General features: G+C 44.3%; 2 protein-coding genes across 3 annotated transcripts; one reads left to right on the top strand and one right to left on the bottom strand.

Moving 5' to 3' along the window:
- Window positions 1–31,924: 31,924 nt before the first annotated feature.
- Window positions 31,925–33,780, bottom strand: LOC149457960 (uncharacterized). Its single transcript, XM_089682887.1, has one exon. It carries the CDS (start codon window positions 33,778–33,780, stop codon window positions 32,440–32,442), a length of 1,341 nt encoding a protein of 446 aa, XP_089539013.1. The 3' UTR covers window positions 31,925–32,439.
- Window positions 33,781–47,094: 13,314 nt separating this feature from the next.
- Window positions 47,095–139,567, top strand: NUFIP2 (nuclear FMR1 interacting protein 2). Of its 2 annotated transcripts, XM_089683019.1 has the most exons (5): window positions 47,311–47,452; window positions 78,755–78,918; window positions 105,897–107,582; window positions 128,534–128,566; window positions 130,926–139,567. In XM_089683019.1, the coding sequence occupies exons 2-5, from the start codon at window positions 78,900–78,902 to the stop codon at window positions 130,976–130,978; spliced, it is 1,791 nt and encodes a 596-aa protein (XP_089539145.1). In that variant the 5' UTR covers window positions 47,311–47,452; window positions 78,755–78,899; the 3' UTR covers window positions 130,979–139,567. The 2 variants fall into 2 exon arrangements, with proteins under 2 accessions (XP_089539144.1, XP_089539145.1); XM_089683018.1 differs by lacking the exon at window positions 78,755–78,918 and having other exon boundaries at window positions 47,095–47,452.
- The last annotated feature ends 4,612 nt before the right edge of the window (window positions 139,568–144,179 follow it).

The following is a 144,179-nucleotide window of genomic DNA, read 5'->3' as shown; positions in this document are numbered from 1 at the left end:
ATATACACTTGGAGGGTAATGAATGTTGTGATATTGTGGGAATCCAACGCAGTGGAAGTAGCTTTTTCCAGTAAGTCCCCGACAGTCAAAACTGTATTTCAGGGCTTGTCCGCCCATTTTTTTTTTAATGTGGAACTTTACCCATAGCAGCTTGATAAAAAATAATGTTCTTTAACAGGGAACATACATTGTTATTAATAATTATGCTACCAAAATTAGTGTGTGCTGTAAATTGCCACCAGCATTGCTCCTGTTTCTTCTTGCTGGAAGCTGTTATTTTGTTGACACTGGGAACCCCTGAGCAAAACTAAATCTTTATAAAATTAAGAGAGATGTAGGCGCAAATAGGTTCAAATTGCCCTACATCCAAGTAGATGAATCCATACCATTCATAAGATCATAAAAAGTCAAAATTATAACAAAAACAGTCCAAAATAGTCTGTTCACCAGGACAGGGTCTTCCAATGAAGCAGGCTCTGTATGAATGGAACAGAAAGGAATGGGGGAAAAAGGTTCCAGTGCCATCTTGGAGGATTCCACTTGGCTTTCTTACACATCATACAACATGGTAAAGGACCTTGGTGGCTCCATAGCAGACATTACTCTCAGCATCCCTGACCCTATTGTGATGAGCCTACTTCTTATTTGTGTCATGTGAATGGCCATTTGGCACCTTTTGTTTTAATAAAAAGTTTTATATTGTCTACAGTTAGAGGCACTTTTTGCCCCTTCCTTTCAACAGTAAATCTTTAGGCAGTCAGCAGATTGGCTTCTACATTTTCAGCACAATGTCAAAAAAAAATAGAGAGCAACTGAGCATGTGCAGAACAGGGTGGTACAGTGTATTACTGGATTTTAAACAGTATAGCCACTTACTTTTCTGGCTAAAGTTTTACTCTAAAAATAAAGTCCCTAACATCAGGATTCCCCCACAGGGGTTTTGGCTTTATACAGCATTCAAAGCAAAAACAGGAAAAGGTTACATTTATACCAAGCCTCTTGACTGCCTCTCTTTGCAGCACCGTTGCTCAGACCTTTTGCCTTGGTCCTCCAGACCAGTTTTTCCTCAACACTTTTCAGTTGCGGCACTCTTTCAAATTCTTCTAAAATTCTTGAAGCACCCCATTCTAAACTTTACTTCGCATATTTGCGTACCCAATGTAAACAAAACATGTGCCCTGTTGCTCCCGGAACATCACGGAAAGGTCCCGAGCGCTACTTGCAGTTGGAAACATTCCAATCATGAGACCGCCATGAAAGCCAATCACCATGGTCACATGACCCTAATCCCAGGCCCGCCTCCCGGCATCACAAACCCCTTAAAGGCCCGGGAGGTGCCAGCACAAAGGGGTTAAAAAAAAATAAATGCTTGCAGTGATTGTAGCTGTATTAGTGCACCTGTAACAGAAACAATTGAGTACTCTCTTTGATACTTTTTTTAATTGCACTAACATGCAATTTTTCAAGACAAGCTTTCGGGGTATGCCCCCTTCTTCAAGGTGAAAGCTGTATGAATATTAGTACTGCTTTTACCTTGAAGAAGGGGACATACCCCGAAAGCTTGTCCTGAAAAATTGTATATTAGTGCAAAAAAAAGTTAAACATTTAGTTTACATAATGCAGCAGCATCCACACATGTAGGACACCCAAAATTAGAGGCGATTTCTTTTTGCAAAAGCAATATACACTCCAATTACTTGGTAACACAAATTTCTAATCAGCCAATCACATGGCAGCAACTCAATGCATTTAGGCATCTAGACGTGTAGAAGATGACTTGCTGAAGTTCAAATCGAGCATCAGAATGGGGAAGAAAGGGGATTTTAGTGACATTGAACGTGGCATGGTTGCTGGTGCCAGACAGGCTTATTTAAGTGTTTTATAAACTGCTGATCTACTGGGATTTTCACACACAACCATCTCTAGGGTTTACAGAGAATGGTCTGAAAAAAGAGAAAATATCCAGTGAGCGGCAGTTGTGTGGTCAAAAATGCCTTTTTGATGTCAGAGGTCAGGGGAGAATGGGCAGACTGGTTTAAGATGATAGAAAGGCAACAGTAACTCATGTCAATATGGAGCAAAATATCTGAGGAATGTTTCTAACACCTTGTTGCATCTATTCCATGAACAATTAAGGCAGTTCTGAAGGCAAAAGGGGGTCCAGCCTGGTAGTAGCAAAGTGTACCTAATAAAGTGGCCGGTAAACGTACTTTGCACACTGGTGCTCACTAGTATTCCAACACTTCTTTTATCTCTCAGCTTCCTTTCCTCAGTCAGCTAGCATGACCCCATTATTGACAAAGAGGAGCAGGAGAGGGGAAACAAAGTCGTCCCTAGGTGCCCGATGGCCTCCCTATCAACCTATGACATCATTGGTTGTTAGGATGCTTGTGGCAGACCTGCTAAAGTTATAATGCTGAACAATAAAAACCTGTGTCGATGTGTAACAAAAAAGGCAGGCTTAATCTATTCACTGACAATGTCTGGGTAATTTGGGGAAATTTTCAGGCATTTTGCCAGGTCACCCTTGAAAAACCCAGACGGCACCCCAGGTAAAGTGATTAAATCTGAACTCCAGCTATACTTCTAGTCTTGAACAGATGTACAGACTCCTGTCCTGTACTAAAATTGCTTACTCTTATTTTACTGCACTAGAAGCTGCAGCAAGTCAAAGCCTGCCCTTTTTCAGGCTGGAGGACACCCAGCATAATCTAGCCCAGGGGTATCCACACTTTCTAAACAAAGGGCTGGTGTACATTCCATCAGACTTTAGGAGGGCCGGAGTGGCCAGTGGGAATAGAAAATGTCCAGCATCAGTAGGAGTAAAAAAAAATTACATATTGCTTGTAGTCAATGGAAGGTGGGGCATAGGAGGAATAGTGTCCAGTCATTGTTATTAGTTGGAGGAACAGTGCCTCATCATTGGTATTATTGGGAGGATTATTGCCACATCATTGGTATTAGTAGGAGGAATAGTACCCTATCATTGGTGACAGTGGGAGGAATAGTTCCCCATCATTGGTGACAGTGGGAGGAATAGTGCCCCATCATTGGTATTAGTGGGAGGATTATTGCCCCATCATTGGTATTAGTGGGAGGAATAGTACCCTATCATTGGTGTCAGTGGGAGGAATAGTTCCCCATCATTGGTGACAGTGGGAGGAATAGTGCCCCATCATTGGTGTCAGGGGGAGAAATAGTGCCCCATTATTGGTGTCAGTGGGAGGAATAGTGCCCCATCATTGGTGTCAGGGGGAGGAATAGTGTCCCATCATTAGCATCAGTGGGATGAGTAGTGCCCCATCCTTGGTATCGGAGGAAGAAATAGTGCCCCATCATTGGTATTAGTTGGAGGAATAGAGCCCCATCATTGGTATTAGTTGGAGGAATAGAGCCCCATCATTGGTATTAGTTGGAGGAACAGTACCTGATTTTTATATCAGTGGGAGGAATTGTGCCCCATCATTGGTGTCAGTGGAAGGAAAAAATGCCCCATAGTTGGTGCCTGTGGAAGAAATGGTGCCTCCTTGTTGGTGTCAGTGAGAGGAATAGCATTTGGCCCACGTGCCATAGTTTGGAGACCACCCTTTCCTCCTTAGCTTTACTATCTGCCCCTTTCATTAATTGGATTTCAGTTCTTCTCATTGTGGGGGCTCAGCATCACATGTGGACATTACCTAGTGTGTTATGTATGTGTGTATGCAAATGCAGCCTGTCAAGGAATGCTCACCCCTTTAATCCCTGTGTAATTATACCAAAAAGTCTGAAATAACAACACTGCTCATAAAGAAAAATGGCAGACATTTATAAAAGCATTACAGCATAATTTCACAGGACAGTTTATTGAGATGCTAACTGTATCTGTGAATCTCAAGCAATGCTACGCTTCTTATAAAAGAAAGAATAGTAACAATGAGCATAACATGATTTTATACCTTATTACATATATTCATATAAAAGGAGGGATAGTAACAGCGAGCATAACAGGATTTTATGTTGTAAACAACAAGCGCCTACTGGAAAAACATAAATGTTCCTTTTTAACGGAGCCAATCTCTCAATGCTGAGGACCGCTCTGCAAAACATAAACTGGGAAGAAAGATTGTCAACAAAAGACACAGGATATGAATGGCAGTGTTTCAGATTGATTTTATGTAAACATATGAAACAATTTATTCCCCCAGGCTTTCATTTAAAGGGCTAAAAAAGATAGCCACTAGTGTTAAAAAAAAATCCATAAACAATAAGAAAAGGGCATTTAATAACAACATAGAAAGTAAAGGAATTGTTTCTTCACTTGAGGGTTACAAAGAACACAAAAAATCTACAAAAAGAATAAAATCAGGCTGGCAAAAAGTCAAATTGAACAGCAGGTTGCTACAAAGAATTAAAACAGATCTTAAAAAATAAATTAAATATATTAATAGTAAAAATGCTAAGTCTGAGCTTGTTGGCCACATAAAAAAATATGACTCAGAGTTGGCCACTAGGAACAAAGATATGTATGTAAACCAAACAATTAGTTTTTAATTATACCATGGAAAGAAACGGTATATCTGTTTGATAACTTAATAACTTGATAACTTGTCGGGGCCTACCCTGACAAACGCTATCCCCGCTCCAGTCTATCCTGAACTCAGCCGCTAGACTCATCCACTTTACCAACCTCTCCACTTCAGCCACCCCCCTCTGCCAATCCCTTCACTGGCTCCCGATTGCCCAACGCATTAAATTCAAATTACTAACTCTGACATACAAAGCCATTCATAATGTTGCCCCAAACTACCTCACTGACCTGAAACCCAAATACCACCCTACCCGTGCCCTTCGTTCCTCACAAGACCTCCTACTCTCTAGCTCCCTGGTCTCCTCCTCCCACGCCCGACTGCAGGACTTCTCCAGGACTTCCCCCATCCTCTGGAACTCCCTACCCCAATCCATCAGACTGTCACGTACCCTCCTCACCTTCAGGCGCACCCTGAAAACCCATCTCTTCAGGGAAGCCTACCCCCCCTCACCTAACAGCCATTCTCCTCCACTCCTCCCACCACTCCATCCCCCACAGCCACTTCCTCCTGTACCTCTACCCCCTCCCTCCTAGATTGTAAGCTCGAAAGAGCAGGGTCATCGAACCCCTCGTGTATTGTATTGTTACTGTATTGTCTCATGTACTGTCCCCCCACTTTAATGTACAGCGCTGAGCAAACCCTTTGGCGCTATATAAACACTGTATAATAATAATAACTTGAAAAAACTATTAGCCCTGGTTCACACTGAAGGCAACTTTGAAATTGTGCTACTTCACTTGAAATAGCGCAATTTCAAAGCCACAGATCAGTGCAATTTATACCTCTGATTTCACTGCGGCTTGCAACTTCATTTAACAGAAGTCAATGCAAGTCCCAATGACATTGGTAAAAAAATAGTGCAGGAACCATTTTTGAAATTGCACTACTTCAAATCACACTGAGTAGGACATACTGTATTTTTTGCTCCATAAGACACACTTTTTCCTCCCAAAAAATGGGGGAAAATGTCTGTGTGTCTTATGGAGCGAATATGCAGTGGCCGGCCCAGTATTCCCGCCGCGTAAGAATATGCCGCTCGGCTCTACTGTGCAGAGGAACCCGCTCCTCTGTACTACCTGTTCCTTGGTCCAGCGGTGTCCTGCTTTCATCGACCGTCTTCTCTCCCTGGCACCGGCATCTTCAGTGTGGGCACCTGGCTGTGACAGCTTGTGGCTTCACAGCCGGGTGCCCACTGCGCATGCACGAGAAGCGCTGCACTTTGTGAATGGCCCTGTAGTCTTCTGGGATCTATCATGTGTCCCACAAGACTATGCGGAGGGAGGGGGGCAGGACAACTCCGTGGAAGTGGGAGCTGATACCTATCAAATTCGGGTACTCGCCCCCCCCTCCCCAAAGGTCTGCACTCTCTGGTCATCTCCTGTACTATGTCCGCAGTCTCTGGTCATCTCCTGTACTGTGTCCCCAGTCTCTGGTCATCTCCTGTACTATGTTCGCAGTCTCTGGTCATCTCCTGAACTATGTCCGCAGTCTCTGGTCATCTCCTGAACTATGTCCGCAGTCTCTGGTCATCTCCTGTACTATGTCCGCAGTCTCTGGTCATCTCCTGTACTGTGTCCGCAGTCTCTGGTCATCCCCTGTACTATGTCTGCAGTCTCTGGTCATCTCCTGTACTATGTCTGCAGTCTCTGGTCATCCCCTGTACTATGTCTGCAGTCTCTGGTCATCCCCTGTACTATGTCTGCAGTCTCTGGTCATCCCCTGTACTATGTCTGCAGTCTCTGGTCATCTCCTGTACTATGTCCGCAGTCTCTGGTCATCTCTTGTACTATGTCCTCAGTCTCTGGTCATCCCCTGTACTATGTCTGCAGTCTCTGGTCATCTCCTGTACTATGTCCATAGTCTCTGGTCATCTCCTGTACTATGTCTGCAGTCTCTGGTCATCCCCTGTACTATGTCTGCAGTCTCTGGTCATCCCCTGTACTATGTCTGCAGTCTCTGGTCATCCCCTGTACTATGTCTGCAGTCTCTGGTCATCCCCTGTACTATGTCTGCAGTCTCTGGTCATCTCCTGTACTATGTCCGCAGTCTCTGGTCATCTCCTGTACTATGTCCGCAGTCTCTGGTCATCTCCTGTAGTTAGTATGTCCATAGTCTCTGGTCATCTGTAGTATGTCCGCAGTCTCTGGTCATTTCCTGAACTATATCTGCAGTCTCTGGTCATTTCCTGTACTATGTCTGCAGTCCATTCGTTCAGAATTTTTTTCTCCTCTAAAATCTAGGTGCATCTTATGGTCAGGTGCGTCTTATGGAGCGAAGAATACGGTACATAGAAATGCCATAGAAATACATTAGATGCAATACGGGTGTGATTTGTAAATCACATGTAGCATCTGAAGTTGCACTAGTGTGAATCAGGGATTAAAGTATAACTAAAGGCAAAACTTTTTTCTTAGTATTGGACAGAGTGTAGATGGATTAGAAAACATTAGGTTATTATTGCTACCTCTGCCCGTTAGGCACACTCATTTTCTCTATTTGTCCTGTTTACCATTATCATTAAAAGTGAAAGTAAAAGAAAATAAATTTTGGGTTGTCCCCAGAACAGCAATAGAGGGGAAACCTTCCAATGAGGACAATAGTTTTGGTAACCTAGGGGGTCCCAAAGGATTACCTTAATTTACAGATTTTCTTGTACTTCCTGTTTTGACTATGGGACAGGAAATGAAGGTAAATCTCCCCAATGGGACACAGATGGAATAAAAAACATAACAGGGGTTATAATGCTCCTTTACTCTATCCAAAATGAAAAAATGTTTTGCCTATAGTTCTCCTATATTCTTATCAGAAAGCTAGTATGTTTCTGTGTCCTTTACACTCTTTCTCTACTGTATTTCTATCAGTTAGCATTGTTCCCAGAGAACACCTCACACTATGGTAAGGAGAAGATAAGATGAAAAGGTGTTCTGTAGTTCTCATATCCTTCTTGTTCTAAAGTGACATTGCTGCTCCTCTATAGATTCATAAATTCAGTGAGTAAGTGTTGTCACACTAGGACAGGAAGTATAATACTGGCAGGGTCACCAGGTAAAAATAAAGGAAAAATTTGTAAAAACAAATAATAGTTTAGCCACCACATAAAAGAACTGGAAAGCTACAATATGGTAAAGCCTAAGGGGTTAATTTACTAAAACTGGAGAGTGCAAAATCTACTGCAGCTGTGCACAGAAACCAATAAGCTTCCAGGTTTTATTGTCAAAGCTTAACTGAACACGCTGAAGCTAGAAGCTGATTGGATACCATGCACAGCTGCACCAGATTTTGCTTTCTCCAGTTTTAGTAAGTCAGCCCCTAAGTGTAGCTAAATTTAAAATCGGAACAATGGGCATAACTTGCAGTCATTAGGATACATCCCTTGTGCTGATTCCACTTCTTTTAGTAGAAATCTTCCTGTGTCCTTGCCCACCGTCACAATCTTCTGGTGAGGCAGGGGTTAACACAACTAAGGGGCTGTCACGGGCTCTCATAAATAGAGTCCAGCTATGCCTGCCCTTTACACCCAGTTACTCCATTCATAGAAGCCATACTACAGTTTCTATGAATAAAACAGGATAGAGTGACAGGGACAAAGGAGAGTTTCATCTAAAATAAGGAATAAGCCCAAGGGAAACATCCTACTGACTGTACGTTATGTCCCTTGTGTTTATTTTTCTTTTTTAAATTTTAGCTACATTTAAGCTTTGTATTTTTTTTTTCCGAATTAAATACACTTTACCTTATTTAACGCTTTATCTATGTCGCACCCTCTGGTGTGCTACTAGAATAGTGTAGGCAAATCTATTGTATATGACTCATGGTAGCTGTGTGAGTCTGTGATTAAGGTTGGGTTACTGCAGGTCAAGCTGGATGGTTAAACAGGTTGGTACTCTGTCTCCTCCACCTAGTTCTGGAGCACTATTGGAATCTTCCAGAAGCCAGTGGGTGGAAGAGATAGAGACCTAATCTGCATATTTATGGGAGTCTAACCAATCCCATGTTTGGAGGGCCTGGTAGAGTGGTGGACCTGCCCATATGTATGGAAGTGTCAGGCCGGCTAGCGGTGTTGGGTGGAAGATGGAGTGCTGAGGAGACTGTTGATGGCCTTGGAAGGGTCCCCTAGGTCTAGGGGGGGCTGCCTCCAGGCTGGCCTCAGGCTGGCTCAGGAGGGCCCATTCAGCAGTACAAAATGAACTGGATCAAGGCCTGGGAGCAGAGGGAGCAAGAAGGACCGAGTGAGTATATCAGCACACCCAGGGATTTTCAGGGGGAGAGGATGCCACTTGTAGCAAGCTTTCAAAGGACAGTGCTGTGCCTATTCCTTTATCCTTGTCCTGGGAGATATTAAGAGTAGCCAGGAGGGCTGGTAGTGTCTGCAGGCTGTGCAGCTGGAAGCAGTTCTACAGGGGAGACATACCTAAATGAGGTATACAAGTTAAGTTGATTTTCAGAGGGGCTGTGAGTCCCTCTTCTGTAAGGGGCAATTGCTACTGATCTACAAAGACGGACGGCTTTCAAGGAAAAGAACAGTCCAGGATCTGTTTCTGTAAATAGGAAGGGATTTGTTCCTGTGCATTGTTTCAGCAAAGTTGGGCATCCCATAATCCCTATTACCCTATTCAAGTTATTTTCCCCTAATAAATTAACAAAAACCAAGCTCATGGACTGTTCAATGACTGTGGATGCAAGTGTGGAAAATGCATGTTGCCTGGTTTTGCAGAGCTTAGGGGGACCTAGAAACACATCAGCCCTCATGAGGGTAGCTCTACATCTGTAATGGAAATTATGCTGATATCCAATAGGAGGATTGCATCAATACAATTTTACATGCACTACAGTGGTTTAACATGAATATGGCCCAAAGACATTTAGATAAAACAAATAAAATACATGTGAAAAAGCACTGGGATCATTCATGCATGCTTAAAGCTTTTCTAAAGGCAATTTTTTTAAAATTATAATAATAAACATATATTTATAGGTTATACTATGTTTATACTTATCTGCTCTGTGCAAAGTGGCCCCATACATACTACTCTGAGGTCTCCTGCTGGTGCTGCCTGCTCCTTCTCTTTTCTGTCTGCTCCCATAGCAAGAACTTGACACATGTGCCGACTTGATCCTGAGCTGGGCCATGTGTGTCTATTGACACACATGGCACAGCTCGCATCCCCCCAGCTCCTTCTTCTCAAGATTTGATTAACAGCTTTCTGGCACAGCACTGGATTGAGATTGAGCTCAGGTATTTAGGTGGGACTTGGGGGTGCTAAACATGAAAGGTTTTTTAGTACTTTAATACAGAGAATGCAATAAGGCAAAAAAAAAACTGTAGCCTTTACAAACCATTGTTTCTAACTTTTATAGGCCCTTGGTACTAGTGGATTGACACAAAACAGATTCTGTGATCACAGGTCTAAATGGGGAGCAAGAAGCTATATCATGGTCAGTAGGTGTAATGACTGCGGATCCTTCTCTAATCAATGACGTACCCAGTTCCAAGTCCACCAACTTCATGACCACATAATATATATTTGTGGCAGCATGAAAAGTTGGCATTAGTGCCCAGCCCCCACACATATCCGTTCTTGGTAGTTTGAGATTGCATACAGAGAGCACCTTTACTGCATACCTCCAGCATACTGACTGCGCAGTTTCTGATGGCTCTTGGTCATGGTTTCTGATCAGGAGCCAGCAGGACGGGCTTTAGATCATGTAACATGTGCAATGCAAGGCAAAGTATATATTTGCCACCAAATCACAGATCATTAAGTATCGTCCGAAAGTTTTATAGAATAATTACATCATAGTGGACCAAATGCAATGTTAAGGAGCCATGCAGAACACTTTTGCCAGGCATGTAATCACATGTCTGATAAGGAGGTCCTGCGTGGCTCCGAAAAGTTGCGCTGTTATTGCAGTACCCGCTACTTCTGAGCCCATTCCAGGAACGTGTGCAGTAGGACTATTGTCATTATGCTGTTAGAACCAATCACAGTGATCATATGATTGGAAAACCACCACTCGTCCTGAAATTAGAGCCCACTGTAGCCATCGGGAAGGGTTTAACATATGTTTTTAATACTGGCCTTAGGGATAAGTGTCAATTTGCAATTGGTCAGCTCCTGCCTTGGAAACACATTGTAAAAAAGAGAGGGATCGGTGCAGCGCTAGAATTTATGAAAACATAAAATAAATACTCAATATATATGTCCTAAGCAAAAAAGCAAAGGCAGATAAAGAAAAAGTAGAAAAAAATAAAAATGCAATACACTATTAAGTCAATAATAGCAAAGCACACAATAGTCCAATTCCCATGTAAATTGCTGTAAGGGATGTGTTGCGGTTCAGAGGTAGAGGTCCTTAAAACAAATAGATTGCGCACTCACCAGAAGTGCGTATAAAATACGCATGTAGAGAGATATAAATCTTCAAAAACATCTCGGTCAATACGGTTCTGGTCAGGTCGCACTCTACATCATCCTCCGTCCCACCGTAATCATCAATTACCAGGGTTCAGTATGGGTGTCAGAAATCCCCTTGATCCAACCAGGCACTGTGGAAGGTGGTGCTCTCAAAGAGAGCCCAATAAGGGACGCCACATAGTGTAATGTTGTATAAACAGGTTTATTCTCAAAATGAGGTAGAATAAAGGATGCTACTGACCATAAATTAGTTGGCCACATGTAGTGGCTAGATGTCCATGTGCTGTAGCCCCCCTGACGCGTTTCGTGCGATGCACGTTCTCAAATGGTGCAAGCCCTGCACCCTTTGAGAACGTGCATCGCACAAAACGCGTGGCAGCCAGAATTATTGTTGGTTGGTAGGCGATCAAATATTATTTTACTCACTGAACTGCAACTCAGTTTATAACATTTGTATCTTGCGTTTTTTCTGGATTTTTCTTTAATATTATGTCTCTATCATTTAACCGCTTCCTGTCCGCCCTATAGCAGAAATACTTCTACAGGGCGGCATGGGTGCGCAAAATCACGTACATATACTTGATTTTGCATTTCCAGGTACCCCTGCCGCCATTTGCGGCCATGGCCGTCAATCACCGGGTCCTGGTGATTTCTGACAATCTCTGATAGGGAGGAGAACTGTTTTGTTTACTAACAGTTCTCCTCCCTGTCAGCTCAGGCACACTGCTTTGGATGGCACAGCCATGCAAAGCAGTGTGCTTACAGTGAAGCACATGGACACAGCCCCCTAGTAAAACACTCTCAGCACACAATTAACCCTTTGATCGCCCCACATGTTAACCCCTTCTTGCCCAGTCCCATTAGTACAGTGTCAGTGCTTTTTTTTTAGCACTGATCACTGTTTTGGTGTCACTGGGGATGTCAGTGACACCAAGTCATTTCCCCCCAGTGTCAGAATACCCGCCACAGTCCCACTGTAAGTTGCTGATCACCGCCATTACTAGTAAAAATTATTAAAAAAAAAATTCCAGTATCTAAACCACCATTTGTAAAAGCTAAAACTTTCATGTAAGCCATTTAATTTACACATATTAGGATTTTTTAGCAAAGACATGTAGCAGAATACATTTTGGCCTAAATTTATGACGCAATTTTATTTTCTAAATTTTTTTACTGGACATGTTTAATAGCAAAAAGTCAAAAATATAGTTGTTTTTCTCAAAATTGTCGGTCTTGCTATTGTCGGAGGCAATAAAATACCACCGAAAGAAAGCTCAATTCATGGGAAAAAAAAGGTCTTAAATTTAATTTGGATTCAGCATTGATAAAGCAACACAGCGCCGTAACGCAAAAAATGGCCTGGTCAGGAAGGGGGGGGGGGGGGGGGGAATCCTCAGGAGGGCAAGTGGTTAAAATACACCTATGATAAAAATTATACCCTTCATTTCTTTGTAGATGTGCAAACTTACAAAATATGCACTGTATATGTTGCCCCATGGAAAAAGCCCACTTCTTTAGGGCTGTATATATGCATACTGTTGGTGTGAAGTGGTTAAATAATGTTTTTTTTTGCATGGTTGGGGGGTGTATCCTATGCCTACATACTGTTGCTAATAGGTGTCCCTCATTCCCATCTCAGAAAGTTGGGAGGTATGGAATTGTCAGGTCTCATAGTTCCTCTCCTGAGAGGAGCATACCGACTAGTACCTTTTAGTTTTGTGGAAAGACTTTGAGTTAAGTAGTTCCTCTACTGAGAGGTACATACGTTAGTCTCCTCTAGTTTCTTATGGGAGGACTGTCCTGTAAAGCTAGGTCAAGTAGTTCCCTTCCTAAGGAGTTCATACCTCTGGCCTCTATTAGTCTCTCACAGGAAGATTTTGTTTTGAGCTGAGCAGAAGAACTGTCCTTAAGGTTTGCAACACAGAGAAGAGTGCCCTCTTGTTTATGTGGTTCTAGAGTACCTCATACTACCCTATCCAAGTTATTTAACTACAGAAAGACATCTCCTAGACCGCTCTTTGTATCAGTGTGCCTTAAATGTGCTCTGTGTGTGCTGGCAGCCTCCACACTAGTGAGGGAGAACTTTGGTCATCATCATCATCTGTGAAGGAGTCAACCACAAGTTCTCTGGAGGGGTAATTACAGGTGTATTATGATAAACCACATCTTTTAAAAACACCTACTGTTCTCCATGCCCCCAAATCAATGTGGCACAAAGGCACACTTTATTTTATACTCCTTCTTTAGCCCAAAGAAAACTATCCCTACTGGGAAAGTACAAATTGGTTGTGTTTGCTCCACAGACCAAAGGTTCCAAGCCTTCCTCTAATGTTACTGTTTATTAATGTACTCTTCAAAGAAATATTATTATTATACAGTATTTATAAAGTGCCAATAGTTCGCTTAGCGCTGTACATTACAAAGGGGGACAGAACATGTGACAGAACAATACCAATACAATGCAAAACATGAGGGGATTGAGGGCCCTGCTCTTTCGAGCTTACAATCTAGGAGGAGGAAATATACATGATGTTCAGAATAAAAGAAAACGGCAACACCTTGGATGTTACTGGGACAAGAAATGAGAAGTAATGTAATGTACCCAGCATGGACACAGACAGCAATAAAACCCTGACAGAGGATATAGCCCTCCTCTACTCTATCCAAAACTAGAAAAACTCATTGTTTGGAGTTAAGCTTTTCTTGAAAACAGAGGGGCAACAACTGATCAAGTCATTGATATACAGTAACTGAATTTTGGTAGTGTTCATCTTGTGATCTCTGTTGTGTGTTTTGTACTATGCAGTTATTTTGTGGTTTTTATTTAAGCTGCAATCTCCTGCCTCATTCTAAAAATGTAGTTTGGTAAAGTTAAACACTATGAAGTTACTTCAAAAGAATCTTTAACATGTGGCTTTTAGTGTGGAATTGTATATATTTATGTGTAGAGTTACAGTTTATATATGCCAAGGATTATTTGGTAGACAAATGGTTGGGGTTTAGTAGACACTCATACTCTATCGACACCTTACTTTAAAAAAATACATTTAAGGTAGAACTCTGCATTCCTGTCAGTAGTGGTTTACTTACATTATAAATACTACTGTGAACTACAATATCTGGATAGTACACTCGTGCAGGCTTTTGAAGGTTGTGTTAGGACTTGCTCACACTGATGGCTATTATTGCACCCCCTCTGAAAAATGATCCGCAGTGGATCTTTTTTTCATAGGGCATTTGGCAGATAGTGTGGAGGCGATATGTCACCTCTTCACCACCTGTTTTAACCCTCAAAATGCCAACCCATTACTGTTTAGTGTGGATGGAGGAATCTGTGAGATTTATTTTATTCAGTCTGCAGACTGAACGAAAATAATCTAACAGTGTATGGCCAACTTAAAACTGATAAGAGCAGCAACATACTTACTTTTCATTTGGAGCAGTTGTCCTTGGAGTCTGACTTTAAAGAAGCCCTGTTACCGGACCATTCATTTTAACATCAATCTTTCCATAAGATTTTATGTACATTCAATGAGGGTTATTTACTAAAACTGCATGGTGCAAAATCTGGTGCAGCTCTGCACAGAAACAAATCAGCTTCCAGATTTTTTTGCCAAAAGCTTAATTGAACAAGCTGAAGTTAGAAGCTCATTGGCTACCATGCACGGCTGCACCAGATTCTAGGTGCACCAGTTTTAGTAAATCTCCCCCAAAGTATTCAGGCATTTTTTTTTACCTGTAAAAGCTTCTGTTGTGTAGACATCCAAAAGCCTTATGACTGCTGCTCTGTGTCACCATCTTGCATGTGATGTCAGCAGCTCAGCAGACTCAAAGCTATAATTGAAGTAACACCTTATACTAGTATTCCCCTTCACTCCTCCCCCAGCAGCTACAAAAAAGGTTATGTAGGTAAGTGAGGGGAAAGTGGAGTAGCTTGGCCAGCACAGACAGTAATTGGACACTACCATAAGAGGAAAGGGTTATAACATGGCAGGAGGAAGGGTCAATTGTGGCTGTGCTAGTAAAATGGCTCTTCCTGAAGAAATCAAGTTTGCAATTTAAAATGCAGATTGCAAGTGCATAAAATAATATTCATGGAAAGGAAAACTGCTGCAAATAAGCAATTAAAATACTTTTACCTGACATTTTTAGGTTGGTGACAGGGTCCATTTAACTTTAGAGGATAGTAGGCATCATGATGGACAACAAGATGAAGTCTGTTTCTGTCTTCAGGTGCAATTCAAGGAACAACAGTAAAAAATCTGTTTCAGTGTACATTGTGGAGATTTCCACTCGCCTCCTGTACTGCATAATAAGCATGACCAAGACTGAAAAAAGTGTGAAACATCTTCCTACGGTGATTATAAAAACCAAAAAAAATAAAAAAGTGAAGCTAGGTCAAATAGAGTTTCCTCCAGTGGTAACATTTCAAATCTCTATATTTAATACAATAGAAAAGTAATGGATGATAAACTTGTAAATTTATGAAACTAACATTATAAATAATTTTAAAATATAGGGATCGATCAAAATAATCCAAAATGTCTCTTTAAAAGCTAAGTCCACCTTGGATTTTTTGTAAATAAGCCTGCACAGCATTGCAACCACGAGCAGCTCTCTGTCCAAACTGTGATAAGTACCTTCCAATTACAGAGCTGAAGGAAAAGTCAATGGACTATGAGTGGGCTGACCACCACACTCGAACTCCATTGAGAACTACAAATCTGTCTTCCATGGTGGCAGACGGGACTTGTAGTTCATACATTCACAGATATGTGAATGACATAACCACATAGGTAAAAAGATGGAACAATGTACTACATATACTTTTTTCACATGAGGGACAGAACACTGTAATAAAAAATTGAATGAGACTTCTTCTTTAGAAAAAAATAAATCCTCACAAATCACAAAAGTTGACAGTGGATTGTCTTAGCTGCTAAATTTCCTTGATTTCTAAATTAAACCTGAGTCTATGCTGCTACAGGTTAAGAAAGTGTAAAGTCACACACAGAGTTCAGGGGTCAAGATTAAGTACTGCACTAAGTTCAGGGGTCAGGAGTAAGTAATGCACAGAGTTCAAGGGTCAGGATTAAGTAACACCCAGATTACAGGGGCCAGGATTAGGTAATGCACAGAGTTCAGGGGTAACAAACGGTTACTGTATAGAGTACATGGCTCAGGAGTGAATAACAGGGGTCAATAGCATGTAATGGAGAAAGTACAGGGGTCACAAGCACATACTGCACAGACCAGTGTACAGAGCACAACCAAAAATTACCCCAAATTCCCAGTACAAATCCCCCTTTCCCCAAGCCCGTAGTCCCCCAGTACAGGTTTCCCCTCACAGCCCCAAATCCCTACCCAGTACGGGTTTCTCCCCACAGCCCTATACCCCCTTCAGCTCAGACCCCTCTTCTAGCCCCTTCTCAGTACATACTCCACATTCCTCCGGTCCAGCCCCCCTCCTTCTCCAGGCAGTATAGACGCCCTCAAGTACATACACTCTTCATCTCCACCAGCAGAGACACACCATTCAGTACAGACCCCCCTCCATGTCCACGGGTACAAACCCCACCTACTCTGTAAGGTTGCCACCTCATCCCTTTAAAACTGAACACACATTAATGACAGAGGTTCAGAGGCTAATTTAATGCAGACAAGGCGCTAAGTGAGTTTAAATACCACCTTAATCAGCCACAGAACCTGTGCAATTATTATGTGTTTGGTTTTAAAGGGATGAGGTGGCAATCCTACTACTCCAGTACAGGCCCCTTCCCTCCAGACCAGTACAGAACTCCCTCCAGTACAAACCCCCACCCCTCCAGTACAGACATCCTCCCTCCTCAACAGCAACAGGAAGTCCTCCCCTCTGCTGTGTAATGTGACTGAAGCCAAGGAGGACCTTCCCTTGTTTACCTTATGAATGAGCTGGATGCTTCAGTTTCTTAGTTTCTCTCGTTTGCTATGAGAAATAAACTCTTTACTCTTTAAGGACAGTATTTCTCTCCCTCAGGAAGGATTTAAGCTCAGATGAAACAAATTGTGGTCCTTTTTCTTGTTTTCACATCACTGTGCATTTAAAGGGCACGCAGCATTGTTAGCAATTATTATTATTATTATACAGTATTTATAAAGCACCAATAGTTTGCTCAGCGCTGTACATTACAATGGGAGACAGAACATGCGACAGTACAATAACAATACAATGTGATACACGAGGGGTTCGAGGGCCCTGCTCTTTCGAGCTTACAATCTAGGAGGGAGGGGATAGTGGTACAGGAGGAGATATCTGTGGGGAATGGAGTGGTAGGAAGAGTGGAGGAGGTCGGCAATTAGCAGGGGGTGGGGTAGGCTTCCCTGAAGAGGTGGGTTTTCAGGGTGCGCCTAAATGAGAGGAGAGTAGGTGATAGTCTGATGGATTGGGGTAGGGAGTTCCAGAGGATAGGTGATGTCCTTGAGAAATCCTGGAGGCGAGTATGGGAGGAGGAGACCAGGGAACTAGAGAGAAGGAGGTCTTGGAGCAGAGTGTGCGTGTTGGGTGGTACTTGGATATTAGGTCGGTGATGTAGTTTGGGGCAGTATGATGGACAGGTTTGTATGTCAGTGTTAGGATTTTGAATTTGATCCGTTGTGCAATCGGAAGCCAGTGGAGGGATTAGCAGAGGGGTGGCGGAAACGTAGAGGTTGGTGAGGTGAATGAGTCTGGCTGCCGTGTTCAGGATCGACTGAAGCGGGGATAGCCAGCGGCGAGGCAGGCCAGTGAGGAAGGAGTTGCAGTAATCGAGTCGTGATATGATGAGGGAGTGGATGAGCTGTTTAGTGGTTTCTGGGGTTAGGAACGTGCGGATTTTGGCGATGTTGCGGAGGTGGAGTCTGCATGAGTTTGTTAGTGATTGGACTTGGGGCTGGAAGGATAGGTTGGAGTTCAGAATGACACCAAGTACTCTGGCCTGCGGGGTGGGCCTGATAGTGGCATTGTTGGACGTGATGGAAAAGTCAGTGGGGGGTGGTGTGCGAGCTGGGGGGAAGACTAGGGGCTTGGTTTTGGAGAGGTTCAGTTTAAGGAAGTGGAGCGACATCCAGTCTGATATATCGTTTAGTAGGTTTGTGATTCGGGCGGAGACAGAGGGGGTGAGGTGGGGGGTAGAGATAGATTTGTGTGTCGTCGGCATAGAGGTGGTAGTTGAAGCTGTGAGAGTGTATGAGTTGGCCAAAGGAGGAGGTGTAGATGGAGAAGAGAAGGGGCCCGAGGACAGAGCCTTGAGGGACCCCAACAGAGAGGGGGAGCGAGGGGGAGGTGGTAGCGTTATAGGTAACGCTGAAGGAGCGTTGTGACAGGTAGGATGAGAGCCAGGAGAGAGCAGAATCTCTGAGGCCGAGGGAGTGTAGTTTTTTGAGGAGGAGGGCGTGGTCGACTGTGTCGAAGGCAGCAGAGAGGTCGAGGAGTAGAAGCACTGAATAGTGGCCATTAGCTTTGGTGGTTAGAAGGTCGTTGGAGAGTTTGACTAAGGCAGTTTCGGTGGAGTGTAGGGGAAGGAAGCCAGACTGTAGGGGGTCAAGGAGGTTGTTGTCATTGAGATGAGAGCTTAGGCGATGTGATGTGTTGAACTGCACCTGAAGCAGTAATTGTCCTGTGTATGAGCATCTCATTAGTTTAGATCAGTGCTTCCAAATCTTTTTTCAGTCAAGGTACTTTATAGAATTGTGCACAATCCTTGAAGCACACCAGTCTGAGGGCTTGTTCATACCTTGAGGAGCATGTGCGCTGTTTTGCTCATTCCCACACATCACATATTTTAATGGCCTCTATGTATGTGAAACCTGCACCATTTTTAAAATTGTGCTGCACCTAAACACATGGTATTGTGTTACCATGCATTTTAGCAGGCATGAATGTATGCACATTTTCTAGATTCGTGGGGGTGCCATTAAGAATTAATATTACTCGTGCACATCTGCAAAAGGTAACACATTTATGTGCAGAAAATGTACGATTATACATGTAGTACTGCTCAACACCCGGCGTGAACAAGCTCTAGAATGTACTCTGTGAGGCAGAGTTCAGGGGCTGTAGGTTGTAAATCTTCTCCGCCCCTCCTCCCGAATCCCCCTTCCTAGCACAAACCCCCCTGCTCCCAAATCCCCCCTCCTAGCAAAATTCCCCCTCCTAATTCCCCCTCCTAGTACACCCCGAAATTCAGTTTTAGGTGGAGGTGACATGAATTTGCTTGATTACATGGGTGGGCTACTATTAGGCTTCATTCACTTGGGTGTACTGCTCCATACTCTTGTGCAAACAGACTGCATTCAGATCTGTACTTTTATCCCTCATGGATGTATACTCGGAATGCTCTTGGAGATCTGTGAAGATCTGTGTAGCCATCCATCTGACATTGGTTTTAAAAGGCTGTCTGCATGCAGCTGCACGGAACACTTGTGGCTCCCATATGGGTAAACATAGCCATTTGCACAGCTGGGTGTATGGAACAGCATGCTGAGTGGATGGGGGTCAGTTGTAAAGTGCCCAAAGTTTGTTAAAGGAGAAGCATGGCCATACTTCTCTTCTGTGACCCAGATTCAACTCACAGTGGGCTAAAGCCTAAGCAAGCTGCTCCTGCTCCTTCCACACCTCAACACTCCAGTTGCAGAGCCAGTAACTGACAGTTACCACTCTCTGCTCAGTGAAGATAGAGAACTGAGAGATCATCGGTCATGTGATTGATCAGCTCTTGGTCTTAGAGCCAGCAGGGGACAGCTAAAGCATCGGATCAATGCTGCAGCCAAATAGGTGAGTATGATTGTTTGTTTTTTATATCACACACATCCCTTTTAATTATACTTGAGATATAGTAACACAAAGAAATGTGTACTTGCTAAGCATTGGGCTTCAAGTGGTTCTAAGGCCTGAATTTAATGCATTTAATGCATAAAGGTAAAACATCTTTAGTGATCAGATCCCCCTTCAGCCCCCCTAATACTTACCTGAGCCCGATCCGGATCCAGCAATGTGCATGAAAGAAGAAGCTCTCCCAGGTGTCTGCCATTGGCTTCTTCTGCTGTCAATCAAGGCCAGTGGGGGGGGGGGGCCTGAGCCACACTCTGTGTGTCCCATAGACACACAGAGGCGGCTCAGGAGTGAGCACGCGTGAGTGCCCCCAGAGCAAGCAGCTTGTTATGTACTAGGGGGGAGGGGCCCAGAGTGCCAGCAGGGGACCCAAGAAGAGGAGGATTGGGGCTGCTTTGTGCAAAACCATTGCACAGAGCAGGTGAATATGACATGTTGGTTATTTAAAGAAATATATAATTGGAACCTTTACAATCACTTTAAAAAGTCAACAAATGTATCATAAGCTAAAATCACTGCGCTAAGAGACATCCTACTGGCATAACTTAAAATTAGAACACACAGATATAAGTTTTATGTTTTGTTTATGGAAATATTTACTGTTGAGAAGAGCTGTTAGTACTGTAGATTCCATACATGTGCAGTCAGAAGCCAGGCCGGGGGTCGATATCAGATGGGCAGTAGAAGTACCAAAACAACAGACAGAGGACAAGTCAGGACCATAGCCAAGGTCAGCAACAGGAGACCAGGATAAAGCAGAGTCAGGAGGCAAGCGGGGTCTAGCACAGGATAACAGGATACAGGTCTGAGCATTCAGCAATTCTCCATAATTCTGATGTGCTTTAAATAGACATTTGGGTGCCAAAAGCTACTGCTGGACTTGCATGCTTATTCACATGTGCATTAGCAAACACATGCACCTTGATTCTATGCACCAGTCCATAAGCCTCCCTATCCGCATTCACAGATCTTCAGGGGTGGCCATGTACTCAGTCTTCCTGACTAGGGATGAGCTTTGTGTTCGGACCAAACACTGGCTGCTTGAAAGTTCATCCCTTAGGGGTGTGCTATGTATTTTGGGGGACCATTGGGTTCAGTGTGCCATTTTTTCTTTCAAAGAAGAAGTAAGAGGGAGGTGCCATTTTCCAGCAATTTAAAACTAAAACTAGTTTTCCCTTTGTAAACATCCCATCTAAAAAAATTCTGCTCCTGGTCACATTGAATTTTCTTTTTCTTTTTTTTTTTTTTTGCATTGGTACATGTTCTCCAGGGTAGAGCCCACCATGCTATTTTTCAATTTTTTGACACCCCCCTTGCCTATAAGACCAGCAGGAAGTGGGCATTTCTAATTTGAAAGATTTGAGTACCAGTGATTTTATTGGGGTTCAGGTTCAGCATCCAAACTTCTTTGAAGTTCAGCATACCCCTGCTGAACCAAACTCAAGGCAGTTCAGCTCATCCCAATTCTTGACAAGATTAAGTTAGTTAGGTTGAAAAAGGACACGCAATGAATTGAGTTTGACCAGTATATGTAGACTCCTTTCCTCATTAAATCCACCTTTTTCTAAGGGTGGACTCTAGGGGGTTGCTTGTGTTCCACCAGGAACCCCTTAACAGGAGTTTGGACTTATCTGCAAGCTATCCTAACATTGGCTTTGTGTGCACAGAGAAGGGGCCACAGTATAAGGCGGGATAAAAGGACCCCATAAATCATATATGGCTCTATGTGCTTGGGTTGGGGACGTTAGTACAGGGAGGCAACATAGAGGAACATACAGAGACCCTATAGGATGTATATAGCTCTGTGTGAATGGAGAGTAGGCCACAATAAAGAGAAGCAACATAGAGGGGTTCAATGGATCGTTTACAGCTCTATGTTCACAGAAAGGTTGCCATGGTATAGGAAGGCAACACAGAAGGGCCCTGTGGATCATATACAACTCTGCGTGCATGCAGAGGGGACCATAGTATAGGGAGGTGACATAGAGGGGCTGTATATCGCTCTGTGTGCATAGAGAGGGAACCACAGTATAGAGAGAAAACATAGAGCTACTCTATGGATTGTATAAAAGAGAGGAGGCCAAGGTAAAGGAAGGCGAGATAGAAGGACCCTATAGGACAAATATGGTTCTGTGTGCACAGAGAAAGGGCCACAATATAGGGATGTGTCATAGCGGGTCCCTATGAATCCTATCTGGCTCTCTGCACACAGAGGGGGGCATCATATAGGGAGGTGACATAGACAGACCCTATTGATCCTTTATGGTTCTGTGAGCACAGAGAGGGGGCAATAGTATAGGGAGGCCACATGAACCATATACAGCTCTGTGTACACAGAGGAGGGCCACTATATAGGTGTGGCAGGCTAACATTTCAATGCCAGGGTTTGGTACTTGATGTATGGTGGGAAGAATAATAAATAAGGCACCAGTCACTTTCGTTTGTTTACCTTTTATTGCTGAACTCAGTTTTAGGAAAGAGGGTTTAGGGTGCAGAATACCTAAAGCAGAAAAATAGGGCAGGTAGTAGTAGTACAGTAATAGCAGTAGTAAGAGCAGCCTGTTGGTACTTTTTGGCTCTGTGAGTTTAGTCAGGCAGACCTATGACCCTGTAAGAACAGTGCCAATCTCTTCTTAAAGAAGAACTTTACTCTCCTTGGCTCCAGTGTGTCCCAGAGCTCCCCAACGACAGCTGACATCTTCGGGTGGCCGGCTTGCAGGTGTCAATTGCCGGCCGCTTTCATTGACTGGCTGGGGGTGATGTCATTCCTGCCCATGTGGGCATCACTAAATATCTACAGTGTGCAGCACACTGTACAGGGGTGGACAGGCAGGTAAGTAACTTTAATGCAGAAGAGACAAAGCATGTCTCTTCTGCATAAAAATCCTGCTTGTTCACCAATTTGCATTTTAGCTTACGTTACACTTTAAGTAGCAGTGGATGTCTCTCTAATCAGTCTGGTTCTTAACCCTCTCATAGCAGTCAGCAATGCCTTGGTCTGTGGGCAATTAATCCTTCCTACAATGTCAAAATGGCAGTTCTGCTCAGCTCCTTTAGCCCAGTTACCTTCAAACATCTACTCCAGCAAATGTCTGAATACCTTGGGCCTATAGCACATACCACCGGCTGAGGCAAGACCCAGTCAGACCACCCTCTAAAAACTCAAGAGGAGGCAGAAAACCCTGGAAAGATGACCCATATATTTATCAGCTCCAAACCTATACCTCTGATCAATGATCTCAGGGATTGGTTGGGTCACATGAATATGCACGATTCATGGATTGCTTTTCCCACAGTAACAGGTAGAATCAATCAACCTACTGAGCTCAGGGAAGACCTACGGGGCCCAGAAAAAGGTAAACACCAGCTCAGGTTGGTTACAACCTTGTAGCAGCATACTACATTTTCACTGTTTTTTTTTAATTATTTATTAATGACCAACTGTATAACAAAAGCAATTTTCTTCTACACCATTTATTCATGTCAGTAGGCAGGTGCCTTCAAGGGCCCTATCTGGGTTCACTATGCTGTTTCTCAACTGAAGTGTTACAATGTAGATATGTGGTGGATCTAATGAACTGATTGGCTATATTTTCCCACCAATTCAGTTGAGATCCTCATAAAAAAAAGGATCACGGAAATTCCCTGAGTTCCTACAAATCACTGCCAAAATATAGGCTGTTACTTAGCTGGACTGTGCCCTCAGTTAGAGAAGAGGGGCCAGTCAGGTCTCCCAGAGGGGCTGGGAACCTGAGGACTTTATGGACTCTTAGCTTCCAGCTATGGACTTATTGCCTTTTTATGGATTACTGTCATTCATGGACTCTTGCCGCTACTCAGGTATAATTACCCAACAGGCACTTAGAGAATCTCTATACAGAGATGTACAGTTGTGTTAAAAATAATAGCAGTCAGACATCACTAACCTGATCAATCACTGTTTTTGATAGAAATGATATTTCTACACGGCAAATAATTTACTAGCAGGTGTAGTAGAGTAATAGAAATCCAACAGACCCAACAGTCATGACATGCATGCTGCTGATTCTGTGTAATTGAATCACTAATTGAAAGGGGCATGTTCAAAATAATAGCAGTGTGGATTTCTTTTAGTGAGGTCATTCATTCTTTGAAAAACAGGTGGCAAATATTGCCCATATTTAAGGAAGTAAGGCAGCAAATGTTGCACATGCTGGTTACAGTGCATTTCTCTCTGAAATTCTGAAAAAAATGGGTCGTTCCAGACATTGTTCAGAAGAACAGCGTACCTTGATTAAAAAGTTGATTGGAGAGGGGAAAACATATAAAGAAGTACAGAAAATGATAGGCTGCTCAGCTAAAATGATCGCAAATGCTTTAAAATGGCAACCAAAACCTGAAAAACGTGGAAGAAAGCGAAAAACTACCATTCGAATGGATAGAAGAATAGCCAAAATGGCGCAGACTCAGCCAACAATCAGCTCCAGGAAGATCAAAGAAGGTCTAAAGTTACCTGTGAGTACTGTTACAATTAGAAGACGCCTATGTGAAGCCAAGCTATCTGCAAGAAGCCCCCGCAAAGTCCCACTGTTGAAAAAAAGACGTGCTGAAGAGGTTACAATTTGCAAAAGAGCACATTGACTGGCCTAAAGAGAAATGGCGCAACATTTTGTGGACTGATGAAAGTAAGATTGTTCTTTTTGGGTCTAGTGGCCGGAGACAGTTTGTCAGACGATCCCCAAACACTGAATTCAAGCTACAGTACACTGTGAAGACAGTGAAGCATTGTTGCGCAAGCATCATGATATGGGGATGTTTCTCATACTACGGTGTTGGGCCTATTTATCGCATACCAGGGATCATGGATCACTTTGAATACATCAGAATACTTGAAGAGGTCATGCTGCCTTATGCTGAAGAGGAAATGCCCTTGAAATGGGTGTTCCAACAAGACAATGACCCCAAACACACCAGTAAACATGCAACATCTTGGTTCCAGACCAACAAGATTGACGTTATGGAGTGGCCAGCCCAATCCCCGGATCTTAATCCAATAGAAAACTTGTGGGGTGACATCAAAAATGCAGTTTCTGAGGCAAAACCAAGAAATAGAGAAGAACTGTGGAATGTAGTCCAATCATCCTGGGCTGGAATACATGTTCACAGGTGCCAGAAGTTGGTTGACTCCATGCAACACAGATGTACAGCAGTTCTCAGAAACAGTGCTTATACAACGAAATATTAAGTGATTCAAAGGAAAGCAAAATCTTCAATTATTTTTCAGTTTATATAGTGAATGTTTGAGTTTGTAAAGAAGAATACAAACACTGCTACTTTTTTTGAACAGTCTAATATTCACTTTTCTTCAATTTTATTTAGAGGAACAACACAAATTTGATATATTTCCTTCATGTTTTTAATTGGAATAGAATGTGTAGTGTTCCCAATGCATTTGTGTGTATGGAAATAAAAGCTATTAGAAGGATTTTGAGCTTTATTCACTTTTTTCAACACACTGCTATTATTTTGAACACAACTGTATGTAAAGTTGCTTGGAAGAATTGTTTGTGTATGTTTTGTTCTACTTCAGTAAAGGCTGTTTGTTGTTCCTTTAAATGCCTAGCATGCCACGCATGGCATATATACAGTGAAGGAAATAAGTTTTTGATCCCCTGCTGATTTTGAATGTTTGCCCACTCACAAAGAAATGATCAGTCTAAAAATCGAATGGTAGGTGTATTGTAACACTGAAAGACAGAATAGCAACACAAAATTCAAAAGAAATGCATGTCTAACAAATTATGCACTGATGTGCATGTTCATGAGGGAAATAAGTATTTGATCTCCTATCATTCAGCAGGATTTCTGGTTACCAGGTGTCTTTCATACAGGTAACACGCTGAGATTAGAAGTAATCTCTTACAGGCAGTGCTGCTAATCTCATTGTGTTACCTGTATAAAAGACACCTGTCCACAGGAGCAATCAAACAATCAGATTCCAAACTCTCCACCATGGCAAAGACCAAAGAGTTGTCCAAGGATGTCAGGGACAAGATTGTAGACCTACACATGCACATGTCCAGGCCCGTCTGAAGTTTGCCACTGAACATCTGAATGATGCAGAGGAGGACAGCTCTTTGGCATCAACTCAACTTGCCGTGTTTGGAGGAGACGGAATGCTGCCTATGACACCAAGAACACCATCCCAACTGTCAAACATGGTGGTGGAAACATTCTGCTAAGGGGACAGGGCAACTGCACCGCATCAAAGGGATGATGGACAGGGCAATGTACTGTCAAATCTTGGGTGAGAACCTTCTTCCCTCAGCCAGGGAATTGAAAATGGTTCGTGGATGGGTGTTGCAGCATGACAATGACCCAAAACACACGGCCAAGGCAACAAAGGAGTGGCTCAAGAAGAAGCACATTAAGGTCCTGGAGTGGCCTAGCCAGTCTCCAGACCTTAATCTGATTGAAAATCTGTGGAGGGAACTGAAAGTTCGAGTTGCCAAATGTCAGCCACCAAACCTTAATGATTTGGAGAGGATCTGCCAAGAGGAGTGGGCCAAAATCCCTTCTGAGATGTGTGCAAACCTGGTGGCCAACTACAGGAAACGTCTAACCTCTGTGATTGCCAACAAGGGATTTGCCACCAAGTACTAAGTCATGTTTTGTGAAGGAGATCAAATACTTATTTCCCTCATGAACATAATTTGTTAGACATGCATTTCTTCGTTTTTTAGACTGATCATTTCTTTGTGAGTGGGCAAACATTCAAAATCAGCAGGGGATCAAATACTTATTTCCTTCACTGTAAATATCAGGGTTTTCATCAACCCCATGCCATGTTCAAAGTCACTTAAATCCCCTTTCTTCCACATTCTGATGTCACTGGCAGTGAGGTGACACGAATTGCTATGTTGGTGGAGATCAGTACAGGCTCTGCGGTACAAACTCCTACCTACTGTTTAGGCTGTTAGCAAGTGTAGTTCTTAGTATCCCTACTAGGGTGCCTTAAGCCGTGCCAACATGTTATTTGTTGGGGACATTAAATTAGCATTTATTGAACAGTAAAATTTAAATAGAATTTTGTTAACTCCTCCAACCACTGATGTTACTCTTCCCCCTCCCTTGTTAACTTGTGGAAGGGCTGTAAAATACTAAATATTTCCATGCATGGGAGAGCCTGTGACCGTCTCCCCTTCCTGTCAGGATGCAGTGCTACTACAGTAGTGATGAGAGGAACCATGGTGCCAAGCTAGAGACATGCTATCTGCCACACAAGAATTCTTTGGATAGTAGTGGTACCTAAAAGCTGTTCAAGACAATAAAGTCTTTATCCACCAAAAAAGTAGGTGTGCACCATGTTAGTTTACAAAGTGGCAGGGTCATTTTAGGATTATCAGGAGTCAGTGGGTGCTAAGGATAATACCTCTTACAGACACACTGATAACAAAGGAGGGCCACCACCGGTTCTAGTTTTCAATATGTATAAGGCTTATAGACCTGATCTCCCCCAATGGCAGTAATGTTCTTACAGAAAGGGCTATTGTACTTTGGAGGTATGTTGCATATGCAGTTAATTATTTCCACAGGGGTGGGTGAAATTAGGGTGCTTTAGGAAATGGTAGTTGCAATCAAATAGAGAAGCAGGGGTGTAACTGACAGGAAGTTACCACCAGTAACAAGTAACTAAGTTCCCCTTTCCACTTACTGTACAACAAGTGCTTTGAGAAATGTGCCCTCTCTCTAAAAACAAAGTTTTGGATTTAGGGTGGTATTACTAAGAATGCAATAGGATTTTAAATTTTTGGGGAGTGGGGGAACAACTTTACATAGTTTACAGGTACAGTATACTATGTTATTTAGATGCAAATTGAGCTTTGTTGTTTTTCTTTAACTCCAGAGCAATAAGGAACATTTGAAAGTGTTTACAGCGCTACATACGGTACATACTGGAAAAGCTTGACCAACCAGTAATCATTCTCTTTTTAGAAATTGCTGATTTTTTTTAACACAGCTGTAGCCTCTAGAGTGGTCATCCAGACCTTTCATTCAATCTACTGATTCACTGAACATAGGCAAGCACACAAGAGTTAAGACTTTTTAGACATCACTGGCTGCATGCCTGTTTCCGATCAGTGACTACTGTGCATTGAAGACTAGATCAAGATCACAACACTTGTATCTTTAAAAGCAATGGCAGCTCCCATCTGTTGGTCATTAAAAGTTTACTCTAAATCACTTATCGCCAGATGTGGCCCTTTGCTTGCCTTTATCCAGCCATTGGGGCACTATTTTCATCCACTGATACCAACAATGGTACATAATCCTCCCACTGACTGACACCAACGAAGGGGCAGAATTCCTCCCAGCAAAACCAACGATGGGGCACAAGTCCTCCCAATGACACCAAAGATGGGGCACGAATCCTCCCAGTGACACCAACAATGGGGTCCAATGACAATAATTATGGGACACAATTCCTCCCAATGACACCAACGATGGGGCACAATTCCTCCTACTGACACCAATGATGGGGCACTATTCTTCCCACTGATAGCAAAGATGGGGCATTGCTTATTCCCACTGATGTCAGGAACTTTTCTACCCCCGATGGCCACAGTTCCCCCCCACTTAAGTCTGAAGGACAGTAAACTGGCCCTTTGTTTAGAAAGTTTGGAGACTCTTGCTCTAAATGAAAGATATATTAGAAAATAGTGTATGCATATGAAGTAGTTAGATGTTTTCCCATAAGTGGCCAGATTTCCACCACTACAGCCTGTAGACTGGCCTTTCTCAACCTTTTTACTCCAGAGGAACCCTTGAAATAAATTTCAGGTCTCTGGGAACCCCTGCACAAAATTAATTAATCAGGCGTCTATGGGAAGAATGCCCCTTATTTTGGTGGTCAGTAGGAAAAATAACATTCTTACAGCGGTAGACAAAATTCCACATACTGTACAGCTAAATGTTCATTAGTGTCATACCACTGGTTCTGCCAAGTAGTGTTGGACCTGCAACCATGGAGGTACCATAAGAGGTTGAGGTCAATCACCCACAGCTCATGGAACCCCTAACAAACTCTGAAAATTCCACTAAACACTAGTTGAGAATCCCTGCTGTGGCAAGCTTTGACATTTAAAGTGATACCCCCTGTTGTATGATAATCCTTTTCACGCAGAACATTCTATTCTTTGACTGGTCCTACAATGGTGATAATGAATATGTTTTTCAAATCAAAAGTTGCACCTCATCTTTGCAGGAATGGTTTGTTGATTCAGGAGCTATGAGTCACATGACAAATGACAGAAATTTCAGAGCAAAACAGAAAAAAATCACGACAGCTAATGGGAAAATAACAGAATCAGAAGGAACAGGAGATCATTTTCTTCACTGTCCTGTTTCCCAGAGTGTCACCAGAAAGATACCTGTGAAAAATGCAGTTATTTACCTGTTAACTGTATTTCCAGGAATCTTCTAGGACAGCTCACTTCAGAGATAGGGCTCCTCCCAGGAAACACCCGCTCCACCTTTTTTTTTTTTTTTCCCCTTTATAGGCGTCCTCTCTCCCATTGGCCCCCAGTATAAGAATATGACCGAAGGCCTAGGAGAAAACAAAGAAGAAAACCGGTAATAAAGACATCCCCCATAGGTTCGCAACATACCTGCACATAATTGTGTGATCAAACAGTAATCGGGGGGGAGTTACGCTGTCCTAGAAGATTCTTGGAAATACAGTTAACAGGTAAATAACTGCGTTTTCCCGAGTCATCTTCTAGGACAGCTCACTTGAGAGGAGTAGAATAGAAATACGTACATTAGGGCGGGCACCCTGCTTGTAGGACCTTCCTGCCAAATGCCTGGTCCTTGCTGCCGATCAGATCCAGCCTGTAATGCTTAGTGAAGGTGGCGAAACTGGACCACGTTGCGGCTCTGCAGATCTGTCCGGGGGAGGCCCCCCCTTTTTCCGCCCAGGAGGCCGCAGTGGCCCTCGTGGAGTGGGCTTTTAGGCCGGGCGGTGGTGACAGGCCTGCCGACTTGTAACCTTCCGAAACTGCCTCCCTGATCCATCTGGCGATGTACGTGATCAAACACCGTCTAACCTGCTATAGTCCTCCGCGCTGCCCGGATCGGCCTCCAGGGAAGGTATTACTATTTCCTGAGATCTATGGAAGTGTGACGCGACCTTAGGTAGGAAGGCCGCGTCCGTGCGGAGGATGATTCTATCCAATAAGATGGTGCAGTACGGCTCGATCACTGAAAGGGCATGCAACTCGCTGACCCTGCGGGCAGAAACTAGTGCCGTGAGGAGGATGGTTTTAAGAGTCAAAGATCTGAGCGAACACTCATCCAGCGGTTCGAAAGGCCCCCGCTGAAAGCTCTTCAGGACTGTGCCCAGGTCCCATGTTGGAAGTTTTGGCAAGGACGGGGCACGGCGCCTGGAGATAGCCTTCAGGAATCTGATTACTAATGGGTCTGCCGCCAACCTCAGCTCGAGAAAGTTCGACAGAGCCGCTACCTGTACTTTGAGGGTATTGGCGGCCAGATTCTTATCCGCCCCGGCTTGAAGGAATTCAAGAACTGTATGCAAAATGGGCGTGCCCGGTGCTTCGTTTCTGACCTTCCAGGCGGAAAACTTCTTCCAGACCTTGTCGTACAAGGCGTTCGTCGACCTCTTCCGGCCATCCAAGAGGGTGGCGACCACTCTTGCCGAGAGCCCCTTTTCTGCTAGCCTGTCCCGCTCAGAAGCCACGCCGCTAAGGACAGCCTTTCTGGATGAGGATGCATCACCCTCCCCTGGGTGAGTAAATCGCGTGTGGGTGGCATCATCCAAGGGTCTGCTAAACTGAGCTCCTTCAACCGGGAGAACCAAGATCTCTTGGGCCAGAATGGCGCGATCAGAATAACTTTGGCTTGAGACAACTGGATCTTCTGTATCACCTTCGGCAGTAGTCTGAATGGAGGGAAGGCATAAAGGAGGTCTCCTTCCCACTGCTGGGCTAGCGCATCTATCCCCTCGCTTTTGGGGTCCTTCTGCAGGCAGAAGTACCTTTCCCGCTTTGTGTTCTGGCCGTTGGCAAATAGATCGATAGAGGGGGAGCCCCACCTGGCGCAAATCTGATCGAACGCTGACTGGCTGAGGCACCATTCTGTCTGGATGACCTCTCTTCGGCTCAGCTGATCCGCCAACTGGTTCAGGTCCCCTTTCAGATGTACTGCCGTGATGAACTCCAGGTTTTCCTCCGCCCAGCTCAGGAGGGATCCGGCCAACTCCATCAGCCTTGGGGACCTTGTGCCTCCCTGCCTGTTCAAATACGCCACTGCAGTGGTATTGTCGGAGAGAATCTGGACACCTCTCCCCCTTATCTTTTCCTGAAAGGTCGTAAGTGCCTTGAAAACTGCCAACAGCTCCCTGTAATTTGACGACCTGCTGGAGTCTACTGCACCCCACGTGCCCTGGGCCAGGCCGTCTTCCATATGGGCGCCCCAACCAGTCATGCTTGCATCCGTGGTGATCCGCACTGGGCTGGCCAGCCTCCAACTTCTTCCTCGTTCCAAGGTGAGGATGCTTCCCCACCACCTTAGCGATTCCTTCACTTCGTGCGTGATGCAGATCCTGGAACTCAGACCTGCTCGGCTGCCGTCCCAGTGGGAAAGGGTGTGATTTTGCAGAACCCTGGAGTGAAGTTGCGCCCATTGCACCCCTGGTATTGCCGCTGTCATCCGCCCGATTATTCTCATCGCGGTCCTGACCGTGCAGGTCGACATCCTCCGGAGGGCCCTTGTGTCCTGCCGCAGGTTGAGGGCTTTTTCTGATGTTAGGTACGATCGGGCCTGTGCGGAGTCCAGGACGTACCCCAAGTACGTAATCCTCTTGGAGGGGGTTAGCTGTGACTTCTCCTTGTTGATAAGCCACCCCAAACTTTCCAGAAAAGATATCGTACGTTCGATGTGCGATCTCAGGCCTCCTTCTGTGTCCCCAAATAAAAGCAGGTCGTCCAAATAGGGGATGATGTTTATCCCTTCCAGTCTCAAAACTCTTAAAGGCTCCGCTAAAATCTTGGTGAATATCCTCGGGGCCGACGACAGGCTGAAGGGGAGTGTGTTGAACTGAAATAGCACCGGACCCTTTTCTCCTTCCAGCGCAAACCTCAGGAATCTCCTGGAATCTTCTCTTATCGGGACATGCAGGTATGCGTCTTGCAGATCTATCGAGGCCATGAACACCCCAGGTGAAAGGAGTTCCTTCACCGTGTATATGGATTCCATACGGAATTTGCTGGGCCTCACGAACTCGTTCACCTTCCGCAGATTCAATATCATCCTGTAAGTACCTGACGGTTTTTTCCTTAGAAAGAAATGGGAGAAGAATCCACTTCCCCTTTCCTCTTCTCTCAACTGGCAGATAACGTTCTGACTGAGCATATCTTGTAGGAGGTCCACCAGCGCATCCGCCATGGCCCTGTCCTTTGGCAGGGGTGTTGCAAAGAATCTCTGAGGGGGGGCCCTTGTGAACTCTATTCTGTACCCCCTGTGGATGGCCTCCAGAATGTAGGTGTTCTGGGTTATCCTTAGCCATTGTGCGTGGAAGCGCCCCAGCCTCGCTCCCACCTGGCCTCTCCAGTCACTTCGGCTGGGTTTTGGGTCTATTCTGGCTGGGGTTGAAAAGGAAACCTCCCCTGCCTCTCGGCTCGTTCCTGCCTCTTCTCGCGCCCCAGCCTGGGCGCTGGGTTTGGAACCTAGCTTCCCTCGACGCGTATCGCCTGGATGGGCGAAACCCCTTCCGTCCAACCTGCCTGCTGGGGACCGGGAAGCTCTTTTTCCTGTCGGCCGACCTTTCCAGGACTGAATTCAGCTCCGGGCCGAAAAGGAGTTTTCCTTCAAACGGCAGGCCACAGAGTTTAGACTTGGAGGCCAGATCCCCCTGCCAAGATTTCAGCCAGATAGCCCTCCTCGCCGTGTTTATGAGCGCTGTAGATCTAGCAGAGAGTCTGATGGTCTCTGCTGATGCGTCCGCGATGAAGGCTACCGCTTTCTCCAGCACCGGAAGGGACTTCAGAATCTCTTCCCCCGGGGTGCCTTGTTCCAGATGCGAACGGAGCTGCCCCAACCACACATCCAGGGTTCTGGACACACAGGTCGTTGCCACTGCAGGTTTAAAATTCACTGCGGACGCTTCCCATGCCCTCTTCAGGAAGGCATCCGCTTTCCGATCCATCGGGTCTTTTAGGGACCCACCGTCTTCAAAGGACAGGTCCGTGTCCTTCGAGATCCTCGAGAGAGGGGCGTCTGGCTTTGGGCAAGTCTCCCAAACCGAGGCATCTTCCTCCTTAAAGGGGAAACGTCTCTTGAGGTTCTTGGGAAGGAAAGCCTTCTTCTCTGGCTCTTCCCATTCTCTCCTGATCGTGGACCATAGGGCAGGGTGTACTGGGAATGTACGGCTGCTTTTTGCCTGTAGCCCTGCGTACAGTTGGTCGTGGAGAGAGAGGTCCTGCGGTTCCTCCTCCAGATCCAGGGTCTCATAGATCACCTTTAACAGGTCCTCCGTGTCTTCCACCTGAAAAAGGAACCTGTCTGCCTTTGGGCCCTGAGCCTCAATCTCACCCTCCTCCGAGTCTGAGGTGTCCGACTGTTCGGCCTCTTCCCAGTCCCTTACCGGCGCTACCTTGTCCAGCTTCCTCTTTTTCCCCCCTTGGGTGCCAGAAGTGCCCGGTTGGGGCTCATCCTGGGCCGGTCCCGGCTTCTGTTCCCTGAAGCTTTGAAATGTCTTGGACATCTCTTGTGTCATATTCTGTAGGAAGTCTTTAAAAAGAGATCCAGACTCCTTCTTGATGAGCTTGTCTATGCACCCCTGGCAGAGCTGCTTCCTCCAGGAGCTCGCCAGTTTCTTCCTACAAGTGGCACACTTCTTTTTCTGCTCACTAGGAGCTTCTTTCTCCCCTCTATCCTCCTCCTGTGGGCCCATCTGGGGACAAGGAGATACACGCGTTCATGCGTTTGTAACAGCAACGCCTCCCCCCCTGTGCCACTGTGAAAGCTCCAGCCGTGGGCCTGGGGGGGGGAGAGGGGGGCTGTCTGTGCGTGGGGGGTACCCAATCATCCCGGGAGGGGGGGGAGGAGGGGGGTAAAAACAAAAGAGAGTTGCCAAACAAAGGCCCTTACCTTACTGCAGGCCTCCCCCGCTCCTGACAGATCTGCCTCCATGCTGCCGCAGACTCTGCCTCGGTGCGGCGGTTTTTCAGGGGCTGGTGGGCTCCGCCCCCCCCCTGCGATCCCCCCTCGCCGACCCCCCTCTCACGGCCGCCGGTGGAGAAGCGGCCGCGGCACGGGTTCCTTCCACGGTCCGCCGCCCATTTCCAAGATGGCGGTGGCCGTTCCCTGCTCCTGCGCCGGAAGTGACGACACCCGGCGCCCGGAAGTGACGCGATCGCAGCGTCCAGACCTTCCGCAGCCGAGCCTCCTGGCCATGCTGCCGGGATCCTAGGAGCAGGTAAGACTTACCTGAAACCCCGCAGGGAAAGGCACCAATGCCTCGGTCGGCGGAGCGGGCTCTACCCCCCTGGAGAGCCCCGCTGGGACCATCTGGGGCCGACGCCCCCACCCTACAACGGGCATTCCAGAGTGAAACTGGCTGAAAGGTCCCCCCCCTCACAAGGCCCCTGCCTCGCTTGGAGGAAGGGGGGGCCTCAGCCAGGGACCCTCTGTACTCCGCCAGAGAGCCCAGACAAAAATAAAAAACGGGCGTAGCTCCTTCCTGGCCGGAGGAAACACTAAAACTGGGGGCCAATGGGAGAGAGGACGCCTATAAAGGGGAAAAAAAAAAAAAAGGTGGAGCGGGTGTTTCCTGGGAGGAGCCCTATCTCTCAAGTGAGCTGTCCTAGAAGATGACTCGGGAAAATGTCCTTTATGTCCCTGCTCTTGAAACTAATCTTTTTGTCAGTGAAGAAGGTCACAAAACAAGTCAATGTAGTGACCTTTCCAAGATGCCATCACAAACAGAGATATCTTACTTGCAAAGGCTAAAATCATAGATGAACTGTATCAGCTCAACTGCAATGAGGTTAAATAAGGAGGAAAAACATTCAAATTACATTCACACATGGCACACACGACTTGGGCACATAAGTCCTGACTTAATAAAGAAATTAACTGAGAATGACAATGCAAGTAGAATAAAAATCAGTCCATGTGATCAAACAATGAAATGCACCATCTGTATAAAAGGAAAAATGACAAGAAAAACCTTTCCAAAGTATAGCTAAAAAACCTCTGGGCTTAATTCATTCAGATCTTTGCGGTTCAATGGAAAAATTTATTCCAGGAAAGAAGAGGTATTTTCTCACTTTTATACATGATTACTCCAGGTATACTACACTATATCTGTTACACAAGTGCCAGAGAAAGTTGAATAGTATTTCGCTCAAGTAAACAACAAATGTGGCAAAATACCGAGTGTATTGCACACAGACAACGGAAATGAATATACAGGTGATAACATACAGGCGACAGCATGGCATATTTCAAACTACTACACCATACAACCCAGAACAAAGTGGGTTGCAGAAAGTATGAACCATACTCTATGTAAGAGTGGAAGAACCATGCTGTTTGATGCAGATATGGCAACCATATACTGAAGGGAGGCAATTATGACCACATGCTATCTCCAAAATCAACTACCAGGAAAATTAAAAAGAAAATGAGAAAACTCCATATCAATTGTGGAATTGAAAGGCCCCAAATTTGAACCATTTAACAATTTTTGGAAGCAAACTCTTTGTGCACATTCCAAAGGAGAAAGTGTACAAAATGGAATGCTTGTGCAAAGGAAGGTGTACTTGTGGGGTATAGGGAGTCTCAAAAGGGATAAAGAATTCTACACCAAGACACAAACAAGGTAACCATCCATAGAAGTGTAATTTTCAATGAAACTTCAGTGTTTTCAAAATCTCATAAACTAACACACATCCTTCAAACTGAGGGAAATTCCACATCACTGTCACAGAAGATAAGCAACAAAATGAGACAGAAATTAATGCAGACAATACAAATACTGTAATAGAAGAGGCCACAAGAGGCTTCAATTGCAAAATCTACCAGAAGCAATAACGGCATCACAGCCAAGCGTCTGTCCTATGTTGTTCATGTAGCATTAAAACAAAAGCCAGATTCATGGGATGAGATGCAAGGACTTCCAACACACGATTTCAGATCCTTTTACAACACTGCTTACAAGAAACAGATAAATAGGACTAATATAAGGAGTAGTTGTTGAGTGGGGGTGTTGGAATACAATGTTCATGTATTTTGTGCAACAACTACATCCGTATTCAGTAGAGATATATTCTTCAACCAGTAGATGGCAGTGTTGATAAGATTTAAAAAGTCAAATTTGGTCATAAACTTAGACCAAAATGTATTCTGCTATATGTCTGCTAAAAAAAATATCCCAATACGTATAAATTAATTGGTTTACATGAAAGATATAGCTTTTACAAATGGCAGTATAGATACTGGAATTTTATTTCTTTTACTAGTAATGGCAGCAATCAGCGACTTATAGCGGGACTGCGGAGGGCATTCTGACACTGGGGGGAACTGACTTGGTGTCACGGATATCCTCAGTGACACCAATACAGTGATCAGCGCTAAAAGAGCACTGGCACTGTATTAATGACACTGGGCAGGAAGTGGTTAACATGAGGGGCGATCAAAGGGTTAACTGTGTGCTGTACCCAAGTTGATCGATCAGTAAACTTGGTACATTCGGCTTGCCCACTCATGGTTCAATGGGAACCAGTTGAATTGCAAACCATCTATTGCAGCCTTATTCTTTTTCCACAACCTCAAATCTAATTACAAAAAAGGATCTTCAGGCAATCCAGTCAGGTCTGCCTGTCAGTTTTTCACGTGGACAGAATTGGATGATCCATGCATTGCTATGGACTGGCAGGTGTAAACGGACTTGTGTCTGTTTACACCAGCCTACCTCTGGGTCTGACCAGGCCCATTAAAAAAAATGGAGGACTGCTCTCCTCTCCTCTTCAGTTTGGGGAAGTAGATTGGAGACAGCCCAGTGTGAATGGACAGTGGAGTCGATTTACTCACCCATAGAGCAGAGCAGGTCTGTCTGTTTTCGCTCTGCATAAACTGGGTGGACATGGACCTGTCAGCTGCTCTGCTCTGCTCCAATCAGCAGGAGATCTGTGATAGGATCAACTGATAGTCATTATGTAAACCACCCGCGTGAAGGGCCCATACTCGCCACCATGAAAATGATCATTGCTTGGTACCCAAAAACGTTTAGAAATTGTACAAACATTTATAATCCAATTAGTTTCATACAAATGTCTACCCAGCTTTACTGATCATGCTAATGTGTCATGAGCTGTAGATAAAATAATTTTTAGCTGGAATTCCCCAAGAGCAGGAATTTATTTTGAAAAAGTAGTAAGCGTGTTTCCTTGCTTCTCTTCTGGGTCACAGGGGTGCACTTAGTTTTGCTCTCCTGTGACCCAGAGGCATCTTATAGCGGGCTATTGCCCATCATCTGAGGTCACAGAGCCACTCCAGGTTATGGAAGGATCTCGACTACATTGTGGGGATCCACCCAGTTGTCTGATTGACAGCTGGCTCTGGCTCTTAGCACACGGCTGAAAACCGAACCCCGCTGCACCTGTCCCTTCTCCAGCCTGGTGCTCCAGTGAGCACCGAAGCGGCAGAGTGGAGAGCGGTGACTGACAGTCACTGTTCTCTGCTCTGAGTGCACAGAGAACTGGGTGGTCAGTTCTCGAGCTTAGAGCTTACGTGGGACAGCTGCAGCATCACAGTGATGCTGCAGCATAGATGTGAGTATGAAGGTTTATTTATGTACCCCAAACTTCTCCTTTAACCACTTGACCTCTGGAAGGTTTTACCTCCTTCATTTTTTGGCTATTTGCGATTCAGCACTACGCTACTTTAACTGGCAATTGCACAGTCATGAAAATGAAATTTAATTAATATTTTTCACAGAAACAGAGCTTTCTTTTGGTGGTATTTGATCGCTACTAAGTTTTTAAATTCTTATTATATAAAAGAAAAATTAACAAAAACTTTGAAAAAAAACATATTTTCTACTTACTGTTACAAAAGATATCCAATAAAAAAACAAAATGTCTTCATTAATTTAGGCCAAAATGTATTCTGCTGCATGTTTTTGGTTAAAAAAAATCCCAATAAGTGTATTTTAACTGGTTTGTGTGAAAGTTATATTGTCTACAAATGATTGAGATATATATATATATATATATATATATATATATATATACAGTTGCAAGAAAAAGTATGTGAACCCCTTGGGATTACGTGGAGTTTTGCATGAATTGGGCATAAAATGTGCTCTGAACATCATCTAAGTCACAACAATAGAAGAACACAGTCTGCTGAACATAATACTACACAAACATTAGATGTTTCCATGGTTTAATTGCACATAACATGTAAACATTCACAGTGCAGGGAGGAAAAAGTATGTGAGGCCCTAGCTTAATGACTTCTCCCAGAGCTAATTGGAGCCAGGAGTGAGCCAACCTTGACTCCAATCAGTGTGATGATATTGGATGTGTTGCTGACAGCTGTCCTGCCCTTAAAAAACACACACCTGTTTTGGGTTTACTGGTTTCAAGAAGCACTGTCTGATGTGAACCATGCCTCGCAGAAAAGAGCTCTCAGAAGACCTACGATCAAGAATTGTTGACTTGCATGAAGCTGGAAAGGGTTACAAAAGTATCTCCAAAAGCCTTGATGTTCATGTGTCCACGGTAAGACAGACTGTCTACAAATGGATAAAGTTTAGCACTGTTGCTACTCTCCCTAGGCGTGGTCGTCCTGTAAAAATGACTGCAAGAATGCTGCATGAGGTAAAGAAGAATCCCAGAGTGTCAGCTAAAGACCTACAGAAATCTCTGGCACATGCTAACATTTTTGTTGACACATCTACAATAAGGAAAACATTAAACAAGAATGGAGTACATGGGAGGACACCACGGAGGAAGCCATTGCTGTCCAAAAAGAATATTGCAGCACGTTTGAAGTTTGCAAAAGAGCACCTGGATGTTCCACAGCACTACTGGCAAAATATACTGTGGACAGATGAAACCAAGATTGAGTTGTTTGGGAAGAACACACAACACTATGTGTGGAGAAAAAAAGGCACAGCACACCAACATCAAAACCTCACCCCCACTGTAAAACATGGCGGAGGGAGCATCATGGTTTGGGGCTGCTTTGCTGCCTCAGGGCCTGGACGGATTGTTGTCATTGATGGGAAAATGAATTCCAGAGTTTATCAAGACATTTTGCAGGAAAACGTACGACCATCTGTCCTCCAACTGAAGCTCCGCAGAGGATGGGTGATGCAACAGGACAATGACATAAAGCATACAAGTAATTCAACAAAACAATGGCTGCAACAGCACAGAATACGCCTTCTGGAGTCGCCCAGTCAGAGTCCTGACCTCAACCCGATTGAAATGCTGTGGCATGACCTTAAGAGAGCGATTCACACCAGACATCCCAAGAATATTGCTACACTGAAACAGTTTTGTGAAGAGGAGTGGTCCAAAATGACTCCAGATCGTTGTGCAGGTCTGATCTGCAACTACAGGAAACGTTTGGTTGAGGTTATTGCTGCCAAAGGAGGGTCAACCAGTTATTAAGTCCAAAGGTTCACATACTTTTTCCTCCCTGCACTGTGAATGTTTATATGTTATGTGCAATTAAACCATGGCAACATCTAATGTTTGTGTAGTATTATGTTCAGCAGACTGTGTTCTTCTATTGTTGTGACTTAGATGACGTTCAGAGCACATTTTATGCCCAATTCATGCAAAACTCCACGTAATCCCAAGGGGTTCACATAGTTTTTCTTGCAACTGTATATATATACTGGAATTTATGCAGCTATGATGCTATACTAGTAACGATGGTGATCAGCGACTTATAGTGGGACTGTGATAGTGTGGCGGGCAATCTGGTGCTAGTCAATGCTGGCTGGGAGGTACACTAATTGACACTAATACAGAATCAGATGTACCGTATTTTTCGCTCCATAAGACGCACCTGACCATAAGACGCACCTAGGTTTTAGAGGCAGAAAACAGGAAAAAAAAATTCTGAACCAATGGACTGCAGACATAGTATAGGAGATGACCAGAGACTGCGGACATAGTACAGGAGATGACCAGAGACTGCAGACATAGTACAGGGGATGACCAGAGACTGCGGACACAGTACAAGAAATGACCAGAGACTGCGGACACAGTACAGGAGATGCCCAGAGACTGCGGACAGTACAGGAGATGACCAGAGACTGCGGACACAGTACAGGAGATGCCCAGAGACTGCGGACAGTACAGGAGATGACCAGAGACTGTGGACACAGTACAGGAGATGACTGCTGACCTTTGGGGAGGGGGGGGAGCGGGTACCTGAATTTGACAGGCACCCGCTCTTACTTCCGCGGAGTTGTTCTTTCATCTTACCTGTTCCTCTATCCAGCCACGCGCTGTCTACCCGGCTTCTGTAGTGTGGGCGCTCGGTGGACAGCCGGATGCCCAGTGCGCATGAGCGAGAAGCGCTGCACTTTGTGATTGGTCCGGCGGCTTCTGGGATCTGTCATGTGTCCCAGGTACCGCCTTACCATTCAAAAAGAGCACCGCTTCTTGCGCATGTGCACTTGGCACCCGGCTGTCACGCACACTACAGAAGCCGGGAAGACAGCGCGCCGCTGGATAGAGGAACAGGTAAGGTCCCACTGCAGAGCTGAGCGGCCGGCCCGGTATTCTGACACGACGGCGGTGGAAATACCAGACCGGCCGCTCCATATTCGCTCCATAAGACGCACTGACATTTCCCCCCCTTTATTTGGGGGAAAAAAGTGCGTCTTATGGAGCGAAAAATACGGTAATACTGTACACTCTCACTGTACTAATGACACTGGCTGGGAAGGGGTAAACATCCAGAGGCACTCAAAGGGTTAACTGTGTACCTAACAATGTGTACTGTGTGCTACTTTTACTTTACTATCTGGTTGCTTCTTCTCTCTGCTCTGCAGGGAGAATAAACAGTCAGATTCCAGTTCCCTGTACATAGAGTTTTGTGTTTTTGAAAACACAGAACTCTGTGATTGAACACAGCTGATTTCAGCTGACATCATGGGCTGAAATCTGCTGTCAAAAATCATGCTGTGTCTAATCACAGCATGGGTCAGCAAACCCAGAAGAAAGCCAACCACATACATGTACGTGGTTATGCTTGCACCTGTGGCTGTGCCTGCTTGCTTTATATTTACACCCTGGTCACACGGATCCTGACTTTGAAATCATGTGACTTACAGTGAAGTTTCACGATTTCAAAGTTGGATGACATGCCGATTTGAGGTGCGATTTGCAAGACATCTGACACAGATGTCTATGCAAATTGCGCCAAAAGTATGCATGTAGAAATTGGTGCGGCTCCGACCAATTCGGAACTGCACCGATATGACCACTGTAATTGCAGACAATAGGGTGCGACTTGCCAAGCCATATGGCATGCAAATCGCATGCAAAGTCGCACCCAGTGTGAACGGGGACTTACTGTAAGCAGTTGGCTGGTGGTTAAAGTAACTAAAAGAAAAACTTTTTTGTAGTTTTGGATAGAATTAGGAAGGATTAGAACACCTATTAGGTTTTTATTGCTGTCTGTGCCCCCGTTAGCAAGACTCGTCCTATTTGTCCTCTTTACCATTGTCATTGAAAGTGAAAGTTGTGACGATCGCGGCGTCAGACCCCAGCCCTTCTCACCAAACTCGTGACCGAAGGACTAGCCAATCTAATACCGCGCTGTCACGTGCATAACAATGCCATGCCCAGCTGCACCCTGCACAAAGATTTTCCAGCTAATGGACCACAGTTGTTTCTGGGTCAGGTTAATTACGCAATTAACCCTTCACACTGCTACCACCTCCTTTTTGTACAGAGAAAGAGGAAAATCGGCAATATCAGCAATAACACTATGATGTTTGAATAATCCGTAAGGACATCGCCAATGCTCAACCTACCTCCCCACCTAGCCTCCCTCCCACTATAACCCCATCAACTCTCCCTTCCTCTGACCTCGCAACCTCCCTACCCCCCACCACACCTAACATCCCGCACACTATACCCTCCCCAACACTCCGCTCCTTCAGCCTTGCTACTACTGAGGAGGTCACTAAGGTCTTCTCAGAAGCCCGCCTCACCACTTGCTCCCTTGACCCTGTCCCCACACAACTCCTCCGGTCACACTCCTCTTCCATCCTACGCTCCCTCAACCACATCTTCAATCTCTCCCTCTCTACTGGTGCATTCCCCTCCCCCCTAAAGCACGCACACATCACCCCCATACTAAAAAAAAAAACCCTGGACCCCACCGACCTGAACAACCTTAGACCCATGTCCCTGCTGCCATTTACTTCCAAGCTCCTTGAGCGCTTAGTCTACAATCGCCTAAGCGCCCACCTCACTGACAACAACCTCCTCGATCCACTACAGTCTGGCTTCCGTCCCCTACACTCCACCGAAACCGCCCTACTCAAAATCACTAATGACCTGCTAACCGCCAAAGTTAATGGCCACTACTCAGTCCTCTTACTCCTCGACCTTCGACACAGTTGACCACCCCCTCCTCCTTAACAAACTACACTCCCTTGGCATCAGAGACTCCGCTCTCTCCTGGCTCTCCTCCTATCAATCCCAACGCTCCTTCAGCGTTACCTATAACGCTACCACTTCCCCCTCTCTCCCCCTCTCTGTTGGGGTCCCACAAGGCTCTGTCCTCGGGCCCCTTCTCTTCTCCATCTACACCTACTCCCTCTGCAAACTGATACACTCCCACGGTTTCAATTATCACCTCTACGCCGATGACACGCAAATTTATCTCTCCACCCCTCGCCTCACCCCTTCAGTCTCCGCCCGTATCACCCACCTACTGAACGACAGATCAGACTGGATGTCGCTCTATTTCCTCAAATTGAACCTTTCCAAAACCGAGCTCCTGATTTTCCCCCCAGCCCGCGCCCCCCCCCCACCCTCTCCATCACGACCAACAACACCACCATCAGTCCCACCCCGCAAGCCAAAATCCTAGGTGTCACTCTAGACTCAAACCTGTCCTTCCAACTCCATGTCCAATCGTTGGCAAACTCATGCTGGCTCCACCTCCGCAACATCTCCAAAATACGTACGTTCCTAACCCCAGACACTACTAAACAACTCGTTCACTCCCTTATTATGTCACGTCTGGACTACTGCAACTCCCTTCTCACCGGCCTACCTCATCACAGACTATCCCCGCTTCAGTCTATCCTGAACTCAGCGGCCAGACTCATCCACCTTACCAACTGCTCCACTTCTGCCACCCCCCTCTGCCAATCCCTCCACTGGCTTCCGATTGCCCAATGCTTTAAATTCAAAATACTAACTCTGACATACAAAGCTATCCATAACACTGCCCCAAACTACCTCCCCGACCTAATATCCAAATACCACCCAACCCGTACTCTTCACTCCTCACAAGACCTCCATCGTTCTAGCTCCCTGGTCTCCTCCTCCCACGCCCAACTGCAGGACTTCTCCAGGACATCCTCCATCCTCTGGAACTCCCTACCCAAATCCATCAGACTGTCACCTACCCTCCTCACCTTTAGGCGCACCCTGAAAACCCATCACTTCAAGGAAGCCTACCCCATCCTCACTTAACAGCCGATCTCCTCCACTCCTCCTACCACTCCATCCCCCACAGCCACTTCCTCCTGTACCACTATCCCCTCCCTCCTAGATTGTAAGCTCGAAAGAGCAGGGCCCTCAAACCCCTCGTGTATTGTTTTGTTACTGTATTGTCTCATGTTCTGTCCCCCACGATATTGTACAGTGATGAGCAAACCTTTTAGCGATATATAAACACTGTATAATAATAATAATATACACAATTTCACTGCAGACAGATGTATGCAGACGTTTTAAAACACATAGTAGCGCTCTTCAGAGGCTGGGATTCTTAGTTTGCATTAAAGAGCTTTAGAAACAGTTCAACACTTTCAGAAAGTAAGATTTATTACTAAAAGGTCAAAAGGGTGCAATAAAAATATTTACAGAAAAGATGTAGCCAATATATATATATATATATACAGAGAGCAATAACACAGCAAAGAGATAACAGAAAGAAGTTTAGAGAGATAAAGTACTTGCCATCAGCCTTGATTTAGCAGATCAAGTTTCCTGAGCAAAAGGGCCTTTATCTCCCAAAGTTGGTTCCGATGTTAAAAGGGAGAATTCTTCAACTTAGCTCAACTCAGCTTAGCTTAGCTCCAAGCATAACAGCTTTTCTAGGAACTCAACAGGGTGTCTCCTTGAAGCAGAGAACAAATCGCCTCATTTGGGGAGGGTGTTGGGCGGAGACCCCAGCTAGAACCAAAATCCCTCGCCGTTTATATCATGGACCATAACTTACCCTCGGAGCATGTAGCCGCCTAGCCACTAGTAGATTAATATGCAGAAACATCTGCTGAACTTCTAGATATGAAATATGACATACCTGCTTGGGGCGGTTAAGGAGATATCATTTTCTGCTCTCCTGTATATTCCAGCTAGGGGGTGTAATATATCAGGTGGCTTGTATTAAAGTGACCGATCTGAATATATGCCTGGTCTCCTTGTAAGTCTTCCATATTCCAAGATATGAAATCATAGGGAAAAATGGATTTTGAATGTGATGTCGGTTTTACGGTTTATCTGGAATGTCTTTGAAGCTCAGTGAAGGACTGGTTTATGGCTTTACGATCCTTTTCCAAGCAAGAGTCTCACAGACATACGGAGCCAGGCTAATTGGGGTTTATTTACCATGAGCTCTCCCGCTGGGCCTTGATGCTTTTTGAACTCAGCATCCAGGGACCACGTGTCACTCAGAGAGAGAGGGGGGATTGGAGGAGAGAGAGAGAGATACAAGATGGAGGGTCCTTAGCAAGATGGAGGACCGCGTCCATCTTTGTATGCACAATTGCTACAAAAGTAAAATCCAAATTTTGGACTGTCCCCAGAGAAGTAATAGAAGGGAAATTTTCCAATGGTTCTGATGACCTGGGTGCAGGGATTTCCTCTCACTTCCTGTTTTAGCTATGGGACAGGAAGTGAAGATAAATCTCCACAATGGGACACAGATGGAAAAAAACAATCTAACAGAGGTTATAACTCTCCCATACTCTATCCAAAATGACAAAAATAAGTTTTGCCTTTAGTTCTGCTTTAGGGGTTCCTCCTGGATAAATACTGTAAAGCCGAAAAAGGCAGGTCTAGAAGAAATGAGACACATTTGACCAAACATGGCAACCTTGGCTCCATTACTTATCTATAGACACTTAAGATTAAGAGCGAAATCTTGACTGCCCTTGTCTTATCCTCTCCTTTTTCATCTTTGCTTTCTTACTTTTTTTTTTCTTTCTTATGATTTCATTTTATATTGACTGGATTTTAAGTACCTTAATCTTTCAGTTTGTGATCTTATGCAGAAAATTTGACATATTTATATAATTTTGTTAATGTTGCGTACATACATATGTACTTTGGTCTGTTTGATAATAGTTAAAAGTGAAGTATGGGATATTATTTCAGGTACTTATATAACGCCGTAAATTTACACAGCGCTTTACATATATATTGTACATTCATATCAGTCCCTATCCCTCAAGGGGTGTACAATCTAAGATCCCTAACTTACATTCATACATACACATACTAGGGCCAATTTAGACAGGAGCCAGTTAACCTACCAGCATGTCTTTGGAGTGTGGGAGGAAACCAGAGTACCTGGAGGAAACCCACGCATGCACAGGGAGAACATGCAAACTCCAGGCAGGTGGTGGTAATGGTTGGGATCCAAACCAACAACCCTAGTGCTGTCAGGCTGAAGTGCTAACCATTTAGCTACTGGATTTAATTTTTTTGCCCCAATCATACTTACCTACAGTGGCTAAATGGTTAGCACTTCCACCTGACAGTACTAGGGTTGTTGGTTTGAATCAGAACCATGGCACCACCTGCCTGGAGTTTGCATGTTCTCCTTGTGCATGTGTGGGTTTCCTCCGGGTACTCCGGTTTCCTCTCACACTCCAAAGACATGCTGGTAGGTTAATTGGATCCTGTTTAAATTGGCCCTAATATGTGTATGTATGAATGTAAGTTAGGGACCTTAGATTGTACACCCCTGGGGGTTAGGGACTGATGTGAATGTACTATATATAAAATGTACGGCACTGTGTAAATTGCCAGCACTATATAAGTATCTCAAACAAATAAATAATACCTAGATGGATGAAGCATTGGGGCGAAGCTGAATCTGTCCCCCGCCAGCTCCAAGTGTGAGAGCCAGTGATCACGACTGCTGATCGCTGAGTTCTCACAGCCGTCAGTCACCGCTCTCTGCTCTGTCCCGCCCCCCACTGGAGCACAGGGCTGTGGAGGGGGAGGGAGTGGCTGGCTCAGGCTCTTAGCGGATCACTGAGCCAGGTGCGGCTCCAGACTCTGGGGTGGATCCCGACTTCAGGATCTTTTCGCACCTGAATGATGTCAGCCGAACGCAGGCCACAGGAGTCCAGAACGAATTGCCTTCCTGTGACCCACAGAAGTACAGACAAAAGAGCTTTGGTTGTACTTCCCCTTTAAGTCCCTGTATTTTATAGTCCTGTGTACCCAGGACTGACCAAACCGAATTCATTGAGCATGCAGCACAACCTCTCACCACCTGGGATGGCATGGTCGTCCGATGCCCCCATACACAGTGCAGACCTGCCATCACTCAGCACATGCAGTGTGTGTCAGTGCTGACAGATGGAGCCGTGTACTGCAGTGAGGCTGGTGTGCCGGGTGTACTGCAGTGAGGCTGGTGTGCCGGGTGTACTGCAGGGGAGGCTGGTGTGCCGGGTGTACTGCAGTGAGGCTCGTGTGCCGGGTGTACTGCAGGGGAGGCTGGTGTGCCAGGTGTACTGCAGTGAGGCTCGTGTGCCGGGTGTACTGCAGGGGAGGCTGGTGTGCCGGGTGTACACAGTGCTGTTGCACACAAGTGGAGTCCTAGTGCTGACGTTGAAGCCCAGCCCTGAGAGCTTGCAGAAGCAAAGTTGTGCAGGGAGGGAAGGTGAGAGGGGAGGAGACACATGGGGGGTGGACGCATGGAGGGGGTAGTGGGAGGGGAATCCGAGGCACTTGGAGGAGCCTGATTGCTGGAGAGGAACAGTCAATCGTTTCTAGAAAGTCCCTAAGCCAACCGGCTTGTCCTAGTGAAGGAGGCACATCTGCACTCTCCCATCTCCAGAGAGGGGGCTCTGTGCTCTGGATCCAGCACAGGGGGAGCCCAGACACTTTCAATGGAGGAGCAGCCTGGCCAGCACCACCACCACCACCAGCAGCACCATCATCATCACCACCATCACCTCCACTCATCGGCCTCACACAGCACCTACTACTACTACGGCACCCCCAGCCTGCAGCATGGAGCAGAGGGCAACCTCAAGTATCAGCCAAAGCCGCTAAAACATGACCACAAACACGCCCTACAGCACCAGGAAGCACACCAGAAGAAAACAGGTCCGCTTGTGGAGGATGGGAAGGAGTCACTGGGGGTAAAGGGTACTGGAGGGGGAGGGGGGCACGGGTGATGGGCTGCGAGCAATGCAATGTACATGTGTGCCTTCTCGGGGCTGGGGCCTCTCTAGCCGGGTTGGGTGGACGTTGTGTGAAGGTTACAGGGCCGATCGCTGGATTTATCATTAGATCCATGGCTGGATCGGGATGTCTGCCTTCCGACAGCTCAGGATCGGCCCTACAGATGTGTGCTACATGGTGACAGCTCGGCCTGACATCTGCATTCTGATACATTGTTACACTTCGGACTTCCGCCAATGGGAGCTCGTGTAGAGGCTGATACATTGTCATCCTGGGTTCTGTAGCAGATGTCAAAGTTTCATTTAAACACCCCCAGCTTCTTCCTGCGTGCCAGATCCGGGCATTCTGCGGGCTCTGTGCTCAGTGAGCTGTCCTGGCTGATGGCAGGGATTAGATCACAGGTGACTGGGAATGGATGAGCGATGGTCTGTATACCGTACAATGTGCATTGATGGATATACATTATATGGCCTATACATGGTCTGTATACCGTACAATGTGCATTGATGGATATACATTATATGGCCTATACATGGTCTGTATACCATACAGTGTGCATTGATGGATATACATTATATGGCCTATACATGGTCTGTATACCGTACAATGTGCATTGATGGATATACATTATATGGCCTATACATGGTCTGTATACCATACAGTGTGCATTGATGGATATACATTATATGGCCTATACATGGTCTGTATACCATACAGTGTGCATTGATGGATATACATTATATGGCCTATAAATGAGTACTTATCTGGTGTAGATACCATACAGTGTGCATTGATATACATTATATGGCCTATAAATGAGTACTCATTTAGTCTATATACTATACAGTGTGCAAAGATGAGTCCTCCTCTATAAGCCCTATAATGTATATTCATCTGGTCTATATACCATACAGTGTACATGGATGAATTGTGATGTATAAGCCATATAATATATATCTGGTCTATATACTATACAGTGTGCATTGCTGAGTACTGATCTATAGGCCACACTGTATGTATGAATCTATAGGCCACATGTGCATTGGTGAGTCCTGATCCATATGCCATACAGTAATGATCTAGAAGTCATATAGTGTACATTGATGGTCTATGCGTGTACCGATGTTCTCTGATCTATAGGCCGTATAGTATACATTGATTATTATTATACAGGATTTAAATAACGCGAACAGTTTGCTCAGCGCTTTACAATATATTGATGATCTGTTATTGGTGATCTGATCAATAATCACAGGCCATATAGTGTACATTGATGAGTAATGATATCTATAGGCCATACAGTGTGAGTTAGATTATCACCTTGACAGTGTACATTGACCTGATCTAAAGGCCACATGATGTACATTGATGAGCACTGATTGCTATGCCATGTAGTAGTATATTGATGAGCACAGATCTATAGGCCATATAATGTGCATATACACTGAATATCTATCAGCCACATAGTGTACATTGTTGATTGATTATGAATCTGATCTATAGGCCATGCAGTGTACATTGATGACCCTGATCTATTGGCCATATATAGCACATTGATGATCTATGTTTGTGTTGATGAGCTTTGATCTATAGGCCATATACTATACATTGATGAGCTCTGATCTACAGGCCATATACTATACATTGATGAGCTCTGATCTACAGGCCATATATTATACATTGATGAGCTCTGATCTATAGGCCATATACTATACATTGATGAGCTCTGATCTACAGGCCATATATTATACATTGATGAGCTCTGATCTATAGGCCATATACTATACATTGATGAGCTCTGATCTATAGGCCATATACTATACATTGATAATGATCTATAGGCCATATATTATACATTGATGAGTAATGATCTATAGGCCATACAGTGTGAATTAGATTATCAGAAAGTGTATATTGATGGTCTGATCTGTAGGCTATATAATGTATATTGATGATCTGATCCATATGCCATACAGTGTGAATCGGCCATATAGTAGTACAATGATGTTTACTGATCTGTCAGCAATATAGTGTACGTTGATGATCTACTATTGATGATATGATTTATAGGCCTTATACTGTACGTTGATGATCACTGATCTGTAAGCCATACATTGTACATTGATGATCTATCAGCCATATAGTGTACGTTGGAGATCGATTATTGATGATCTAATCTATAGGCCATACATTGTACATTGATGATCACTGATCTATAGGCCGCGGTGTGTGATGGTGGTGACTGATCGATGATGTGGTGCTGAGAGACACAGCTGGGTATTCGCTTTGCTGTATTCTCCCAAATGGCGGCGTGCAGTCACCGATCCAGGCTGACAGTGATTATCAGGCCTCGGCCGGTGTCTTGTCACCCATGCTCGGTGTGGAGTAATGTAAAGCTCATTGTGTGGAAGGCCGGTCTGTTGTAGGGGTTCATGGAAACCTCCCAGCAAGCTACGTGCTTCCTCCTCCCCCTCCAGTCAGCTGCTCGGTGCGGCCTTTTCTAGGAGCAGGAGCCGGGGACTCGCCTGCCGACCCCGCCCGTTTACAGGCTGCCCGGTGCGTGGCCATGTGCGGTGGTAATAAGGACACACGTGGCCTGCTGGTGCAGTGTGGAGCTCCCTCAGGGCAGACTGGTCTTCCTGCCTTCACATGAATATTCTAGAAGATGTGGCAGTCTGTTACATAACATGTCATCCTTTTCCTGCTTGGATTCATACAGCAGCTCCACAGGGTTCTATGGAAGTAGGGCTGCCATTGCTGACTTCATGCTGAGAGCTCTAGTTCCCTGGCAGTCACACTGACCCTCTTTCTGTCAGTAACCTGGAACCAGCATGCAGCAAATCCAGTCAGAGCCCCAGATTAAGGGAAAGTATTGATGACTGAGGACCAGGATGGCAGCCAGCGCTTTCCTCTCAGCCCAGGCTTCCTATGTGTGGCCCCGGGCAGAGATTTGTCTATCAGGGCCCCTGGTATAGGAAGAACGAAGCTTTAGACATACTAGCTGTGTTTTGAGCGGTTACCCCTGAACACATAGGGCCCTGTTCACAAATACCTCCAGCATATGGTTTAGCCCATCAATTTTAGCCATCCGTAGACTTTTACAGGCTGCAGGCAGCAGGGATGGATGCCCCTCCAGTGGCAGGATTGCAGTCAGGAGCTGCGTGGCTGCCTGACTGGCATCTTAAAGTGGACCTTTGCCCTGAAGGTCATGTTGCGTTGCCCTACCTCCTCGCCCTCCCCTTTTTTTTTGTTTTTTTTTTTCTTTTCTTTTTTTTACAGATTAACATTTTTTTGCTAAAATGCTAAAAAAAAAGACTAAATAAGCCCTCAGAAGAACCTTGTGAAAGAAGCGGTATAAGGCCTCATGTACACAGGGCGTTTTTACAGTTGCTGTGTTGGGCATCAGGCTTTTTTTTTTCTTGCGTCCGCTCTGGGCACAGAGCAGTGACTGTCAGTCACCGTTCTGTGCTGTGTTTATTGGAGTGTTGGACTGTGGAGGCGACTGAAGCAACTTGGTTAAACTTTCAGCGACGTCCTGAGAGGCTGAGCCAACTGCTGGTCCAGGCATCTGAGAGGATCCCAACGTTATTGTCAGGATTCCTGCAGAGCCTGGACCAGCTCTGTTATTTCAGCCAACAGCAGAATATTTGGGTCATAGGAGTGCAGAAGTAAGTGCACTTCTGTTACCTACAAAAGAAGTACACTATAATGCCAAAAGTTTTGGGCCAGCCCTCCAAATCATTGGATTCAGGTGTTCCAATCTTCTCCATGGCCACAGGTGTATAAAGTCAAGCACCTAGGCATGCAGACTGCTTCTACAAACATTTGTGAAAGAATGGGTCGCTCTCAGGAGCTCATTGTATTTACAACGTGGTACCGTGATAGGTTGCCGCCTGTGCAATAAGTTCATCCATGAAGTTTCCTTGCTACTAAATATTCCACGGTCAACTGTTAGTGGTATTGTAACAAACTGGAGGCAACTGGGAACAGCAGCAACTCCACCACAAAGTGGTAGGCCACGTAAAATGACAGAGCGGGTTCAGCACAATCTGAAGCGCACAGTGTGCAGAAGTCGCCAACTGTCAAGTCAATAGCTAAAGACACAAAGGTGTGGGGTTGTTTTTCAGGGGTTGGGCTTGGCCCCTTAGTACCAGTGAAGCGAACTCTAAAGGCGTCAGCATACCAAGACATTTTGGACAATTTCATGCTCCCAACTTTGTGGGAACAGTTTGGGGATGGCCCCTTTCCTGTTTCAACATGACTGCATACCAGTGCACAAAACAAGGTCCATGAAGACATGGATGGGCGAGTTTTGGGTGGAGGTACTTGACTGTCCTGACCTTTAGGATGAATTAGAGCAGAGACTGCGAGCCAGGCCTTTTCATCCAACATCAGTGCCTGACCTCACAAATGTGCTCCTGGAAAAATGATCATGACAGCGTACCAGTACACAAAGCAAGGTCCATAAAGACATGGATGAGCAAGTTTGGGGTGGAGGAACTTGACTGGCATGCACAGAGTCCTGATCTCAACCCGATAGGACAACTTTGAGATGAATTGGAGCCAGACCTTCTCGTCTGACATCAGTGCCTGACCTCACAAATGCGCTTCTGGAAGAATGGTCAAACATTCCCATAGACACACTGCTAAACCTTGTGGACAGCCTTCCCAGAAGAGTTGAAGCTGTTATAGCTGCAAAGGTTGGGCCAATTCCATATTGAACCCTACAGACTAAGACTGGGAGGCCATTAAAGTTCATGTGCGTGTAAAGGCAGGCGTCCCAATACATTTGGCAGTATAGTGTATGTCCAGAAGAGCTTTGGCCATACTTCTCCTTTAACCACTTGCCTACCAGGCACTTATACCCCCTTCCTGCTCAGGCCACTTTTCAGCTTTCAGCGCTGTCGCAGTTTGACAATTGCATGGTCCTGCAACACTGTACCCATATGAAATTTTTAGCATTTTTTTTCACACAAATAGAGCTTTCTTTTGCTGGTATGTACTCGCCGCTGGGTGTTTTTATTTTTTGTGCTATGAACTAAAAAAAAACAAAAGTTTTTTTTTAAAAAAAATTGTGTTCTTTGTTTCTATTATAAAATTTTGCAACCAGGTAATTTTTCTCCACTGATGTGCGTTGATGAGGCAGCACTGATGATCTGGCACTGATATGCAACAATGATGGGCACTGACTGGTGGCACTGCTGGGCACTGACTGGTGGCACAGGTGGGTGGCACTGATGGGCACAGATGGGCGGCACTGGTGGGTAGCACTGCTGGGCACCGATTATCAGTGCCGATCCCTCCTCTGACAATTGCCGGTTATCGGCAGTATTTTCCTCGCTGTGACAGTATGAGGAAAGTGCAACCGATAACCGGCAACTGCATTTACCGGTGATCTGCTGTGTCATTGGACACGGCTGATCACATGGTAAAAGGCCGCTGTAATTTGGCTTTTTACCACATCACGTGATCAACTGTGTCCTTAGGACACAGCGATCACAGATATCGCCAGGTATGCGCCCCGGGGGCACGTGGGAGGGCACGTTCTGGGAGGACATTATATGATGCCCTCCCAGAACTGGCTGGCCACAGTGAAGCTATCATTTGGCTATCTGCGGTTGGTGTGGTTAAGCTGCAAAGGCATGCAGATAGATGTGTACACATGCTGCAACTGCAATGCTTTGCCTCGTGGCTGCTTTAAAATTATACCCTTCTTTCACATTTGGCAGATGGTATTGCTGCCAAACACAAACCATTCAAGTTAATGGGGCTGGGCTGCAACCTCAGGTAATGCATGCGGCACAATTGGCTAAATGTCTAACTGTAGTCTTAGGCAGCCCATCAGTAGATTTTTTTTTTTTTTTTTTTTTCTTTTCTCTTTCGGCCAATGGGTTGAATAAAAAGAACAGATGGATTCCTCCATCCAAACAAGCAAGATGAATGGAAGAATCTTCTCTGCCGAGACATTGTATTCTGACAGTGAGGACTGTCTGCTTTCAAAATACACTGATCAGCGGCTGATTGAGAGAAGTTTTCCAACAAACCTGTTAGATCGACTCATGTCGAGTGGGAGCAGCCACACATGGATTGAAATTGAGTCGGTCCCTGCTGAAAACGCCAAATTTTTGATCCATTTACGGCTATCTTTAGATGCAGCAATACTTCCAGGTATATAGGCAGTATGTGACCACATCCCCCCCCTTCCCCATGATGTTGCTCAGGTCTACCAGTCAGCCACTAGGCCTAAGCACTGTTAAGTGACCGAGGAGTGATGTCATTACTCTCCCTGGTACAGAATATTAGACCTTTCAATGCTGGCTGAAAAGGAAGGAGGAGCACTGGTAAGGTGAGTATAACTGGGTCAGGGGGGCTCATTGAAGAAACCCTTTTAGCTTGGCTCTGCATGTCACTTTAAAAGATAAGTCCACCTTTTGTAACATGTTACTGTTGCAGCAGCCCCTGCACCCACCTGATTCTCCGTTGTGACAGCAGGCCGGGGATCTTTTACCCACACCCGCTGTCCCAATTCTGTGAATGGGAAAACTGCAACTACCATCAGCCATTGCAGCTGCTGGCTTGTAGTTCTCAATGAACTATTAGGGTGTTGATAAGCTCTCTAGGTAGTTCATTGGTGCTTCCTGTCATTCAGTAACTGCCTGCCCCTAGGAGATACAGGCAGAGGGCTACAATAACAGCCTACAGGAGCCTGAGATGCTTTCCAGGCTCCTAGTAGAAAAAATAATAATAAAAATAAATGCACATTTTCTTACCTGCAAAAAGATTTGCACTTATTGTCTAAAAAAAAAAAAAAAAGTGCACTTATCCTTTTAATGTGTGCACAGAAGTTAAAAGGAAAAAAAAATTGTCTGCCTTTTATACTGGCAGATTAAGCAGTTTTTCTGTATATTTGGCCCCACCTGACATTGGTTAGAACAGGAGAAAAATAGATTGCATTATATCACATGCCTAAGATGGTCATGCTTAATATATATCCTTGTGTCTGAACAGAGTGAAATCATTCTTTAATCTATAGCTTGTAATGACTTCTTAGTAAACCTATGACTTGACTGGTTGTGAAAGTTCTCCATCTGGAATTCGGGTCAGTGAAAGTATAGTTAACAAAAAAAATTATCTGAAATTAAGAGTTTTTTCTAACAGAAACAGAAGTGATCATGCCACCCCTGTGATCGCACATAAAAGGGGCATTAGGGGGCCATGGGTGTTGCTCTCGGCTTCTTGTTATGTTAAGCCTCTACAAGCATTTTAGGTATGCCTTGTGTTCAATGAATAATGTTGAAACTTTTCTGTTTTGCCATGGGGTGGGTTATTCATTCAGTCTCCTGTTATCTGCGTTCGGAATGCTTACATCGACACTTCTGCTACAGATCCCCAACACACAAAATTTTAGTATTTCCCAATAAAGACTTCTGTAAAAGCTGAATAGATCATTATTGCTAAGAAATAATTACTTTTTATCCCCAGGCTCATGTTATCACTCTTGTCTGAAATGTGAAGAAAGATACAAAGTATTTGTGTAGCCAATTGTGTTTTTTTTTTTTTTTTTTTCCATTCTTTGTATGTATAGTTCCGTATTTAAAGGAACATTTCATAGAAGAGACTGCCATTGCTGACTTACTAGTTGCATGACTGTCATTCAAGTTCTCTCGATTTATGACTTTTTATCCCTAATCCAGGGCACCTATGTGGATGACAATGTCAACAATGCCAGTCCCTTATTTCCCATAGAAAACTTATTATTTTAAACTTCAAGTGTAACAGCATCGGACTAAACATTGAGGGCCCATTTCCACTCTTACAGTGCTTTTTAAATGCCATTTTGAATAGCACCACAAGCATTGTAGCAACAGACAGTAGTGCATTGCCAAGTATAGTGCATGTTGAATTTGCATTCATTTCAATGGACTGCCTTTTTTGATCAAGTAATTTTCCTTAAAGTTTTAACAAAACATACTAAATAGTTAACATAAATATGCAGATCAAAGTAGAATTTGAAATTAAAATGACATCAACACAAAATACTTAAAGCAGCAACAACATTTTTTCTCATTATTATTAACAATTATGAGTACATGCAGTACATTACACCTTTTAGTATCACGTTATTTTATTTTAGGACAAAATCAAAAGCTATCCCTGAGAGCATATCTTTAAAATCCAAACAATATCACCATAAACCCCCCCCCCCCCCAAAAAAAAAAAGCAAATGAAAACCACATACTTTGAATGATCTCAAACCACTATGCAAATTGAGACTATACTGTGGCTATAAATCAAGTACAGAGTGATGTAGAAGGACCAGAGGAGGAATCTACTAAGATAGATAACCAAGGAACCCATACTTTTTTGGATTTTTTTATTTTTGTTGGACAGCCCCTGTGCTGGTACGTCAAGCTTTCTCTTTCTAAGGTAGTATTAACAGTCTTTTGCCATTGTGAAAATGTAGGACAACAAGGAGACTACCACCTTTTTTAAGCAATAAGTTTACAGGAACGAAAAAAAAGATATGTGTCGACATTAACCTAAATATTGGTGGTATAAGGTCCTCGAGAAAAATACACAGAATTGCCATCTTAGGGTCTGGTAATAGTGTTATACTGCATAGTGTTACTAAACCCACCACAGTAAAATCAGTCAGTATATGCCGTAAAGCATGCTTGTTATACTTACTGTGGAACTAAGGAGTTAATCTTCTGCATTGTGTAACAAGGACGTTTGATCCTGTCTTCTCAGATCCTCACCTTCCACAGTCTCCACTTCATCTGCTGATAGCCCAGAGCCTTGGGGGCAAGCTTGCACATGCTCAGATTGGTGCTAAAGAATTTTTTTCTCTTTTCACCCTGTGCTGATCACATACGCTCCCATCAGCGCTGTCCAGACAGAGGGTCAGGGGTCCTGCAGCCTCATAGGAAAATCTGGAGAATGAAAACTTCTTCTACAAGGTTTAATTAGTGCTCTGCTGGACACTGATAGAAGTCACAAGACTGCTCTAACTGCTGAGTAGAAAAAGTATTTAGCAGTTTATATTACTAAAATAATTGTATTTCCATGTACTGTGGGAGACTGAATATAGTGAATGCAAGGTCCTGGGTTTAGTGACACTTTAAACTGCATCAAGAATACTAGTCCAGTTATTATGACGCCAATTAACATACCGCAAGAATGTAAATTGGACCTTAAGAAATACAATGTACTGCATACTAGCATATTATGTCAGACTTGTATATAGAACAGATCCCTCCAGTGGTGCCCTGTCACTGCTGACAGGGATTCCATCTTCACCCGGTCTTCCTTCCAGGTTCACAGGCTCCGGACGTTTGAATGACCAAGCCACATTGATGTCACTCCTGTGACACAGGGCTCTTAAGGGATGGCATGAGTGTGAGCCAGTGATGTGACCCGCTGCTGCTCAGTAGAATATCTCCTAAGTGAGGCACGTTTCAGAGATATTCATTTTACCTACAGGCAAGCTTTATTATAAGCCTACCTGTAGGTAAAAGTTGCAAAGCTGACTTTACTTTAAGATATTGACTTAACAGCCCAAGTTACTCCAGAGATTTTACAGCCTATCTGATCCAGACTTTTTTCAGGCCTACAGCCTTCTACACCTACAAGGAGCAGTGAGGAATTCCCCCAGCCACACACATTGTGATAGTGCTAGTAATAGGATCTCAGCAGATATATAAAAATGTTTTCTCATGTAAATAACGATTTCATTTCAAAAGAATTTTGCTCAGCAACACTAATTGATCATCATTCTCTCATTAGTCATGCCCTCATTCGTAGGCAATATCATATCTCAAGGTGTTGGATGACTAAAGAATTAATTCTGGTGACATACACATAAATCAAGTCATCAAAAGCTTTGCATATTATAAGATTTTAGTTGCATAAGTTGTCCTTTTATGCTTAAATCTAAAGGCTTTTTCTATGCTTAAAGTGACACTTAATTATTTTATTCTCCAAAAATAATCCATACACATCCAATACCTAATGAACCTGTCATTTTTTTTTTCATTAAATTGTTTCTTTGTTTCTTTTTCTGCCTTGTAACATCCTCCATAAACTGACAAATCAATATATAATACCCACGTTCATTCAGCGTCTCAGCTTTCCATGGCTGAAGACTGGTGCTCTGGCAAAAGTGTTCCTGCACTTAAAGGAAAAGTTCACCTTTTTGTAGACAAAAATAATTAATTCACTTTTTTTGCAGGTAAAAAAATCTGCATGTATTATTTTTGTCTAAAGGAGCCTGGAAAGCATTGCACCAGCAATTAGTAGATCACTGACGCCATGCAGGTCTCCTGCAGACTTGGCAGAATATCTGCTTGGCCATACGGGATGTACAAGCAAGCAGATATACTGGCACGAAGAATCGGTGAACTACCACAGCGCTGCAGAGCTCCGTGGTAGCTCATTGAAAACTACAAGCCCACAGCCGCTAAGGCTGTCAGGACTTGCAGTTCATTAATTCATGGAAGTCTGTGAATGAGTGACGCAGATGTGTGGGCGGAGCCCCGCACAGCCGCGCCGTTTTCAAATCTGACAGCCAGTGCAAGAAAAGTTCCCCGATACTATCTGTCAGAGGGATGGGGGTGGCGGGCTACAGCTGCTGCTATGGGAACATGTTATATGTTCCACCCTAAAAATGGGTGGAACATGTAATGTGTTCTCAAAGGAGAACTTATCCTTTAAAGCGTTAGTAAACCGCATTTAAAAAAAACCAAAAAAACATTCCCTGCAAGGCAATGGTATAATGTGCATAGTATGCATCACATACCAGCACATTATGTAAAACTTGCCTTAAACTGAAGCCTTCCAGCAGTGCGCTGTCATGGCTGTAAAAGGCTTCCATCTTCACCCAGTCTTCCTTGTGGGTTCGCGAGCTTCGGCCATCCGGTGCATGTGCACGGGAGTCAAGGGCCACGGCATAGTGCTCTGAAGGAACAGCATGAGTATGCCGTTCCTTTGGCGCGCATGTGCCAGGAGATGTTTAGGAGATATTCATTTTGCCTACAGATAAGCTTTATTATTTCCTGAACCTCCCCCCTTTTTTTTTTTTTTTTTTTTTTTTTACCCCCCTCACATCCATTTGTTTAGCATGAGCATTGCAGGGTTTTTGTGGTCATGTGCACATATAGTCCCTAGTCCATTGGGAGCAAGTGAGGGTGGCTACGTTCCTAGATACATTGGGACCATGGAGAAGGTATGTAGCCACCCTCTAAGACAGGGGTCTGCAACTTTTAAGACATAAAGAGCCACTTGGACCCGTTTCCGAAGGGAAAAAAAAGACTGGGAGCCGCAAAACCATTGCAACATTTAAAACAAATCCGACACTGCATATATTGTTTCTTACCTTAATGCTATATACAGGATCGTGCAGTTAGCTTCACCCCCCCATAGTAATTCATCCCCCATATAGTAATTCAGCCCCCATAGTAATTCATCCCCCATATAGTAATTCATCCCCCCTATAGTAATTCATCCCCCCTATAGTAATTCATCCCCCCTATAGTAATTCATCCCCCATATAGTAATTCATCCCCCATAGTAATTCATCCCCCATATAGTAATTCATCCTCCATAGTAATTAATCCTCCATATAATAATTCATCCCCCATAGTAATTCATCCCCCCTATAGTAATTAATTCCCCATATTGTCTCAATTCACTTACCTTTGCTCCGCGCGTTCCTCTCGCTGTGTTCCCGCGCTGTGTTCCGGTCTTCAGGGCGGACTGTGAGAGGAGTTCGTCACGCTGCCCCGCCTACATCCTGGCTGCCCCGCCTACATCCTGACAGCTAATGTTCCACGCTCCGCGGGCCGGATTAAAAGAGTCCTGACTTTTGAGGTGGCCGCCCGAGAGGAGGGAGGGGAGCGGGCGCCCGGCACACAGAAGAGCCGCATGTGGCTTGCGATCCGCGGCTTGCCGACCACTGAAACCCTATTGCCTGTCACCTGGTGGGCAGTGTGCTCCGGAGCCGCAGCAAAGATGAAAAAGAGCCGCATGCGGCTCTGGAGCCGCGGGTTGCCGACACCCGCTCTAAGAGGAAGTTAGATAACAGCACCAACTAGAAGGAATTCGGAGGAGGCTGAGGTCAAAAGAAGGCACTTATTTGAGTTAAGAATACTTACTTGAATAGATTTTATTTTTGTTAAGCCCGAGTTTAATGTCACTTTAAGTCTGTTTTAAAGTAATAAAGATATAGTATTATTATTATTTTTAAATAACAAACATGTAATTTACTTGCTCTGTGTAGTGGTTTTGCACAGAGCAGCCCAGATCCTCTTTTGGTGTCCCCCCCCACCCGCGCTCCTCATCCCTCCCTCCTGCCAAATGACCCGAGACAAAACAGCTTGCTAAGGGGGCACCCAAGCAGGTTCGTTCCTGCTTCAATGTGTATCTATTCACACACACAGCTGGAACTTGGCCCACCCCCTCTCTCTTCTCATTGGCTCACTGGCTATGATTGACAGCAGCGGGATCCAATAGCTTCTCCTGAGGAGTCCCTGGAGAGCCGAGGTGCTTGTGCACATCGCTGGATCAAGATGGGGTTCAGGTAAGTATTAAGTGGATTACGGGGGCTGCTGCACACAGAAGGTTTTTCACCTGCATGCATAGAATGTTTGAAGGTAAAAAAAAAAGAAGCCTTTTAGCCTTTACAACCACTTTAAATGTTATTAGCAGGAAAAAACCTGTCCATCTTATCTAAAGCAGAAATTCAAATGATCATTCATGCTCCTCTATGTGGTAAAAATGTTGCATGACCATTATGTGATATTCTTTTCACATTTATGGCAACCTTGCGTATACCCCAAGCTGCTCTTACAGCTTTGAGGGGATGTTGGATTGAACCTCCCACTGGCTCTTTTTATGTTTAACATACAGGGCTAGTGCTTTTTTTTTATTTTCTTTTATCTGGAGTTCTGTTTTAATGGCTTTCTAGTGAAATTGTATGAAGAGCACGGATGATTGCCTGCATTGCATAGCTTCATTGTTTCCTGCACTACCTATTTTTTTTTTTTACCTTTCAGCATAATTCTAACCGTGATGTAATTGCCAATCCGAGTTTATTATAAGCCAGGACATGCATAGCATTGATGGTGAAATATTGCGATCACCATCACTGCCTAACAGTGTGATAAACCTGAATGTCTAGGGCAGGGGTGGACTGACAACACATGGGGCCCCCGGGCAACAGGGGATCATGGGGCCCCTGTGTCCTCGCCCACACTCAAACCACACCCAGAAAAGCCTATGAAAAGGTACCAGGGACATCTCATGGGGTCCCCTACTGACCCCGGGCCCTAGGGCAGTGCCCGAGTTTTTAAATGGTCAGTCCGCCCCTGGTCTAGGGGTGCTTATGTTATGTGGAAGGCATGTACACCATTACTTGTGTATCTCTGAAGTATTATAATGGACACCGTAAGGGAGATCATTTAAAAAAAAAAATAGTGTGCAAATGTATCAGTAATTGTGCAAATCTCCTGAACAAAAAGGTGTGGGTTTTTTTTTTTTTTTTATTGGGTACGGAATGTTGTTTATTATAAGTTGTATTTCTTAGGGCTTCTGTAACATTTCCTAATACATTTTTAAAGCTGAATTCCAGGTATAGATGTTATTGCATAGTTACACTGTTCAAGTTTGGACTAATGTAAGTATGCAGATGTCATACCCGTGGGACTGCTGTGGAAGCAGAGAATCACTGTAGCAGTAACTGCTACTATTGTGTTTGCCACTGTTTGTCTCTAGTGGTTACCCTATTGCACACCTACTACCACGGGCTGCTTGCTTGGCGCTTCCACCATTTACAGAAGGCCTTGTTTATTTTTCATTGAATGCAAGGCATTCTCTGATTGGATGAAGTGGACAGGAGATCTTTGCGACCTCCATCTCATTCAGTCAGAGGATGCCTTGCATTAATTGAAATCCAAAGCATTCTGTGAATGGTCACTGTGCTGAGTGAGCAATCCCCTGTGGTACTATGCAGCAGAGCAGTGTTCCAGTGCAGACAAACGCACTACCTTTTGGGGTGTCATTAGGATTATATTGACAACCACAGCAGATCACACATCCAGTGCATTTTAAATGTGGTGTGGGGAATGCAGGTTTCCAGCACCATGTTCTGATGTGACTGAGTCCATAGATTTAAGGCCCCATTCACACTTTCATGTAGCGGGTGCAAGCGATCCATGTCGCATAGAGCCAGCCTATTCACTTGAATGGGCTGCCCTGCTGGGATTTTCACCTGAAAAATTAGTAAGCTCCTGCTCCTTTTCAGGTGGCAAGCTTCACGATTTTGAAAGCTGCAATTTGCTCCCAATCCTGTTGTGCAGCGATCGCCATGTTATTTGGGATCTTGGGCAGAATCACAAGGTTTCTACCTGCGATCCCAAATTGTGAGATGTGAGCAGGGCCTAAGGCTCCATTCACATCTGAGCATAACGTTTTTCAGCGTTTGTCTCATTTTTATCACTCGTGGTTTTGCGCATTTTTGTGTGGTTTCATAGTGTTTATAGGCGTTTTTGAACTTGGCGGTTTTTTTATTAGCCAATAGAGAAAAATATTATCTGTTGTATCATTTGTTGCTAGGTTTTCTTTTTTTTTTTTTTTTTTTTTTTTTAGTCTTTATATCAGCTTTAGGTTGTTGTTGTTGTTGTTCATTTTTTTTATTATTTGTTAGGGTAAGGTGAGTGGTTAGGTTAGGATTGGGTTTGGGTTGGAATTTAGTATTTTATTTATAGTATTTTACTTATTATTTTCTCATTATTTATTTTTTTTGTTAGGGTAATAATAAAATGAATACATAAATGTAAAATAAATACACAAGTAAAAATAATCATAAATAAATACTAGGTATTAATAGTAGTTAACCCCTAACCCTTAAATATAATAAGCAAATTATTATTAATAATATAATAACATCTAAACCCAAACAAAAAAATACAATAATAACTGAATAAATGTAAAATAATTATACAAAAATAATCAAATACTTGTAATAGTAAATTAGTATATTAATAATAATAACAATAATTAACTCTTAACCTTAACCCCAAAACCTAAAAAAGTAATACAATAGTTTATTTTTATTATTATTATTGTATTTTTTTTGCTCGGGTTATTATTATTTAATGTTAGGGGTTAATTATTTCTGATGTATTAATCATGATTTTTTTATTTATGTGTATATATTTTACATCTATTTATTCATATACTATTACTATTTTTTTTATTTTAAATTTTTTTCATTTGCGCAGAAAATCGCACAATTGCGTCAATCATGCATTTCTATTTTTTTCTATAGAAATAAAAGCGCGCCGAAAAAACATGCACATCTGCCCAAATTGAGCTACAAAAGTACCCCCAAAACTTTTTTGAGCTTCAGGCGACTTGGAGTAATATTTGTGTGTTTTTTTTTTTTTTTTTTTTTTTTTTCTTTCCCCCACCTGAGAATTTTGGAGCTTCGAACTTTGCACTACAAAACACTCAGGTGTGAATGCACCTGCAAGGATACTGCAAGTCTACACCCTGTTTCAAATTATTATGCAAATTCTGTTTAAGTGTCACAAAGATTAAATATTTTGTTTTTCAGTTTAACTCTTGGATGGCATTGTGTGTCAGGGCTCTTTTGATCACTGAAAACAATCTCGGACACCTGTGATAATTAACACCTCCATCCTCCCCTGACCTCAATCCTATTGAGAACCTTTGGAGCATCCTCAAGCAAAAGATCTATGAGGGTGGGAGGCAGTTTACATCCAAACAGCAGCTCTGGGAGGCTATTCTGACATCTTGCAAACAAAGTCAAGCAGAAACTGTCCAAAAACTCACAAGTTCAATGGATGCAAGACTTGTGAAGCTGCTATCAAATAAGGGGTCCTATGTTAAAATGTAACGTGACCTGTTAAAATGTTTAAAAAGTTAAAATGTTGTTAAAAGTTTGATTGAAATAGCTTTTGATTTCAGTAAATATGCTGCAAACACAACAAATGACAATTTTCAGTTCTTTACAACCTATAAAGTGTTTTGAAACTTACTGTGCGTAATAATTTGGAACAGTGCATTGGAAGTTGTTTGTTTAAAAAAAAATACTGTTATCATTAGGAGGTTTGTTCAATAAAATGTGAATTGTACTGTTAATAGTTGATAACATGAGAATTATGCTGACTGTTATTTACATCAATTATTTAGGTAAATGAGAAATATAATTTCCATAATAATTTGGAACAGGGTGTAATGATTGTATTTACTATACAGTACAATATAGTGCTTTTGGTTTGGCAGTGCAATGAAAGTAACATTTTATGCAGCAATTACACCTATGTGTGTGATCTGAGATGGAAAGCATTGGTGATGTAGCCTTCCCAGGGTGTACTGTATACAGCATGTGTGCTGGGGGCTACATTGAGTATACAGTAGATGGCAATGTGCCACAACATCCAGTTCACACTGTGAAAGTTAACCTAATTGGAAACGATCTCTTCTAAACTTGTTCTGGTGACAACTAAAAAAAAAAAGTTTGAATTTCACATCCTCTTTTGTGCAGGTGACATTTAGAGATTTATTTATTATTTATTTCAGGTACTTATATAGCACCATCAATTTACGCAGCGCTATACACACACACACACACACACACACACACACACACACACACGGGGTGTACAATCTAAGGTCCCTAATTCACATTCATACATACTAGGGCCAATTTAGACAGGAGCCAATTAACCTTCCAGCATGTCTTTGGAGTGTGGGAGGAAACCGGAGTACCCGAAGGAAACCCAGGCAGGCACAGGGAGAACATGCAAACTCCAGGCAGGTGGTGCACTGGCTGGGATTTGAACCAACGACCCTAGTACTGCCAGGCGGAAATGCTAACCACTTAGCCACTGTGCTGCCCTAGTTTGGGTGTCCTCTAAACTTCAAACTATCCGAACTTCAAAGGTGTTTTTTTTAAATAGTCCAAATGGCTGCGGACCGAGTCTTTGACCACTTTGCGGCACACGTGCTGCAGGCTGCTGAATGACTTGGCTTTCATCTGGACCATAAGGGAACGCAGTGTTAAAGTATGGAAGAAAGTGAGTTTGGAGGGCACCTGAGCCCATCTCTAGCGACCACAGTCACCAGGACACATAGAGAGGGTGAATCTACCAAGTAGGATCACAAAAAGCAATTACAATGGGGCAAGAGATGTAACCTTTCCTTGTTTTTTCCAAAGCTTGAAGGCTAGTATGTAGCCTTAAGTTAGATTCTCTTGACCACCCATTGGCTTTGTAAATGGTTGTGGAAACCAAGCTTTCAGACTCTGTTCTATTTTTGAGTCTTCTAGCAGGTGATATTACAAAGAAACAGTAATGCTCCAAAAGAAAGTCAATATTTTTCTCCTTAATAGAGATTGTTAACGATGCCCCCGTATTAAAAATTAAAAGCTTTTCTTGCCTTCTTTGTCACACTAACATGACAAGCCCTGCTGTTTATTCTCCTGCTCACAGCAGCCTATATGAGTTGGTTGTCACAAAGACTACAAAGAACTTCTTCTGAACTTCTATCTTATTGTGATCTTCCCGAGGTTCGCAGGTTTGAAGATGCTTGTCAAATAGGATTGGAAGTCTTGCTGATTACAGGTATAAAGCAGAATGTTTTATACAGCAGTTCCAGGCAACACGTGAAATGAATCTGAAAACTACAAATGATGTTTAGCCAATACTGAAACTTGAGTCCATTCAGTTTGCCTTTGTTAAAGCCCAACTCCAGACTATACAGTTGCAAGAAAAAGTATGTGAACCCCTTGGGATTACGTGGAGTTTTGCATGAATTGGGCATAAAATGTGCTCTGAACGTCATCTAAGTCACAACAATAGAAGAACACAGTCTGCTGAACATAATACTACACAAACATTAGATGTTGCCATGGTTTAATTGCACATAACATGTAAACATTCACAGTGCAGGGAGGAAAAAGTATGTGAAGCCCTAGCTTAATGACTTCTCCCAGAGCTAATTGGAGCCAGGAGTGAGCCAACCTTGACTCCAATCAGTGTGATGATATTGGATATGTTGCTGACAGCTGCCCTGCCCTTAAAAGACACACACCTGTTTTGGGTTTACTGGTTTCAAGAAGCACTGTCTGATGTGAACCATGCCTCGCAGAAAAGAGCTCTCAGAAGACCTACCATCAAGAATTGTTGACTTGCATGAAGCTGGAAAGGGTTACAAAAGTATCTCCTTGAGCCTTGATGTTCATGTGTCCACGGTAAGACAGACTGTCTACAAATGGAGAAAGTTTAGCACTGTTGCTACTCTCCCTAGGCGTGTTCGTCCTGTAAAAATGACTGCAAGAGCACAGCGCAGAATGCTGCATGAGGTAAAGAAGAATCCCAGAGTGTCAGCTAAAGACCTACAGAAATCTCTGGCACATGCTAACATTTTTGTTGACACATCTACAATAAGGAAAACATTAAACAAGACTGGAGTACATGGGAGGACACCACGGAGGAAGCCATTGCTGTCCAAAAAGAATATTGCAGCATGTTTGAAGTTTGCAAAAGAGCACCTGGATGTTCCACAGCACTACTGGCAGAATATACTGTGGACAGATGAAACCAAGATTGAGTTGTTTGGGAAGAACACACAACACTATGTGTGGAGAAAAAAAGGCCCAGCACACCAACATCAAAACCTCATCCCCACTGTGAAACATGGCGGAGGGAGCATCATGGTTTGGGGCTGCTTTGCTGCCTCAGGGCCTGGACGGATTGTTGTCATTGATGGGAAAATGAATTCCAGAGTTTATCAAGACATTTTGCAGGAAAACGTACGACCATCTGTCCGCCAACTGAAGCTCCGCAGAGGATGGGTGATGCAACAGGACAATGACCCAAAGCATACAAGTAATTCAACAAAACAATGGCTGCAACAGCACAGAATACGCCTTCTGGAGTAGCCCAGTCAGAGTCCTGACCTCAACCCGATTGAAATGCTGTGGCATGACCTTAAGAGAGCGATTCACACCAGACATCCCAAGAATATTGCTACACTGAAACAGTTTTGTGAAGAGGAGTGGTCCAAAATGACTCCAGATCGTTGTGCAGGTCTGATCTGCAACTACAGGAGACGTTTGGTTGAGGTTATTGCTGCCAAAGGAGGGTCAACCAGTTATTAAGTCCAAAGGTTCACATACTTTTTCCTCCCTGCACTGTGAATGTTTACATGTTATGTGCAATTAAACCATGGCAACATCTAATGTTTGTGTAGTATTATGTTCAGCAGACTGTGTTCTTCTATTGTTGTGACTTAGATGACATTCAGAGCACATTTTATGCCCAATTCATGCAAAACTCCACGTAATCCCAAGGGGTTCACATACTTTTTCTTGCAACTGTATATCTTTTTTATGGCTGCCTAGCTGTTTAACTAGCTGCCAACCGCAGATAGCCGAATGACGGCTGCACTGCGGCCGGCCAGTTCTGAGTGGACGTCATATGACGTCCTCCCAGAACGTGCTCTCCTGCGCGCCCCAGGGGGCGTGCACCCGGCGATCTCCGTGATCGTTGTGTCCTACGGACACAGCTGATCACGTGATGTGGTAAAAGGCCAATCACAGCGGCCTTTTACCACCTGATCAGCGGTGTCCAATGACACGCTGATCAGAGGGAAATGCAAGTGCCGGTTCTCGGCTGCACTTTCCTCACGCTGTCAGATCGTGAGGAAAGTACTGCCGAGAACCGGCAGTTGTCAGAGCGGGGATCGGCACCGATCATCAGGGCACTGATGATCAGTGCCCTGATGATCGGTGCCCAGCAGTGCCACCCGCAAGTTCCGCCCACCTGTGCCCAGCAGTGCGCCCACTAGCTCCGCCCACCTGTGCCCAGCAGATCACCCACCTGTGTCCAGCAGTGCACCCACCTGTGCCACTTTGCAGTGTCACACACCTGTGCCCAGAAGTGCCACCTACCTGTGCCACCCACCTGTGCCACCCACCTGTGCCCACCAGTGCTGCCCACCAGTGCAGCCCAGCAGTGCTGCCAGTCAGTGCCACCAGTCAGTGCCCAGGGGTTGTGCCAGTCAGTGCCGCCAGTCAGTGCCCAGCAGTGATGCCAGTCAGTGCCGTCTATCAGTACCCATCATCAGTGTCACCTATCAGTGCTGCATATTAGTGCAGCCTATCCGTGACACCTCATTAGTGCTGTCTATCAGTGCCGCCTATCAGTGCTGCATATTAGTGCCGCCTATCCGTGACACCTCATTAGTGCTGTCTATCAGTGCCGCCTGTTCGTGCCACCTCATTAGTACTGCCTATCAATGCCCTTTAGTGCTGCCTATCAGTGCCGCCTATCAGTGCCCATCAGTGCTGCCTCATCAACGCACATCAGTGAAGGAGAAAAAATACCTGTTTGAAAAATTTCATAATAGAAACAAAGAAACTTTTTTTTTTTTTTTCAAATTTTTTACACTTTTTTTATTTTTAGCGCAAAAAGTAAAGTGCCCAGTGGCGATTAAATACCACCAAAAGAAAGCTCTATTTGTCAATCAAAGTGCGGCAGCGCTGAAAGCTGAAAATTGGCCTGGTAAATAAGGGGGTATAAGTGCCTGGTAGGCAAGTGGTTAAAAAAAACAAAAAAAACCCCCAGATTTTTCTGCACTACTCACCTATTATCATATGTCCTCAGCAGTACGCTTCCACTACAGGGATGCCCAGCAGGGTTATTAGTACAGGAACACTTGAGATTTCAATTCCAGACTGGTATAGAAAGTTACAATTGAATCCAGAGAATCTTTGCTAATATCTGCCTGCTATGATCCCCTATCCAGCAGCACCCAGACTGGGAGAGGGAGTGGCAGCATTGTAACCTAGCTGAACCTTTTTCTTTTCCTATTCTTGAGACTCTTTTAGATGAACCCCTGAATAGCTACTGACATCGGACTGCTTTTCAGAGGGTGGTATACAGGGTGGATTTGATTTAAATCAAACTGATTTAAATCACGATTTAAATCACTAGTCAGTAAGGCTTGATTTAAATCATAGTTTTCTACATAAAGACTAATTCTTGCTGGTATAACTTTAATATGCAAGTAGATGAAGATTTTTAGAATAACAACTTTTCATATTAGTTTTTTTTCATCCCCAGTTTAATAGGTTAATCATTCATATTTGGACAACTTTTCTGTTGTACTTAGGAAGGAGAAAAATAATCATTACCTTAATAATAACAATTTAAATAGATTTATTCATCTGAAACAATAACATTCCAGCATATCTTATTTGCTTAAACAAACATCCATGTTTGTTAACTAATTTGCCTAAACAAATTATATATATTTTAAGAAACTTAGACTGTCAGCCCCTTCCTCCTCACACTTAGTTTCACTTTCTTCTTGTGAAGATCTATTCCACTCCAAACAATCAGAAAAATATTGTTTCTGTTCTATTCACTGAACTTCTTGAAACTTAGCACTGAAGGGGTTGATTCTGTATTCATAGGTTTGTAGAAGTTAGGATGAAGGTCTTTTTCTTAACTCTGTTCATGTTATAACATTTTTGCTGTGAAGAAGAGGCATGTGATCTCCGTTGAGTCAAATTCAGTTTTGAGAACTGCAAAAGTAAACCAAGCATCTGTGATAATATCTTGTAGGCAGAGAAACTGCCCAATAATCTTACAAAAACCTCTGGAAGAGCATGACATTGTGAATGGATTCATGGAATTTATTTACCAAACAAATTAAACATAGACAGCCTTATTCTACATAATTAAAAAACTAATATTTATTTCATGATGGAATAACCTTTGGATGGTAATATATTTTCCTCAAAAAGCATTTTATTAAAAAAAATCCGGTTTAAATAAAAAAAATCCAATTTTTTTTTTTTTTTTTTTTTTTTTTTTTTTGATTTTTAAAAAAAAAATCATTGATTTTTATCCACCCTGGTGGTATAGCAGCAGCTTGAAAAAATTGCCTGGCGTCTATTTTTTTAAATTGCTAGATAGCAATTTTTACATTTCAGTACTGCGCGTTACGGTGTGGCCTATTGGCCTCAGTGGATGTGTTTGACAGGTGGTGATGCCTGTCAAAATCTGCAGCTCAAGTTAAAATTGTCACAGCTGTAGCATATGTCAGGATATACTGTTATAATTCTGGAGGGAAGGCGGGGCGGCGGTAAAACTGTGGCTCAAGCACCACTTTGCTTTTTCTTTTCCAGATTTGGGTGGCACTTGCAGGGCCAGTCATGACCAAAATTCTGCCAGTTCAGCAGGAATAGGCCAAAATTCGAGCCATCTATGGCCAGGTTTAGAGTGCGTTTGTGAGGCTCTTCAGTGGCCGTGTTGGATGATGGAAAACACGAAGAGAGGGAATTATGTGCTTTAATCCTTTTCTAAAGATAACTTGTTAGGCTACTTTCACACTGATTTGCCGCAAAAACGCTTAGAAGATTTTTCCACACTTTTGCCACGCATTGTGAGCCATTTTTTTTTTAATGGACACGCAACTTAAAAACTGTACCAAAAACTCTATTCAGAGGCATTTTTTTTGGTGCTTTTCAGGCGTTTTTCCATTGACTTAAACTTCCATTGATTTTAACTGAGCAAACATGCTCCAAAGGTGCTCCAAGCACGAGTTTTTACACCACAATGGAAGTGCAATGCCCCAGTGTGAAAACATACATAGACATACATAGGGAAGCATTTTACTTGAGCTTTTCAGGCGCTTCTTTTTTTTCCTATTTAATGCAAAAAGCACTTTAAAATCTCCTCATTGTGAAGGTAGCCTTATGCTGAGGATAGACGAGTCAAAAATCGGACGATTTTTAGTCCGAAAAAAAATCGGATGATTTTCGCACTGTTAGTGGGTTAATTGGTTGGCCGTTTTTCGCAGTTTTTTTTTATTGGTCATGTTGGAAAATTTGCGTCCGATTTTGACGATCGGCCGATTTTCCCAGCAATGATGGGCAAATCGGGCGATCGTTTTACTGATAAAAAATCCGCGCATGAGCCTGGACGGGACAAAAGTTATGGGGTGAACTTTATGATTTTGCCGGCCGATTTTTTTTTTTTTTTTTTTTCCCTTTTACCATTGGTGGTAACGTCGAACGAACGACTGATTTTTTTTTTTTTTTCCTTCGAAAAATCGGCCGATGTTCGACCCGTCTATGGCCTGCATTAGGCTTTTTTCACACGGGGTTAATGATGCAGCAAATACCACCTGGCAACGCGCTAATTAATTAAAGGAATGGCAGGCAGATAACACAATACACACAACCACGTCTCATTAAGCATTTTAGGGCATGCCGCGCTCTCTAGGCTTTGCCGCAACCTGTCTTCTCCATTGAATTCAATTGCAATACTTCAAAAAACACACACAGAACGCCATGAAAAAATACTATAGACTAATTTTTTTGGCCATTCAGTGCACCTTTTTGAGGTGTTTAGAGAAACCCCTTGTAAAAAAACAAAAAAAAAAACCCTGGAAACTAGAGGTGGCATTTGGGTGGCCTTTATTAACACAACATAACACATGTTACATAGCTAAATAGTTAGTCTGGCTGAAAAAAAGACAACAGTCCATCCAGTTCAACCATAGAAAAAAAAAGTTATAATCCTATACCCACAGTTGATTCACAGGAAGGCAAAAAAACCTTAGCAAAGCATGATCCAATTTGCTTCTTCAGGGAAAAAAATTCCTTCCTGTTCCCGCGAGAGACAATTGGATATTCCCTGGATCAACTTTACCTATAAATGTTAGTATCCAGTTATATTCTGTGCATCAAAAAAAGAATCCAGGCCTTTTTTAAAGCAATCCACTGAGCTGGCCAGAACCAACTCTTGAGTCTATTCCACATTTTCACAGCTCTTACTGTGAAGAAACCTTTCCGTATTTGGAGATTTAATTTCTTTTCCTCCAGATGTAAAGAGTGCCCCCTTGTCCTCTGTGATGACCTCAGGGTGAATAACTCTACACCGAGTTCACTATATGAACCACTGAAGTATTTATACATGTTCATCATATCCCCCCTTAATCTCCTCTTCTCGAGAGAATAAATTCAGTTCCTCTAATCTTTCCTCATAGCTGAGCTCCTCCATGCCTCTTATCAGTTTGGTTGCCCTTCTCTGCACTCTGTACTCTGTGAAATGTGCCTTACATGCAGGTTACCGCTATTGCTGTGTTTGCCGCATCACTAAATCAGCCCATACATGGCTCCGTTTTTAGTTTAGCCAGCAGGCTGAGTAAAAAATTCCGAACTGATTCCTCCATTTACTCCATCGAATTGGATGGGGAATCTTTTCTACTGTGCTATTGTATTCAAACAGCGGGATTCATTCGCTCTTGGAATACACAGATCAGTGCTGCGGCCGCTGGACGAGCGGCTTTTTTCCAGCAGATCTGTTCAACAGAAGTCGATCGATAGATTGACTGACTTCCCCTGAGCAGCAGTGGCCACACACGGATCAAAATTTGCCTGGTCCCTTCTGAACTGGCCGAGTTTCAATCCATCTGGGGAACATGTGAAAGTAGCCTTACTTTGGCATTAATGGGTATGAACTTTGTACTCTGTAAACTGGACAGGGACCGTTCTTTTAGGTTTGCCATTAGTTCTTATCAAGGACTTTGCACACACAAATAAGAGCATACAAAGCAGTAAAGCACTGTTCCTGTCGTGTAGTATCTGTGTTGTTTTCTGTGTCAGGAATGACTCTGCTCTGCTTAGTCTGCAGAAAGACTTTCCAAACTCCCTGATAGTGCAAGCACAAGCCAACATGTTGCAGCACTGGGGTCATCCAAGGTTCTGGTATTTATCCCTCATTGTGTTTGTATGTTGCATAGTCAGTGTGTATATTTTTTTTTTTAGAATTTAGGCATGTGATGTGGTCTGTTTATTCTTTATAGCATTAGCTGGAGGAGAGGCAATTCCATCCATCCTTTTTTTTTTTTTTTTTTTTTTTTTTTTGTCTTGGGAGCTCTGATAACGAGGAAATCCTGTCTTCCTTATTGTTTTTTACTGTATTTTAGTACATAATATTTTAAATATTCTATAAATCCAAAAACTAAAATATAGTATATTTCATTTTACTAATCTGTAGATGTGGTGACTGCATTAATTTTCTTTATTTAGACTCTTTTCCCTTTTAGGCATCATACACACATCTCTCCTAGATGCCTCTCCTCCTGGCAGCGGCATTCTGGCAGAAAAAAAAACTCTGCATATAAACACGTGGAATGCATTTAGGTGCGTCAAATGGTTGGGCTTTAGTTTATTTCATTGACCAGAATAATAATCATTCCGATCACTGAAATTGATGCTTAAGCGCTAGATGCGCCTAGCGTTAATGCGTGTTTTGACGCATCAACACCTGTTTACACGCATCAAGCGGTTTTTTTTTTTTTTTTTCCGTCAAAATGCCAATGCTCCTGAATGCACTGGCAGTGGGTTTTTTTTTTTGTTTTGTTTCTTTGTTTTTCTTTTCCCTGCTTCTAAACTCCTCTAACCGCCTATGTGTGCGTTGATACATAGGCTAAAATGCAGGAGTGTTAAGGGGCAGAATAAAAGAACGCCAGTCACCCGTCGAAGCAGCTGAAAAAAACTTTCAGTGTGCAAGAGGCCTTCACTTTACTTGATGATCCTGATGGTAAAACTTATTCTTTCCTAGGGTGATTGTGATTATTATTTATTTATTTTAGGTACTTCTATAGCGCCGTCAATTTATGCAGTGCTTTTACATATATACCCTGTTCCAAATTTATTATGCAAATTATATTTTTCTCATTTACCTAAATAATTGATGTAAATAACAACAGTCAGCATAATTCTCATGTTATCAACTATTAAGAGTACAATTCACATTTTATTGAACAAACCTCCTACTGATAACAGTATTTTTGTTAAACATAAAAAACTTACAATGCACAGTTCCAAATTATTACGCACAGTAAATTTCAAAACACTTTATAGGTTGTAAAGAACTGAAAATTGTCATTTGTTGTGTTTGTAGCATATTTACTGAAATCAAAAAAAATATAGAGAGAGTTGCTGCTCTCATGTACAGCACTGGATTGAGAACAGGGTTAGGTGGGTATAAGGGGGTGCGGGAGGGCTGTACGCAGGTTTTTAATCTTAATGTATAGAATGCATTAAGGCAGAGGTGTCACATTGCAGATCACATTAGCATTATGGTTCCCCTCAAAGGGCTGGTTGTATCTGCAAGACTTTATAAATGTATCTACAGTTTATCATATTCAATCATTGCCTCTGCATTCGATTATTACTACAGTAACATAAGACTTAAGCTATGAAAGGGAGGTGCAGACGGGCACGGAGCCCGCTCCTACTTCTGTAGCAGATGATGCAAGTCTGAAAGGCAAGGTCGCCCACCGCTGGTATCCCCCACAAGAAACGTTATTGAAGACTGCTCAGAAAGAAGATGGTTCTGCCATAGTGTTCTGTCTGAGCAGTCTCCAATAAAAATTCCTCTGGATATCAGCGGTGTGTGACCCTCCTTTTCAGCTGGCATAGATTTGTGTTTTTCTTATAATAGTTATAAACCAATGTCCAGGGCACCCTACCTCCCCCACCTTCAGAAGTCAAGAGTCCTCACCCTTGTTTACATCACAGTGCACCCCCCACCCTTCCCTTGTGCTTCTACCTGCAAAGAAGTTAGGGATGGAACTGGGAAGCAGAAAATGCAGGGTCTGGAGGAGGATCAGAGGAGGGCTGGAATCTGCTGAATGCTGAGACAAGGGGGTGCTGTGGCTGCACCGAGACAGGATTTGTAGAACTTCTGTCCTCCTCTATGCTGCCAACTGCTGAGACAAGGTGAGGGCAGAAATGAGCCTCTACATGGCAGCATGGATAAGTGCAGGATCTGGCAGAGGAGTTCTGTCATCCTTTCTGATTTCAACTACTATGATAAGGCAGGAGCGGAGATGAGGGGGGTGCTGCAGCTATAGGAAAGTTGCAAGGGCTACATAAAATGGTGCTGAGGGCCAGATTCAGCCTGCGGCCCTTGCGTTTGAAGCATGTGCGTTAAGGTAAAAAACCACCTGCTTTTAGAACGATTTTTAATTTATTTTGAAATGCAGTTGGGAGGTACTTAATCAGTCTTAATATTGTCCTCTGGCAATCCCCTGCATAGCAATAATCAGACTGGGAGGGGGCTAGCCAGCTTCATCAGGCTCCACTATAATGCAATACTGTATGTACTTACTGGGGAAATGTACACAAGTGATGACTTCTCATTGTGCTGCTGCTTGTTCATTGTTCAATCAGCTAGGAGTTTTTGTTATGCTGCCACTACAGCAGAAGTCCAGGACCTGGCTACGCTCTCTATTAGGGGTGGCTTGGTCACAAAAATAACTACACAAATTTACAAATCCTTTGCCTGTAATACTACCCATATATATGTATTTTTTTTCTTTTTTAATATCTATTGTGTATGTATAGTAGCTTGCCTGGAGTTCAGCTTTAACCACCTGCTATAATATGACGGATGCAAGGTGGTTCTCTCATTCTGGGAGGACGTCATATGACGTCCTCCTATTCTCACCGCGCATGCGTGGCTCAGGGAGCGCGCAGCGCGGTGATCGGTGGTGTGCTGTGTCTCTCGGACACATAGCAGATCACCGATCCACGGAAAGAGCCAAAGATGTCAGCTCGGTCATGTGATCAGCTGTGTCCAATCACAGCTAATTACATGTAAACAGGGAAATGCCGGTTATCGACATTTCTCTCCTCTCGAGCTGTCATGCTGACAGCTATCCTATGCCACCTATCAGTGCCGCCTAACAGTGCCATGTATCAGTGCTGCCTTTCAGTGCCCATCAGTGATGCTGGTCAATGCCCACTAGTGCCTCCTCATCATTGCAGCCTATCAGTGCCCATCACTGCAGCCTCATTAGCGCACATCAGTGAAGGAGAAAAATCACTTATTTACAAAATTTTATAACAAAAACTAAGAAAAAATTTTTTTCTCTAAATTTTTTAGTGGTTTTTGGTTTAAGAAAAAAAAAAAACCCAGAGTTGATTAAATACCACCAAAATAAAGCTCTATCTGTCACAAAAAAAATATAAAAATGTCATATGGGTACAGTGTTGCATGACCGCGCAAGTGTCATTCAAATTGCGACAGCGTTGAAAGCTGGAAATTGGCCTGGGCAGGAAGGTGGTATAAGTGCCCGGTAGGCTTGTGGTTAAATGGTCCCTGTCATGAGAGAGTCATGATGGTTGCCATTGCTGCTCTTTTCTTTTGAGAATGCTAGATCCCAAGCTATCACATTTGATGCTCTGACATCAATGTTGTCTCAGTCACTTAAGCTGCCCATAGATAGCAGGGATCGGCTGATCGATCCATATATTGGTGTTCCCAACATTTGGCTTTTCTCAAACGGAAATGTCAGAAAATTTTCCTTCGTTGCAGCACTGATCACTGTGTTTTTGTTTTGTTTTTTTTTTCATTGCTGATCAGTGTATTCTGATATTTGTCTTACTTTCAAAAAACAATAGCGCAGCAGTGCGTATTCCTCCATCTATGGCCATATTTACCCAAAACTGTTATAGAGATAAGGAATTCTGCCACTTTTTTTTTTAAACCGAATCCTTTTTGTCAAGGGTGCTCAAGTAGCACACGAGCCACATGTGGCCCTCAGATCCCTCTGATGTGGTCCTCAGCCTCAAACCAGGGAACGCACTATTATATACTGCGGGATTGGTGTGCTGAATGCAGGCATTTTGGTGTGTGTTCAGAAAGTGCACCACACCTGCAAAAATTTAATAGCCTATGGCAAGGCACAGCCAATCTGCAGGTGAACTGCGGTGCTGGTAAACCAGTGTAAAAGCAGCCTTATCGGGGGCTCAGGACAGTAAGGGCTTGTATAAATTTGTGATTTGGGAGGAGCTAAAACATCAAAGTTGACACGTTTTTACCACACATGCCAAGCACTGGTGTAGCATCAGGGGTTGCAATGGTGACCCCGCCCCGTGCTCCAGGGGGCCCATGTGACCTCCCTGACACATTTTGTTTTCCACGTGGACAGGAGGGGTGGCAGGAGCAGAACATACAGGAAACAATCCTCTCCCATTTTCCTCCTGCAACCGCTGAAAGCTAGCTTCTCCTTTTTCTCCCTGCAGGAGGAAAATATTCATTATGCTTTTCAAAACAAAAAATTTAAAATACTGAAGCACTGCATTTTATTGTAGTCCCTTCCAGTTACCATATTGCTTAAGTGGCCCTCACTCTTGAAAAGGTTGAGCACCCCTGCTGTATGGCATTCTGTGACTCAAAAATAGCTGTCAAGCAGATAGCCGCATCTTCCTCCGTAGGCCAGCAATGGCAGCCCATGTACTTTCTCATGACAGTCCCTTTAAATTATGTATTGGTTGAGATGAATATCATTTTTTTTCTTCTTTTGTTGTTTTTGCAGTCATTCAGTGTTTATATTTTAATATTTATAGTACCTTTTGTAGATCCATTGGGAATAATACAGATTGGAGCCTCCGTGTTTCTTCTGCTTGTTTGCTTGGCATGCGTGTCACTATATTCTTGAAATGCTAAATTTGCTGTTGGTCTTTGGCTGATCTGTCTTGCAGTGGGAAATAGGAGCTCTTGCACACCTGCTAGACCTCTGACCCTTGGAGCCATTTTCCCAGGAGAGCTATTCACTTGTGTAGTTTTTTGGTTTACGCCACTCATCTGTCTCTTCACGCTGTCAATGTGTAGGCTTGCTTCTGTCTATATTTAACTTAGAAGTCACCTAGTAGTCTCACGACTTCAGCTTCCATCGGAGATAGGTGAACCTATGCGTTTGTAAACCTATTGTGCACGTAAACAATGGGCATTCTTTGTCTAAAGCCAAGTGTATAATAGACCTTATATATAACCTTAGATATAACAGATTTCATTGTCAGTTGTGGTTATTGAATATCTAGAAGATCACCAAACAAGTGGAATGATTTACACATGTTCTTGATGCACACTGAATGCTGCTTACTGTGTGGGGGACTAATGGCAAGATTGCTCATTACTTATGATTGGTGAGCAATCAAGACATGGAGCGTTGTGTCATATCTACTGTAAAAGAAGGTGCCTGCCGGCACTAAAGTGGTCCTGTTATTATATTAAATTATATTAAAATTTAAATGATATTAAAATTATCTTAAAATTTCCAAGCCAAGAAATACCTGTAAAAGATTAGTGTATATGACTGCCTTTCCTGATGTCTGTGGTACCGAACGTGGTTCCAGTACTGAGAAATGCCCAAGTCAGTAAACTGACACTTCCTGGAGTGTCAATCTCTGTGGCTCCCATGGGTGCCATTTTTTTCTTCCTGCCCACCTCCATGTAATCACTTTGCTGTGTAGTGACATGGACGTCATCAGGCGGAACCAGTGAGAGCTGCCGGGGTCCACAGAGATGGACACTGCCAGTCATTTCTTGCATTCAGCAACATGGGCAGCAAGAAAAGTAGGTATATACTTTTACAGGTATGCACTGGCTTGCACATTTTGCTATAGTGATGGTGTTGCTTTAAGATACATAGATATTTCATATTGTTTTAGTCTAGTTAGAATCCCTAATGGAGGGGCCGTGAAATAATCTGATGTAAAATATTGTTGTGCAACTATCCATTTAGTTTATTGGAATCTTTTTTTACAGTATGTAGTTCTATGCTCCATGCACACTGGGTGTTTTAATAGCACTGGTAACGTTAGCTGTGTCAAGTCATGTTAAAAATGTGAGTTTTTCAGCAGGTTTTAGAGTTTTTGTATTAGCGTTTAGCAGAGTTTTTTCGTGTTTGCGTTTTTTAGGGTGTTTTTACCCCCCAAAATTTTTTTGTGTCAAAAAAACGCCCAAAAAATGCTTGTTTGCCACGATTTACCGTGTTTCTTTGCGTGAGAGCATTTTTACAACTGAAAAACTCCTAGAAACCCACTAGTTCTGGGGTTTTGTTCCAGCCAAAAAACGCCGCTGCCAAAAAACATTGATTACAGTCTATGTGTGCATGGACACATAGGACAACATGCTGGGGGGGTTTACTGGCTGTAGAAAAAAACGTCAAAAGACAAAAACAGCAGCTGTAAAAATGTCCAGTGTGCATGAGGACAAATAGCTGCAGTCATATAACTTACCTAAAATGAATTACTGTTTGTCCCGCAACCAACAGGCTGGTGGTTCCTGTAGAAATCTTTTGCCAGTGACTCTGCTTTCTTTTTCACAGCCCTGAACATCTGGAATTGCAATGGGGAAAAGCTTCATTGCAGTAAATTGAAGAAGGTCCTCATGGGTGCCCCTTTCTGTTCTCTTCTACATTAAATAAAGTAGAACTTTAATCAGAAAATTAAGTCCTGCTAAGTCACTTCTTCATGCTGGCCCCTTATGCAGGTATTGCTATGCAAATCATTAAAAGTAACTGCCTGTACTGTTTAAAATCATCCAGTAATGCACTGTCCCACCATGTTCTGCACATGCTCGCTTGATCTTTATTTTCGGCACTATGCCTAAAGTCAGAGCTACTAGAAGCCAGTCAGGTTTAACTGTTGCTTAAGGGGGAAAAAAGCAACAGGAATGACGAGGACTGTGTGTGGGAATGCAGATTAGGGATGGAGAAAAGAAAAGCAAGAGAGGTGACAGGACAAACCCTGCTGCCTGGAAGACACACATGGGGTGGACTTCATTAAATCAGCAGGTGATCTGTCCTGCTGATCAGAGCAGAGCGGGCGGATGACAAGTGAAGGTCTGCTCAGTTTATGCAGAGCGGACATGGACAGAGCCTGCTCTTCTCTATGAGCGGTCAGGTGTAATCGTACTCTGCTGTCTGTTTACACCCAACTGCCCTCCAATGCAATCCACCTAGATGGAGGGAGACAGATCCCTTTTTTTTTTTTTTTTTTTTTTTACATGGATTGGATCGAATTTGGAGGTAGGCGGGTATGAACGAAAACAAATCTGTTTACACCTACTGATCAACAGGACTGAAAGGAGGGCCTGATCAGGTCTGCCTGAAAAGCTAGAGAAAAAAATCTGGTTGTCCGCATGTCCACAATCCATGTTTTTATTAAAGTGTGCTACAATAAAAAGGACACAGCAGAGGGGAACACAGAAAAGAAATCTAATGTATTTCATGCTTGTCTAGCACTTATTCATAGCTTGATATGTTACACAATGACCATATTAAGATGAAAAGCTTTAGAGCCAAAACTTTAGGAATGGAGTTATGCAGAGAACAATGTTCTCCAACTTGAGAAATCCATTCAATGCATCAACAGTTTTAATAACAGTCTCCCATGCAAAATCTGGTTGGTGTGAAGAATACTCTTAACAGTATAGTCAGAGTGAGCAAAACAAATAACCAGTTAATCTTTTAACAATCACCACTAGTCATCATCTCTATATACCATCATATCAGTATTCAAGATTTGTTTGAGACCATGTGGCTGGTTTTTTACTTGGCTCCATTCACACTTGTGAAACTTGTCATATGATTTTGGACACTAAAGTTGCATGACAAGTTGTACCCCATGTTTTTCAATGACAACTTTTTTTCAAATATATACGACTTAAATATGTATGACTTTATTGAGGGAGAGCCTGGAGCCACGCTTTAATGCATCCTTCTTATGTCTGTGCATCCCCCCTTCCCTGCACCTCAACACTTACCTGATGCCACTCTTCATACAGTGCTGTCCCTTCTGGCAGACCCATTTTCCTCTTTCCGCATTCTCTGGCTTTACTGAGTGCAGCAGGAGCCATTGTCCATTAGCTACTTTGGAGGCAGCATTGGGTGTTTTTGGCCTCATAGACTTGGATGGGAAATCCTGAAAATGTGTGAATCAAGCATTTTCATGTTTTTTTCTTGTACATTACAGGACACATAACATCTTCATATCAATGATGATAAGGTTATTCTGCCACTCAAATGACTGCACACTGGCAAAAAACATGAAATCTGCTCCTAGGCATAACCCCTTCCCATTAGGCAAGGCTTCAGTATTTTTGATTGCGCCTGAAGTTACTTTGCTTGGTGTGAAATGGCTAGGGGATTTCATCCTCTGCAAGTATGTCATGGATCAAATCCAGGCTTATCTCCAGAGTGGATTTCATCTGGGACTTGGCCCTGAGTATGATCAGGAGTCAGATTTTGGTCTTGGCAATATTAATTTTTCAGAAACTAATAGTCAAGTGTGTTATTCCAATGGTCAGAACTTTGTGGAACCTCAACTCCGTACTTGCTGTATTGCAGAAATTTCCATTTGAATCCATGTGGAATATTTCTTTAGTCATTTTGACTTGGAAGGTTATTTTTCTGGTTGCCATTATTTCAGCTCACAGAGTTTTGGAAATAGCTCCCCTTTCCTGTAAGGAACTGTTCCTGGTGCTTCACCACGACAAGGTGGTACTATGGGCACAGCTGTCATTTTCTTTGTTCCATCTCAACCAGGACATTGTGTTGCTGTCTTTTTGTCCTAAGTCACAGATACCAGGGGACAATTATTCATTGGTCATATTCTGATGGCCTGAGGAAGAGCTTCCAAGTCTACCATTTGTCAATGGATCTGTCCACGGTTTTTATGATGGCTCATTTTATGATGATTGTGAGTGCTTCCTGGGCTATTCAACTTTTGGCTTTGGTAGCTCAAGTTTCTAAAAATTTTGCCTGTTTTTCAATTCAGAATTTTTAGTAAATGGATGTTAGAGCCTCTGAGGGCGCTACCTTTGATTGGTGTGTTTTGCGGGCTGCTACGTGAAGTTGAAACCTGTCCTGGTTTTGTTGTTTGCAGCCAGTTGGTTTGTTGCCATGTTGCCCTCCCCTCATATCCGGGCTTTGGGACACCCCTATCATCATACATCTGTAAAATCATTTTCTTGGAGTACATTAGGGAACACGGAGACCCCTCTTCTTTTGTGGTTCATGGCTTGCCACAAAAACTGATGCCTTTCCTAACTAGGAGGGGTTGTGTTATAACCCTATTTTTGTGGATATGACGATACTTTGTGTTTGTGATGTACTCCAAGAAAAGGATTTTCCAGGCAAACCATTTTTCAGCCTGAAAGAGCTGGTGTCTAAAATGCTCATACACCCACAAAAGCACTCATAAAAAGTACACCTAAAAACTGCCCTGCTCAGGTGTGAAGGTTTCTTTCGGTGTCCATTTTTCTCATCTTAGATGGTTGAGAGTAGGAATGAGCTCAGATATATTTGGAAACTAATCCAGGCTCAAATAAATGATCTGCCAGGAAGCTGTCACCAGTACTGAGCCAATCATAAGTGGCTGAGGCATCCCCTGCAGCCACACCTACAGTGCATCCAGAAAGTATTCACAGTGTTTAACTTTTGCCACATTTTGTTATGTTGCAGCCTTATTCTAAAATGATTTAACCACTTCAAGTCCGGACACTTTCACCCCCTTCCTGGCCAGGCCAATTTTCAGCTTTCAGCTCTATCACACTTTGAATGACAATTGCGCGGTCATGCAACACTGTACCCATATGAATTTTTTAGCATTTTTTGAGACAGATAAAGCTTTATTTTGGTGGTATTTATTCACCACTGGTATTTTTATTTTTTTTGCTATATAAATGAAAAGGTCCAAAAATTTAGAAAAAAGTGTTTTTCTTATAAAATTTTGCTAATAAATATTATTTCATCTTAAATCTTGGCCAGCATTTTATTCCGTTATCTTTTTAGTAAATAAAATAACCCAAATTAGTTTAGAACCAAAAATTATAATTTTTAAAATTTTTTTTTTTTACATTTTTTTTATTTTATTTTTTTATATATATATTTTTTTTACATACTGTCACCCTAGCAGTATAGTGTCACCATGGTGACACTGTACTACTTGTGGGGGGTGATGAAGATTTTTTTTTTTTTTACACTGATTGCTTTTACATCCATAAAGGCTGTAAAAGCAATCATTTCTCCTTCTCTCTGGCTGCATTCTTACAGCCATTGAGAAATATTGTGTGAGCTGTGATTGGTCACAACTTTTCACTTGGTACAAGGCTGTTGTGAATAGCCTTCCATGTGACATCTGTGATCATTCACAGATTTCACACGTAGTAAGCAATGATGTCAGAAGTGACATCTTGCTTACTACTCTACATGTGATCACTGACTGGCCAATCAGTGATCACATGGTCGAGACTTCGCACAGAGGTCCTGTACGACGATCGGAGTTCCACTGTGTCCGAAGGACACAGCGGGCACCGGATTGTGGTGCTGCGTGCTCCCAGGGAGCACGCACAGTCCAAAATGGCGGACGCTGTTTATGAACGGCAACCCGCCCCTGGACTACCACCGTCCGGCTGTTTATATAGAGCGGCCGGATGTCAAGTGGTTAAATTATTTTTTTTCTCTGCAAACAATACCCCATAATGACAACGTGAAAGAAGTTCATTTTTGAAATCTTTGCAATTTATTAAAAATAAAAAAACGAAAAAACCCACATGTACATAAGTATTCACAACCTTTTCCATGACACTCAAAATTCAGCTCTGGTGTATCCTGTTCCCACTGATCATCTTTGAGATGTTTCCACAACTTGATTGGAGTCCACCTGTGGGAAATTCAGCTGATTGGACATGATTAGGAAAGGCATAAACCTGTCTATAAAAGGTCTCACAGTTAACAGTGCATGTCAGAGCACAAACCAAGCCATGAAGTCCAAGGAATTGTCTGTAGACCTCCGAGACAGGATTGTATCAAGGCACAGATCTGGGGAAGGGTACAGAAAAATTTCTTCAGCATTGAAGGTCCCAATGAGAACAGTGGCCTCCATCATCCATAAATGGAAGAATTTTGGAACCACCAGTAATCTTCCTAGAGCGGACCGCCTGGCCAAAATGAGCAATTGAGGGAGAAGGGCCTTAGCCAGAGAGGTAACCAAGCACCCAATGGTCACTCTGAAAGAGCTCCAGCGTTCCTCTGTGGAGAGAGAACCTTCCAGAAGAAAAACCATCTCTGCAGCACTCCACCAATCAAGCCTGTATGGTAGAATGGTCAGATGGAAGCCAGTCCTCAGTAAACGGCAAATGGCAGCCTGCCTGGAGTTTGCCAAAAGGCACCTGAGGGACTCTCAGACCATGAGAAACAAAACAGTCTGGTCTGATGAAACAAAGATTGAACTCTTTGGCTTGAATGCCACGCGTCATGTCTGGAGGAAACCAGTGAAGCATGGTGGTGGCAGCATCATGCTGTGGGGATGTTTTTCAGCAGCAGGAACTGGGAGACTAATCGGGATCGAAGGAAGGATGAATGCAGCGATATACAGAAACATCCTTGATGAAAACCTGTTCCAGAGCGCTCTGGACCTTAGACTGGAGTGACGGTTCTTCTTTCAACAGGACAATGACCCTAAGCACACAGCCCACATAACAAAGAAGTGGCTACGGGCAAACTCTGTGAATGTCCTGGAGTGGCCCAGACTTGAACCCAATTGACAATCTCTGGAGAGATCTGAAAATGGCTGTGCACCAACGCTCCCCATCCAACCTGATGGAGCTTGAGAGATACTACAAAGAAGAATGGGAGGAATTGCCCAAAAATAGGTGTGGCAAGCTTGTAGCATCAAAACGACTTGAGGCTGTAATTGGTGCTAAAGACGCTTCAACAAAGTATTGAGCAAAGGCTGTGAATACTTATGTACATTTTTTTTGTTTTTTTATTTTTAATAAATTGCAAAGATTTCAAAACAAATTTCTTTCACGTTGTCATTATGGGGTATTGTTTGTAGAATGTTGCGGAAAAAAATGAAATTAATCCATTTTGGAATAAGGCTGTAACATAACAAAATGTGGCAAAAGTTAAGTGCTGTGAATACTTTCTGGATGCACTCTACACAAGCAGCTTGTATCTGTGGGGCGGGGAAAGCCTCCGCTACATATAGGTCCAGTACAGTGACGGCTTCCTGGGGGGTTCGGGATAGGATATGAAATTGCTTAAGCTTATCCCTAAGTGGAGGTATTACTTTGCAGCAGTATATCAACAGAATACCTTTGAATAGACTTTTTCATACTTGCTTTTTCCTAATATTATTAGTATGTAGTTGGGCTGTGCTTGGCAGTACGCTGGAGATCCGTACCTCCTCTTCTACGAGTGGGTAACAGCCCAGACCTCCAGTGGTCTCTCTTGTCCCCTTCACAATGCTCCAATCAGCAATTTATTCCGGCCATTGAAATTAAAGCTCATGCTCTAAATGCTCCTACTGTTAACGCACATTTAGATGCACTTATAAATGTCAAGCATTTTTTTCTTCTGGCAGAACTCTGCTGCTTCTGGACGCACTGGCAGTGGGTTTCTTTCCTGCCTCTAAACTCTCCTGCCACTAAATGCTTCTAAAAGTGTATATGTGCATGGACACATAGGCTAACATGCAGGGGAGTTTAGAGGCAGGAAAAAAAAAAGGCAGTTGCCCCTAGGAGCAGCTATAATAACATCCAGTGTGCATGAGGCCTTTTTGTTGTCAATAGCTGTTCTGGATCACCAGCAAGCTGCTGGGGCAGGGGTGTTATGTACTGCAGCACTAGAACATAAAAAAAATCTGATGTATGGTTTGCTTTTTAGGGAGCCTGATAGCATAACAATAATAGAAACACATGGGTTCACTTAGGGCCATCAGCATGTTATGCTCTGTGCAATGCTGGCCCGCTGGTATGCACTGCAACAGGCCAGTACAGTTGTTGCAATGCCTCTGTTTATCTCGTCTTCCTTTTTTTTTTTCCCTAGATAGACAGAATGACATTTCATTCAACATTATGCACCTCAGCGTGTTGCAATGCTGTGTAGTGTTTTGCAACACTGCTGCATAAAAGTGCATCCTGTTCTACTTTTTTCAGTGCACACCAACTAAAGCAATAGGGCAAGTTGTCTTGTTTATGCATTGGGCAATGAACAGCACAGTGGTTTACACTTGCAGTGCCCTCTGAAAAGTGATTCACGATGGATCAGTTTTAGAGGACATTTAACATATGGCTTGGGGGTGACATGTCAACCCTTGTTTAAAGAGGGGTTGGCATGCTTACCAAACCAAGTCATGGGTATGCTTATGGCGTAGTGTAATTTTTGCCACACCATGTACACCATACCCTCTGGCTGCTATGTCAGGGTAAAGCAGTATTAACCCCAAAAGCAAACATATGTTACTGTATATTGCAGTTTACCAATTCTTAGACGTGATGGCTACATTAGTTTTCTTTTTTAGATTTTCTTTTTTCTATTTTCATTTGGTGATCCAGCCAGCAAGTCTGTTTGTTTTTTTTTTTTCAAAAGCACAAGCTCTACAGCAGAATGTATTTGTTTTTATATGGATGAGACCATCCATTTAGCACTGACAGTTCTAATTAAAACGGTCAGCTTTTATTTATTCATGTTATACCTTTATAACAGAAGGAAAAAAATGTTTGCTGTAACTGATAGAAAGTGTGAGCTGGAGTTTGACATCCAGTTTGTTATTGCATTCAAATCTGCTAATATATTTAAAGTGATTGTAAACGCTCAAGGTTTTTACCTTCATGCATACGCAGAACGGTATGAAATCACCTGTGTACATCAGACCCCAGCCCCCCTAATACTTACCTAAGCCCCATTGCAATTCATCGATGTGCATGAGAGCCTCAGCTCTCCAGCTACTCCCCCCCCCCCCCCTCATTGGCTGAGACAGATTGGTTGGCAATCACAGCCAATGAGCCAATGAGAAGAGAGAGGGGATGGAGTAAAGCCATGGCTGTGTGTGTGAATGGACACACAGAGCTGCAGCTCATGAGCGAGCCTGCTTGGCTGGCCCCATAGCAAACTGCTTGCTCTGGGGCACTCGGCAGGGGGGAGGGACCAAGAGCACCGATGGAGAAGAGGATCACCCAAGAACAGGAGGATCGGGGCTGCTCTGTGCAAAACCAAAGCACAGTGCAGGTACGTATGACATGTTTGTTTTCGGTTTTTTTTTTTTTTTGTAAAGGTTGCCTTTTAATATCACTTTAACACTCTCCCCTTCCCTCCAGACTAGCAGTGCTGCTGTGCCTCCTGTGTTTATTCATCCAGAATGGTGTCTTACTAATACAGGAGATGTGTTATTGGCCACACCAGGTGAAAACAGAGGAGTAAAAAAGCCTAACAAAAAAGAAACTGATGTAGCTGATAAAGCTGCAATATAAGTTTGGTTTGAGGTTTATTACTGTTTTAAGGCAAGTGGTCAGGGGTGGTAAAACCACAGAACAAATATTTTTACCACCTCACTGACCACTAGTGTCAACAAGGTATTGGGCTATTATATTGGATCACTATCAGCCCTGGTTCATACTGATGTGGTGCGGAATTCACAGTATTTTCTGTGCAAATTCCGCACTACATCAAAATTGCATCCCGTTCATGGGAACCGCTGCGGCTGTATGTTAAGTTAACAACACCCCGAAAGCAGTCCGCAAAACGCGGTGCGATGTACAGAATTGGATCGCAGAGGTGTGAATACCCATAATAGTGCAGACTCAAACAGGTCCTGCATCTTTTTGGTGCGGTGCGATTAGAGCCATACAAAATGTATGGCTCCAATCGCACTGCACACAAATCACAAGTGATTTGCACAGGAATGCGATTCCTGTGCGAATCACATGCGATATACCGCACCGCATATATGTGAACCCAGGCTCACTGTTACATTTGGTGACAGGGTCTCTTTAAGGAATTAGGTCTTGTAAAATGAACCACTCCAACTTACCTTTTGGTGTTTGTGTTCTACTGTAATCACATACTTACAAGGCCTACGGATCTAGCGCTGTCCTTCTCTCAGTACTCTGTCTCCTCACTCAGGTCCTGTCACACGATGCAGTCTTTCTTTATGCCAGGGGAGCGGTTGTCTCTTCCTGTTTCTTCAAGTACCCAAATGAAATTTATATCTTTTTTTTCACCCAACTAGAGCTTTATTTTGTTGGTATTTGATCACAACTTGCTGTGTTGTGTTTTTTTTTTTTTGTGATTATAAAACAAAAATGACCGAAAATTGTGAAAATAAAATATTTTCTACTTTCTGTCATTAAAACCTATATCCAATAAAATCAAAAAGTATTCTGCTACATACCTGTCTGTGGTGGGGAAAAATAATCCCAATTTTGTGTGTGTGTGTGTGTGTGTGTGTGTGTGTGTGTGTGTGTGTGATGATCCTGATGTACCGATGGCTTATCTCATTTCTTGAGGCCCTAAAATGTCAGGACAGTACAAATTTCCTCCAAATTACCCCTTTTTGGAAAGTAGACAGTCTGGGGAATTTAGTAAGAGGCATGGCAAGTTTTTTTTTTTTCTTTTTTTGTAAACAAAGAAATTGAATAAAATTTTATTTAAAAAAAAAAAAAAAGACAACAAAATTACAACTTAAATAAACTTGGCATGTCTCTTACTAAATGCCTCAGACTGTCTACTTTCCAAAAAGGGGTCATTTGTCAGGAATTTGTGCTGTCCTGACATTTTAGGGCCTCAAATGTCCCAGGCTCCCCAATGACAAGTATCATGGGTGCCTAGTCTATACGGTAGATATCAGAGTGGGGCTCCGCACACAGAGGACAGGTGTACCCCACCCCGTCACCCCGGCATATCAGGATCATATATATACACACACCATAGTTTGTAGCTACTACAACATTACACACAAACCAATTAATATAAAATTGGGATTTTTTTTTTCTTTTTACGTACTGTGACCAGTGCAGTACAGTGTCCTAAAAAAAACTTTGTCTAATTGTTTTTTTTTACATACTTTCATAAGAGTAGCTCTGTGTCACCCTAGTACTCTGAGGGGGATTTTTTTTTTTATACGTTGTTTGCTGTTACAATGAAGATAATTGTAACCGCAAAGTTTGCAACTGTCATGAATGGGTTAACCATTCATGACAGCTGTGATCACTAGTGATCTGTGATTGGCTACAGCTAATCACATGGTACAGGGTGCTGTGATTGGCCCAGGTACCATGTGATGGATGTGGGGCACTTACAACATGGCCAACACAGCTGTTATAAATGAATGAATTGATAACTATTTTGTTGACCTCATGTGATCTCTGGGATCTGGTGGACACAGTGGTTGCAGGGCAGGTGCCCCCCCCTTTAGTGCAAGCAGGCACAATGATGTGCATGTACGTGATTTTGCCTGCAGGTGCCGACCTGCTGCAGTATATGTACTGTGGCTGGTTGGCAAGTAGTTATGGGCTTGTTTTACATTCGTGGCTGTTATTGCCTCTTCTCTAAAAAGTGATTGGTGGATTGCTTTTCAAAGGCATTTAACAGGTGGCTCAAAGGTGATATGTTGCCTTCAGTGTGCCTGTTTTAACCCTTGAAAGCCTGCAACACCACATCACAACTGTGTGCAGCACATCCATTCACTTCAATAGGTCATGTTTGCAGTGGTACTGCCAGCTGAAAGTGGCCTGTGCTTTAACGTTTGCCACACCATGAAGTGTCTACTAATGTGGTCAGGGGCCATGTTAATGTGTGGTTTGGGTGTTGTAGGGGCTCACGCTAGCTGTGGTGGAGCTGCAATTTTACTGCGCCTCTTTAGGAGCAGACATTGGGGGTGTATACATTGCCAGGGCCACGATGCACTGTGGTCGTGGCAATGTACTCCCTGCCACTTTTGACATGCGTAGCACCCACCGTGTGGCACAGTCAAGTGAAGGGGGCCTCTGCAAGTTACCAAAAACTGTGCAAGGTGCTAGTGCGGGGTTCATGTAGGTTGTGGGGCGATGATACAGCCCCCGTGTGGGTAAACACGGCCCTTACACGGGACACGCAATGATACCCCCTGTGAGAACAAGGCGAAGCAGACGGACATGAATATAATTGTGTGAGTGAGCAGATTTCTCTGAAGCTCCAATTTCTGCTCAGCTTCTCACTTTTATTGACGTTGCATTTTATTTTTTTATTTATTTTTTGTGTAACGCACACTCCGGCTTTTACGCATGAGCTGCCACGTTCGACGCTGTACGCTGTCTTTGGTAGGGTGGTGGACCTCGCACATGCGCCTGGGCTCAGGCTCTGACCTCTCGCGTCATCGTGTGAGTCCGCGCGTGCGCCCAGCTCCGGCCAGACTCTCGCGCGATTAGTAAGTTGTGGTGACGCGAGACTTCCTGGCTCCGGCACGGTGCTGCTGAATGGTGTGCGGGGGGAGCCGGTACCGAGCTGAGGCCTGCAAGGGGCAGGGCGGCTCCGGGATGAGAGGCGCACGGTAGTGAGAGGCCGAAAGGGGGGCGGCGGCCCGTCATTGCCCGGGCAATATGGTTGGCTGTATCGGGCTCGGCACTAGAATGGCGAGGAGCGCTGCCCTCATCCACCCCGCTGCCCCGCTGAGGTTCGGACTGGAGAGTCGGCTGTCAAGGTGACCGATGGGAGCTGTGCGAGGGCGGAGAGCGAGCCCGGAGTTCAGCTTCACCGCCGTCTGCCGGCCAGGGGAGCCGAGCCAGCCGTGCTGAGGTGGCATTCCTTCCATAGAGAGAGGACAGGTGTGTGTGACGGGGTGGGGTACACCTGTCCTCTGTGTGCGGAGCCCCGCTCTGATATCTACCGGATAGACTAGACACCCATCATACTTGTCATTGGGGAGCCTGGGACAGCGCCGCATGGTGACATCTACTCCACTCCAGATCCCCTCCACGGCAGAGGGTTATCTCCCCCCCCTCCTCCAAGGCAGAGGGTTATCTCCCCCCCCCCCCTCCTCCACGGCAGAGGGTTATCTCCCCCCCCCCCCTCCTCCACGGCAGAGGGTTATCTCCCCCCCCCCCCTCCACGGCAGAGGGTTATCTCCCCCCCCCCTCCACGGCAGAGGGTTATCTCCCCCCCCCCCTCCACGGCAAAGGGTTATCTCCCCCCCCTCCTCCACGGCGGAGGGTTATCTCCCCCCCCCTCCTCCACGGCAAAGGGTTATCTCGCCCCCCCCTCCTCCACGGCAAAGGGTTATCTCGCCCCCCCCTCCTCCACGGCGGAGGGTTATCTCCCCCCCCCTCCTCCTCCACGGTGGAGGGTTATCTCCCCCCCCCCCCTCCTCCTCCACGGCGGAGGGTTATCTTCCCCCCCCTTCCTCCTCCACGGCGGAGGGTTATCTTCCCCCCCCTTCCTCCTCCACGGCGGAGGGTTATCTCCCCCCCCCTCCTCCACGGCGGAGGGTTATCTCCCCCCCCTCCTCCACGGCGGAGGGTTATCTCCCCCCCCTCCTCCACGGCGGAGGGTTATCTCCCCCTCCCTCCTCCTCCACGGCAAAGGGTTATCTCCCCCCCCTCCTCCACGGCGGAGGGTTATCTCCCCCCCCCTCCTCCACGGCAAAGGGTTATCTCCCCCCCCCCCTCCTCCACGGCAAAGGGTTATCTCCCCCCCCCCTCCTCCACGGCAAAGGGTTATCTCCCCCCCCCTCCTCCACGGCGGAGGGTTATCTCCCCCCCCCTCCTCCACGGCAAAGGGTTATCTCCCCCCCCTCCTCCTCCACGGCAAAGGGTTATCTCCCCCCCCCCCTCCTCCACGGCAAAGGGTTATCTCCCCCCCCCCCCTCCTCCACGGCAAAGGGTTATCTCCCCCCCCCCTCCTCCACGGCAAAGGGTTATCTCCCCCCCCCTCCTCCACGGCGGAGGGTTATCTCCCCCCCCCCCCCCTCCACGGCAAAGGGTTATCTCCCCCCCTCCTCCACGGCGGAGGGTTATCTCCCCCCCCTCCTCCTCCACGGCGGAGGGTTATCTCCCCCCCCCTCCTCCTCCACGGCGGAGGGTTATCTCCCCCCCCCTCCTCCTCCACGGCGGAGGGTTATCTCCCCCCCCCCTCCTCCTCCACGGCGGAGGGTTATCTCCCCCCCCCCTCCTCCTCCACGGCGGAGGGTTATCTCCCCCCCCCTCCTCCTCCACGGCGGAGGGTTATCTCCCCCCCCCCTCCTCCTCCACGGCGGAGGGTTATCTCCCCCCCCCCTCCTCCTCCACGGCGGAGGGTTATCTCCCCCCCCCCCTCCTCCTCCACGGCGGAGGGTTATCTCCCCCCCCCTCCTCCTCCACGGCGGAGGGTTATCTCCCCCCCTCCTCCTCCACGGCGGAGGGTTATCTCCCCCCCCTCCTCCTCCACGGCGGAGGGTTATCTCCCCCCCCCTCCTCCACGGCAAAGGGTTATCTCGCCCCCCCCTCCTCCACGGCAAAGGGTTATCTCCCCCCCTCCTCCACGGCGGAGGGTTATCTCCCCCCCCCTCCTCCTCCACGGCGGAGGGTTATCTCCCCCCCCCCTCCTCCTCCACGGCGGAGGGTTATCTCCCCCCCCCTCCTCCTCCACGGCGGAGGGTTATCTTCCCCCCCCTTCCTCCTCCACGGCGGAGGGTTATCTTCCCCCCCCTTCCTCCTCCACGGCGGAGGGTTATCTCCCCCCCCTCCTCCACGGTGGAGGGTTATCTCCCCCCCCTCCTCCACGGCGGAGGGTTATCTCCCCCTCCCTCCTCCTCCACGGCAAAGGGTTATCTCCCCCCCCCTCCTCCACGGCGGAGGGTTATCTCCCCCCCCCTCCTCCACGGCAAAGGGTTATCTCCCCCCCCCCTCCTCCACGGCAAAGGGTTATCTCCCCCCCCCCCTCCTCCACGGCAAAGGGTTATCTCCCCCCCCCCTCCTCCACGGCAAAGGGTTATCTCCCCCCCCCTCCTCCACGGCGGAGGGTTATCTCCCCCCCCCTCCTCCACGGCAAAGGGTTATCTCCCCCCCTCCTCCTCCACGGCAAAGGGTTATCTCCCCCCCCCCTCCTCCACGGCAAAGGGTTATCTCCCCCCCCTCCTCCACGGCAAAGGGTTATCTCCCCCCCCCCCCTCCTCCACGGCAAAGGGTTATCTCCCCCCCCTCCTCCACGGCGGAGGGTTATCTCCCCCCCCCCTCCACGGCAAAGGGTTATCTCCCCCCCCTCCTCCACGGCGGAGGGTTATCTCCCCCCCCCTCCTCCTCCACGGCGGAGGGTTATCTCCCCCCCCCCTCCTCCTCCCACGGCGGAGGGTTATCTCCCCCCCCCCTCCTCCTCCACGGCGGAGGGTTATCTCCCCCCTCCCTCCTCCTCCACGGCGGAGGGTTATCTCCCCCCCCTCCCTCCTCCACGGCGGAGGGTTATCTCCCCCCCCCTCCTCCTCCCGGCGGAGGGTTATCTCCCCCCCCCTCCTCCTCCACGGCGGAGGGTTATCTCCCCCCCCCTCCTCCTCCACCGGCGGAGGGTTATCCCCCCCCCCCCTCCTCCTCCACGGCGGAGGGTTATCTCCCCCCCCCCCCTCCTCCTCCACGGCGGAGGGTTATCTCCCCCCCCCTCCTCCTCCACGGCGGAGGGTTATCTCCCCCCCTCCTCCTCCACGGCGGAGGGTTATCTCCCCCCCCTCCTCCTCCACGGCGGAGGGTTATCTCCCCCCCCCTCCTCCTCCACGGCGGAGGGTATCTCCCCCCCCCTCCTCCTCCACGGCGGAGGGTTATCTCCCCCCCCCTCCTCCTCCACGGCGGAGGGTTATCTCCCCCCCCCCCCTCCTCCTCCACGGCGGAGGGTTATCTCCCCCCCCCCTCCTCCTCCACGGCGGAGGGTTATCTCCCCCCCCCCTCCTCCTCCACGGCGGAGGGTTATCTCCCCCCCCCCCTCCTCCTCCACGGCGGAGGGTTATCTCCCCCCCCCCCTCCTCCTCCACGGCGGAGGGTTATCTGCCCCCCCCCCTCCTCCTCCACGGCGGAGGGTTATCTCCCCCCCCCCCTCCTCCTCCACGGCGGAGGGTTATCTCCCCCCCCCCTCCTCCTCCACGGCGGAGGGTTATCTCCCCCCCCCCTCCTCCTCCACGGCGGAGGGTTATCTCCCCCCCCCCCTCCTCCTCCACGGCGGAGGGTTATCTCCCCCCCCCTCCTCCTCCACGGCGGAGGGTTATCTCCCCCCCCCCCTCCTCCTCCACGGCGGAGGGTTATCTCCCCCCCCCCCCTCCTCCTCCACGGCGGAGGTTATCTCCCCCCCCCCTCCTCCTCCACGGCGGAGGGTTATAATCCCCCCCCCCCTCCTCCTCCACGGCGGAGGGTTTGCCCCCCCCCCCCTCCACGGCGGAGGGTTTGCCCCCCCCCCTCCACGGCGGAGGGTTTGCCCCCCCCCCTCCACGGCGGAGGGTTTGCCCCCCCCCCTCCACGGCGGAGGGTTTGCCCCCCCCTCCACGGCGGAGGGTTTGCCCCCCCCCCCACGGCGGAGGGTTGTCGCCCCCCCCCCTCCACGGCGGAGGGTCGTCGCCCCCCCCCCCCCCCTCCACGGCGGAGGGGTCGTCGCCCCCCCCCTCCTCCACGGCGGAGGGTCGTCGCCCCCCCCCTCCTCCACGGCGGAGGGTCGTCGCCCCCTCCTCCTCCACGGCGGAGGGTCGTCGCCCCCTCCCTCCTCCACGGCGGAGGGTCGTCGCCCCCTCCTCCTCCACGGCGGAGGGTCGTCGCCCCCTCCTCCTCCACGGCGGAGGGTCGTCGCCCCCTCCTCCTCCACGGCGGAGGGTCGTCGCCCCCTCCTCCTCCACGGCGGAGGGTCGTCGCCCCCTCCTCCTCCACGGCGGAGGGTCGTCGCCCCCTCCTCCTCCACGGCGGAGGGTCGTCGCCCCCTCCTCCTCCACGGCGGAGGGTCGTCGCCCCCTCCTCCTCCACGGCGGAGGGTCGTCGCCCCCTCCTCCTCCACGGCGGAGGGTCGTCGCCCCCTCCTCCTCCACGGCGGAGGGTCGTCGCCCCCTCCTCCTCCACGGCGGAGGGTCGTCGCCCCCTCCTCCTCCACGGCGGAGGGTCGTCGCCCCCTCCTCCTCCACGGCGGAGGGTCGTCGCCCCCTCCTCCTCCACGGCGGAGGGTCGTCGCCCCCTCCTCCTCCACGGCGGAGGGTCGTCGCCCCCCTCCTCCTCCACGGCGGAGGGTCGTCGCCCCCTCCTCCTCCACGGCGGAGGGTCGTCGCCCCCTCCTCCTGCACGGCGGAGGGTCGTCGCCCCCTCCTCCTGCACGGCGGAGGGTCGTCGCCCCCTCCTCCTGCACGGCGGAGGGTCGTCGCCCCCTCCTCCTGCACGGCGGAGGGTCGTCGCCCCCTCCTCCTGCACGGCGGAGGGTCGTCGGCCCCCTCCTCCTGCACGGCGGAGGGTCGTCGCCCCCTCCTCCTGCACGGCGGAGGGTCGTCGCCCCCTCCTCCTCCACGGCGGAGGGTCGTCGCCCCCTCCTCCTCCACGGCGGAGGGTCGTCGCCCCCTCCTCCTCCACGGCGGAGGGTCGTCGCCCCCTCCTCCTCCACGGCGGAGGGTCGTCGCCCCCTCCTCCTCCACGGCGGAGGGTCGTCGCCCCCTCCTCCTCCACGGCGGAGGGTCGTCGCCCCCCCCCCCTCCTCCACGGCGGAGGGTCCGTGGCCCCCCCCCCTCCTCCACGGCGGAGGGTCGTGGCCCCCCCCCCCTCCTCCACGGCGGAGGGTCGTGGCCCCCCCCCTCCTCCACGGCGGAGGGTCGTGGCCCCCCCCCCTCCTCCACGGCGGAGGGTCGTGGCCCCCCCCCTCCTCCACGGCGGAGGGTCGTGGCCCCCCCCCTCCTCCACGGCGGAGGGTCGTCGCCCCCCCCCCTCCTCCACGGCGGAGGGTCGTCGCCCCCCCCCCTCCTCCACGGCGGAGGGTCGTCGCCCCCCCCCTCCTCCACGGCGGAGGGTCCGTCGCCCCCCCCCCTCCTCCACGGCGGAGGGTCGTCGCCCCCCCCCCCCCTCCTCCACGGCGGGAGGGTCGTCGCCCCCCCCCCTCCTCCACGGCGGAGGGTCGTCGCCCCCCCCCTCCTCCACGGCGGAGGGTCGTCGCCCCCCCCCCTCCTCCACGGCGGAGGGTCGTCGCCCCCCCCCTCCTCCACGGCGGAGGGTCGTCGCCCCCCCCCTCCTCCACGGCGGAGGGTCGTCGCCCCCCCCCCTCCTCCACGGCGGAGGGTCGTCGCCCCCCCCCCTCCTCCACGGCGGAGGGTCGTCGCCCCCCCCCCCCCACGCGGAGGGTCGTCGCCCCCCCCCCCTCCTCCACGGCGGAGGGTCGTCGCCCCCCCCTCCTCCTCCACGGCGGAGGGTCGTCGCCCCCTCCTCCTGCACGGCGGAGGGTCGTCGCCCCCTCCTCCTGCACGGCGGAGGGTCGTCGCCCCCTCCTCCTGCACGGCGGAGGGTCGTCGCCCCCTCCTCCTGCACGGCGGAGGGGTCGTCGCCCCCTCCTCCTGCACGGCGGAGGGTCGTCGCCCCCTCCTCCTGCACGGCGGAGGGTCGTCGCCCCCTCCTCCTGCACGGCGGAGGGTCGTCGCCCCCTCCTCCTGCACGGCGGAGGGTCGTCGCCCCCTCCTCCTGCACGGCGGAGGGTCGTCGCCCCCTCCTCCTCCACGGCGGAGGGTCGTCGCCCCCTCCTCCTCCACGGCGGAGGGTCGTCGCCCCCTCCTCCTCCACGGCGGAGGGTCGTCGCCCCCTCCTCCTCCACGGCGGAGGGTCGTCGCCCCCTCCTCCTCCACGGCGGAGGGTCGTCGCCCCCTCCTCCTCCACGGCGGAGGGTCGTCGCCCCCTCCTCCTCCACGGCGGAGGGTCGTCGCCCCCTCCTCCTCCACGGCGGAGGGTCGTCGCCCCCCCCCCTCCTCCACGGCGGAGGGTCGTGGCCCCCCCCCTCCTCCACGGCGGAGGGTCGTGGCCCCCCCCCTCCTCCACGGCGGAGGGTCGTGGCCCCCCCCCTCCTCCACGGCGGAGGGTCGTGGCCCCCCCCCCCTCCTCCACGGCGGAGGGTCGTGGGCCCCCCCCCCTCCTCCACGGCGGAGGGTCGTGGCCCCCCCCCCCTCCTCCACGGCGGAGGGTCGTGGCCCCCCCCCCTCCTCCACGGCGGAGGGTCGTGGCCCCCCCCCCTCCTCCACGGCGGAGGGTCGTGGCCCCCCCCCCCTCCTCCACGGCGGAGGGTCGTCGCCCCCCCCCCTCCTCCACGGCGGAGGGTCGTCGCCCCCCCCCTCCTCCACGGCGGAGGGTCGTCGCCCCCCCCCCTCCTCCACGGCGGAGGGTCGTCGCCCCCCCCTCCTCCACGGCGGAGGGTCGTCGCCCCCCCCCCTCCTCCACGGCGGAGGGTCGTCGCCCCCCCCCCCTCCTCCACGGCGGAGGGTCGTCGCCCCCCCCCCCTCCTCCTCCACGGCGGAGGGTCGTCGGCCCCCCCCCTCCTCCTCCACGGCGGAGGGTCGTCGCCCCCCCCCCTCCTCCTCCACGGCGGAGGGTCGTCGCCCCCCCCCCTCCTCCTCCACGGCGGAGGGTCGTCGCCCCCCCCCCCTCCTCCTCCGGCGGAGGGTCGTCGCCCCCCCCCTCCTCCTCCACGGCGGAGGGTCGTCGCCCCCCCCTCCTCCTCCACGGCGGAGGGTCGTCGCCCCCCCCCTCCTCCTCCACGGCGGAGGTTCGTCGCCCCCCCCCCTCCTCCTCCACGGCGGAGGTTCGTCGCCCCCCCTCCTCCTCCACGGCGGAGGGTTGTCCCCCCCCCCCATCCTTCTTCACGGCAGGGTGTTGTCCCTCCCTCTCCCCTTCCCACCCCGTCATGAGGACATGGGTGGTATTAAAAATTTGACAGGCCTAACTCTTCCCCAGTTAGTACAAAAAAAAATGTTCTTAGAAAAGCTTTCATTTCTGCAGATTAGGAGGATGCTTTCATTGTGCCCTCATCAAGGCTGGAAAATGTACCCCAGGAGCCAGAGCTTAGGGTGTTGCTTTTTTATTAAAGTTCATCTGGTTGAGCAGGGACTGGGCACATTTTGATCAGTGTGTGGCTTTTCCTGTTTATCGATCACACTGTAAAACTGCTGATCAGTGTTTTCTGACAGCAAAAAGTCCCTGCTTTCAGAACATAATGGATTCCTCCATCCACCTCGCTTGTGTGGATCCATTCCGGGTTTTTGTTTTCCATTCAGGTTGCCAGCTGAGCGAAGAAAACGCACCCTATATGCCTAATCTGAAGCTTGCTTTTCCATACTGACTCTTGGCTAGGACTAGAGGTGTAGGGCCCATAGCACTGCCTTATAAAAGCAGTCCTGAATGTCTGTGCATTTCGTGACCTATTTATAATGTCCAGTGATTTTTTTTTTTTTTTAACTTGAATATTGAGGGGGGGTGCTGTCAGTGAATATTGGGGAGGCAGGCAGAAGAGTCTAGTCACAGGACCTGTCAGTTGTGACCAGTGTCTTCTCCAGTCATGCAGTGGCAAGGTTCTCTGCATTCTTAGGTAGAGACTACTAATGTGGATCATTGTGGCCTCATCACCAGTCACAGTTTGGGTTGATCATTGCAGTGCCAGTAGAGAGCAGATAATGTTACTGAGCCCATAGATGGTGGATCAGATTAGGTGACGTAGTACCTGAGCGATACCTGCAGATGCTTCCAGTCAAGGCATGTGGGGTAGTAGTAGGAAAACCGTTAAGGAAACCTGTCCCATCACTTTCCTTCCCTTACTGAGTCCATGCACACTGGCCTTACTAAAATAGCAGTTCTTTTGACAGAAAATAACACTCATATAGAACGTTTTTGTACAGGTGTTTTATGAGCATTTTTGCGGTTTTCTTTTTTTTTTGTAGCAGCTGTGCATGACAACCAATCAGCTTCCACCTTCAACTTGCTTAAAAATGATAGAAGCTGACTGGTTTTCTTTTATTTTCAAAGTTTTTAACTGACCTAGCTAGAGACGAAAGTTGAGTTGCAATGAATAGCTGCTCCAGATTCTGTAAATTTCCTCAAAGTCTCTGCTTAACAGACAAACCTACCAGAACAACTCTTTCAGCAGTTTGATGAACTAATCTGCTTGCTTCCCGTATTTGTGTTTCCAGTTGTGAGATTCCCCACTGATAGTCTGTGACTTCAACAGTCCTGCTGAAGCTGTTGCTGTCTCACATTTAGAGTCAGTTATTTTTTTCTACCATATACAGTGGGACAAAAAAAGTATTTAGTCAGCCACCAATTGTGCAAGTTCTCCCACTTAAAAAGATGAGAGGCCTGTAATTGGCATCATAGGTAGACCTCAACTATGAGAGACAAAATGAGATAAAAAATCCAGACAATCACATTGGCTGATTTGGAAAGAATTTATTTGCAAATTATGGTGGAAAATAAGTATTTGGTCACCTACAAACAAGCAAGATTTCTGGCTCTCACAGACCTGTACCTTCTTCAAGAGGCTCCTCTGTCCTGCACTCATTACCTGTATCAATGGCACCTGTTTGAACTTGTTATCAGTATAAAAGACACCTGTCCACAACCTCAAACAGTCACACTCCAAACTCCACTATGGTGAAGACTAAAGAGCTGTCGAAGGACACCAGAAACAAAATTGTAGACCTGCACCAGGCTGGGAAGACTGAATCTGTAATAGGCAAGCAGCCTGGTGTGAACAAATCAACTGTGGAAGCAATAATTAGAAAATGGAAGACATACAAGACCACTGATAATCTCCCTCGATCTGGGGCTCCATGCAAGATCTCACCCCATGGGGTCAAAATGATCACAAGAACGGTGAGCAAAAATCCCAGGACCACACGGGGGAACCTAGTGAATGACCTGCAGAGAGCTGGGTCCAACGTAACAAAGGCTACCATCAGTAACACACTACGCCGCCAGGGACTCAGATCCTGCAGTGCCAGACGTGTCCCCCTGCTTAAGCCAGTACATGTCCGGGCCCGTCTGAAGTTTGCTAGAGAGCATTTGGATGAGCCAGAAGAGGATTAGGAGAATATCATATGGTCAGATGAAACCAAAATAGAATGGTTTGGTAGAAACACAACTCGTCGTGTTTGGAGGAGAGAGAATGCAGAGTTGCATCCAAAGAACACCATACCTACTGTGAAACATGGGGGTGGCAACATCATGCTTTGGGGCTGTTTCTCCACAAAGGGACCAGGACGACTGATCCATGTACAGGACAGAATGAATGGGGCCATGTATCGTGAGATTTTGAGTGCAAACCTCCTTCCATCAGCAAGGGCATTGAAGATGAAACGTGGCTGGGTCTTCCAACATGACAATGATCCCAAACATACCGCCCAGGCAATGAAGGAGTGGCTTCGTAAAAAGCATTTCAAGGTCCTGGAGTGGCCTAGCCAGTCTCCAGGTCTCAACCCCATAGAAAACCTTTGGAGGGAGTTGAAAGTCCGTGTTGCCCAGCGACAGCCCCAAAACATCACTGCTCTAGAGGAGATCTGCATGGAGGAATGGGCCAACATACCAGCAACAGTGTGTGCTAACCTTGTGAAGACTTACAGGAAACGTTTGACCTCTGTCATTGCCAACAAAGGATATATAACAAAGTATTGAGATGAACTTTTAATATTGACCAAATACTTATTTTCCACCATAATTTGCAAATAAATGCTTTCCAAATCAGCCAATGTGATTGTCTGGATTTTTTATCTCATTTTGTCTCTCATAGTTGAGGTCTACCTATGATGCCGATTACAGGCCTCTCTCATCTTTTTAAGTGGGAGAACTTGCACAATTGGTGGCTGACTAAATACTTTTTTGCCCCACTGTAGAAGCCTCTAGGACAAAAAGGAGAATTCTACTGAAGATATTTGAACCACTTGACTTCCAGAAGATTTTATCCCCTCCCTTAACTGAGCATTTATTGCAATTCAGCACTGCACTATAACTGGCAATTGCACGGTCAGACAACACTATACACAAATTAAATTTATTTTATTTTTTCACACAATTACAGCCTTCTTTTGGTGGTATATGATCACCACTGTTTTTTTTTATTTTTTGTGATATAAATGAAAGACCGAAAATATTGGGAAAAAAAATGTTCTACTTTGTTATAAAAACGCAAATTTTGTCATATTTAGGCCAAAATGTATTCTACTGCATGTCTTTGGTTAAAAAAAAAAATCCCTGTAAGTATATATATTACTTGGCTTGTTTTGAAAGTTCTATCATCTAAAAGGTTTGTGTGTGTGTGTGTGTGTGTGTGTGTGTGTGTGTGTGTATATATACACTGCTCAAGAAAATTAAAGGAACACTTTTTTTTTTAATCGGGGTATAGCATCGAGTCATTTACACTCCTGGGATATTGATTTGGTCAGTTAAGTAGCAGAGGGGGTTGTTAATCAGTTTCAGCTGCTTTGGTGTTAAATTAACAGGTGCACTAGATTAGCAACAATGAGATGACCCCCAAAACAGGAATGGTTTTACAGGTGGAGGCCACTGACATTTTATTCCCTACTCATCTTTTCTGACCACTAGATTTGCATTTGGCTAGGGTCAGTGTCACTACTGGTAGTATGAGGCGATACCTGCACCCTAAAGAGGTTGCACAGGCAGTTCATCTCCTCCAGGATGACACATCAATACGTCCCATTGCTGGAAGGTTTGCTGTGTCTCCCAGCACAGTCTCAAGAGCATGGAGGAGATTCCAGGAGACAGGCGGCTACTCTAGGAGAGCTGGACAGGGCTGTAGAAGGTCCTTAACCCATCTGCAGGACCGTTATCTGTTCTTTTGTCAAGGAATGACAGAATGAGCTCTGCCAGAGCCCTACAAAATTACCTCCAGCAGGCAACTAGTGTGAGTGTCTCTGACCAAACAATCAGAAATGGACTACATGAGGGTGGCCTGAGGGCCCAACGTCCTATAGTGGGCCCTGTGCTCCCTGCCTGGCACCATAAAGCTTGATTTGGCATTTGCCATTGAACACCAAAATTGTCAGGTTTGTGCCACTGGTGCCCTGCGCTTTTCACAAATTAGTTCAGGTTTCTCCCTGAGCACATGTGACGGGGTCTGGAAAAGCCGTGGAGAACAATATGCTGCCTGTAACATCGTTCAGCATGACCGTTTTGGTGGGGGATCAGTGATGGTCTGGGGAGGCATATCCATGGAGGGACACACAGATCTCTACAGGCTAGACGATTGGCACCCTGACTGCCATTAAGTATCGGGATGAAATCCTTAGACCATTGTCAGACCCTACGCTGGTGCAGCTGGTCCTTGGTTCCTCCTGGTGCACGACAATGCCCGGCCTCATGTGGTGAGAGTATGCAGGCAGTTACTGGAGGATGAAGGAATTGATACCATTGAATGGCCCCCACGCTCGCCTGACCGAAATCCAATAAAACACCTCTGGGATATCCTGTTTTGGTCTATCCGACACCGCCAGGTTGCACCTCAGACTGTCAAGAAGATAAGTGGTGCCCTGGTCCAGATCGGGGAGGAAATACCCCAGGACACCATCCGTCATCTCATTAGGTGCATGCCCAAATATTGTCAGGCATGTATACAAGCACGTGGGGGCCATACAAACTACTGAGGACCATTATGAGTTGTTGCAATGAAATTTTAGTTAAATGGTTTAGCCTGCTGCTTCTATTTTTCACTTTAATTTTGGGGTGTCTTTCAAAATAGTTCTCTGTAGATTGATAATTTTCATTTCCATCAAATTATGGGACATTGTTACGTTCCTAACACATTACCTAGTCCCTATCAGTATAGATATCCAGCATGATATTTTTCCCAATTGAGATCTAATGTGTTTTCAAAGTGTTCCTTTACATTTTTTTAGGTGTGTGTGTACAGCAACCAATCTGCTCATTTGTCCTCTGACATCAACAAGGCATTTTTGTCCACACAACTGCCACTCGCTGGAAAGCATCTCTTTTTTTGGACCATTCTCTGTAAAGTTTTTGAAATACGCAGACCAACCCGACTGGCACCAACAACCATGCCACGTTCAAAGTCACTTAAATCCCCTTTCTCCCCTCTTCTAATGCTCGGTTTGAACTTCAGAAAGTAGTCTGCACCACATTTACTTGCCTAAATGCATTGAGTTGCTGCCATGTGATCGGCTGATTAGCAATTTGTGATACCAAGCAATTGGAACAGTTGTACCTAATAAAGTGGCCAGTGAGTGTATATGTGCACACTTTTAACCTGAATTGCAAATTTTAACCAGTCTTCAGATCCAGACAACATAGTCAGTGCAGAGGTCTCTCCTGCATCTACAGCAGGTCACAGATTCACCACCACCCTGCTGATTTGCACAGAGAAGACTTGTCAGCACAATAAACTCATCCTACTGCTCTCACCTCAGCATAAACCCTTGCAGCAAAGCTTAAATGGTTCCTAGCACTGGCCTTTCCTCTAGCCTTAGTGCTGCTCGCAGAGCAAGTTCAACTCCAAGAATTAATAACATTTTTAAATGTAACTGATTTTAAAGCTTAATTCCAGACACTTATAAAGGACATAAGTGAATGTAGCTTGGTATGAATTAATACATCATCAAATGTATTTCTCTTTGAATGCCAGCAATGCAAGTACCTGAATTTGAATCTGTATCTGCTTCTTGCAGCCTACTGATCAGTCTGTATTGCAGAGCTCAGAAAGGGGAAGGTAGTAGTAGTAGGAGTCTCCTAAGTCTGCTGCATCTCCTTTCACTGTCCAGTCACAGGGTAATGTGAGAAACACCTGAAAGTGAAAGTAAAACTGCAGCAGAGAACTATCGGGTTCCCTTTTCTGCTTGGCGGGGCAGTGCTTTGTAAATCTCAGGATTTAATGGACAGAAATGCAAATCTTTGGCCAGGTAAAACGGCTCTTGTATGTACAGTGTATATAGAAAAGAATCACCCCAATTTAAAATAATCACATTTTGTTGCTTTGCAGCCTGAAATGAAGATAAGACAGACTTGATATAAGCCGCCTGGGCTTGCTGGCTTTTAAGAAAAAAAAAAAAGTTATTTTAAGAATGTTCATTCAATTTTCTAATAGTTTGTGGTGTCAAATTTGATGTTCGTTTTTTGACCATAGTGACGAACAATTCGAAGGCGCAAAATAGAAAACTTTACTTGATCAAATTAATTTTCAGACAGTGCGTGTGGTTTTCATTCAGAATTTATTCATTTTTTTAAATGAAATGTTAAATGCAAGTGAAAATTTTCTAATGACATTCGTACAAAGAATTTTTGTACACATATTCTCATCCAAAAATCAATATGTATATGACCAGCATAAGACATTTTAGCAGTAGCATGCATTTTTTTAACATCTGCCATCCTGTCATGATGGGGTTAACCCCCCCCAAAAAAATAGCCCTCTATAGTACAAAAACAGAAAATCACTATTAGGGGCTAATTGTATTGCGAGACAGTGAAAGTAATAATGGAAAAAAATGTAAATTAAGTTTAATTGTAATGCCTTATACTACCTCCTATCAGCCTCCAGCTTCTCTGGGTTCAGAAGCTGATCTTTCCTGCACAGAGCCCTTAAAGCGATTTGTAAATGTTTTTGTTTTAAATAAACTTGTCATACTTGCCTCCTCCGTGATGGTTTTGCACAGAGCAGCCATGATTCTCCTCGTCTGGGGTCCCCTGTCTGTGATTTGGGCTCTTCCAGCCTTCAGAGTGCCCCATAGCAAGCTACAAAGTATAAAATAGAGTGCGCCGATAGCAAGATAAAAAAAAACTTCTGCCTTTAGAATCCCTTACTTCTCCTGTATGCTGTATAGTATATAATGCTTGGGTATACATGTGTGGTGCTTTTTGTTTTGTTTAGCTGGCCGACTTAATGAAAATAACGGATTCCACCATCCACAAAAATGAGGTAGATGGAGGTAGTTCTCCCCACTGCGATATTGTATTCTGGGAGTGTGGCTCTCCAGTGTCAGAATACACTAACCAGAGGCTGCTGCCACTGTTTGTTGAAAGTTTTCCAGGGTGGCTTAGACAGAAATCAATTCAGTGATCAAATGGAGAGGGCCACAGTTAACATTTTACTGGTTTCTGCTGAATTGGCCAAATTATGATTTGTTTGTACTACCCACCTGAAGTGTGTTGGGAACCCAGTGTGAAGTTGCCAACCACCATTCTGTGATGTGTTTTTATACCACTGCACAAACCCTAGGTGCCAGGTATCCCACATTCCTGATATAAAAATAAATAATGGGTAGATGTTTATGATTATTGAAAGCTGTAACTTTTTCCTGAGTTGTCAAGAGACATTTTCATCAAGCAGACAGTTTTTTTTATCTTCCTGCTATATACCCTGAATATGACCAAATGTTCATGCGCTAAGGATGAGCAGTCATTTAGGTGACATGATCAGGTAGTGTTTTATAACTGCTTGCTGCATACTGGTCTTGCTGAGGTTGACCCATTTTGCCATGTAGTCTGAATTGTTAATCCTGCAAAACTCATTAATATTATAGCATTAGAACCAATTTAATTAAATTGAGAAACTAGTGTAAAAACTGGAATGGGACAATATGTCCTAAAAGTATTGCATGTGACACTGCATTATAATCCAAACTGTTTTATTATAAACATATTAAACAGGTGGGAGATTTTGAAAAAAGGAAAGTGTCTTAATGTAGATGCTGAATCACCCCAAAGCACTGAAAAACCCGGGGTGTTCTGTTATACTTGATGGTACAGCTGCATTTTGAGGCAGTTATTTCAACTTTAAACATCTACTTTAATGTTTCATCAGAGAGATATGGAGGCAGCTTTTTGCTGGTGTCCTTCTTACCGTGCTAGTTGCCTGACTGAGTTGAGGCCCAGAACATGCTATGAATGAATATCATAAAAATGTCACTATTTCTTCGGTTTACTTGGTCATTGACTGACTCAGGCAGCATTGAAGCCAAAGCATTAGAATGATGACCAGGGATCTAGCATTTTCAAGAGATATCAGCAATTGCAGCCTACCTTAGTCTCTTGTGACCCTATACTCTGTGATCTGACTTCCTGTTAGAGGGTGGCTGCATTTGTGCTCAGTCAATTACATTCTAGGATGAGGGTGGTATTGTACCAGCACTCCCACAAACACAAAGCTCATGGCACGTTAAAGGCTAACTCCAGAATAAAACAAATTTTGGTCATTTCAGAATGTAAAAATGTCTTGTATTGTCACAAAATACAAATTATTTTGTAAATGGATGTGAGGAGGTTGTGATCATCTGCCTTTTCTCTCCCCTCATCCATTTGCAGAACATTTTCCATCCTGTGAAAAGAATGCAGGATGTTTGTGAAGGGTGAGCAATCCACTATCATTAATGTAGTAGAGCTGGAACTGTATGCATTGGCACCAGACGTTCTCGGTGCTTACGATAATGTATGGGATGAATGAAACCGATTTTTACTTAACGCAGTTGCCTCCACACATGACACGCATATTACAGGCAATTTATTTTTACATAGCAAATGTTCCAAAACAATTTTTTCCCGAGGTTGAGCTGTAAGAATAACTTAAGTTGCACCTAAAGGTGTACTCCTAGTTTATTTTTATGTAGTCTGCTTAATTCCAAAGCGTGAAATACACCAGTGACATTGAGCTTTTACCTGCCGTTGAGGTTTTCTAATGGGGGACTGTGTATATAACATTCATTTATACCGCATAATAACTTGTTTTTGTCTTTTTGTAGGACATGGAGAGATAAATGGTACTACAGGAGACCGACACAATCCTACACGGATCCTGGGTTCTGAGAAATCTGCAAACCAGACTGCCTCTAGGGTTACGAACGGCAGCCAGCAGACCACTGCCGACCTTAACACCAATTCTAGGCACTTAGCCAAGACTATTAATTTTGGCAAAACAAATAACAAGACTAAAACCTTGCTCCAAAAAAACAGTATGGACAAAAAAAATGAAAAGACTTATGAAAGCAAACCTAAAGATATCAAATGCACAGAAAAAGTGGAGGCTGGGCTAATTCAAAATGGTTTGCTTTCAAATAACTCTGGTTTTATAACTAATGGCTATGTGAGCAAAGGTGCAGAGAATGATGGCAGTGGGTCTGAGAGTGGATATGCCACACCCAAAAAAAGGAAAGCTAAGTGTACCAATGCGAAGCCTGCTGAGAACTCCAACCTTCTGACTGGCAAAATGTCAGACCCTGAAATTAGGCTGGATTCTGACAACATAAAATCTGATGGTTTTGCAGAGCAGAAGGGAGGAGCTCGACTGGACAATGGTAAAGCCTCTTGGAAATGTGAGTCTGGATCTACAGGCACCGGTCGGGGAAAACCAAACTCTGGTGATATACAGAGGAAAAACTCAGATGCCAAACCTATTGCTGGAAAAAAGTTTGATGACCGGCCCAAAGGGAAGGCTTCTCCAGTCACTTCTAAAGAGGACTCCTGGACACTGTTTAAACCACCTCCTGTTTTTCCTGTTGACAATAGTAGTGCTAAAATAGTTCCCAAAATAAGTTATGCAAGCAAAGTTAAAGAAAACCTCAACAAAGCAGCCCTGAACAACTCTGTGTTACCCTCTTCCCTTCCATTCTCTTCTCAAGCTGGGGAAACTCCAGCTTCGAACTGTGTGTCCCAGGTTCCCATGTCTGCCATGAAGTCTGTATCTACAGTTAACTTTGCCAATGGGCCCCTTTTAGTAGGAGCTGATGGGGGTTTTATGGCTGCTGCTGCTAGTACTGTATCACACACACTGCCTGGGGGAGCAGAGCCTTCGTCTACAGAATCCTCTCCTGCCTCTTCAAATCCCCCTGAACAAAAGAAGTCTGGCCTTTTTACGTTTTCTTCAAATATGCAACATGCCCTGCCTGAGGTGGTGCAGGGAGAATCGTCTGGACAGTCAAATAAACATAGCTTGGGAGAAATTTTCCAGAATCAGTGGGGCTTGTCTTTTATAAATGAACCTAGTGCTGGCCCTGAGGCTGGAACAGACAAAACAGAGGTTGGGGCTATGATCTGGGAGCACCCTACCCCACAGGTTTCACAGGGGGCTGAAATAGTTTCCTCAGGAAATGAGCGCCCAGTTTTCCCCAAGGCCTATGAGCTGGAGAAACGGACTAGCCCTCAAGTTCTGGATGGTGCCACGCTGAAAGCAGCTCATGGGTCAGGGGGAGATGGGACTGTGTTATCTTTAGAACCACAACATTTAGGAGAGCTGCAAAAGCCAGAAGCTGCTAGCCAGGGTTCATTAGTGTTTCAGTCCAAGGTCTTGGAAATAGAAGTAACTCTTCAGACCTCCCTGAAAAACACTTTACAGACCTCCGCCAAAGATAAGAGGTACCACGGAGATCTTGATTGCAAAGATAGCTGGGGTTCTTTTGACCTGAGGGCTGCTATTATCTATCACACTAAAGGTAAAGTTTGTGTAAGATGTTTGGTTCTGTTTTATCACTTGAACATTTTGTTAAATCTACTCGGTGTATTTGATTCATGTCAAGGTTTGTTATGTGAAAAATGTACTGCTAAGCACTTCAATATACAGAAAAGGGGAGTATGTCCTCTAAAAAAGGGGTTTACCTAGGAATGGCTTCTGATAAGTAAAACATTAATACTGCTTTTCCTTCTACAGTCTTTAGTTAGAAGTAGTGTGAGCAAGATCCTAGAAAATGTATATTATGTAGGGCGCGCTTGTTGGAGCCCAACCTCTGTAGCTGTAAGGTAAAGGTGCCAGATGGATATCAGGGATGGATGGATGGGAGCAGTAACACTGAGGCAGATCTTAGAGTGGAAGCAAGGCTCTAATGCAGTAACAAGAAAAAGAGAGGAAGGTGCAGTATTGATAATTTATTTAGTAAACAATGGAAAATTTGCACTTACAAGATAAACCGTTAAAAAGACTCATCATGTGGTAATTGGATCCACCTGGATCTAATTGATCCATTGTTTACTAAATAAATTGTCAATACTGCACTTAGAGGCACCTTACTCGCTTTTTCTTGAGCAAGATACTAGGCACTCTTAGTATACTAAAAATACAAAAAAAAACCCTCAGGTTTTCTTAACACCTTCATTATCGCAACACAACTTCACATGGGGAAAAAAAACTCTCAATTAACATGAACTATTTTTAATTCTTAAGCTGCTAGCATTAGTAAATAGGAAGGTATATTATATTTACTTGTTTTAAACTTATTTTTTTTTTTTGTTTTATCTTCAGTTGCTTCCTGGTTTCTGCCTTAGGCAGTAATTAAGTTGTACACCCTATAAATCCTTTTTTTTTTTTTTTCTTTTTTTTTTTTTTTTTTTTTTCCCCTTCATCTGAAGGAGGGTTTTTTTGGCTAAGCACACCACCCTTTGAGCTAAGGACAAATGGATTCCTGGAAGTAACTGCTATATGAATTATCTGCCCTTAGTCAAGATGGACATGACTAGAAATGCTAGGGGGTGATTTTCAAAGTGATTTCTCAACAAAATAAAGTTTGGAGACATGGATGGGTGGTAGAATGAGTTTGCTTTAAATATTCAAGTATAACTAAAGGCAAAACTTTTTTTTTTTTTTTTGTTTTGAACAGAGTGCAGAGGGATTAAAACTCCTGTCAGGTTATTTCTGTCTGTGGCCCCGTTAAGGAGATTCATCCTCTTTGTCCTATTACCATTATCGTATTATCGTTGAAGGTGAAAGTAAAAGAAAATTTTGGGTTGTCCACAGAAAAGTAACAGAGGAATAATCTTTAGTGGTGCTCCAAATGAAAATTGTGGTGCCGAAGCAAAATTCATGACACACTTGGCCGAAAACCTAAACTGTTTAAAATTTTAAAAAAATTAACGTGGCTTGCATTTTTGCATTAGTCTATAGGACGTGACTTTGCATATATCGGTACCATTATCTGCACCTTTCTTACTAATGGCAAAATGCTGATAACACTATTTTCGTCCAATATATTGGTGCATCCCTAGAAATCTTCCAATGGGGATTCTAATTCTGGTAAAATGGGGGTCCCCAAGGAGTTCTCTTAATTTTCAGAGATTTCCTCTCACCTCCTTTTTTGCTATGGGACAGGAAGTGAAGGGAAATTTCTGGAATAGGACAGAGATGGCGAAAAAAAAAAACTCTTGACGGGTTGTGACCCTCCCTTGCTCTATCCAAAATGGGGAAAACAATTTTGCCTATAGTTCTACTTTAAAAATTAACCACTTATGCTCTAGAGCTTTTTTTTTTTTTTTTTTTTCATTTTTTTGCACACATGTAAAAATCTGCATTTTTGTCCATAAAAATGCTTAAAAAATCCGGGCAGTTTTTTATTTTCCCATGCGGTGGGGCTGTGCCCACACTGCATGGGTTAGATGCTCATTTTTCTCTAGGGGCTCAGAAAGTAAAGAGATTACCTAATCCGCCGATTTATCTGAGTGCAAGACCAGTTCCAACAAAAGTGAGTACACCCCTAAGTGAAAATGCCCAAATGTGTCAATATTTTGTGTGGCCACCATTATTTTCCAGCACTACCTTAATCCTCTTGGGCATGGAGTTCACCAGAGCTTAACAGGCTGCCACTGGAGTCCTCTTCCACTCCTCCATGACTTTCAGTGCTCAGAAATGTGAGGGGTGTACTCACTTCTGGGAGATACTGTATATAGCCAAAAATATTTGGATACCCTTCCAAATCATTGGATTCAGGTGTATAAAATTAAGCACCTAGGCATGCAGTCTGCTTCTACAAACACTTATGAAGGAATGGGTCGCTCTCAGAAGCTCAGTGAATTCAAGCGTGGTAGCATGATTGCCACCTGTGCAACAAGTCCATCCGTGAAATTTCCTTGCTTCTAACTATTCCACGGTCAAATGTTAGTGGTATTATAAAAAAGTGGAAGCAACTGGGAACAAGAGCAAGGCCACGTAAAATGACAGAGCAGGGTCAACGCATGCTGAAGCACACAGTGCACAGAAGTTGCCAACGTTTTGGAGTCAATAGTTAAAGATCTCCAAACTTCGTGTGGCCTTCAGATTAGCACAACAGTGCTTTCTGAGTAAGCTGGTTGGGCTTATGCTGGGGGAAGGTGCACTAATGTCATCTGCTCCGTGAACTTTCTTGCTGTACAGCATTGAAGAAACATATCTCCCCTCTGCTGCTCCTGCTTGCAAAGAGACATGTGGAACTTTGATCTGTTCCTGCGACCATAACTTTGGTCACCTCCAGATCTCTGATCCTTACCTGCTACCAGATGTCTGGGTTTCATTAGCACCCAAGGCTTTGGCTTGAACCCTGTTGCCTTCCTGCCATGCAGTCACAACATTTCTGATTCTGTATATAGGCGGATGGGGCGATCCTGCCATAACTGGTCCACCAGCTTACACTGTACGAACGGCTCAGAGGCTGCTTGCAGTGCCGTATCCTAATGATGCAAACGTCTGCAGCTTGCAGTCCTGATGTCCTCTGCTCCTAGAATATTTCCAGACATTGGAGACCTTTAGCTCTGTTGGGTGTGACAGGTTCCCCTGCCCTTTTATATTTTTATTTATATACAGTCAGGTCCATAAATATTGGGACATCAACACAATTCTATAATTTGTGGCTCTATACACCACCACAATGGATTTGAAATGAAACGAACAAGATGTGCTTTAACTGCAGACTGTCAGCTTTAATTTGAGGGTATTTACATCCAAATCAGGTGAATGGTGTAGGAATTACAACAGTTTGCATATGTGCCTCCCACTTGTTAAGGTCCAAAAAGTAATGGGACAGAATAATAATCATAAATCAAACTTTCACCTGATTTGGATGTAAATACCCTCAATTTAAAGCTGACAGTCTGCAGTTAAAGCACATCTTGTTCGTTTCATTTCAAATCCATTGTGGTGGTGTATAGAGCCAAAAATTTTAGAATTGTGTCAATGTCCCAATATTTATGGACCTGACTGTGTGTGTGTGTGTATATGTGTATATATATATATATGTGTATATGTATATGTGTGTATATATATATATATATGTGTATATGTATGTATATATATATATATATATATATATATATATATATATATATATATATATATATATAGGCTAATGCTTTAGCTATGGTCAGGCAAGACTCTATGGCCCAAATTGCCCAGTCATTTGCTAAGCTGCTGAGGCTCTGATTCTGTGTGCATGATGAGCCTTCCCCAACGAGTCGCAGTCTTCTGCTATAACTCCCAAATTAGGAGACCTTTTTGGCTCATATCAATGCTGTGTACACACTCTGAAACTAGAGGATCAGTCTATTGCATCCACTAGTGTTGTTTGCTTTTTTTTCCATTCAACACTCTCCCTTTGCACCTTCTGTTAACTCTTTTTCTACAGAGATTGGAAACAGCCTGACAACCAGTTTGTGCTTCCCATTCTCTTATTACTCTTGTGCCCATTTGAGGTTTTGGACACTGGTTAAAGTGCTGGATTGTGGACCCCATGTCCAATAAGCATCTGATCTCAATGGTAATATAGTCTCTTTTTTGGTCCACCTTTTGATACCATTATCAAGGATGGTACAAGTGCAAGAGCACCCTTCTCCCTCAAAGAAGCCTAAAGGCATACTGCAAATTCTTCTTCCATTTTACCTGTTAAACAACCCTTTTTGTTTCTCCACTTCTGCAGCTTCCATGTTGATTCCTCCACCCTCTTCCACTATGTTTGGCTCCTAGTTTACATGCAAGGTCAGGGGCTTAGGATCTCCAAAATCCCCAGACGAGCTTTGCTCTGCATCAAGGTGCTCCCCCGCTTTCTAGACTATGTGAGGAAACCTTGCTGCTTTTATATCTTTTGGCATCCCCATTTTGGGATACTTAGATTACCTCCTGTTGAGGGAACATTGGACAGCATGTTTTTGACTTTACAGAGATTACAGTGGTTTGTACGAATCTTGACTCTTCAAAAGTTGTTGCTGGAACTGATCTAAAAATTTAAGTATCTGGGTCTAGTCCTGGACATGGTTCGGGCCAGAGTTTTTTTCTAAAGGAGAAATTTCAAACTCTCCAATCTCAGGTTCAAGCTGTCCGGTCCAGTTTTCCAATTCTCTGCTTTTGCATGGAATTCTAAGCAGCAAGCCAGTCACTTTCCATTCAGTCCCATTTGCCTAGTTTCACTTCAGACCTCTACAATATAATAGTCAAGCCCCTGATCAGACCAGTTCATTTTGACACTTTGGCCTGGTGGATCTGGAATCAGGGACATCCTTCTTTTCCATCATCTGGATGATTTTCACAAGGGATGTCAGTCTGCTGAGCAAGGGAGGAGTCCTTGTTGATGCAGGCGACTTGGTTGTCCTCTGTGGGATGCAACAAAAATGTAAAAAATTGGCGCTGGAGAGAAAGGAAGAACTAACAGTCTAAAATTGTAGGGGAGTAGTCCGTATTTTAAAGTTTTCCAATGAATATAGTGTAATCAGCAACATCAGGAGGCAGCACCCTTAGAGTAAAGCTGAACTGTGTGCATGGAGAAGAAAAGGAGAGAGGGGTGCCAAACTAAGTGCAGTAGTAAAAGGTTATTTTATTGAGCAAGGTAACTGAGGTAACTCGCTAGATAACAATAGAGAAAAGGCATGTATCTCAGGATGGACGTCGTCCATAAAGGTCCCAGAGGCTGGTGGAGAGGGTAGAATACCATCTAGGAGCCAAGGATGCTGTGGGGGCCTGGTCTCCCCGGTTCCACGCTGGTAGCGTCCAGCAGCTGTGATAGAAGGCTGGAATGCAAAAGGCGTGACATCACCACATGAGCGTAATGCCGCAAGAGGGGGCGGTAACATGTTTCAAAGCGTTAGCTTCTTCGTCAGACCTGATTGGCCACTGGAAGTGGCCATCTACAGTGAGGAACAGAAGTATTTGAACACCCTGCGATTGTGCAAGTTCTCCCACTTAGAAATCATGGAGGGGTCTGAAATTCACATTGTAGGTGCATTCCCACTCAGAGACCGAATTAAAAAAAAAATTTCAGGAAATCGCATTGTATGATTTTTAAAGAATTTATTTGTCTTGCACTGCTGAACATAAGTATTTGAACACCTAAGAAACAGCAAGAATTCTGGCTCTCAAAGACCTGTTACTGTGCCTTTAAAAAGTCCATCTCTACTCCACTCATTAATCTAACTTAGTAGCACCTGTCTGAGCTCTTTAGACACCTGTCCACCCCACAGTCAGTCAGACGCCAACTACTACCATGGGCAAGACCAATGAGCTGTCAAAAGACACCAGAGACAAAATTGTGGATCTCCACAAGGCTGGAAAGGACTACGGGGCAATTGCCAAGCAGCTTGGTGAAAATAGATCAACTGTTGGAGCAATTGTTAGAAAATGGAAGAGGCTAAAGACGACTATCAGTCTCCCTCGGACAGGGGCTCCATGCAAGATCTCACCTCGTGGGGTATCACTGATAAGAAAGGTGAGTAATCAGCCCAGAACTACAAGGGAGGAGCTGGTCAATGACATGAAGAGAGCTGGGACCACAGTTTCAAAGTTCACTGTCGGTCGAACACTATGCCATCATGGTTTCAAATCATACGTTGCACGGAAGGTTCCCCTGCTCAAGTCATCACATGTCCAGGTCCGTCTGAAGTTTGCCAATGACCATCTGGATGATCCAGAGGAGGCATGGGAGAAAGTTATGTGGTCAGATGAGACCAAAGTAGAACTTTTTGGTCTAAACTTCACTCGTCGTGTTTAGAGGAAAAAGGATGAGTTGCATCCCAAGAACACCATCCCTACTGTGAAGCATGGAGGTGGTAACATCATGCTTTGGGGGTGCTTTTCTGCGAAGGGGACAGGACGACTGCACTGTATTAAGGAGAGGATGAATGGGGCCATTTATTGTGAGATTTTGAGCAACAACCTCCTTCCCTCAGAGCAATGAAGATGGGTTGTGGCTGGGTCTTCCAACATGACAACGACCCAAAGCACACAGCCAGGGTAACCAAAGAGTGGCTCCGTAAGAAGCATATGAAGGTTCTGGAGTGGCCTAGCCAGTCTCCAGACCTAAATCCAATAGAACATCTTTGGAGGGAGCTGAAACTCCATGTTGCTCAGCGACAGCCCAGAAACCTGACAGATCTAGAGGAGACCTGTGTGGAGGAGTGGGCCAAAATCCCTGTTGCAGTGTGTGCAAACCTGGTCAAGAACTACAGGAAATGTTTGACCTCTGTAATTGCAAACAAAGGCTTCTGTACCAAATATTAACACTGATTTTCTCAGGTGTTCAAATACTTATGTTCAGCAGTGCAAGACAAATTCTATAAAAATCATACAATGTGATTTCCTGAATTTTTTTTAAAATTCTGTCTCAGTGGGAATGCACCTACAATGTGAATTTCAGACCCCTCCATGATTTCTAAGTGGGAGAACTTGCAAAATGCAGGGGGTTCAAATACTTCTGTTCCTCACTGTATATAGGGAGCAGGAGGGGCGGGGACAGCTGCAGGGGACGAGTCTCACAGCCCCAAGCCGTGGCAATACAGGGGGAAGGAATTTTAATGAAGAAACAATTAAAAACAAAAACAATTAAGAACAATAGTAATAATGGATTGCCCGAGCCATAGAAATGGCAATTGGTAAAGGTGAATTAACAATATGTTTTAAAAATACAATGTGCAACAATCAGACGAATATATCCAACAGCATGATGTACAGTATAACCGTTATAAATATATTAAATATACATAGCAAGTTCTGAATGTTAATGGTTTAACTGTTATACTGTACATCATGCCACTGGATCTATTCGCCTCATTGATGCATGTCGTCTTTTTAAAACATTCTTAATTCAACTTTACCAATCGCTATTTTTATGCCTTGGGCAATCCATTATTACTGTTGGTTTTTATCTACTATTTTTTTTTTTTTTTCATTAAAATTCACCTCCCCGTTTTGCCGTGGCTTGGGGCTGTGAGACTCGTTTCCTGCAGCTGTCCCTGCCTCTCTTGCTTCCTATATAGATGGCCACTTCTAGTGGCCAATCAGGTCTGACGAAGAAGCTGACGCTTCAAAACGCATTACCGCCCCCTCTTGCGACATTACGCTCACGGAGTGACGGCATGTCCGCCCGGCCTCCATTTGCGTTTCAGCTTGGTTTTAATACTGCACTTAGTTTGGCGCCCCTCTCTCCTTTTTGTTCTCTGTGGGATGAATCCTCTCCTTCCTGTTCCTGGGCCTGGACCAGTTTTTGGCTCTCAGCACTATTAACCCCCCTGGCAGTATTCCCGAGTGTAGCTCGGGGTTAACTTTCGGTACCAAAAGCGGTAATCCCGAGCTACACTCAGGATTACACTGCAGCGTTGCTCCGGGATCCCTTTTTCACTTAGCTTGTCCTGCTCTCCTGCGATTTCCCTCCTGCAGCATCCATGGCCATCTCCTCCGGCCGATGCCGGCATTTGTCTTCCGGGTTCCGGTCCCTGCGAGCGTCGGGACATACGGGGGACAGAACTGGCTGGAAATTTTAAAAATTTTAAAACGTGACATTCACTAAAATCACATATTATTACATTACTGTATCAAACCATTTCACATACATTTTGTTCCTATTGCTTTGTCCTTTGCCCTGCCTGCATTTTTACTGTTCTTTCTGCCTTGAAACTGAGAAATGTCCATGGCGTCCAAAAAGCGTCCCTTTTATGTCAAAGCGGTTTTAGACCAGCTAGAAAACCGTGATAGTAAATTAGTACCACTTGACAAATTTCCCCACAAATCATTATCACTCAATTCTGCATCAGACACTGAAAACGATTTTGCGACTTTGCTCAGTGATGTGCGAATTTGGTGCTATATTTCAAATTTTGGTGTTTTTGGTTTGATTATATTATTGAATTACATTTATTATTATTTTTATGGTTATTATATTATAATTTATGATTTCATGTTTCAAATTTTATCATACCCGAGATGTTTACTAGACTCTTGTTCGGACAGATTTCAGTGAGTTATTTCTAAAAATTATAGGCCTACAATAAAAAAACGATATATTTCCATGCAAAAAAATGTACCGCTTTGAGCACAGAAATATTGACATAATCATACTGCTAGGGAGGTTAAACTTCAGGTTTCTGCCCTTTTTATATCTTTTTTTTCAGAGACAGTTGGCCTCTCACTTTTTGATCATGATATTTTGTACAGGAAATCTCCTATGTAGTTCTTCCTTTTCATTCTCCGGTGACGGTGGAATCTGAATTTGTTTCTCTCTATGCTTCAGAATTTGCTGTTTGAACATGATAGTTACATTCCTCTCTCTACTCTCATTAACAAGGTGTTAATCCTTGTAGCCATCGCTTCCACAAGATAACTATCTGAATGGGTGGTCTTCTCCTGCAAGGAACTTTTTTCAGGTTTTGGCAGGAGCAGGGGACATGTGCAGCATCGGATTGATGCTGCATACACCTAGGTAAGTATAAGTCCTCATGTACACTGGACGTTTACAGCTGCTGTTTTTTGGCTTTTGGTGTCTTTTTCTACAGCCAGTAAACTCCCCACAATGTTATCCTCTGTGTCCATGTGCACATAGGCTGTAATCAGCATTTGTTGGCTGGAAAACCCCCCAGAACTAGTGGGTTTCTACCAGTGTTATTAAAACGCCCAGTGTGCATGGAGCCTTAGGTGTGTGTGTGTATGGGTTTTTTTTGTTTTTTGTTTTTTATCAGCCCATATTTCCCTTTTTAAAGCAGTATTAAACCTAAAAGTAAACATTTATTATATTGCAGCCTATTATTTCTTATGATGGCTTTATTTTTTTTAAATAGGACTCATTCGCACCATACGTGTATGGAAACTGGCATGCAGATTCACTTGCAGAGACATCAGTTGCATCTGTTTTCATGTGCCTTTCTATAAGTTTTATACAGGTTTTAGATTCCTGTGCAGAAAAAATCTGCACATGATACTAGTGTGGTGAACAGGGCACATAAAAAACAATTGATTTTGTTGTGCCCTTGCAGAATGCTTGCAGAAAAACTGATGTATCCGCACACTGGTGTGAACGAGGCCTTAGGCATTCTTTTTTCTATTTTCTTCTGGTGATCCAGCCAGAAAACTTGGATGTTTTTCAACAGAGAAAGTTCTCTTGCAGTTAGAGAAGAGATAGACCATTTAACACTGACAGGAGTGCCTAAAACGATCAGCTTTTATTTATGTAAACCTTTATCCCAAAAGGTATAAAAACTGTTTGCTCTAATTGATCATAAAGTGTTAGCTGGAGTTCAGCTTGAGCTTGTTACTGTAATTAAATCTGCTAGTACATCCAATGATTTCTAATCTGCAATATATAACATTTTTGGGTTTAAAAATGGTTTCTGCATGCATTTAAGTAACCATTTGTTTCTAATATTGTATTCATTCCAATTAATGATGTCTAAACACAAGAACACATATTTAAATATATTCGAGCTTATCAGTCCAAAGAAGTGATAGCTGCATTAGTTTTAATTTTTCAGGCTAAGAACTTTTGCAGCAAGTATAGCAAATACCTGTTAATCCCGCCAGAAATGCAGTGTCCTTTTAGCTTCCTCTAAGGTTCAGTCTGGTCATAGTTCCCTACATAGGTACAGTGGATTGAGTAAAAGGATTCTTCCAGGGACAGTGTTATTCACAGGATTACCTGGTAAAATTAATGCAACAGGAAGAAGGGTCAGCGCACACCGGAGGATAGATGAATATAGTGTATATTTATTGCTCCATAGGACACACAAAACATCAGGACATGAATAAAGGACCTGTTAACGCGTTTCACGCGATCTCATGCTTAATCATATGATTAAGCACGAGATCGTGTGAAACACGTCAACAGGTCCTTTTATTCATGTCCTGGTGTTTTGTGTGTCCTATGGATCAATAAATATACACTATATTCATCTATTCTCCGGTGCGGGGCTGACCCTTCTTCCTATTGCATTGTGTGTGGTGGCAAGCCAGAGCCTGCACCTGTTGTGGATTGATCAGGATTGTTTGCATGAGCGGTATACCTTTTGTTCTTAAAATTAATGCAGCCACTGCATTTAAGAACTGGTAAGCTTCAATACATTACATTTTTTATTTTCTTTTTAACCACTTCCCATCTGCCCTATAGCAGAAATACTGCTACAGGGTGGCATGGGTGCGCAAAATCACGTATGTATATACATGGTTTTGCAGCTCCGGGTAGGGAGTGTGCGCGAGCCCTACCCGCATCGCCATTCGTGGCCTTTGCTGTCAATCACTGGGTCCCAGCCGGTGATTACTCGCTGGCACTCGGTGAACACCAAGTATTATTGACGGGGGAGAGAACTGTATATGTAAACAATACAGTTCTCTCCCCTGTCAGCTCCTGTACACTGCTTTGTATGGCTCTGCATAGCAGAGCCATACAAAGCAGTGTGCTTACAGTTGAAAGCACACACAGCACATAATGTGAAACTGCACATAGTTAACCCTTTGATCGCCCCACATGTTAACCCCTTCCTGCCAAATGCCATTAGTACAGTGTCAGTGCTTTTTTATTAGCACTGATCACTGTATTGGTGTCACTGAGGATGTCAGTGACACCAAGTCGGTTCTCCCCAGTGTTAGAATGTCTGCCGCAGTCCTGCTATAAGTCGCTGCCATTACTAGTGAAAAAAAAAAATTCCAGTATATATACCTCCGTTTGTAAACGCTCTAACTTTCGCGTAAACCAATTAATTTACACGTATTAGGATATTTTTTTAGCAAAGCCGTAGCAAAATACATTTTCCGTAAATTTATGATGAAATTTGATTTTTTTTTTTTTTTTAATTTTTACTGGACATGTTTAATAGCAAAAAGTCAAAAATATTGTTTTTATCTTAAAATTGTCACTCCTTTTTGTTTATAGCACTAAAAATAAAAACCGCCCAGGGGATCAAATAACACAAAAAGAAAGCTCTATTTGTGGGGGAAAAAAACATATATTTCATTTGGGTGCAGCGCTGCATGATCACGCAATTGTCAGTCAAAGTAACGCAGCGCCGTAATGCAAAAAATGGCCTGTTCAGGAAGGGGGGGGGGGTAAATCCTCTGGAGGGAAAGTGGGTAATAATGCACTTCTGTAAAACCTAAGAAGTAGACTGGAATGATCAGACATGAGTTTTCATCAGTTCAATTTATATCCATGGACACCTTTTACAATGTTATGAGGAGACCTTTGTGCAGGTTTATTTATTTATGTTTCTTCCAGTTAAAACAGATGCCCATTGCACAGGAACTGCAACACACTGTTGAATAATACATTTTCTTTCTTTGCTTTCTAATCAGTAATTACACTTTGCAGCTATTCAGGCCATTTGAGCTCTGTAGATTTCAATAAAGATACCAACATATTACATTATAGGATTGTTTTGTTTACCTGCCATTCTTACTGGTGCTTTCATAAGCATGTTGTGTAAGGGCTGTTGCAGCATAGGTTAATTCCTCTTTATAACCAAAACCTAATGCAGCCACAGACTATTCATACTAAAGAAACTGAAGGCTGTATTATTTCCATTCAAGATTTTTTTTTTTCTTCTGTGCGCGGCCTATGCACAGAACCAGAAATCCAAAGTAACTAAAGGATAGTTGGAGGCAAACATGCAGGACTGAAAAATGTCTGGTAGCCAAGGTTGCTTAATATTGTTAATTGAAGAATAAATGCCCTGCCTGTGAACAAGTACTTGGTGTGTCCTAACTTGAAATGATTAGCTTCAAATCAGCTCAGCTTTCTCTGCATCTGTTTCCCTGTAAGCAATGGCAGCCCTGTATTTTTCCTATGACAGTTTTCTTGGAAGGTTCTAATAGATATGGGAAGGCAAGCACCCTCTTTATAATTTTGGTCTGGGTCAGGGGGTGATTTCCTGTTTGTGGACGTGAACAAATGGACTAGTAGCAAAACGTGCATCTACATTCCACTCCCATCATTTCTTGGCTCCAGTAGAACCTCTCATTTAAAACTGGACTGTGGGCAAAAATCTACAGTGCCTTGAAAAAGTCTACATGCCCCTTGAAACTTTCCACATTTTGTCATGTTGCGAAAAACAAAAATGTATTTTATTGGGACTTTATGTAAGGTAGACCAGCACAAAGTGGCACCTAATTTTGAAGTGGAAGGAAAATGATAAATGTTTTTCAAAATTTTTTACAAATACCTGAAAAGTTTGGCATGCATTTGTATTCCGCCCCTTCACTCTGATACCGCTAACTAAAATCTAGTGGAACCAATTGCCTTCAGAAGTCACCTATTTAGTAAATTGAGTTCACCTGTGTGTAAGGCTGGCCATACTATACAATTTTCTGCCCAATTTCCTTTAGATTTACCTTCAACTGTGTAGTGCAAGAGCCTGCCTAATTGGATACGATTGAAAGTGTTGTTAGTTTTGACCTCCTATTATATGGTTTTGGTAAATCTAAACCAAAAATCTCAAGAAAATTGTATAATGTATGGTCAGCCTAATTTAGTCTCAGTATAAATACAGCTGTTCTGTGAAGCCCTCAGAGGTTTGTTAATTCATATTAGTGAACAATCAGCATCATGAAGGCCGAGGATCACACCAGACATGTCTGTGATAAAGTTGTGGAGACGTTTCAAGCAGGGTTAGGTTAGAAAAAAAAAAATCCTAAGCTTTGAACATCTCACGGAACACTGTTCAAGCCATCATCTGAAAGCGGAAAGCGTATGGCACAACTGCACACCTACCAAGACACAACCATCCACCTAAACCGACAGGCTGGGCAAGGAGAACATTAATCGGAGCAGCAGCCAAGAGGCCCGTGGTAACTCTGGAGGAGCTGCAGAGATCCACAGCTCAGGTGGGAGAATCTGTCCACAGGACAACTATTAGTTGTGCACTCCACAAATCTTGCCTTTATGGAAGAGTGGCAAGAAGAAAGCCATAAGTCCCGTTTGCAAGAAGCCATGTGGCACAGCAAACGTGGAAGAAGGTGCTCTGGTCAAATGAGACCAAAGTTGAATGTTTTGGCCTAAAAGCAAAAACACTATGTGCGGTGGAAAACTAACACTGCACATCACCCTGAACACACCACCACCACTGTGAAACGTGGTGGCAGCATCATGTTGTGAGGATGCTTTTCTTCAGCAGGGACAGGGAAGCTGGTCAGAGTTGATGGGAAGATGGATGGAGCCAAATACATCTTAAAAATAAACCTGTTAAAACAGACTTGAGACTGGGGTGGAGGTTCACCTTCCAACAGGACAACATCCCTAAACATACAGCCAGAGCTACAATGGTTTAGATCAAAGCATATTCATGTGTTAGAATGGCCCAGTCAAAGTCCAGACCTACAGTGCACCCAGAAAGTATTCACAGCGCTTAACTTTTGCCATATTTTGTTATGTTACAGCCTTATTCTGAAATGGATTAGAAATTCTTTTTTTTTTTTCTCAACATTCTACAAACAATACTACCCCATAATGACGTGAAAGAAGTTTGTTTTGAAATCTTTCTAACTTATTAAAAAAAAAACCACATCTATATAAGTGTTCATAGCCTTTCCTCAATACTTTGTTGGAGCACCTTTAGCACCAATTACAGCCTCAAGTCGTTTTGAGTATGATGCTACAAGCTTGGCACACCTATTTTTGGGCAATTTTTCCCATTCTTCTTTGCAGTACCTCTCAAGCTCCATCAGGTTGGATGGGGAGCGTCGGTGCACAGCCATTTTCAGATCCCTCCAGAGACGTTCAATTGGGTTCAAGTCTGGGCTCTGGCTGGGCCACTCCAGGACATTCACAGAGTTGGCCCGTAGCCACTCTTTTGTTTTGTAGGCTGTGTGCTTAGGGTCGTTGTCCTGTTGAAAGATGAACCGTCGCCCCAGTCTAAGGTCCAGAGCGCTCTGGAACAGGTTTTCATCAAGGATGTCTCTGTACATTGCTGCATTCATCTTTCCTTTGATCCTGACTAATCTCCCAGTTCCTGCCGCTGAACATCCCCACAGCATGATTCTGCCACCACCATGCTTCACTGTCGGGATGGTATTGGCCAGGTGATGAGCGGTGCCTGGTTTCCTCCAGACATGATGCTTGGCATTCAGGCCAAAGAGTTCAATCTTTGTTTCATCAGACCAGAGAGTTTTGTTTCTCATGGTCTGAGAGCCCCTCAGGTGCCTTTTGGCAAACTCCAGGCGGGCTGCCATTTTGCCTTTTACTGAGGAGTGGCCTCCGTGTGGCCACTCTACCATACAGGCCTGATTGGTGGAGTGCTGCACAGATGGTTGTCCTTTTAGAAGGTTCTCTCTCCACAGAGAAACGCTGGAGCTCTTTTAGAGTGACCATCAGGTGCTTGGTTACCTCCCTGGTAAAGGCCCCTCTCCCTCGATAGCTCAGTTTGGCTGGGTGGCCCACTCTAGGAAGATTCACGGTGGTTCCAAACTTCTTCCATTTACGGATGATGGAGGCCACTGTGCTTATTGGGACCTTCAATGCTGCAGAAATTTTTCTGTACCCTTCCCCAGATCTGTGCCTTTATCCAATCCTGTCTCGGAGGTCTACAGAAAATTCCTTAGACCTCATGGCTTGGTTTGTGCTCTGACATGCACTGTTAACTGTGGGACCTTTATATAGACAGGTTTATGCCTTTCCTAATCATGTCCAATCAACTGAATTTCCCACAGGTGGACTCCATTCAAGTTGTGGAAACATCTCAAGGATAATCAGTGAAAACAGGATGAACCAGAGCTCAATTTTGAGTGTCATGGCAAAGCCTGTGAATACTTATGTACATTTTTTATTAGATTTTTATATTTAATAAGTTGCAAAAGATTTCAAAACTAACTTATTTCACATTATGGGGTATTGTTTGTAGAATGTTGAGAAAAAAAATTAATTTAATCCATTTTGGAATAAGGCTGTAACATAAAATGTGGCAAAAGTTAAGTGCTGTGAATAATTTCTGGATGCACTGTAAACTCCAATTGAGAATCTGTGGCAAGACTTGAAAATTGCTGTTCACAGACGCTCTCCATCCAATCTGACGGAGCTTGAGCTATTTTGCAAAAAAGAATGGGCAAAAATGTCCCTCTCCTAGATGTACAAAGCTGGTAGAGACATCCCCAAAAAGACTCGCAGCTGGAATTGCAGTGAAAGGTGGTTCTACAAAGTATTGTATTCAGGGGGGCTGAATACAAATGCACGCCATGCTTTTCACATATTTATTTGTAAAAAAATGTTGAAAACCATTTATCATTTTCCTTCCACTTCACAATTATGTGCCACTTTGTGTTGGTCTATCACATCAAATCCCAATAAAATACATTTATGTTTTTGGTTGTAACCTGAAAAAATGTGGACATTTTTCAAGGGGTATGAATACTTTTTCAAGGTACTTTAAATACACAGATGAAATACACATATATGGGTACTGTTTGTTCTGTCATATGATTTGCATTGTGTTCTATGCAGTACACAAGGAAGTCTGGAAAAAGATTTTCTGCTGGTAGCCATACTTTGTATATGAGTCACATGATATGATATTGAGTTTGTGATTCATTAATGGTTTCTTCAGGTATAATTGCTAAAATCGCTTAGACGAAATTCAGACAACGGCATTTTGTCATACTGTAGGTACCCTTTTGATTCCTAAATTGTAAGCTCCAAGGAGCAGGGCCCTCCTAACCCTCTTGTATTGTTGCTGTATTGTCTCCCGTTATATTGTAAAGTGCTGAGCAAACTGTTTGCTCTATATAAATCCTGTACAATAATAATCCAGCTTGTACCAAGGTGTAACTATGTGTATGATGTACCTGGAAAATGCCACTGAAAGCTGGAAACTGCTGAAGTGAACTCCCCTACTTCAGTGATCTCCACTTGCTTCCAGGTCCCAAGCTAAGTGATTGGCCTGTGCATTGTGACTACAGGAAGGAGATCAGCAGTTTAGCATGGGTGTTCAGAGAATGCTTTGCATTTTCTGAAAGAATGCAAAGCATTTTGCAATTGGATGTCACCGCCCTGTCTTTCCAACTCATTCAACCAGAGAATGGTTTGCATTCATTCAGAAAATGCAAAGCATTCTCTGAATGGCAAATGTGCTGAGCTACCAACCTCCTGCATTCACAGTGCATCAGGCTGGCCACTCAGCATGAGAACAAGTGGAGATGACCGAAGTAGCAGTATCTGCATCAGTGATTTCAAGCAGCATCGGCCAGGTATGTCATATGCATCTAACGGTAACCAAAAACCAGCACTCAAATCTCTTGCTGCACTCAAAATATGGAATCCAGCACTTGCTGAGGTGCCACCCTTGGTATATTGGGGAATCTTGATACTAGCAGAAAAGAACAAAATTTTCAGGGCACACTCATATTATCACGGTAATGCACGAGGAGCGTGCGCCTGTTTTGTTCTTTTCTGCTAATGTCATATCCATAATTACATTGGTCCAAGCTGAATCAGTGTAACTATGTACAACATGCCATTGCCTGGAATTCTTCTTTAATACAACAAGAGATAATGATAAAAAAAAAGAGAGAGAAATTGGTATTGCTTCCCTTTAGTAACACTTTAAAATTGTGTGTACCTGTGCAATAGCAAATAACTATGGCACCCAAAATTGTCCAAAGGCAACACTTTAAAAGCATTTTCAATACTGACCCAGAATTATCACTCTCACTCCAACATTAGTGATGTCTAATATGTGATGCAATCACTCTTTATATAAAGTGATCTACCCAGCACGTTTGCTTTTGTGCATGGGGTGATTGTGTAGTTTGTAACCCTTTTGTGTTATTGCATTGTTTAATTATTTTAACAATTTTATTTTTAATTTCTATTTAACATTATTACTCTCACAAGCAGCTTTGTGATAGCATGGGTGGTGCACAGATCCTATATATAGCGACATCAGGGCTCTGTTAGACCATTAGGGGGTTATTTACTAATGCTGTATGGTGCAAAATCTGGTGCAGCTCTGCCTAGAAATCAGTCAGCTTCCAGGTTTTATTGTCAAAGCTTAATTGAACAAGCTGAAGATAGAAGTTGATTGGCTACTATGCACAGTTGCACCAGATTCTGAGTGTTCCAGTTTTAGTAAATCTCCCCCACTATAGCAGGCCATACATGGGTCTAATTCTGAATGATTTTTCAATGGAAAACATTGTTCATTCTGTAATCCGATGGTGCCACCAATGATTTTGAAAATCAGCCGTATTTCACAAATGTTCCAGCATGCCCGATTTTAAAAGAAATGGGGAGGAACCACGAAAATCGTCCGGTGCCGCTGCCCCACTAACAGAGTGAAAATCGTCCGATTAGTCTTAGGTCTGATTTTCGAACAAAAAATCGTTCCAAAATCGACTCATGTATGGCCGGTCTATGTCTCCTATGCTATCCACTGCAACTAATCAAGCACAGATGGTTGGCTGTTTACAGTATAGTAAAGGTGATCGGGCATCTCTACAATTGTCTGGATCACTTTTACTAAAAATCTGGAAGTCGGGTGATAAAACAGCACCAAACTCTTGGCTGCAGGCATGAGCTTGTTTTAACCAGGAAGTCCAGGCCATTTATAAATGTCATATCAGTGGCAAGTGGGTTAAAATCTAATAATAGCCAACACTTTTTTAAAAGTTTTGGATAGAGTGAGGAAGGGTTAGAACCCCTGTTACAGAATATGTAAACCCAAACTTTCATATTCCTGATATGTACCTGCTATACCATGTACTTTGTATGAAAAAGTATCCTGTTCTCTTTGTACTGCACCCTTTGTGTGAAATCCCTGCTGGTCCTGAAAGTCCCTTTTTGTTTTCCTGTTAAAACTGACCAGACTAGGCAGGAGAACACACCATGGTTAGTTCTCCACCTATGCTGGGATCTCAGCTTGCTCTCCAATGATCAGTCTTGTAACACACACACTCACACACTCTCACACTCTCTCACTCGGTGTCCTGCTGTTTCTCCTCCCTCAGCTTTTATGAGAAAAGAGGGTATATGTTAACTTATATAACAAACAAAAAAAGGGGGGGGGGGGTATTTTATAATTTTTTTTTTTTATATATATATACATCTATACACACGCTTTGCCTTTCATTTCTATTTTAAAATGAATGGGTTGTTTTACAAGGTGAGGGTTTACATTCACTTTACGTTTTTACTGATATACTGATTTTACAATATCCTTCCCTAGTCTATCCCAAACAAAAAAAATTGACTACAGATACACTTTAATAGACACCTCAGATGTACTGTGACACATGGAAGGTTCTGTCATGTGACCCTAGGACAAGAGTGGATGAAGCTGGATTAGTTATGTGGCATTCTCTTTTTGGCAGTGCTATACAGGACACTTGAGTGGGGAGGTGGGGGAGGGCATGCATACAGTATGCTTTAGCCCCCGGTCACATAAAAGCCGTTTTATTTTTTTTTAAATCATGTGACCTACAATGAAGTCGCATGATTTCAAAATCAAGTGACTTGCTGATTTCAGTTGCAATTTGCAAGACATCTGACTCAGATGTCTCTGCAAATCGCAACGAAAGTAGTATATGCACTACTTTAGAAATTGGTGCAGCTCCGACCAAGTTGGAACTGCACCGATATGACCGCTCTAATAGCGGACAATAGGGTGTGATTTGGCATATTATTTGCAAATTGCATGCCAAATCGCACCCCGCATGATCGGGGTGTTAGGGTATGTTCTGATGCTATTTCATATGTAAAGTTTGGCAATTTTGCTATAGGTTAGGGCTGGCATGCCACTTCCAGCTCCTTGTTCCTTCGCTATGATGAGTAGACTTACTGACTAGTGGGAAAGGATGGGGAAGCTAACACTAATCGACCATGTTGAAATGTGCAAATTTGCTGCTAGATTTGGGGCACTTCAGCACTCCAGAAACATGTAAAGGGTATGTGCAGTCACTGCTAGATTCCCCTGTTGTAGGAATGTGGCACATTTCTGAGACTGTTATTTTTTGTTTTTGTAAGTGAGCAATGCAGGGCTCTTAAAGTGATATATATATATATATATATATATATATATTTTTTTTTTTTTCTTTCTTAAACTAACAAACATGTACTTACCTGCTCTGTGCAATGCTGTTACACAATGCAGCCCCAGTCCTCTTCTGGGGTCCCCCACTGGTGCTCTGGGCTCTACCCGTCTGCTGAGTGTCCTTAGAACAAGCCACTTGCTATGGGGGCATTCATGCATGCTCGCTCCTGAGCCCTGCTCTGTGTGTCCATAGGGTACACAGAACAGGGCTCGACTCCTTGTCACTGGCTCTGATTGACAGCAGGGGAAGCCAATGGCTTCTGCTGCTTTATCTGAGCCAATGAGGATTGAGTAAGCCGAGACAGCCTTGGCCCTCCTACACATGGCTTGATTGAGATGGTGCTCAGGTATGTATATGGAGGTTGCAGGGAAAGATGCATGCAGGTGGTTTTTTACTTTGCCGCATGTTATGCAGTAAGATAGAAAAAACTTCTGCTTTTACAACCACTTTAACATGTGCTGAGCTAGTTAAAATGTACCTAGGGTTGTGCTTCCTCCCAGGCTGGCAGCGAGATGTACATGTACCAAGTGTTGTATTGCCAGGGGATAGTTAGGGGTGTCACCTAATATCTGGAAGTACTGGGGAGTTCTCCTGGGTGGAGCAGAGGAGAACAGGAACGGTAACAAATTTTTCCTTAGGCTCTCTACAGTAAAGTAAAACCTGTTAATTTCCCCAGTATGAGCAAGGTTCAGTTTCACTTGTCCATATATTGATTTTATGCTTGTAGGCAATATCAACAATCTTTTTCTAACCTCTGTATACATGGTTTCCATTTGTGGAATGTAGCTGGGCCCTGAACAAAGTTCATACAACTATATTTCATGTCCTTGTGCTGCTATTTTTTCTACAGCTATTTAAAGCAGAGTTTCAGCCGTTTTTGTGTTTATTAACTCAGCAGCTACAAAAACTGTATCTGCTGACTTTTAATAAAGGCAGACTTACCTGTCCCAGGATCCAGCGATGTACTCACTTGTGCCATCCTTTCTCTCCTCGACGCTGGCATCTCAACTGTGGGCACCAGGCTGTGTCAGTTTGCGGCTTCACAGCTTGGTGCCAAATATGGCAGTGGAGGGGGGGGGGAGGCCAACAAGCGGAGCTTCCACTTTTGGGTGGAACTCCGCTTTAAAGTGGTTTATGGGTTTCTAATGGAGGTAAAGATTACCTGTTCATAAAGGATATGATAAGAAGCAATTGTATTTTGTCAGTATGCTATATTAATATATCCTCCTCCAATTAACATGAATAAATGACCTTTTACCACATGTTGCTTTGCGGTATAATGTGGCAAGGAAATAATTGTCAGTAGGAATGCCCTTCCTGAGTAACTCTGTATTTTCTGTTTCCTCATTCCATCATCCTGACCCGTGTTTTTATTTTATGTTTTCTTTACAGAAATGGAATCTATTTTGAAGTTGCAAAAACAAGGTAAGGACCTCTGTTTAAAACCTTTATTTGAATGATTATTTGTCTTTGTATAGCTTAGTTTCTCCCTTCATGTTGCACTCCAGCAAAAAAAAAACTCTTTAACTTCTTTTGGGGGGGGGGGGGGGAAGGGTTAGGTTCTGAAGCTCTCATTGTCTTGGTGGTCATTGTGACTGGGATATTAAAGGGAATCCAATTTTTATCATTCTGAGTGGAACCTGAGTAGAGGGGAACGGTCCCAGTGGAGACAACTGTCAGTGATGGGAGATTTCAACTAATTTGCTGCCATGTTTTTTTTAGACAGAATGTGAAGTGTACCCAGTAAAGACACACAAATGAGAACCTGGCAGGGGTTGTAACCCTTGCGTATTAGGAATGTTTTAGAGTGTGTTCCACTCTAATTAGCTAATTGTACCAGATTTCTATTTCAAGTGAAAACACATATATGATTTAGGCCTGGTCCACACCCATTGCATTTTCCCAATGCATATTGTATAATAATCTTAAGCATGCCATGCTGAACTTGCTGAGATTCGAACCATGTATGGGCTGGCTGAAAGTTAATAGATCGATCAACCTGTGTACAACCAGCTTGCTGGATTTTACCTGCGATTATTGCTAGCAACTGTTAGCCACTAGCAATAATCGCCTTGTTCCTCTGACGGGGATGGCTTCCCCTACCGGAAGAACACAGTGGTTCCGTGGTAGGGATTTCCCTGTCAACACTGACTGTGTTGATGGGGGAAAGGTTGCAGGACAGAAATGTGCTCCGTCTATGGCCTGCTTACCCCTGTGTACTGGCTGCACGTACTTTTTTGTTTGAAACTAAAATTTTAGTAGAGAAAAAAGGGTTTAACCAGAGTTTCCTGTTGGTGGAATATTGATATTGGTTATTTTTACCCCTTCCTGTCTGCTCCAGCATCTCTTTAAGTAGTTTGTAAGGCCTAGGGGACAGGAAAAATCACAATCATGTGACCACTGTCACAGTGGTCACATGACCAGAATCCTATTGTGTTGGCTACAGATCTTTACCCTGGACTGAGAGCTGTCTTTGTGTTGTGAGCACACTCTCGGCATATAAACCAGACTTTCAAAACCTTTTTTCAGCCAAGGTACCCTTTAAAATTCTTGAGGCACACCATTCTAAATTGTAAAAACGAAACTTAGTTTTACATAATGCAGCAACATCCACACATGCACCAACATCCAATGCAGAGCACCCAACGTTAAAGGTGATTTATTCTTACAAAAGCACACTGGTACTGACTAGTATTCCAGTGTTTCTTTTCTCCCTCAGTTTTTCTCTCTCCCTAAGCTGATGTGACCCCGGTGCTGATGGAGAGGGGCAAAAAAGGATGCTGTGCAGGTGTCTGATGTCCTTATCAACCGATGACATCATTGGTTCTTAGGATGCTGGCAGCTAGAAGGTTGCTATGGTGCACAATGAAAACCTGTGGATTTATGTAATTTAAAAGCAGGCTTAATCCACCCCCTGGCTTTATATACAATTTTTGGGCATTTTTTAGACATTTTGCCAAGGCACCCTGGTTGAAAAAGGCTGACCTAAATAGTGGCAGTCCAGTGTATGTACAGCATGTGGGTGTTAAAGCCCACCCTTTTGACACTGCACATGTGTGTTGGGTGGTCATAAATGGGAGAAATGCAAAACCGTTTTGAAATCCATAAATAAATGGCCACTTCCTCCTGTGCTTTTCTCCAGAGATGAGTCTAGGCAGCTGCCATCGATGTGCTGTCCTTTGTTTATTCTTCTGGGTCCCACATCGATCCTCTTTAGCCATTGGTTGGCTAAATAATTTGATCCCGCAGATGAGCATAGAAGTTACATTTTACCAGGCACCTTACAGATGCCATGAATGAGCAGAGAGCATATACTCTGCTCAAAAGACTTTTGAGCAGTAGTGCTCAAACTACTGGAAGTGTTTCACTACAGGAAGTGTTTGTTCCAGGTGTCGGCGCCCTTGTAAAGCTCAGAGCACTATTTTAGAAATGCAAAGAGAAATAGAGATGTGGGTGCGCTCCAGATTGGAAAATGCAGACGTGTTACAGATTTCTGCACCGTTCCGCAGCTCACCTGAGAGCTGCATTCAGTTGTCTGTCATCTTTATGCATTATTGATGGCAACTTCATAGAAAATGTGTAATTTATGGCTTTACACTTGTCTCCTAGCACAACAGCATGCAATATTTGTGGAACAAAGTTAGCTTCTAGTTTGCTTTCACCTGGCACTCTGGACTTTTTCACATTGCTTGATCAGCAATTGTCAAATTAACTATGGAAGTTTATGCTTTGTAAGCATTGCTGGTTTATTACACAAAATTACATTTTTCTTTTTCTTTTTCAGATCCCAATAGGATAATCACTTATAACGAAGCCATGGACCACCCTGATCTCTGAGACTACTGCCTTGGGATTGCTGGCTTTTTTTCCTAAGTCATTTCATCAGTGCATGAGAGACAATATCTGGCTATCATGCCCCTTTCTTTAATGTGCGCTTAACCACAAGGGAGAGAAAATAAATACAAATGGAACCTAAATAGAATCAGGACATTGGATATATAATTATATAAATAAATATATAAATATATATATACATACAAATATATATATATATTTTTGTTTAGATAACTATGTATACAAAATTCTATATATATATATATAAATATATAGTTATTTAAACAAATTTAAAAGTAGCATTGTTATTCAAAAATCTTTGATCCAATCAGGAAGCAAAACATCTTTTCCCGGGGAAAAAATGATTTAATCACTGGTACATGTTTTTGTTTTTTTTTTGTCTTTCTTTAAACCACACTTTTTTATTTTCATTTAATTTTTTTTTCATCATCTTCAAAACGAAGTGAATAAAGTTGACAAGTATCTTCACAGACATGCTCTTGCAATTGGGATAACTTGTGCGGAGTCTCCTGAAGAAAAAAAAAATGCTTATTTGCTTAATTTGCCAACAGAGAGAGCACATCCTGTTTTGAGGAATATTCCAACAGCCACAGTCTTATACTTCACTTTTTATGTATCTTTATGTTACTGGCTTCTACATACAACACTTATCCCTGCTTAAAAAATTAAAAAAAAAAAAATGAAAAAAAACAACACATTTTTAGGTTTGAAAATAACAGTTTCTATATGATTTTTTTTAAATTACTGCTTTCTGTTTTCTTCTGAGACTTCAAAAGTAACAACTATAAAAGGAAAAAAAAAGCTGTCTTAAACACAATTTTTTCACAATTTTTTGGAACTGGAGACGCACTTTTTGAATTCTGGAAAAAACTATTCGGACAAGCAGGTTTCTTAAGTTTGACCGTTTGGAATTTGTCCCATCCGTTGAAGACTAGTAAACAGAAATGCTTTAAACTTAAAGAACAAAAGCAAAAAAAAAATTAAATAAATAAAAATAGATTAAAAAAATAGCGAACGCAAAATAAAGTAATCTATTTAGGCATTTAATATATTTAAAAGATATATAAAGAGTAAAATCTGTTCCCTGTTTGATGTCATTGTATAAAAGGGGAGCAAGTTGAATGAGGCAGCTCTGCACTATGGCTGCTTCATCCCACTGTGTGTTGAAAATATCTGTTTGATTTAGTTTTCTGCTTTTATGTTTCCTTGGGTTTCATGGATAGCAACCAACTGCAGTTGAACATCAACTTGCAACATTTGTGGCAACATGGGTTTTCATTTTAGTTTTTCCTTTTTACCTGTATGCTACAAATGTCTTTAATATTTTTCTAAAAATGTTGGCAGTACCCCCCTTTGCTTGAGGGGTAATATTGGAAGTAGGACTTGAGCAATAAAGGTATTGACCCTTTCTTTTAGAGTGGCCTGCAGTGCATTGGTTACTAGAAAATATGTAACAGTATGGGTGCAGGTTTAGAGCAACTTTTTTTTTTTTCTTTTGATTTGCCTCCTTTTTAGGGCATTTTTGCTTTAAAACTGTTTTGTCTTTGAGCGGTGTCCTTGCCTGTTTGCTTTGTTATCTTGATCAGCCTTGCAGAGCACCCTGGGATTGCACAGAGCTGGGCTTCTATGCAAGCAATAGTTGTGAGTGCCTCTGCAAATTGAAACAAAATATGTCTTTTGGAATTGAATGGTGCTATATACATAGAATATTTTTCATGTTGCGGGCCCCTCCAATATTTGAAGGGGTTAATCTCTTGGTTGCAAGAAGTCCCCTAAACACTAATTGTCAAGATAATGCTGTGTACCAGTTTACTGTTGAATTTATCAGGTTAAAAGTGTAGCTTTTGCCTTTTTTGCACTTTTGTTTGATAAAGAGAAATATTCTAGAACAGGGCAGTGAGAAAGCAAATGGTAACAGGAACTGAAATAATGCACCTCACCTGTATTCTTGTACGTCCTGTAAGTATCCATTTTGCCCAATGGGAAGTGTTCATACTTTACCTGTAGCCTTGTCTGACTGCAGCAGTCTACGCTTAAAGTAAATCTGTCCCCAGGATATGGACATTTAAATGTTTACATATTTTTAACAAGTGGTAAATGAGCTTTAAAATAAACCCTGACCTCTGTAGCCCCAGGTACTATAGAGCAATTAATCCATAAATTTCACAACTGCTGCTCTGAAATTGTAGCTCATCTCCCCTTCTTCTAGCAGCTTTGTCTTGGCAGCCTTCTAATGTAAGAAAAGCTGAAACTGAGCTTCAGAGTCTCAGTTGTGTTCCCTAAAGGAAAAGTTCACCTTTTCAGAAAAAATAATAAATGAACATATTTTTGCAGAAACCAAAATATGCATTTATAATTATGATGCACCTGCAATCAGTGGATCATGGGTGCAGTGTTAGTTTTCTACAGACAAGCCCTGCAGCTTTCTGCCCATACCTCCACACAGGCTGTCATTTTGAAAGCTGCCGGGCTTGTGAAGGAACTATGAGAGCACTCATTGGCTCCCTCACAATTCAATGAGAACTACAAGCCGTCAGCTGCGAAGTGCAGCACAGCTGTGCTTTTTTTCAAAAAGTGACAGCAGGTGTGGGTAGAAGATTCCCTGCCCAGTGTCAGACTTGAGGGGGCGGAGTTGGTGACACTGGTGGGAGGAGTTGAACATGTTTTCAAGTTCTACACTAAATACGGGTGAAGTTAGCCTCTAAGGATGAAATTAAATGCTTCACAGTACCTATGGCTACAGAGGTCAGTGAGGGCTTGTTTTAAAGCTAATTTACTGCTAATTGTTAGGAATAAGTAAAACAAATGTCCATAGTCTGGGTTCAGTTGCACTGGAAGATGGTTCCAGCAGCAGGGATTGTTAGTGCTATTCCTTGCCTTTTTTCTTGTTATACTTTTACAAGCTGTGAAGTGTCCATTTAACCAGGTGGGACTAGTTCAAAATGTGTCACCGTGTTATCAGATTGCAGCTGTCAACCCTTAAAAGGAAATATTTTCTAAGTAAAAGCTGTCAATGCTGACAAATCATTCTGCATGTTATCTGCCTATTTGTTATGGTACCCCTTTACCTTCAGCCACTAATCCAGAATTAGTAATGCAGATGAAGGCACTACTGATTTGCATACTTGTTCCAGTAAAATAACTCAAAATATATTGATGCCAGAGGGTCAGCGCAGCAGCCAGCAAATTAGATTTAGTTTTTTCTAGAACATCAACAGCAGCCCCAGTATTTCCCTTAGAAAAGGTTTACATTATTTTATAATAGTAATTTAATGTATTAAATGTTTCCTTTCGGCACAATGGATACTTTTATTATTGGACCTAGCAAAAAGATATATATATTTTTTTTCAGTTTAGTGCATACAGGCTAGGTAATGTCTAATTGCAAAACTTACAGATAGTATTCCTTTAAAGTGGTAGTAAAGTCACTTTGTATATTTTTATCTACAGGTAAGCTTATAATAAAGTTTATTTGTAGGTAAAATGAATATCTCCTAAACGTTCACCATTTAGGAGATATTCTGTGGAGCAGCAGCTGGCAACAATACTGACGCAAGCGCTCCGAAGGAACGTCATACCCATGCCGTTCTTTCAGAGCTGTGTGCCATGGCCGAAACTCCCATGTGCATGCACGGAGTAACGTCATTGGCGGCTCGGCCATTCAAGTAGCCGCAGCCCACAAACCTGGTAGAAAGACTGGGTGATGTCGGAACCTTTTGCAGCGATGAAAGTTCACCGCTGGAGGGCTTCGTTCTAAGGTAAGCCTTTCATAATGTGCTAATATACAATGCATACTAGCACATTATATTACTTTGCAGCAGGATTTTTTTTTTTCACGAGTTTGCTGCCACTTTATCTACTTCCCAGTGACCTAGCGCATATATGTGGCCTCTTGGCAGTGGGCTTTAACAACGAACGGCCACATGTATGCAGCTCTAAATAAACACTTTACTGTGCTGAGATTGCGCTCCTGTACTAAGTGGACCTTTACTTTTGAAGTGTTACTAAACCCACAAAAGAAAAAACAGTCTGTATATGCAGTAAAGTGTGCTTGTTATACTCGCTGTGGAACCTAAGGGTTTAATCCTCTGCATTGTGTAAAAATGCAGTTGGATCCTGACTTCTTGGATCCTCCCCTTCTTCCAAGGACCCCCTCTCATCTCCTGATAAGACATATCATGTGGAGACACTCTGCACATGCTCAGTTTGATGTGTATTGCTAGAGATTTTTGTTTTTTTCTTGGGAGAGTGCATGTGATTAGCACAGGGCCAATTAGCGCTGTCCAGACAGAGGTCAGGGATTCTGCATCCTCCTAGAGCAGAAACAAAACTCCCCCTACAAGCTTTAACCAGTGCTCTGCTGAACACTGATCGAAGACTGCTCTAATGGCTGATGAGAAAAAGTATTTAGCAGTTTATATTTACTACATTAATTGCATTTCCATGTTCTGTGTACTGTGGAAGACCAGATATAGTGAATGCAGGGTCCTGGGTTTAGTAACATTTTAAGTGCAAGGTCTGCTTACAGTGTAGAGCTTTTTTGAAAAGTGATGCACTTGCCGTTCATTGTGACAACTTGTTCATACAGATTTGTAAATGTATTGAAACTTTATTCATTCATTCACTTTAACAGTGAATAAAGGGATAAAGGAGCCAAACTGGTAAATAATAGAATTCACAAGGTTGATTGTACCACTGGACTGCTTTGTAGTACAAAAACTGTCAACAATGTGATGAAAGATGGCCTAACACTTTAAAAAGATTTAAAAAAAAGGGGTTTTGGTGCCACAGCTGCACATTACTCATGCCAAGCATTTGTCTCAGAGAAACATTTCTTTGTAAATGTTGCTTGCTCAATTCACCGCCAACATTTTTGTTTTAGATGCTAGAATCTAATTTTCAGTTATTTATTTTAGCACAGGAAACATGCACAGAACTCTTAGTGTTCGATAACAGTACTGTACCTGTGCCTTGTTTCCATCGCTGTGTTTTAGTTTAATTAAGTTTTTTTTCTGGTTCAGTAGAAACACCAATTTATGCAACAAGTCTAAAGTTGGGTGGGTGACATCCAAAGCATTTGTTCACCAGTTTAAAATATTTTAGGTTGCCTATACATTTAATAATTTATCTTTTTTTTTGTCCTAAGTGGGGACAACATCTTAATGCTAAAATACACAGTGCCTGTAAATGGCGACAAATGTTTATCAATGTTTCTTACTTGGCAATATACTAAAGCTAGTTTTAGCTCTGCCATATGAAACAATGACATTTTATTTTGTCTTGTCTGCAACATAGTCTGTATATTTATGGTCTCATACATCATATTGAATTTTGGGAATCAAACATATATGTCGGCCACTAAACCTAAAATACACGTTAAAGGGAAAAGAAAAAGCTTAAAGTACGATTCATAAGTTTAAAGAAAAATCCAGGTGAAAAAAGTTATTGATGAGTGCATAGGTGTTCACAAACAAATTGCTCCCAATCCAGCAAACAACTCCTCAAAATGGTCCCAGACACCTTTGGGTGTTGCAGCACCTAACACCTTATCCTAATGTGAAGATTTCCAATACAAATCTCTGGAATGTTTTCTGATGCAGTGTCCATAGAGTTCCATTATTCGTTCCTGCAGGATCTAGAGGTGAAAATGCCTGAAATTTTACATAAACTGATGAGGTGCCACACCTTCCTTCACCTATGTTTCTTATTTTGGCATTCTACTCTCTGAGGGCCCATTCACACTGTTTTGTTAAGAGCATGAACACACATTACTTGTGTTTTGTGCAGTGCCACTAATTCTGAATGGCAACTCTATTAACCTTGCTAACAGATGTGTGCTGCGGGGAGATGCCTGAAATGGTACAAGTGACTTTTTTGGTGTTTCCATTCAAATTAATTGGTTTGCCTTAACGCAGCACATGTTGACCTACAGCATAACGTACATCAATGCAGGACAACAGTGTGAATGGGCCATGATTGCTGTCTTCCTTTGCAATTCAACTTTAATGTTTGCTGCTGTAGAGGCCTGGAGTACTCAGCTCTAGTCCAATTTCATGAGCTGAGCTCCCTAGAACAAGCACAATGTTGTAACTTCTGACTTGATTGGTTTTTTTTGGGTAAGTGACTGACTACAGTGTTAGGTGCTCCATCGTCAAAAGCTACAAATTTGTCTGTAGTTCACTTAATAAATGAGGCGGCTTTCACATTTATGCCAATGCTTACTGCCCCCCAAAAATCAATCTGTGGTGGATTGCACTTCAAAGGGCAGTAAAGCAGTGGCTGACAAGTTGGGTTTTTTGTTTTGTTTTTTTTTAATGGTAAACAGCAATTTTACATTGAGGAACCATGCCGCAACTGCGGTGTGGCCCCATTGAACTCAGTGGCCAAGCTTGACAGGTGGTGCTGCCTGTCAAACTCTGCGCCCCAAGTTAAAAATGCAATTGGTGTGAATCAAAGCCACAAAAAAATTTGTATTTTTAGCCCCGTGTAATTGTTCCTGTATGTTCCTCCTTCCTGCCCAAAGTTTATTGCTCTGTTACCATGCCAACATCTTGGAACAATATCCAGTGCATGTGCAGACACAGTGCATCCCTCCACACGTGCAGACTGCTGCGCTTTTTTGCCAATAACCATTGGCTAACAGAGATCTTCGGCGATCTGCGCATCTGCAGGGGGAGCTACGTGTCTGTGCATGTGTGAGAATAGCGCTGAAACACCAACATACCGCATCCTGGGATGTAACATGGATGTCCCAGGAGGCAGCAAGTCAGTGAACACGTCATCCTTGCCTAGGTGACGATTTAGGAAGTGCATCTGTGCAAATACTAATAATAATAATAATAAAAAAAAAATTAAGTGTTTTTTTTTTTTTCCCCAATTGAGGGGGAAGGAGGCAAAATCCAGAGAGGAATTTAGGCTACATTCACATGACAGATTAGCAGCCGCTAGGGGTGGCCACTGACAGAAGCCAATAAATTCTTGACAGTGGTTGTAAACACTGCCTGTACACTGTATGCAATGAGCTGCAGCTGTCAGATTTGTGCTCTGTACAGATTGATGGTCGGTACTGCTGCTCATCTTAGCAATAGAGTTTCTGATGGACCCTGGAAACAGACAGCGTATGTCCAGGGTCAGCATTTTTGAGGAGTTTTTCAGCTGAAAATATTCAACCAGTTTGTATGCGGTTATAGCACATAGTGTTTAGTGACCTTTGAACACAGCAAACTATCCACTGCTAAAGTGCCATGTGACAGCCTTAATTTTATTTAGGATTTGTGTTCTTGCATTACAGGGTTAACATTGCTGCTTGTGGGTTCATTGTACTGCAGATAGGATATGCGGTTATTGAACAAGGTTGGTCAGAGTGAAGTGCACACAAGCCTCTTGCCTTCTGTTCAGCATCTACTCTATAAAAGGTATTTTCACTGTCATCATGGGATTCAATCAGTCTATTCACAGTTGGCCAAGATGTATTCCCTGTTTAACATTGCTGATGGCAACTCCAGTGCAGACACAGTATGCCCAGAGTCTTCATATGACACAGAGCCCTTAGGACTTGATATTCGTTATGTCTATCCTACGCAGATGGCAGTGGTTGTCTGCAACACAATGGGGTTGATTTACTAAAACTGGAGAGTGCAAAATCTGGAACAGCTTTGCATTGTAGCCAATCGACTTCTAACTTGTTCAATTAAGCTCTGACAAAAAAAACAAAAACTGGAAGCTGATTGGTTTCTTTGCAGAGCTAAACTAGATTTTGCGCGCTCCAGTTTTAGTAAAGCAACCCCATTGAGACCTCCATTAAGTTCTTTGGGGAATGGAGTTTGATATACTGTATACATGCAAAACCGTTCTACAGCTGAACAATGGGCACAGTGACAGAACTGAAGTGTGCAGTTTGTCCATTGAAGTGAATCCAGGTCTATATGATGGGTATAACAGGTGTCAATAGACTGCTGTGTTCTCCTGCACCTTAAGGCTAGCTGTTGCCTGTTCTTTTGTAGATGGCAAGATGTACCTTGGAAGAAATAACCTGTCCCAAGTTCCTCAAGTCTTCACAAAGATGAAAGTGAATGCAAATTCTTAACTGGTCTTTAAGACAACTTGTATTCTTGGTTTAGTGGTTCTTTGAAAGGCCAGTAATACAAAAATTGTTCACTTGCTAATCAAATAAAACATACGTCTTTTTATTTATGGTTCTTTCCATATGTAGTGTAATCTATATTGATTTTTGTTTAATCAGGGAGACATACTCTAGTAGTAGATAGTTTATCAGTTGCCACTAATTTTCAGTTTGCCCATTTTATTGCCTCTGTAGTATGTTTTATTTGATAAGACGTTTGTGTACTACATTTTGTTGTTACTGGGCCTTTAATGCAGGAAATGTTTTATTGTTTGTGCAATTTAAAAAGTTTATTGTGCAACAGTGGGATCACTCTGCTGTAAGGCAGGGTGGAGACTTCTCTAGTTTTTATCAGTTGAAATAAGGCATGTACATCACTGTTAATACATACTGTTCAGTATTATGTTCTAAATCAATAACTTGTTAATAAAACATTTCTCTGCAGCGGATTCAAGATTTGTTTTCCATATTGTGACTGAAAAAAATATATAAAAAAAGGTTTTTATTTTTGGATCCCAGGACTTAATTTTCACAGATGATGTGACTTTTTGTAAAATATTTCATAGCACACAAATACATGAATTCTGTGTTTGTAGTGCATATGACACATAGTATGACACTTGGCATATGACCATTTTGAGAACCACAGGTTTGAAACCCACAAACTGTACACATTTGCAAAGTCCCAATTATTGACTCTGCCATTGATCTTATCTCCTATTTTTTGGTTGTTTTTTCATGGTAGAAATGTTTTTAGCTTGAGGTCCTTAATATTTTAAATGGGGCACAGAAAAAAACAATTTGCTGTGTAACAAGCAGCTGCACTTGTGGATACCTACCCTTACTGCTGCACTGTATGGCAGTTTGACCAGTCTGAGTTCAGCAGGTTCTAGCACCTTTCTATTACAGTTTTTAATTTCTTATAATTTTCATTTGAAAAAAGACAGTGTTCACGTGGTAATACTCTTTGATGTTTATGCTAATTTTGGACATCTGGGCTAATGTCATAATTATAAAGCAGAACTTGGACCAGATTAGAAGAATGACAATAAAACAGCTGTGTGTTCATTAAATCTGTGATGTAGGTAAATTATGTTCCAGTCTGCTGCTGCTACTAGTCGCAGACTGGGGCAGGGAGGTGACATAGCTCAATTGCCTGACTGACCTAGAGAAAAGTTAAGTCACCAGTATGACCTTGTTGTCTAGCATGTAAAGCTCAGGACTGGATGAGCACAAATACTTTGGCAAGTAACAATGTACATACTGTATGCATTTTAACTGATTTTACAGCAGTGCACAAATTTGTTGGTACCCTTCCACGAAAAATTAAAAAAAGTAATTGGAATCCATGATTGTTCCACATTTAATAAAAATAAGACTTTAGTTTTATTATTTAAAATATTCTGTTGAACCAAAAGCAATGAAAATGGTATGGAAAAAATGTTGGGGCTCTTAACCTAATATTTTTTTGCACAATCGCTGTGAACGCTTCTTGAGGAAAACCACTTCAACTGTCATGTTTAAAGGGTAACTTTTCCAAACTGCATGTTATAGCTCTTTTTATAGATGTTTGATGAGATTCAGATCAGGGCTCATTGAAAGCCATTTCCAAAAAGTCCTATGTTTTATTCTTAGCCATCCTTGGATGCTTTTGTCTGTGTATTTTTGGTTATATCCCTTTGGCGGACCCATGACTTGTGACTGAAGCAGAGCTTTCTATCACTGGGAAGTACATTTCCCTCCAGAATTCCTTAATAGTTTTGAAATGTCATTGTGCCTTGCACAGATTCAAGGCACACCCCTTGTCCCAGAGGTAGCAAAGCAGCCCCGCAACATAATTGAGTTTCCATACTATTTATAGTAAGTACGCTTAAGGACCGCCCTATGTCAGATATACTCTTGCAGCACCTGTGCGCAAAATAACGTATATATGTGATGTTTGCATTTCCGGGTGGGGGGCACGCGTGAGCTGCGCTGCCATTCACGGCCGTGGATGTCAATCACCGGGTCCCGGCCGGTAATTACCCGCTGGTGCCTGGTGATTACCAAGCATCTCCGACGGGAAGGAAAATTGTTTTGTTTACAAACAATCTTCCTCCCTGTCAGCTTGAGCACACTGCTCGGGATGGCCGTGCACAGTACAGCCATCCCGATCAGTGTGCTTACAGCGAAGAACACACTCCCCACCCCCTAGTAAAACACAACACGGTTAACCCTTTGATTGCCCCTCACATTAACACCTTCCTGCTCAGTGCTATTAGTGTCAGTACTTCTTTTTTTTTTTTTTTTTTTTTTTTTTAAACACTGATCACTGTATTGGTGTTACTGGAGATGTCTGTGACACCAAGTTAGTTCCACCCTAGTTTCAGAATGTCCGCGGCAGTCCCGCTAAAAGTCATCGCCGCCATTATTAGTAGCAGAAAAAAAAAATCCCATTATCTACACTACCATTTGTAAATGCTATAACTTTCACGTAAACCAATTAACCACTTGCCTACCAGGCACTTATACCCCCTTCCTTACCAGGCCAATTTTCAGCTTTCAGCGCTGCCGCACTTTGATTGACAATTGCGCCGTCATGCAACATTGTACCCATATGAAATTTTGATCATTTTTTTCTCACAAATAGAGCTTTCTTTTGGTGGTATTTAATCGCCACTGGGCGCTTTACTTTTTGCGCTATAAATTAAAAAAAGTGCAAAAAATTTGAAAAAAAAAAAAAAGTTTATTTGTTTTTTTTATAAAATTTTTCAAACAGGTATTTTTTTCTCCACTGATTTGCGTTGATGAGGCGGCACTGATAGGCGGCACTGATGGGCACTGATAGGCAGCACTAAAGGGCACTGATAGGCAGTACTAATGAGGTGGCACGGATAGGCGGCACTGATAGACAGCACTAATTAGGGGTCACGGATAGGCGGCACTGATATGCAGCACTGATAGGCGGCACTGATAGGTGACACTGATGGGTACTGATAGACGGCACTGACTGGCATCACTTCTGGGCACTGACTGGCGGCACTGACTGGCACAACCCCTGGGCACTGACTGGTGGCACTGACTGGCAGCACTGCTTGGCTGCACTGGTGGGTGGCACTGGTGGGCAGCACTGGTGGGTGGGCACAGGTGGGTGGCACTGGTGGGTGGGCACAGGTGGGTGGCACTGCTGGGCACATGTAGGTGGCACTTCTGGGCACAGGTAGGTGGCACTGCAGAGTGGCACAGGTGGGGGCACTGCTGGGCACAGGTGGGGGCACTGCTGGGAACGGGTGGGCGGGGCTAGTGGGCGCACTGCTGGGCGGAACTTGCGGGTGTCACTGCTGGGCACCGATCATCAGGGCACTGATCATCAGTGCCCTGATGATCGGTGCCGATCCCCGCTCTGACAACTGCCGGTTCTCGGCAGTACTTTCCTCACGATCTGACAGCGTGAGGAAAGTGCAGCCGAGAACCGGCACTTGCATTTCCCTGTGATCAGCGTGTCATTGGACACCGCTGATCACGTGGTAAAAGGCCGGTGGGATCGGCCTTTCACCACATCACGTGATCAGCTGTGTCCGTAGGACACAGCGATCACGGAGATCGCCGGGTGCGCGCCCCCTGGGGCGCGCAGGAGAGCGCGTTCTGGGAGGACGTCATATGACGTCCACTCAGAACTGGCCGGCCGCGGTGAAGCCGTCATTCGGCTATGCGCGGTCGGCAAGAAGTTAATGTACACGTATTGGGATTTTTTTTATAGCAAAGACATGTCTCAAAATACATTTTGGCCTAAATGTATGACGAAATTTGATTTAAAAAAAAAAAATAATTTTACTGGACATGTTTAATAGCAAAAAGTCCAAAATATTTTTTTTCTTAATTGTCGGTCTTTTTTGTTGCTTATAGCGCAAAAAATAAACGCTCAAGCGATCAAATACCACTGAAAGAAAGCTCAATTCGTGGGAAAAAAAGGATGGTAAATTTCATTTGGTTGCAGTGTTGCATGAACGCGTAATTGTCAGTTAAAGTAACGCAAAAAATGGCCTGGTCATGAAGAGGGATAAATCCTCAGGAGGGCAAGTGGTTTAAAGATGTCATTTTTTTTTAATCTGTCCTGAGTTTTCTGTAACTGTGATTGGCGAGCATCTCCAACAGTGGGGGAGAACTGTTCGTAAACAAAACAGTTCTCTCCCCTGTCAACTCCTGCACACTGCTTTGCATGGATGTGCACAGCACAGTCATGCAAAGCAGTGTTCTTACAGTGAAGCACTAATGCAGCACACATAGTAAAACAGCACACAGTTAACCCTTTGATCGCCCCACATGTCAACTCCTTCCTGCCCAGTGCCATTAGTACAGTGTCAGTGCTTTTTATTAGCACTGATCACTGTATGAGTGTCACTGGGGATGTCAGTGACACCAAGTCAGTTCTCCCCAGTGTCAGAATGTCTGCCACATTTTTTTTTTTTTTCAAAATTGGCTTTTTTTTTATAGCGCAAAAATAAAATGCACAGGCGATCAAATACCACTGAAAGAAACCTCTATTTGTGGGGAACAAAAGGACATACATTTAATTTGGGTGCAGCGTTGCATGATCGCTCAATTAAAGCTAGTTAAAGTAACGCAGCGCGGTAATGCAAAAATAGCTTGGTCAGGAAGGGGGATAAATCCTCAGGAAGACAAGTGGTTAATGTCGCCTTAAAGGAAACCTGTAGTGAGAATATATCAAGCATGGCATTGCTTACCTGTTTGTGGTTTTTTCAGTTTCTTTATTGAGGAAAGGTCCTATGAATTACAAAGGCCGTCCTGAATATATTAGTTACTTGGCAGTTATGCTGTTGAATGGTTACGATAAACTCAGACATGTATGCAGTTCAGGCTTTGCAGGTCAGAGACTAAAAATATTGTTACAAAGTCAGCAATGGCAAACCCCTTATTGCTCACTGTACATTTCCTTCAAAGCTCTGCCAGTTATGCATGCCTAAACTGTAGTTGGGATTAAAACATGCTGGCTAACCAGCTGGCTTCAAGGTTATTGTCTATTTCGGCTATATTCGGCATCATGGGGCTGTTTTACTTAAA

The sequence above is a fragment of the Staurois parvus genome, unplaced genomic scaffold (assembly GCF_062004578.1).
Source record: "Staurois parvus isolate SC_StPar_1 unplaced genomic scaffold, SC_StPar_1.0 ptg000299l, whole genome shotgun sequence".
In the NCBI taxonomy this organism is placed as follows: Eukaryota; Metazoa; Chordata; class Amphibia; order Anura; family Ranidae; genus Staurois; species Staurois parvus.
Note: the sequence above shows the minus strand (reverse complement) of the source record. Positions and strands in the feature narration are given on the sequence as shown.

Coding starts and splice junctions, on each gene's coding strand:
- LOC149457960 (XM_089682887.1), bottom strand. CDS start 33,780: ATGGGCCCACAGGAGGAGGATAGAGGGGAGAAAGAAGCTCCTAGTGAG.
- NUFIP2 (XM_089683018.1), top strand. CDS start 47,233: ATGGAGGAGCAGCCTGGCCAGCACCACCACCACCACCAGCAGCACCAT. Junction 107,583..128,533: donor TATTATCTATCACACTAAAG/GTAAAGTTTGTG, acceptor TTTTCTTTACAG/AAATGGAATCTATTTTGAAG. Junction 128,567..130,925: donor TTTGAAGTTGCAAAAACAAG/GTAAGGACCTCT, acceptor TTTCTTTTTCAG/ATCCCAATAGGATAATCACT.